The following is a 144,179-nucleotide window of genomic DNA, read 5'->3' on the forward strand; positions in this document are numbered from 1 at the left end:
TAAAGTCAAAACTTTAAATCTTTTTGTTTTGGTTTATTTTTATCTCCAATATTTCTTTTATATTGAGGTACAATAAAATACACAGATTTTAAATGTACAGCTTGATAAATTGTAAGAAATGCATACACCCATGTAACTATCACTCCAGTCACCCCAGATTTCCATTACTCCTGATTCATTGTTGCCAATAGCAAACTCCCCTTCCACCTCCCCCAGATAGCCACTTTCTGATATAGTAATAGATTAATTGTACATGTTCTAGAGTTGCCTATAAATGGGAATTAACAAATTGCACTGTTTTGTCTGAATTCTTTCATTCAGCACCTTGTGTTTTGAGATTCACTCATGGTATTGAGAATATGAGTAGTTCATTCTTTATTACTGATGAGTAGTATTCCATTTTATAAACATACCAGGATTTGTTGATTAATTTTCCTGAGCACTTGAATATTTTTAAAATACTAGGCTATATGAATAAAGGGATTATGAACATTCATAGTGTGGACACATATTTTAAATTTTCTTAATTAAATATCAGTGGAATTACTGTGTCACAAGATACCTGTATGTTTTGCTTTATAAGAAACAAGCAGTTTTCCAAAGTTGTTGAATCATAAAGTTATACTAGGAACATATGACAGTTTCTGGTGTTCTACATACATTATGCCAACATTTAGTGTCTTCAGGTTGTTTTTATTTTTTAATTATAGCTATTCTAGTGGGTATGAAGTGATATCATATTATAGTTTTTCAGTCTTTTAATGGAATAAAAAGTGAAGTCTTCTCTTAAAGGATTGCTCTTTTTTTTTCTTTAATTCCTTTTTTTTAAATCCCAGGATAATATATTTTACTATCTCTTATTGCACTAATATACAAATTTCACTCTCTTGTATATTTCCATGTGTCATTTGAGTTGAAGTATTCTATTCAGGCATTATTTTCAGATATTTTATTATATTGGGAAAGCTTATGGAAAAAAATTTTTCCACTTTGAAACTATATTATTAATTTCTCCTGAATGTTCTAATTTGTTTAAATGTTCACTTTTTAAAATGGACTTTTATAAAATTACACAAAACAATTAGATATAGAAAACCCGATTCTCTAAATGTAGAGGTTATAATTGGACATGACATAACAAATAGCAAAGATACTCTGACTGGGTTTCAGACTTATTTATTACAGAAATATGATGGAAAAAAGAAAGAAATATCTCTAGTGGGGACAGGTCATAAATATCAATAAATAAAGCCACAAACATTTAATAAATTAACTACTGAAAAAACACCTAACCAGTAAATACAGTTGTTAGATTTATTAAATAAAAATACAAAACTCTCAGTTAAGTTTAAGTTTCAGATAAACAACAAAAAAATTGTTTTAGTATAAATATGTTTCATATATATTCGGATCATACTTATACTAAAAATTTACTTGCTCTTTATTCATATATAACTGGGTAAACTGTATTTTAGTATGTTATCTGGCAACCCTACCAGGAAAATATATATGATTGTATGTATGTACATACACATATATGTATATGTGTGAATATGACTATGTGTAGATAGATTAGATAGATCAATAGATTGATAGATGGATGGATGGATAGACAGATACAAGCTAGATAGATAGATGATAGATAGATAGATAGATAGATAGATAGATAGATAGATAGATAGATAGAGAGATAGAGAGATGATAGATAGATAATAGGAGATAGATAAAGTTCCAGTTGTGGTTGTTTTGTTTCTGGAATATAGAAACTATTGTTAGAGGTTCTTTTAAAGCGACACTGATTCTGAATGAACTTGACATGTTAGATAAACTCTGAAAGGGGTCATGAACACACGACAAGTATTCATAAACAAAAACGAAAAAAGCATCAGTTGGTGTATTCGTTTGCTAGGGCTGTCATAATAATGTACCACAGAGTAGGTGGCTTAAACAACAGAAATTTATTATCTCACAGTTTAGGAGGCTGGAAATCGGAGATCAAGGTGTGGGCAGGGTTTGTTCCTTCTGAGAGCTGTGAGGAGCTCTTACAGGTCTCTACTCTTGATATGTCGACAGCTGTCTTCTCCTTGTGTCTTCATATCATTTTCCCTCTGTACATGTCTATGTCCAAATTTCCTCTTCCTATAACACCAGTCGTGTGGATTAGGACACCCACTAGTGACTTCATTTTAACTTAATTACCTCTTTAAAGACTATTTCCAAATAAAGTCATGTTCTGAGAAACAGGTTTACAACTTCAGCATATGAAATTTTGGGGGACACAATTTAGCCCATAACTACTGGAAGGTGAAATGTAAAAGATTGAGAAGAAAGAGAATGAAATATGGGCAATGAAGAGAATAAAAATTAAAATGTGGCTTTTATATTATGTATAGGAAATATTCCAACTCAGATATGCTTTTATCTTGCCAGTATGAGTTTTAACAGCTAGTTATTCAGGACATTTAGCAGCTACTTTTAGATTTAGTTATTGGAAGTCTCAGTGGAGCCAAGATTCTCACTCCAGGGAACTAAATCTCCGTGTAAAACTATAGAAGAAAGCATGTGTGTAGAACAACTAAACATCAAAAGGTGTTATTTCAGCTTCTCTAATATTCAGTGATGATTCGCAATGTAGACCAAATGGGGAAAGAAGAGAATAGATTTGAAATCATATTTTTAAATGTTCTTCAATCTAGAATGCTTAATGGACATACTTAAATTCACTCTGAATAATGAAAAAAATTTTTTTTTCTAAAATGCTCATTTGAAGCCATGATTTATTAAACAAAGCTCTTCTTCAGGGGACTATTCTGTATTCTTTCAAGAATAATCATCCTTGTGTAGCACAGAATCCAGATACTGCTCATTAGGACACATTAAGAATCAAATCACTGTTTATCCCCTCATAATCTGAGAAAGGAAAAATATGTTATAACATTTTATGGAGACTTAATAACATTTCACTGTAAATTACCTTGGACATAAACTGTGTGTATGTATAAAGCTTAGAACTAACACAATTTTCTGGTAAAATGGCATGGCTATGTCTATTATTTTTATTTTATTTCACACATAACTCACCAACAGCAATGTTCATTTAAAAATCAGAAAATGCTTCACAAGGTAAAGTATAATTTATATCACAACCTCATACATCACAAAGATGCTCAAATTTTAAGTACAGTGGCCTACAATGATCTCACTAGAATCTTTAGCACAATAGATAGGTCCATCAAATTTCTCCATGTCATAGCACAAAACTTGGATTTTGACTTTTTCCTTTATTCTATGATTTCTCAAATGAAGAGATGAGCTGAATAAATCTATAATGTCTCCAGGTGCTTTATACATTATTCAACCTGAGAAAATGTACAGGATAGTAAAGCATGGAAATAAGCTACATGTTACACCAATGAAGCCTTCCTTGATGCTACTAGATGGATGTTTTATACTTTCTCTGCTATGCCTGAATATATCTATTGCAACACTTATTCTATCTAATAGCAATGAATTGCTCACATGTGTGTTCACCCTCACTGAACTATGAGCCCAAGCAGTCTTATTTACCAAAGCTTAGCACAGAGTTAGTATTAACTAAATTAAAAGCCTGATGAATGAATAAATGAATACACAAATTAAAGTAATTATAGTAGTATCAGGTGTAACTTACTGAAATCTAACTATGTGCCAGGTAGCATGCTAGCCTGGCAATACGGATTATTTCTCTTTCTTCTGTCAACAACCTTAAAATGCAGACATTATCAGTATATATTTAACAGATAAAGATAACAAGACTTGAGGCAGTTAGTAAAGGGCATGCTAGAATTTGAACTGAAGTCTTTTCTGTTTTCCGAGCCTGAGATTTAGGGTAGTATGACTAAAAGCCTGCCCTGCAGCCCACATAGCCTGGGTTAGATAGACTCCCAGCTCTGCCTCTTCTCGGCTGCATGACTTTGGACAACATACGGAATAACTCTAAACCTCATATCTTAACACTCTTGTGCCTTAGTTTCCCATCTGTAAATAAGAGATGGTAAGAATTACCTACTCAGGAAATTGTGTTGAGTTGTAAATGATTTATTATACCCAGAGCACTGAGAACCAAGCCTGGCTCATGGCAAGTACTATGTAAGTGTGAGCATTTTTATGACTCTAGATTGCATTCATACTATACTATATATTTAGCATTTAAATTTTTATTGCCTAATTTACCATTCTACTTTCAGTTCTGAATACAATGCAGTCCTGCTATATGTTTTTCACCGGCAGTAACACCGGCACAATGTTTACATGGGCCCTGGTCACTTTTTCTTGAGATCAAATCCCTCTAATATAAAGCTCGGGTGAAGACTGAGCAAGTCCCTGCAGGTGTAACTTGGTGTTACCTAAACAGAAGAGTTCAATAGATGAGATAGCTAAGTATTTCTGGGCAGAAACATAACCAAAGATCTGAGCAGTTCCTGGCATCATATGTCATACTATTATAAGGGCAATTTGTTAGGCTACTGTATTTGGTGAAATACTGGGTTTTGAGCAAAGAAAGGAAATGGTAAGTAACATTAGGTGATTCACTGCAAGCATTTGATGTATTAGGTTTAACACAGATTTAAATAATAATAGGATACAAAAAAAGGAAATAAAGCAACATTCCAATGATATTGAATAGTACCTCTGTTTTTGGAAGGTCGTTTTATCTTTCAGCAGTGCCAGGTGTCAGATACAAGGAAGGCGTACCTGAAGGACATTGTAAGAAACAATGGAAATTCTTAAACAGAGGGACTTCTTGAACATTAGCATTAACCAGGATGATTTGCTGCCTTTCAATATGCAATATCCATTTGTTAACTATGAGCAAGAATTAGTTCCGCGAGTAATTAGTGCAATAACTCCACTAATCTTGATCTATTATGCCCTCCAATTTGCTCTTAATATTAAATAAAATATTAAAACGTGTGACTGTTTTTATATCATCAGCCCTAAAAATCTCACTAAGTTCTTTTAATCAATATACTTGTTTTAAGTAAAAGCCATTTAATCTCCTGACTTATACATTAACCTTCCATTAAGTATTAGTGAAGAAGTTAAATGCACCTTAGTCAATAATGCTAATGCAGGAACTGTTGTATTACCTATGGAGAAATGCGTATTCATATTATGTTAAAGTGGCTCTCCTTAACGATTAGCCATTACGTGTCAGGGAAGCGATAATAAATTTGAAATATTCCATGAGAAAATGAATTATAATGTTGAAACCGAGTTCTCTGTACTGTAATAATTTTGAAATGAGGTCATCGGCTTCTTCTGGTCAGTGCCTTTTAAGGCACTGATACTGAAGTGATGAAGACACCCTCGGTGACACTTTAACCTCACCTTGCAGTTTCACTTCTTGGTGGGTAATAAATGAGACTGCTAATTGAAGCTGAGCTGTATGAATCTATTGTACGGTAGTGTTTTAACAAGTACTCATTTGTGTAAATAATGTGCCAATATCTGTAAGCTGCTTACAGTAATGCAGAATTTCTTTTCTGCTTTAAAACCATGGCACATGTTTTTGTTTATGCCTTTATCACAAAATGATATTCACGTTCTCTTCCTGCACATTCTTATATTTTTCTAACATTCTTTTGTAAGTTCCTTTCCCATGAAAATCTTGTTTTATGGTAAGATTATCAATATAAATTCTAATGGCTTTACAGGAGCCCACAAAGGCCCTTTCTTTTTCAATGAAGAAAACCTGTGTACCTAGATTAAGAAGATGCTTCTTAGAAAGTGAAGCAAAATGTGTAAACTCTAAATAGGATTTTTCCATGTATCTTTCTCCACTGTTGCAATTAAAAATGCAGGTGCTTATTCATCACCATGTTTCTGTATGCATAAATGGTTTTTATTATTAGACAGAATAAATATAATGTCACGACTTAAGAAAAATAACTAGATATTGGAAAGTTTTCACAAATCAGGTCGAATTAAATGGCTTATTGTTCTTGTTTTTGCCTATAGGTATCCTTGCAGTACCTTAGGAAAAGAGGCTAATACTTTGAATAATTATACATATATGTGTGTATATGTAGTCCATATATTTTCAGTTTCTTAAAGCAAGTGTGTAAACTCTAAATAGCCCACTGAAAATGTGTCTTAACTTTCTTACGGCAAGAATAGCCTTTTGACTTATTGCTATAAAGAACAAAACAGAAATTAATGCCTTCCCTCATTATTAGTAAAATGTTTTAAATCCTGTACTATTGTAGGCTTCACAATGTGTCTAAAAGTGTCCTAAGGTTGATATTAACCCAAATATGGCTCTATTTTCCATTCTAATTGCTTAAAATCTCAGTTCCTCTCTCTGGTTAAGTATCATTTCCATGCATTTTGTGTCATCAGTTAAGTGAAAGTCATTATTTTTGGAGTTCATCATAAACACCTTGACCATTTATTTATTTGTTATATAGCACAAGTGTAACTATAACTCCAAATTACTTTATTTTTTAATAAATTATGTTATTTTTTATTTCATTATTTTAGGAAAATCTGTGTTAATGAATAAAGACTTTCTTTGGGGCACCCATAACCATCACCATATAATTTTTATTCCATTTTGAGGTGGGCTATATAATTTTCTTTTCATTATACTCTTATCAATAAAATACCCTGGAACACTCTTGGAATTTCATACTTGAAAACATTTTTGTCTATAAAAGGAAATAAGAAAGACAACAGGATATTAAAATTTTATGCATAGTATTCGTAAATGTGTTTATCTTATAAAATTACTCTGTATTATTCTATTGAATTAGTAATAGTCACACACTGAATACTAACCACATTGTAGGCAGTTTTAAGTACTTTCAATGTTTCAATTCATTTTAGCCTCACAATACCCTTAGACATATCTACCCTTTCCTCTCTTGTAAATGGGAAAATGGATCTACAGAGAAGTTAAGTATGTTACCACCCAATGATGCATAGTGGTTAGGCCAGGATTTGCAGCTGGGCAATTGGCTCCAGAATCCACACTTAAATACCCTCTACTCCCTTCATATATTGTAATGAAATACTGAGGAGAAAGGTCTTATAATTATGTCAAAGACTCTTCTTTAACTTTTATTTTTCTTTTTACTGAAGGAGAGTTTTGACAAAAGATAAAATTATAGAAATAGAATTCTTTCAGAGTCACCTTGCTCCACTAGATGACGGAAGCAAAGCCGAGATATTTCATTCTGTAACATTATCTTTATCACAGACTTTTATTCAACATATTCATTCTTTCAGAATCTTGAGAAAAATCAAATTGTGGGAATTTTCTTTACTACATCCATTCCTCAGAAAGCTTTGTGAATAACCACATAGCATAAAATAAAATCAAGGTGGGCAAAAGTCAGGGTATATATTTATAGGACTACAATAGGACAAACTTCCTTCTAACATGATGGGGATCAAGTATTGTTACTACCTAGGAAATAATGGAGATAGGCTACTCCAAAACATATCAGCCTATTTGAATGAAAAGATCAGCACTCGAACTCTTAGGTAGTATTGGGAAGGATGATAGAAACAAAAGACAAAACATTATCCTCCCATGATGCATATGCACTTGGAATAACTAGACACATACCAAGGAAACATAAAAGTATGATCAACGGATGGAGAACCATCATAAAATGACAGGCTTATTATATCAGTACTCAAAGTGTGGAGAAGGCAAAGATAGAGACAGGATATCACTGGAACTCATAACATAATAGAAAGGGATACAGCGTGACTTACACACCCTTTCCTGGACAAAACTCTTAAGTGAAGAGACATATTATTGGCTCAAATTACTCCATTGGAAATAACCCAAAGTAACAGCTTAAAAAGGCAAACAGATGCAACTCTTCATCCTATGAAATACTGAGGAGAGATATAGATAGGACGAAAAGTATCAACAGAAGGTAGGAGGACTTTAATGATATATTCTTAATTTTTTATATCATCATGAATATGCTATCTAGCTTTCTACAAATCATCTATGAGTGTTACTCCTAGAGACAGAATATCAGATTGAATGGACCATGTTTATTTAGTATGAAACTATCCTTTATGCTTCAAGTATTTTTCAATCTCACCTCCATCCACAGTTCGGTGAGTTCAACCCCAGGAATTCTCTTAGCTTTTACACAAACTTATAGTTACTTTGATAAGTAGAATTACATATATTAAAAACAATAAATTATTAAATGATGGTGACAGAGAGATGATGGATAGACAGATGATAGATGGATAGATAGATGATAGATAGATAGATAGAATATAAATAGCAAAAGTAATCAATCAAGGAATATGCATCTTTTCTATGAGCAATAAATATTTATTAACAATAAGATGAGCAAATGGATATATATGTTGATTTTCATTGATTGTTGAGTTTGGGAAAATTATGTAGTTTTTCTTTTGTATTTCTCCTAATGAATATATTGTTGATAACATGTGCTACCAATTCTCCTAGCTACTTCCTGGTTGTAAGTTAAGTACTTTTGCAGGCTATATTGATTTTCTTTCAGGTCACCAGGGTACTATTTAACAAATGGAAATTCATTCCATAATATTCTAAATGGATTTAAGTATTATACATTTGGCAATGATTTAAAGGTATGAAAAAAATAGTATCATGGATATATATATATATATATATATATATATATATATATATATATGTTCTCTTTTAGCACTTATTCACATAAGAAGTATACCTGTTAATCAAAGAAAGATTCTACATAAAAGTATAACAAGCAGATTTTTTATATTGTCTGTGTAAACCTAGACCATTAATCTTGACACATAATCTTGGTAATAAGTTAGTGTAAACTTACATAGCTTTGAAAGATTATTGAAATGATGACATGACTATTTATGAAGCTGTACCCTCATACTTATCCTTCTCAATTTCCTCCCCTGATTCTTCCACTGCTACCCTCCCTTTCCATTATGTCCTCTGAGACTAGATTTAATTAAAAAGTAGTATTTCCTTAGTAGTCACCCTCCTTGTTTAACTAAAGCCTAGCTTGTCCTGAGGAACTTCTCCTATCCTAGTCAGTATCTTCCTAGTTTCTCACTATGGCATCTTGTCTTTTACTTTTCTTTCCTTATTTAAAACCTCCTGCTTTGTTTCACCATTTACTCCTCTGTGTTATTCTCAGCCACTTACCCTTATTCATGTCCGACTGGAAACAAGTTCACCAGTCTTTTTAATTGCAAGGTCCACCATTGTGTGAGAACTATTGATAACAAGGGTACTCAAGGTACAGGAGGGAAGAGCTTTAGAGTTGGCTTCAAAAAATAGAAACACTTTGTTATTTACTTATTCTTTCCTATGCTTTATGATTTCACCTGTCACTTACATAGGGTAATGGTTAGTTTTATGTGGCAACTTAGCTAGGCTATAATACCCAGTCATTTTATCAAATACTAATTTAAATCTTGTTGTGAAAATATTTTATAGACATTATTAGGATATATAATCAGTTAACTTTGAAGGAGATTATTCTTGAAAATGTGGGTGGTTGGCCTCATCCAATCAATTGCAAGTCCTTAAGAGAAAAAAAAAAGAGATTTTTCTGGAGAAGAAAAAATTTGGCTTCAAGACTACAGCATCAACTCTTGCCTGAATTGTCAGCCTGCCAGACATCCCTGTAGATTTTGGATTTGCCAGACCTCATAACTGTGTGAGTCAATTATTTAAAATAAATCTCTCTCTCTCTCTCTCTCTCTCTCTCTCTCTCTCTCTCTCTCTCTCTCACACACACACACACACACACACACTCTATTCACTATTGGTTCTGTTTCTCTGTAGAATTCTAACTGAAACATAAAGCAATGACTTTTACCTATAACTTCAGCCCTTACCTCTCTCCTGGTTTCATAACTGGATATTTAACTATCTATTCTGCTTCTCTGTACAGATGACCAAAAGGAAACAGATTCATGTCCAAACTGCTTCACTCTCCGCACTCCCCAGCCTGTTTCTCCTCATTTGGTCCAATCTTGGTAAATAACAATACCTACTCAGCTGACTAACCAGGTACCCCTTCCTTTCCCTGAATCACTCGTGCATTGTCCTGACAATGATTCACCTTTATGTCTTTTTAATCTGTTGTCAGTCTTTCAGTCAATTTGCCAGTAACTTCTCTTAGAATATCATCATTTTGTCTATATTATTGCTATAACGCCCTCATCCTTAGAAAGATTTCTGTTTTGCTGATTGAATCTGAATTAATACACTTCTCAAATCATTCTCTGTTGGAGACAGATGCCCATTTCATGGAATCTCATATCCCCCATGCTTATGTCTATCAGAGGAATTACCACACTGGATTATAATTATTACACTATTAAGAGGGTTTTTTTCCCTAATACAGTGTAAGATTCATATGCTGTTTATTTTTGTATCTCCAAGCCTAGTGGCATATAGAAGAAACTCAAAATAAAAAAAAGAGCAATTAATGAGTATTGTTTAATATTTACATAAGAAAGAACAGATTATGCATGTCAGTGAGGTATCTATGATAGCCACAACTAGATGCCTTCAAAATACTTGTTCTCCACTGTTATTTAAAGTTGTTGCTGGGAAGTGGCTGGCCTGACAGATACTATATTTCCCAGCTTCCCTTTCACATGGATGTGAAAATGACAAACTTTTCCAATGAGCTGAAGGCTTTTTGAGAAATGAGTAAGACTGTTTCATACTCTCTTTCTCCCTCTTGCCATTAGACGCAGGACCTGGGTCATGGCAGAGCTGTGTGTTGGTCTAAATCACCACATAGAAGAAAGCACCTGCTGACCTCATTGTATGTTTATATGAGCAACAATCAAATGCAAATGCTTGTTAATCACACTAAAATTTTGAAGGCCTATTTGTCACAGCAGCAATTTTTTATAATTAATTTAGTATGCAACCAAAATTTAAAAGCCATAAGTTTACAATATATGAGTCAATGGCATTGAGGATATAGAATTGTTTCCAAGTTGGCAGACTTTATAATATGCATATCACCATCTCAGTCAACTTTACCTAAATTGTGCTCAGGAGGTTTAGAAGCCACAGATTTTTGGAAAGCATTTAGATATATTCCCATTCTTTCTCCATACCATGTGGCTATATTAGTTTTTCAGAGCTAACATAGACTTCAGCTCAATTTCAGAAAACATAGTGGAAAATTCATACTGTGTCATTATCAGAAGTTACCTTATTTATGACACGATAATAATAACTATCCTGATTGGCTATTCCCAGAAATGTCATTTTAAAAATTCTATTTGGAGATTTATTCTGAGGGATTTGAGTTAAATCTTTCCTTTAGTTTAAACAACATTCCTTTATTGAATAGTCCACAAAAGCTAAAAATTAATTTTATAAAAGTGAAATAAAAATCATGAACTATTCAGAATGAATAATTTATTGCAAAGATCACTAACTTCCTTTAATGATCATATATTTTTCACATTTGAAATATTAAAGGCAGAAGACAAAAAAAATGTTGTCAACATAGTTTGTATATATCAAGGTTTATAAAACATATGTCCATAAAGAATTCAATACTCATAAGTTATTTTAATGATATATGGTTCCAGTGAACATTCAAACCAAATAAAAACATTTAGGAAAATAAATGTTAGTGGATCAAAAATGTTCTGCTTTTTATGCAAAGAATTTTCTCCATAATCCAATGAATACTTGGTGAATCATTGTCTCATCTTTGAACAATTATTTTTTGACACCAAAAAAATAAGAAAGGTCATATAAGTCTGTTTCTTTGACTAAGTCAAAGACAGTTTGTTTGTTTTTTTTCTAAATCAACATGGTCTGATTTCTTCAGCAAAGATCAAGATAGGTTTTAGTGCAGAAGCACCCAGAAATATAGTATATATTTTGGCTAAAACTACCCAAGATAGATGTTCAGGAAAAGTTCTAAAAATAGAGTGCCAGAAACTGCTCACTCTACAAATATCTTACTTTGCTCCTAATCACTTTGTGGTTGAAGCCAGAGAGGCAATCGTGACAGACACGGGCAGCTAACTAATGTACTGATGTAGGATAGACTAGTGATCCTGTGCTTTACCACTTTTCTATTGAATTTAAAAGATATAATGCATGTAAATCCCTTAAAACTCTTCTGGCAGAGTGAGCATTCGATACTGGAAGAAGTCATATATCATAAAGTTCAAATGCACATGCTTTGGAGCCAGACTGCCTGGGTGTGAGTCCCACTTCCACCACATCTCCCCATGTGACTCTGAGCAAGCATTTAACCACTTTGTGACTCAGGTTTGGTTTTTCGTGTTTTGTTGTTGTTGTTGCTGTTTTTATCTTTGAGCTGAGAATAATAATCAATGTAATTCATAGAGTGATTGTGTGGCCTACCATAGTAAATACCAGGAGTGCTAAAAAAGTATATACACATGACTTGTGTTCATCTTTTGTTATTGGTATATATTATTACAATTTTAATACAGTTTTTCCTTTCTTAAAATGTGTATACATTTTTTTTGTCACCCTCTGTATATGTTAAGTGTTTAGAGCAGCACTTCTCCCAAAAGAAGGGTTCAGTTAGTATTAGCTATTATTACTTAGTATGTACACGGTACTTATAAGTGTCAGCTTCTTCATCCTATCACAAAGAGGAATCATTTTATTAATCATAAGTGTAAATTTTTGTTTTTTAAAATACTTTTTTAATATATTCAATGCCATTTTCCCTTGGATACGTCCCACTGGTCTTTTTTTTTTAATCACAACTTAAAATAAATCATTGTCATTTTTCTACCGTGAAAGATATTCTAAATCTTCCATACATTTAAAAGAAATTATTTCTATTTAGGATCTTTAAAAAAATTATATTTACCAATTACATTACATTTTTAAAGCAAACTATTTCTCCTTAAGGATGAGGATATAGATAATTCATTTTGAGCCTTTTGGGTATAAACAAAGACACTATTCAAGTTTCATAAATTATTTTAACATGCCAGATGTAAAATCAATTAGCTCTAGTAGAAATATGGCCTCATATTTTAAGGACAGTAACATTCTAATTGCTTTGTCTGCAGGTTTTTTTAAAACAATAATATAAGGGGATTTGAACTTAAGCATTTTTCATTTCTAGGATGTTCCTGGTTGACTTTTGAAAGTACCCTAACATAAATGCAGTAAGGATCTTCTATGGAAATTTAAGAACAGGAACATACATCTATAATTTCAAAAACCATCTCAAAAAGATGTCCCATAATAAATAAAAGACCATCAATAGGATTCATCTATGATCCCTAAATATTTGTTATGAGTGTTTACAGTTGGACATGCCTATTTTAGAGACAGTCCAAAATTTGTGATTAAGGAAAAAATTTTAACAGACCAAAATTGTTCAGTTAGATTAGATGTTGCCTTAGAAAAGAGAAAACAATACTAAAAACAGTTATAGGCAGTAATGATAAAAGGACAGACAGTAGCTCACTGAGTGGCAAATTAATGAATTTAGACTAGAAAGGGCAGCTGGACATATATTGGACTTAGTTTCACATACCTAGTCTTTGTAAACCTCAGTCACATGATCAGAAAAATAAGCTATTGACTAATTTCTTGACTCAAATGGGTACCTCACAAAATTTATTAGCAAAGATTGTTCTAATGGGCAGATAAGTTAACACTAATTTTTTTGTTTTGTTTTGTTTTGTATTTTTTAGTTTCAGGTGTATAAAACAATGTAATAGTTAAACATTTATACGCTTTACAAAGTGATAACTCCCTGCCCCAATCTACTGCCCCTCTGACATCATATATAGCTGTTACAATTCCACTGACTCTATTCCTTATGCTGTACTCCACATCCTGTGACTATATATATATTTTAAATTATAGTTGACATTCAGCTTCAGCTTCAGGTGTACACTGCAGTGGTCAGGCATCTACACCATCCATGAAGTGGTCTCCGTAAAAAGACAAGTGTCCATCAGATACCCTATAAAATCTCACACTAGCTTTTTATCAGCTCTTCACTACGCTTTTCCAGGTCAATTACTTGCTTATTTTTAGAAAAAACTGAAAATATTTCCTACCTCTACCAAAGACACTTTTAACCATGCCTCTAATCTAGAACTAAAGCAGGACACTCATTTTTCTTACTCAAATTTAAAACAGTTTGGCAATCACTTATCTAAAACCTTTGAGGACAAATATGTTTACAAAATTGGGGGTTTTTATATTTTATATTTTTAAAAAATTATATTAAAAAAAAATAATACCCTCAGCAGGGTGTGAAGCCAAATACTATAACTAAAAGCATTAATGTATCTTCAGCCAAAATATATAGATATTCACACTAACTAGAGTAAATAAATAACATAAAATAACGAATTCACCAAATATGTTTACTAAATATGTTTGTTTTACAGAACATTGGCGATTTCAGAATCATAAATAAAGTATTATGGATTAATAGTATAAAAATAATGAACTAAAGTGATTCCTAATAATAAATTATGGTTACTGAAATCACAAATTTAATAAATTAATAACAGAATAACGTGAGTGTAGTTTCCATGGTAGTAACTATTCCATTGATAATAGTTATAAACTCTGGACAAAGTATGTTTTTTAAAAAATTCTGTAAAAGCACTGGAAATCAACCAGGAGTAAACAGAAACTGGAGGTAATATGACTTTTACCTTCAAATAGAAGGGAACCAACTATATAAGATGCACAATTACATTTTTTGGTCCCGTAGGGACACTTGCTAGTTCATATTTGCATACAGAAAGAGTGTGAGGGATCAGAGGTAGAATTTGGAGTAGCCAGGATGCTGGAAAATCAAAGAGGGTAATGCCAGAAAACAGACAGCCACAAAGAAGGAAGAAATCTTGGGGGGAAAACAAACAAACAAAAAAACCCGTCTTCAAATCTAAAACTGATACCAGAATGGTTTATGCAGGGGATGAGACTTCAAACAAACAAACAAACAAACAAACAAACAAACAAAACATAGCTGGAAAGCTGAAAGAGCTGAAAAAATATTTTTAAAATTGCCTGTACTGCTGAGAAGAGAGTTTAGATTTAAAGTTTTACTAAGTTAGAGGAGCATGATAAACTCAGCTTTACAATAAATTTTGAAAGAAACATGAATAAGGAATAAAAACCAAATCTCAAGACTAAGAAATTCGGCCTAAGAATAAAGGCACAATTGATAAAGACCTTCTTTAATAAAGCCTAAAGCAAACCTTCACAATATTAAGGTAATCTGCCAGAAATTTAGTGGCCTACTAGAACAAAATTTACTTTTTTCAAAAGAAATTAATAAAATTCACAGTTTATTGAATATATCATTCACAAAGTTTAATATATAATGAAAAACTACTACACATAGAAAAGAAACAAGAAAATTTAACCTATAGACCAGAGTGCAATGGGATAAGGAGAGTCTATAGGAGTAGACCCAGAGATAGTAACACAGATGTTGAAATCAGCAGACAAAATAATCAAGATGTTCAGATTAGAAGACAAGATTTTATAATAACTAAGATGAATATATTAAAGAATTTATAGAAAAAAATTGATATAATGTGTAAAGAAATAATGAATTTCAAGATAGGTATGGAAGCTGTAACAAAGAATCAAATGGAAATCCTAGAGAAGAAAACTGTAATATCTCAACTGCAAAATTCATTATGTGGACTGTATAGCAGGTTGTAAACACATACACACACACACACACACACACACACACACACACACACAAAGAATCAGTGACCTTTTAATACAGATCTGTAGAGATTATACAAATGAAAGCACAAAAAGAATAGAAGACTGAAAAGGAAAATACAACCCTAAGGATCTACGAAACTGAATTAGGATATGTAACACATGTGGAACTGGAATACAAATTATGGAAATATCACTTAGAATACACTGGAAGGGAAAAATAAAAGTTCCATTAACACACCAGAATGGTCAACAAACAAGTCTTTCATGCATTTATTGAAAACATTTGTCGCGTACCTATGGTATAACCACTACTTTAGACTTTAGAGATATATTGGTGAACAAGAAAGACAAGGCTTTTGATGTCATAAAATTTACATTCTAACTATATAAAAAAACTATAATTTTTAGTCATATATGTTATAGTAATAAGTTCTCTGATAAAAATAAAATATAGTGAGATCATAGAGAGTAGCCAGTTACAACTCTAAATAACATTCAGGAAGGTCTCTCTGAAGAGGTGACACTTCAACTGAGATCTGAAAGACAATACAGAGCAAGTCCTGTGACTATAGGGATATAGTAATTTAGAAAGCGAAAATAACTAATATAAAGGTCTTTAAGTAGAAAGAAGTTTCATATGTTTGAGGAACATAAAGAGTAAGTGGAGTTGGAGAGCAATGCGTGAAAGGGACTGTCATACAAAGTGAGGATAGAGAGGCCAGTCAGGGCAGGCCAGGGAGGGGAGCCTGGAATTGTCTTTGTGCAATGGGAAGACTTTGAAGAATATTAAGTGGCAGAGGTGGATGCATGCCACGCCATGATTTATGCTTTTGAAAGATCACTGTGGGAGGAAAAAGATAGTACAGAGGGAAAGAGTAGAAACAGGAAACTTGATGTTGACTGGGCAAGTAAATAGGCATGAATTTCTAATGGGGGATAAGGAAAAGGAGGACTCAAGGATGAGCTTACTTTTGTTGCCTAAGCAATTGGAGGATAGCAAATGTGAGGGAGAAAACTGTGGGATGAGTAGGTTTGGGATAGAAATTAAAAGTTCTATGTTGGATATATTAAGATTAAAATCCCTTCTAGATATCCACGTGGAGATGTAAAATACACCACTGGATGTATGAGAGTAAAGTTCAGGGAAAAGGTTAGGACTGTATTTATAAATTGGGAGTCCATTAAATAAAAAAGGTTAAATCTATGTATCTAAATAAATTGTTCCAGGTGAAACTATGGTTAAAGAAAAGAAATAGCTAAGAATTCAGTCCTTGGGCCCTGTAAAATTTGGAGGAGACTAGGAAGGCATGGACAAGAAAGTAGAAGCAAGATAGGCAAGTGTTTACAAAGGACTTATTTCATTCATTCAAATATTAATTCAGTGCTTACTATGTGACAGTCAGTGTCCTAGGTATTTGGGATACATCGGTGGACATTAAAAAGGATAAAAATCCCTGTTCTTATGGAGGATATATTCTACTGGGGAAGAAAAGACACTAAAACAATAAATATAATAAAATTAAAAATTATAATGTATTATAAAAGATGATTTTTCCTTTGCAAAAGATTTTTAAAAGTAAAGCATGTCAATAAGGATTTAGAGTGCAGAGGGTCATGGAAGAAGTAGTTTGCAATTTAAAATAGTCAGGATAGGAAATTGTTAACTTTGTCAAAAACCATTAAAAGATTAAAAAAAAACAAAACGAGGACAGAGCAGTGACTTCTGGATTTGAGGTAATAGGTAACTTGACAAAAGTGCTTTCAGTGTATGGTGCTGATGGAGTAGATCGAGGAGAAATTTCAAAATGAGAAACTAGACATAGTTACTGTAGAAAAATCTTTTCAAAATTAGCTTTGAATGAGAATAAAAAATTGAAGATATTGTTGAAGAAGGATGTGAAGCCAATGTAACACTTTCTAAGGTTGTAAGGTACTAAAGAAGGTGAGTATGCTGATGGGAATGATCCGGTTTGGATGGAAAGACATTGATGATGTAAAACAAAGGAAATATGTGAAGGAGCAGAGCTATTGGAAAGGTGAGAGCAGATGGTATCTCAGAGCATGGTGAAGGTGATTGCTTTGCATAGGAGTTGACACAAGTTATTCACCTAAACATTGTAACAGGGTGGAAGGCAGCAAATGTGGTGAATTTATGTAGGTTGGTAGACATAGTATTGTTGGAAAAACTAGATGAATTCCATTTGATTCTTTCTGCTGATCCTATGGGCTATGAATGTAAGCCTTTGATTTAATTGCAAGAGAATTTCATGGTATGCTCATTACGTGTCAGTCATACTTCTTCTCTTCAGGGTTCAAATCTAGAATTAATAAGAACAAGCATCCAAATAGGAAAAGAAGCATCAGCATTATTCATTCAGGAAGTAGAAAATCAGTGACATTGTACAGTAGGTAGAGTAAGACATTTGGATCTAGAGCTCAAGGAGAATCCTGAAATAAAGATCGTGATTTCAGAGTCAGTGGTGAAAGCTTTGGATTTGAATGAAATCATCTATGGAGAAGATACAGTGTGAAACAAAAACAAAAAATACTAGAGAATTGGAAATGACACCCTAAGGAAAACTGATAAAAAAAAAAAAAAAAAACTTAGAAAAAAAGCTTTCTAAGATGTAATCAGAACATTTAGAAACTCAGAATTCAACATACTTGGTTATAGTGTCAAATACAAAAAAAAATGACTAAAGTGAGAAGAGATAGGATATGGAAATAAGAATTTTAGTGGACTAGATCTACAGCTGGATTCTAATAGATTGAGACCTAAAAGGAAGGGAGGAAAAGTAGTAATATGGAGGTTGTTCTACTATTTCAAGAATCTTGACTGTAATTGGGGAGGAGAGAGAAAAGAGAATAATTAGAAGGAGTAGACTTTTTGTTGCATAGGTTTTACATATTTCTAATGTTAGAGATGAGTCCAGTTTATTTGCTAAGAGCAATAAAAGGTTTCAAGGGGAGTTGGCAGATGACAAGACAAAGAGAGAATCAAGTACCTCAAGGAAGAAGAGGAATGGTGGGCATAGCAAAAGGCAGACTGAATTTCAGACAGCATGTGTATACTTTGGTAGAGGAAATGGAGGTCTCACTTGAAATTCTGTTTTCTTAGTGAAATTGGAAGGATTGAGAAACAGAACAGATTATAGAAGGAAAATAAAATCAAATGAGTTTTTCCCCCCAAGTAGTCTACCCAAGCCTGGCCAAAACCCATTGTAAATAGACCAAAGAAATGAACATGTGAAACTACAAACAAGACACTAAACAGAAAGATATCTATAGAAATTAAGGAGATTTTCAAGAAAATTTGCACTCCATCACTGAAAATTTCTCCCTTGCCCCCAGTCCCTCATGAAGAGATCAATGACTAAGAATCTCTGAGATGAATTCAGATTTTTTAAAAAAGCATATGCAGAGCGTATATGTCACATGGTTAACTAAAGACAGACAGAAACTGATGGCTTATGTTCAAATAACTTATGCTTTGAATAAGATTTTTTAAATGACACAAAAGAGGTTGATTTATTTTTCTAATCACTAAAACAAATTACAACAAATTAGCCACAATTTCTGGTATGGCCCTTAATATGATAACACCATACACAAAATATATGAAATACAGTTGTTAGAGACTTTAATGAGTCTCGTTAACAAATTGAGGAAAGGTTAGACTTAATGACTAGATTTATGCAGGCGAATTGGTAACTGACGGAAAGATTGCCAATTAATAGATTGATGCTAGCCAGTAGGAAAGTCTCGAAGTGGGACATCGAAGAGTGCAGTTTTCATCCCCACCTGTTGCAAACAATTTATCAAAGAGTTGGATGCCATAATCTGTAACATGTTTATGATGGAAATAGACAGCTACAAAAACATGTATGAGTAGAAAAGAGAGAAGGAAGGATGAAAGGAGGGAGGGAAGGAAGACAGATACAGAGAAAAGGTATTAGTAAAGATACATATGCAGAGATAGATACAGATATAGATATAGATAGATGACATAGATGATGATATAGATGATGAATAGATGATAATGCTATAGATAGATATAAATATGGATATGGATATGGAGATGGAGATTAGATAGATATAGATATAGATATAGATGATATAGATATAGATATAGATATAGATATAGATATAGATATAGATATAGATATAGATATAGATTCAGATATATAGAGAATCTGTCCACTCATCTTAACACTTTATTTCCATGGCCACCACCCTGATTTTACTCATCTCATTTCTCTTGTCTGAACCAGAGTACCATCGCCCTAACTATTTCTTGCTTCTAATTTTATAGTTCCTCAAATTAGAAAAACGTGAATACAGAAGGTAAACAGGTAAATGGTGTCATAAGAAGGGACTAATGACAGTGTGGAATTATTTACAGATGATAGCCTTTGGAGCCTAACAATGTGAGTTTAAATTTTGAATGAGTTTAAATTTTGACTCTCTAGTTACTAACCCTGTACTTGGTCAATTTACTTAATCTTTCTGTGACTCATTTACCTTCTCTGAATAAAAGAGATGTCTATCATAGATATCCCGACTGAGAATTCAATGAGATTATGTAGATAAAATGGCTGGGTGATTTGTTCCCTTTAAATTGTTGCAATGAATACATGAATCACTGTTGTAGGAACTGACAGTGATTAGCTTCAAAAGAGAAGGTGAAGAGGACAAGAGAATTGTTTTCAAAAGTACTTGTCTTAATACTTGAAGACTTATTGTTTCAAATATTAGATATTTCAAAATTTAGTTTATATACAAACAATGGCCTACAGAAAATGAGAAATATGTCACATAATAAAGATTTGGAGTCAGTATTAGAAAAATATATTCTGACAAATAGAATTGTAAGAAAGCATAAACTGCCAGGGAGTGTAGTGAGTTTCCAGTTATTGAAGATGTTCCAGCAGAAGGTGGGAAAATACCAGAGTTTTTGTTTAAGAGCTGCATGGATAAGGTGGAAGATAGGACAAGATGGCTATAAAAGTCCCTTCCGCTATTTGACATTTTCTTTATTCTCCCATTACAATACAGTTTTCTGCTCACTTGTGTAATTCATATTAGAGATTAAAATTTTAAATTTATTTTTATTTTAAAACACCTTCAATATCATCATGCACCTATGACAGCAGGTTTGATCACAGGTACAGTGTACATTTGAATTAAGGCATTTTGATGCATTTAATTTTTTATCATTTACTCACCAAATACACACATTCACGTACACATAACACATTAAAGCAACTGTTTTTAATCTATTTCACACATACATCTCTTTGAAAAGACTATTATATTGCTGATAGAATCATAAACAGCTCTATGGCTCTGTTTTACTTTTGGAAAAATGTAAAATAGGAGATTATTTGTACCACCTATAGTTTTCACTCTGAATTCATAAACAATGCATGAACTCAGTCCTTAAAGCTTATAAATACATATTTAGAAGAGAATAGAAATGAAGTAATTTCTCCTTTTTTTCTTTTTTTAAATATTTTTTTCTTTTAAATTATTGGTCTCAGAGGGGAAAAAAATCACTGCTATGCTTGGCATTTCTGCTTCCTGATCCATAAAATGAAATTGTGTTGAATTTTTTTTTCCCAGTCTAAAGAATAGCAAATGTATAGCTGTTTTTCTTGTGTTTACCTCTCTTTTATGGCAAGAATGAAGATAATGACTGAAATATATGCAATACTTAAATGTGGTCAGATATTCATCATATTTATATTCTTTACCAACTCTACTGTCCATAGTGATTTAATACTACATTAAAGTCAACCTGGGAGGACATCATAAACAGCTCTTGTTTAAAGGGCATTGTGAAGGAGAGCCTTTAATCTGATTGATGAAATAAATGGAAAGTAATCTATCCTCTATTCAACAGCTTGTTGATGATATGAAAGAATTCCTACTCAAGCAAGCAAGGCTTTAAAGAGAAAGACCTCTTTCATCCTGTCAGCCTCTCATTTTTAGAAAAAAGTTAAGTTTTTCATCATGGTTCAGGGGAGTCCTTGTAAAACGTTCATTGAAAATTTAAGAGCAATTACAGTGTCAGACAGCTAGAAAAATTGCTTTTACTGAGTGAGAGTTCTCTGACAGATGCATTGTGGGAGAATTGATTCTTTCTAAGGGATAAGTGAATTGTCATTGTTAGGCTCTTCTCATGACATCTAGCTAGATGTCATCTGCTTTGTAACAGAAGATTTGAATCAGACAACTGTACTCAACACTAGACAGTGTCTAGATTAGTTCTGCAAAGAAATAAGGCTTTGCTCTGCATGGCATCAACTGAGCTTTTAAAGATTACAGATGAGCAAGGGTTTCAAAAAAAAAAAAAGTTAGAAAAATCAAAAACAAAGGTTTATAGCCACTTCAGAAAGCCTGGATGTTTAACCTGTAAGGAAGTCTGTCAAATCCTTGTGGAAACCATATAGAGAAAAGATCAATAGGATACCTACTGGCTCCATTAGCTTGATGTAAAAGGGGGAGTGGGAAGCTGCTCTTCCACAAGAGAAACTACATTATTCCAGGGATTATTCGGGATCAGTTCACTTTGCAGAGAAGAAGAAGAGAAAATGAATGAAGATTCTTGGTGGGCCAGGACTGGAGAGAAAGGGCTTGTCAGGTAATATAACTGGTGATAAGAAAGTGGCTTCTTGACTGGGAGGTGTCTCTAATTAGATGTTCATTTGCATAGGGGAAGGTGCCAGTTCTAATCCGGAGTGAGGCTAGAGGAGAGAGATTCAGAAAAACTGTCACTCAATCCGCTGCAAGCTAACTCTAACATAATTAATGAATTTGGTCCTCACTCATTATTTACACTGACTTTTAGAGTGAAGGAATATACTTGCTGTGGGAAAAAAAATGCATTTTAATCAATAAAATAACTCTCCACATATCATAAATTTTCACAGCCTCCTGCACATTAATCTTTGAATTAGGTCTAAAATATTCAGGTATGCGATAAAAATATTTAGTATGACTTGATGTCATAAAAGGGAAAAAGAAAAAAAGTCAATGTTTTATGAAAGACTATTTCCAACATGAATTTATTTTATTATTTATTATTTTATATTTAAATAAATTTATTTTAAAATTTATTTTTAATAACACTTTTCACAAAATTAGCTTTGAAATATTTTCAATTAAACTTAGTCCAGCATGCAGAATACTATTGGGTAGGTAAGCCATGGGACAATTTCAATTAGAGGGAAATAGTTGGTATTGGCCAAAATATATCTGGTAATTCATAGAATGGTTTAACAATTCTTAAATTTTTGTATAATTGTGGTTCTAGTTTCAGTAATAATTTCACACTTAATGTCCAATAATTTTAAAATATTTTTAGACATTTACCTCAGCTTTAACAAAATAGCAAGAGAATAACTCTCTCCTTTCTTCAGTTTCTCTTGTTTATTCATGCCATTAAAACATTCTCTTTTTAATTTTTAAAACATTCTTAACAGTCTTTAAAAACACAAACTGTCAGCACAACCTTTGCAAGAAAAGCTTTGTCTTCCTAAAACAGTGCTCTACATCCGTATTCCTGTTCTGAGCGTTCTTACCATTTATGTTTCCCTGGAGCCTTTTATCAATGTTTATTTGAGTCCTCAAATGAATTGATAATGATTCAAAAGGGCAAACTCAAATTCCGCTAGTAGAGTGCAGTTAAAATTAAACAACACACAAATCTGACTACTTTCATTTCTGGTATTTTCCTTTTAATATCCCTACACATTTGTTTCACTCAGGTTGGCAAAGTGCATTTAAGTAGTTTGCTAACAACTGAATTATTTCATGTGTCTCCAACCTAAGCAGTGATATATTATTCCGTGAATTGCATATGTGGAAAACAGTATGATATCTAGTCAATGGTGTTACAATTCAAAATGTTTGGCATGATCAATATTGCAATATACACTAGGTTTAAAAGAACTTACTTGGTTGCACAGAATTTTATAAGTGTAAATCTGACAGTGAGATAATGCAGTTAAATTGAATGCCACAAACATGCAAATGTTGCATCTATCAAATATTTAAAAACGAATAGGCAAAAGAAATTATTTTTTTCAGCTTTTACAGAGAGCATACCTATAAGTTGCTTGTGTAATAAGATCACTTAAAGTTAGCAAATGGCAGAAATAAACTGAATATAATATTTTACAAAGGATAAGCAAATCCAAAAGTATATAAATAGAAACATAATTCTCACACATAAAATTTGTTTTTAACTTGTTAGAAAACATTGCAAGATATTCCCAGTCCCAAAGGAAAGGCACTTGCAAAGGGGTAGAGCTATGTTTGGTCATGTGATCTAAGTGCTCCTTAACTCAACAATGTGAAATACGGAACTGGCACAATCAAGAGGCATTTACTCATCAACAATTGAGCAATTTAAGGCTGCTCGTGGGAAAGCAAATGAATGAACTTATGAAATCTATTTTATCAGTGGTTTCAGTAATCCATAAGGAATATGTTATGGTCATGCATTCTGTTAAATAACATCAGGCTATTTTCCACTGGAAAATTGATTTCACTTCCATTTTACCTATAGGCTCATTTTACCCAAAATTATTTCTGACAAAAATTGTCAGCAATGAGAGATTAATTTTCTCCTTTCAGATGGATTTAAACATACTTAATGTGGATAGAATTCTACAGTTTTAAGCACTTTATGAGAAAAAAACCCCAAAATTTTTAATTGTGAAAAATAAAACAGAAAAATGAATATTTTGATAGGCACAGTTAAATTTTCAGAAAAATATAAAATTTGTTTTTTTAATCTATCACCCTTAGTATACAGAAAATGTGAGTAAGTATTAGTTGCTTATTCACTCCTTGGAAGCCCAATGCCCTATGTGACAATAGTCACCATTGCAATTAGATTACCATTGTTGTTGACCAGCCTGCTGTATTATATGTGGGAGAATCCTCTGCAATTTCTCAAAGGCATGTCAGAAAAATTAAAGTCCCTAACATGAGATTTTTATGTTGACTGCGTGTTTATAAAGAAATAAAATAAATGTTGTAAAATATTTATGATGGGAACGAATGGCTTTCCTCTAGCAATCAGCTGCCCTAGTTGAATATGAAATAAGTCGTCTGTATCTATGTTTGTGTAATTTTACCATCTGTGGCAAAGTATATTATCTAGTGTCACATTATGAAAGCCCCAGTAGAGCAGCCTTTCTTCTTCCCAATATGTATAGAAGAATTACTTTAATCTTTCTCTTCTATGAGAAAAGATAAATGTTATCTGCTGTATATACCTGATGAAACACTTATCTATTTTGATAATTAATGAATCCATTTTAAGCACATGTTATACTATCCATCTTTTGTGGTTCAAAAATGGATGACAGTGTGATTATGTCTTTGTGAGATAAGTAAATGTGTGTATTCTTAGATCATCTGGCTTTTAAAATACCAGCAAAGTAAAACTGAGGCAAATTAGTTATTTTTCTTAATACGGGCTTCAAATTCAGTAATTCTGTCTATTTTATTGAACGAAGGTATATCATATCATAGTTGATAGTTTTAAAAGGATTGGATTACACTGAAGTTGAATATACTAATGATTTATCATTATTTTATATCTTCTTGTATTTTGTAAAATGTGTAACGTAAAATATTTATCCAGGCAGTGTTGATGTAGATAGGAGGAAAAGATACAGTCAAACCTATTTACTCATTTGAGAAGAAAGTGTTGAGAATGGAAGACACGTGGACTTCCTCAGAGTGCCACTCATGCCATTGGTTCTAATAAGCAGTTAATTAGAACAATCAACATTTTTAATAACGTGGCCTTCCATTCTAAGTGCAGCTGAAACTGTGCCATTTGCCAGCACAGCCGGGACTTCAGTTTTATAGTCATGAGAACACTGAGCTATGTTTAAGAGTTATAATTACTTTATTCTTAAACTTAGAAACTTTTAAGACACAGTACTATTTTATATTCTTATATTTTACAATACTTAGAAGTGCCTGGGAAACCTGTTTTATATATTTAAGGTAATAAATCCCCCAAAAGTATTTTTCTAGCACATTCTTTCCCCATCCCATCCATTTTAGCATTGTCCTATCTAAAAGCTTGAAAGCTCTTCCCTAAATCCATAGAGACATGTTGTCCCTTTATCGTGTTGCCTTCTACTTAAGGTCAAAAAAATAGTAACCACCAGCAACCATTATAATAATGTTCCAAAATATAGTAAAAGTAGTTGGTATAGGAGTGAAAGCATGTCTAACTAAAAATTGTACCAAGAACCAGACATCAAGATTTGAGTAGGTTAGAATTAAAGATGCTTTAAAAAATACTTTTTTCCTCTTTCTCATATTTCTCAGTGTGTAATCTGGAAATTTCAAGTTATATAGCCACACCCAGGATGTGATACACATGTTCACGTCAACTGACAGAACAGCATTCACATAAATCAGCTGAAAGCAAAATCAAAAAGCAAACTATGCCCAGGTTGTCAACTTGCCTGTAGTATGTTATGGAAATTGCAATGTCTTTTCATGGAAATATATTTTATGTGGGGAGAGGAGAGAAGACTTAATATACTCCAAGACTTACTAAATGTCTCTTTCAAGCTGTTTGTGTTGAACTCAAAACATTAACTTTGTTTTTTATTTTTGTTTTTGTGTTTTGAATTTTAACTGACATGATGGATTCCTTCTCCTTGAATCCATCCATTAGTTATTCTAGCAACATTTAGGCAGTGGAGTGGGAAATGATTAGAGCAAAAGCAGTTTAAACTTTGAGCGTTCTCTGCTTGAGCAGTTTTGTTATCATGTTCTGTTTTAATGGCATGCTACCATTGGGATTTGCTTTCCCCAAGTGATTAAAGAAATAGAGAGATAGAAGGAAGGGAACTGGTTACAGTGGTGATAACAGGCTATCTCTATGGGTTATATTTAAAGCTGTGATGACACTAAATTCTTCGCTTAAAAATACGTTGTTCTTTCTGATGTGTCTTACGGACTTTAAGATTTACAAATAGTGTGCAATATTAAAAAGTTCCTTACATAATTGTGAATTAACTTGTTTCAGTAAAAATTAGTCTTTGAAGAGAGTTTTGCTATAATTTTGCATTATAAATATTATCATATTAGAGAATGTCAAATATTTTTAAATGCTGATCAACAAAAGTGTAAGTTATACAACACTTCCAAAAAAAATGTCTGGTTTTTTTGACTTAGAGACTTTACTCAAAAAAATGTCTGGTTGAACAATATTTCAATGAAGCACATGTTGGAAAATAATATCCTATTATAGGAGTAGACGATGGTCTATATTCTGCAAAAGATACATTAGATATAAAGCAACTTGGAGAAAAAAAACAATAATCATTAATCACAGTACAGATGGTTCTAAACTTTAGAGAAAATACAAAGCAAAAAAGTTTTCCAAGGACTTGACATTGTTATATTCTAGAAGTTAGTTCTGAAAGAACTGACCAGCATGGTTTAAATTCTGTAAGTCATGAACATCAAGAATTCATAAAAGTATTCTTTTTCTCCCTTCTTCCATTTCTGTTCACCAGGCGCTTAGCACCATATGTTCCTAAATAGTCTTTTTGCTTCCAATTACTCCTTCGTCAAAAGCTATCCTACCTCACATTGTATTAAACTTCTACAGATACCACATATTTTAAAGCAATATATAATCAAAGACCAAACAAAGTAGTGAAGATCATAAAGTCTCTAAGGAAAATAGAAGTCACTGTGTCCTAAAATGTTTAGCAAAAGTGCTTAGGAAAAGTGGAATTTCAATGAACTATTCCACAAACGTTAAAATAAAAGAAAGTCATGGTAAAAAACATGCATAAGAAAAAGTTCTCTATAGACTATATGTGACCACAGTGTAGCTTTTGGTGTTAATTTTCAATATTTGCTCACTACAGTGATGATGGAAATCTGAGCTAGATATGGATGACAAGAAGTCTCCATGCTACCTGCTCCCTGTCCTCCGTGGCATTTAACACTGATTATTCTTGTTTTTCCTTTAGGAAAGATCATAATAGGTTTCTATTACTCTGAACCCTAATTTGTGTCATGAACAAGACATCCAATGAAATGAATTCTTGTCTATAAGTCTGCAAATGCCTGTGTTTGGACTCGAACTATGTTTTCTATAGCTGTGCCTATTTCTGTTCCCAGAATTATGCAAAAGAGGTATGACAATGTATGCCTGACGCTCTTTATTAGGAGAGATTTATGTAGTGCCTTGGCTCTTAGGAGCAGAACACTATCTGGATAGACCCCTACATCAAAGAATTTTTCCTATTAGTCTGTTTATTTACTGTGTCACACTTTCCAATGCTACTCACCCTCCACTCCACCCAACCAGCAATAGCTTGAGATTTTGTTGACGAATCTCCGTTTACCTATATATTGTTTAATAATCACAGAATTGCTTTATAAACTATTGGCAATAAACTGTTTAAATGAAACACATAAATTAAAGTGGTAAATAAATAGTTTCCTGGGATTTAATCAACTTAATTAAGACCAGAGTAATCTTAGTCTTAAATCCCTCAACTTCTCATTCCTCTTTTGCTATGCCTGGTATTTACCTCTCTTCTCTCTCTCTCTCTCTCTCTCTCTCTCTCTCACACACACACACACACACACACACACACACACACACACTAAAACAAACTAAGAAGAGTTTTGATGGTTGAAGTGGTCCTAATATATCTAATAATTACGACTATAATTTCAAAAAGGAAGAAAAAGAGAGGTTATATTTAATGAGCTGTGATCCTTATTCTTATAGAATAATGTGGAACCTTGCATTAGGTGGTGATATTCACAACTCCTGGGCAAAAGTTACAGAGTAGACAGAAGTTTCAAGAGGGTGAAAAGTGATCAATTGGTATGGTAAGTGATAGAGATGAGAAACAGTGGTTGCAGCTCTAACTACAATGAAAATGATTTACAATAGGGTTGGTGGCAGCAATTGCAACAACTTCTTTATTCCAACCAGTGCCAGGCAGCAAATTGCAGACACTCTGACAATGGGAAGTGTTAAAAAGATAAAAGATAGAGCAGCTTGGCACTTGAGTAGATAACTGGATGTTGGGGAGAAGCAGCCAATTGCAACCTGATACATATCCCCTAAAGGGCTCCAATGTGTCATCTGCAGGCATGCCAATCAGTGGAATTCAGAAGCCTTGAGGATACACGACAATGTAGTGAAGGACAGCACAGTGCCTGGGATTGCAACCCTGGGTTTGGAAGTAAGCTTAGTTACTTGACTAGCTTTGTGACTTTGGGTCAGAAAATCTCAAGCCTCATTTTCCATTAGGAAAAATACGACATCCGTTTCCTATGTTTATTGTCAATATTAAATGAAACCACATATGTATGGTGCAAAGTGGAAGGATCATAATAAGTACTCAGAAAACAGTGCTGATGTGTTGTTTAGCACTGGGTTCCCTGCTATTTAGTAAATTACAATTTAATCAATGTGTTGACTAGAAGTAATATTGAACATGTGTAATACAATGTACATTATTATTTAAGCAAAAACTGCAGAACTTCATTTATCCATTCAGTATCTGGGAGTAGGTATTCAATGTGAGTGATTTAGCAGGTAACCAAAGGTCATCTTCTAGTATTTGTAATATATTTGGGTCATTTCATGTGAAGAATCCTTAAAATTTTTTACTCTTCCACAATTTCTTGGAAAAAAGTTAACATAATGAATTGGACTTCTGTTTTGGACAGATATAATGATGCTATAAATGACCACAGATTACTATTTGAAAGACATACTTTTGTCTGAGTTCAGGATTTGTTTTTCCTTGTCTCTGATCCTTGCTTCTCACCTATCAAGTACTGTTTAGTCTCTGCCTCCAAAACGCACACCCCCGACACAAATGTACTCATTTACAGTAAGTTTCATCTATCTGCTACAGATTAGAAAGTGATAACCACCAAATTTATCTAGATTTTTGGTAAAATACAAGTCCACAGGATTTGATAAACAGAGATATGGAGACATCTTTTAGGAAACTACACAAGGTTTGGTGTGGAAAGTTAGGATATTTATTCGACTTCTCAGGAGACGTTTTTCCCCCTTATCTCTAGGTTCTTAGTTATGTTCCAGATAGGCAAATATGCCAGATAAATGACCCCTCGACAAGGGAATTATCAAATCTACTTGCTTTGGCTTAATTTAAAAAACATTGCTTGTCTGAAAAAATATAACATTATTTGTTTGTTAAAGCAGTTTTTTCTGTTATACTTGTAGAAAACGCTCAACAGTTTTGTAAACATTTTTATACATCTGCTTATAGATATGTTTTTCAAAGTGTTTTTTGCAGGGAAAGCAATTGGCAAAAATTCACAGCATGTGGAGATCACCCAGACAGTTTGGTAATTTATGTGACTCTTCACAATAGGTCAGTTGACTGTGTCAACATAGACTAGAACAAAAAATAAATCTTTAAAAACTCTGTCTTTGGTGCACGCATAGATTACATAATGTTCTGCTGAGCTTTGGAGTTTGTATCTGTTGCTTAGAAAATCCCTGACCTTGGGATTTGGCACTCACTATGAATAACTTTGTATCAGATCCATATTGAGTCCTAAAAACTAAACCTATGTGGGTGAAACAGGTCAGTATCTTCCATTTTCAGACACATTCCATACATTCTGAGTAACGCAGTGTAAATTCGTTGTTTTTAAAACACCCATATGATTGTGTCGTTCTTTTTCTTAAAATCTTATAAAGACGAGACATGGTAGAGAAGTTTCTTCGTTATGGGGCTACAGATTACCATCTAGATCCATCTCTCTCACCACGACTGTCTTCACACCCACCCTACAAATGTCAAACAAACACCCTACTCTCCAGCCATGTCAACGTGCTTAGAGTCCCTCGAACACACTGATGCATTATGTCTTGTGATTCTAAAAATGTAGTTTCTTATTCCTCAAATTATTTTCCTTCATCAACCCCTTTCTTTCCTCTTCTGTGCCCTCAGCCCCTTCTAACTATTTTTGGCTATTTTCTATTTGTCTTTGAGTCCTAACCTGGGATGTCACATTCTCTAAGAAGGCTTTCTAACCCATTCCCAATTTCTAATTGGATTTAGTGATTCTCTTGTGTTTCCCTGTAATTTCTTATACTTAACTTTATCATAGCACTTAGAATAATGCAGTACAGATCTACTGCTCTTTATTGGCCTTTTTCTTACTAAACTGTGAGTGATTTGCAGTCAAGGACCATATTTCAGTATCTATGTCCCTAAAACAATGTGTGGAATAAAGTTGCTGTTCAATAAATGTCTCTTGATTGAGGGAATGAATCAGAAAGAAAAGTGATTCTTTTTATTTTTTTATGATTTTTATTAAAATATAGCTGACATGCAATGTTATATGAGTTTCAGGTGTAGACAGTAGTTATTCAACATTTATATACCTAAAGAAGTGATCACCATGAGAAGTCCAACAACCATCTGGCACCATACCACGCTATCACAATATTATTGACTGTATTCCCTGTGATATATATTACATCCCCATGACTTACTTGTTTTATACCTGGAAATTTGAACCTCTATTCCCCTCCACCTTTTTTCCACCCTTTTTTAATTTTTCAATTACAGTTGACATTTAATATTATTTTATATTAATTTCAGGTGTACAGCATAGTGGTTAGACATTTATATAATTTAAGAAGTGATCTGCCTGACTAGTCTAGTACCCACCTGGCACTATGCATAGTTATTACCATATCATTGACTATATTCCCTATGCTGTACTTTACATTCCCATGACCGATTTGTAACTACCAATTTGTACTTTTTAATCCCTTCACCTTTTTCACCCTGTCCGTCAACCACCTCACATCTATCATCACAATAAATCTGGTACCTATCTGGCACCATGCATAGTTATTACAATATTATTGACTATATTCCTTATACTATAACCTACATCCCATGACTACTTTGTGAAAACCAGTTTATACTTCTTAATTCCTTCCCCTTTTTCACCTATTCCCAAGCCCCCTCTTATCTGGAAACCATCAAAATGTTCTCTGTAGCTATGAGTTTGTTTCTGTTTTGTTGTTCTTTAGATTCTACATATAAGTGAAAACACATTGCATGTGTCTTTCACTGTCTGACATATTTCACTCAGCAGAATAACCTCCAGGTCCATCCATGTCATCACAGATGGCAAGAACCTATTCCCTTTCATGGTCAAGTAATATTTCATTGTATATATGTACCACCTACTCTTTATCCACTCATCCATCGATGGACACCCAAGCTGCCTCCACATCTTGGCCATTGTAAGCAATGCTGTAATGAACATATGTATGCACACATCTCCTCGAAATAGCATTTTGGGTTTCTTTGGATAATTACCCTGAAGTGGGATTACTGGTCCTTCTTTGTTACTTGTTATAGCCTTTGCTTTAAAGTCTATTTTGTGTGGTATAAGTATTATCTTTTTCCATCCCTTTACTTTAATCTGAACTGAATCTCTAGTAGACAGCATATAAGGGTCTTGTTTTCTTATCCATGCAGCCACCCTATCATTTGACTGGAGCATTTAATTCATTTACATTTAAAGTAATTGCTGGTAGATATGTAGTTATTGCCATTTTATTTATTTATTTTGTCATAAGGAAGTCCCTTTAACATTTCCTGTAATAATGGTTCGGTGGTCATGAACTCCTTCAGCATTTTCTTGTCTGAGATGCTCTTTATCTGTCCTTCAATTCCAAATGATACCTTCGTATATCTTTACTTTTCATCGCTTTGAATGTTTCCTGCCAATCCCTCTGGCCTGCAAAGTTTCTGTTGAAAAATCATCTGATAGTCTTATGGGAGCTCCCTTGCAGGTAACTAATTGTTTTTTTTCTTGCTGCTTTTAAGATGCTCTCTTTGCCTTTAACTTTTGGCATTTTAATTATGATGTGTCTTGGTGTTGGCCTCTTTGGGTTCATCTTGTTTGAGACTCTGTGCTTCCTGGGCTTGTATATGTATATCTATTTCCTTCACCAGGTTAGAGAAATTTTCAGTCATTATTTCTTCAAATAGGTTTTCAATTCCTTGCTCTCTCTCTTTTCCTTCTGTTATCCCTATAATGTGAATGTTGGTAAGCTTGATATTGTCCCAGAGGCTCTTAAAGTCTCTTCATTTTTTGAATTCTTTTTTTTTTTTTTTTTTTGCTGTTCTGATTGGGTGCTTTCTGCTATCTTCTCTTCTAAACCACTGATTCCATCCTCTGCTTCCCCTAATCTACTGTTGATTCCCTCTAATGTATTCTTCATTTCAGTTATTGTATTCTTTATTCTGGCTGGCTCTTTTTTATGTTTGCTATCTCAAATTTTATGTTTCCTATCTCTTTGTTAAAGCTCTCCCTGAGATCATTGAGCATTCTTATAACCAGTATTTGGAACTCTGCATCTAGTAGATTGCTTGTGTCCATTTTGTTAGTTATTTTTCTGGAATCTGTTCTGTTATTTTACTTGGGATGAATTTGTTCTGTTATTTTATTTGGGACATGTTTCTTTATCTCCCCATTTTAGCTGCCTCCCTGGTGTTTGTTTCTATGTAGGGCTGCTATGCCTCCCAGTCTTAGTGGAGTGGCCTTATGTAGTATGTATCATATGGGACCCAGTGGTGCAATCTCACTGGTCACCAGAGCCAGGTACTCCAGGTGTGTCCCTTGTGTAGGTTGTGCATGCACTCCTGTTGTAGTTGAGACTTGATTGCTGTTTGCAGGTCAATGGGAGGTACTGACCCTCAGGCTGATTGGTTGTGAGGACTGGCCGTGACTCAGTGGAGGAGCTGTTGTGCAGGGTCTGACCCTATTGAGCAGGGTTCACTTTAGCAGGGCCCTGGTGCCTGTCCAGTCTGCCCTTTGGGTGTATTGTCCTTGGAGGTGGCCTGGTGATGCTACAGTCTAGTTCAAAGCTGGCCACTGGGCCTGTTAGCCCCGGGGTATTCTGAGAAGAGACCCGCTGCAGGCCAAGTTCAGTAGCAGTCTGTGCCTTTCCTGAGTCTACCTGGCATGAGCCACAAAGCAATCCAGAGATGTCTGCCAGTAAGGCATGGCGGTGCATTGACAGGCCAAGTCATGAACCAAGGCAGGCTGCCACTAGTTCCAGGCTTAGAGCTGTTCAGCCAGAGGTATGGGACATGCCGAAGTCAGGTGTTGGTTCTTTGGGTTTTGTGAATCTTTGAGAGATTTTAGGGAAGTCTGCAGCATGAGCCAAGGCAGGCCATTTATATGGAAAGCCACTGAAAGCGGCTTGGGTGTGCCCTAAATTTGGGTTGGGTGTGGTCTAAGGGAATCACTAAGGTAGGGCAGATAAAAGGTAATAGACAGTTTGGTGGAAACTAAGATAACGCATCAGCCCACAGGTAGGGGGAGGGCTCTACAAAGAACAAGGGCTTCTGCCAGCTCCTCCAACTGGGAGAAAGCTGCCCCTTCAGCCCTCAACCTGAAGCAAAACAATTCAGTCCCTCCTTGTATGTCCCTGGTGCCTTTTGAGCTGCTTCCCCAGCACTGGATCTCACAGCAAGGGAGTCTGTCAGCAAGTAAGTGTGTACATGGGCCCTTTAAGGAACACCTGGGAGTACAGGTGCCTTCTGTCTCACTCGGCCACAATCTCTGGGGTTTTCGCAGCCAGAAGTTATGGGGACTTTTATCCCCAGCACTGAAACTGTGGGCTGCGGAGGGGCTGGGACTACTTTCTCCCTGTGGGTGGTGGGGGAGACCTCCGCAGCTGAGATATCCCTCTTGATTTTTAATGGTCACATGAGGATATGGGACCAGCCTGTTCCACAACTCTGCTCCTTCTACCAGTCTCAAAGTGGCTTCTGTATGTCTGTAGTTGTAGGGCTTGGGTTCAGCTAGACTTCTGGCAATTCTCAATAATGGTTGTTCTGTGGATTAGTTGTAATTGATGTGGTCCTGGGAGGAGGTGAGCACTAGGAGGAGGTCCTGGGAGGAGTAGGAGCATTTACCTACTCTGCCATCTTGATCAGAAATCCTAAGAGATTCTTTTGAAATGCAGTTAAATATTTATTTCATTTTTTCCAACTTCTTCCTAATCCAATCACATTTTCTGAAACAAATTAACATGTAAATTACTGTTTAGATTTTATATTTTATCTGAAAGGCTAAGAGGCATTGTCTAAGCCTTTGCATTTTCTCTCTCCTTTTGATGTGTTCTCATTTCAATAAGTATAAAGAAGTTTCAAAGATTGTATTCCCTTGCTTCTGAAGTGAGTTAGATGATCACAGTTCTGGGAAAACATAAATTATATCTACAGAAAGAGTCATAGCCAAAATGAGAGGTGAAGAATACAAAATATAATCATGTTAACTTAACAGCCAAAGCTAGGGCCAAATAAAGTCATAATTAATGTAAGGAGTTGTTAAATGTATACCCTTCATCTTTCTATTTTTTCTATGAAAATACAGTGACTTTTTAATTAAAAAAGGTAAAATTGTGTATATTGGAAGATGGTAAAACAACAACCAAAAAAATGAGGTATTTTATATACCAATGGTACTGAGAGTACTATTGAACTGTTTTAATTATGAAGAGAATATAGGCTGCATATATTTCCTGAGATATTTTTTGTTTTAATTTTCAAAAAAATGATACATTTCTTAAACCATAGCTATGTGACCTCATAATGAATATTGAGAGAAATTCTGAACTGAATTTTCAAATGATCTTTTCTGAGCATAGAGCAGGAACTATGACTACTAGGAGTTAGCAGAGGGAAAATGAATAGGTAGAGGTAAATTTCATTTGGTAGAGAGTTATTATCCAGTTAGAGAAGGAGACTTCTATCGATTTAGTTTATCAGAATTCTCGCAAAACATTTGACAACATCTCATATGACATCTTCAGTAGTTAAAAGCCACATATGTGGTCTGGGTGAGAGAACATTTAATAAGTTGAGAGCAATTGCATACCAAAAGAATGTTTATTTACAGTTACTTTTACTGGAAAGGGTGATATTATGCAAGACATTACTTTCAATCTTGTCCTACTCAATATTTTTTAAACAGATTGGATAAGAATATGCATTAATTTTGCTTTTTGATACAGCTTTTTACTATTAAGTTAGAAAAGAAAACAAAAATATTTATGAAGATTTGAAAGTGGAAAGACTTGGGATTGGCTTGTTAGCTCAGATGGTTAGAGCATGGTGCCAACAACACCAAAGTTGCAGGTTCACTCCCCATATGGGCCAATGTGAGCTGTGCCCTCCTTAAAAAAAGAAAAAATGTGGAAAGACTTGGTGATTTTAGTGTACAGTGAGCCTAATATGAATTAACAATGGAAGTAACTTCCAAAATAGCTAAAGAAACCTTAGTTTGCAATAATCACCCTGAATTAGTTGTCAAGTCCTAGTACCATACTCTTTAAAATATTGAAACACTGGAGCATGTCTAGGATTAGTGATCAGAATGGGAACAGATTCAAATTTGAAAATATCTAAAAATTATTTCCTAGATCTAGAAGCAGAATGATTGTTGCCTTCTTGTTCATGAAGGACAGTTGCAAGAAAGTAATTATCCTGTGACACCCCCCCCCCCTTGGCCAAACAGAACCCAACAGATGATGTCCACAAAAGGCATATACAGTGAATATGCAGAATGCACACACACAAACACACACACACACACACACACACACACACACACACACACAGAAATACTTTCTAGCTATCAAAACTGTCCAAATATAAAATAGGTTTTCATGGAATTAGAGAATTCCCAATTACGACAGTTTTCAAGTAAAACTTTCCAAGAAAAAAAACTATACTGGATCATCATATATCAGGGATGTTGTAGAAAAAAATGTCAATATCCAATGGAGTAGAAAACAGGAAATTTGAATCAGATGGCGTCTAAGAGCTATTCAACATAGGAAGATCATGTTTCTCCACAAATAACTGTAGCAGAGCTATTACTCATAACAGTAGCAGTAGTGATAGGAGTAGTCATTACTTTCTCAAATTGACTATTTTCTATTTTCCAGGCTCTGTACTTAGCATTTTACAATCCTCACAACTGACTTATCGAGTCAGTATTATTGTTATATTTAATTCATAGAAGAGGAAGTGGAGGCTTAGGAAAATTTTCTAACTTGCCCTAGAGCACATTGAAAGTGTGAGTCAAGATTTAAAGATAGGTATGCATGACTACAGATACGTCCCTCTCGGCTAGAACTCAGTGCAAGAGCTGAATTAGTGAGCTGAGTAGCACAACAATACAAAGTCAAAGTCTGTGCAGGAGACAAAGCACGAACAATAATTAGTGAATTATAAGTAGAGTATGCTAATAGAACCAATGTAGACTATAAAATTTAATTTTTCTCCCCAAGAGTTTACCTCTATTTCAAAGTAATTGATACAATGAAGGAATCTGTGCAATTTCCCCCCCAACCCCCACTTTTCCACACATAGCCCAAAGGAAGCATATTTTTATAATTTCATCAATTTGTATCTTGAAGTTAACCAGCAAATATTATTTTATGGATGTGAAAACAGAAACATGGGGAAATTAATTAGTATTTCCTACTTCACAAAGCAAATATCTAGCATGTTCAAGAATAATATCCAGGTTTGTATATGCATTCAACAAAATTTTACGAAATGTTCTCTGTGCTAAAGACATGTGAATAACAAATAGAACATACTCCCCATTCTCAGTGAACTAAGGAAAACACACACACATACACACAACAAGAAAAGCATGAGAATATAAAGTATGTATGTTACAAATTCACTTGGCATTATTAGCCTAAAGTAAGAGGATAAGAAAAGACTCTTTGGAGAATATGATTTTGAAGAATTCTCTCCATATCTGAAGAAGGAGAAACTAGTTGTGGGTGGGAGAATAATAATGAAGATTTCTAGACCAAGGAAATTAAATAAGCAAGACATTCTAAAATGTTGAAGAAAGGTGGTACAAAATGAGATGGAATTAGTTGCATGATGAAGAAGGGTTAATTCCTGATCTTTTACATTCTATTTCCATTCTTACAAAACTCACTAATATTCATCATATACACAATGATATTCCAATAGATTATCCACACTTTTATTCTATTAGTCGCTCACAGTTCTAAATGCTTTTGGCAGCACTCTTATACACAACATAATGATGATACTTATTGTAGTAACAAAAGCATTAAAACAAAACGCAAATACCATATATTAAATTTTTTTTAATCTTCAGGAAAAATAATTTTAGGTAACTTTAAAGTCCAGAGTACTGAATAAAGTTTATTAATATACCGAACATTTTTGAGACTATAAGCATAAGATGTGCAAAAGCTATCACACTCATATCCTCAACACACCATACCCCAAAATCAGTTTTTCAGACTTCAGAGGTTCAAATTTCTACATGCTAGAGTGATTCCACTCCATGTACTACTACTAGAAGAATGGAAGTCCCCCCTTAAATCATAAATTCTGGTAGTTCACTCCATGACAATAAACTGCCTATGAGATTTTCCTTTCTATGTCTGATCAGACTGGTTTCAAGTGGCCGCTTTCCAGAAATTCCCTGCTAGGACAAGATCTCCTCACACTCAAGTCAGGACACAGAACCACCAGACTCAAAGTTGCTCAAGAAACAAATATTTGGTATTAGACAGATGAGATTGAGCAGTATCTTTTAGGTTAAGAAAAGAAAATAACTAGAGAGAGAGGTAGCCAAGCTTTAGAACACAAATGATGTTCTGAGCCATTGCATGTGCCAGGAAGCAGAAGGATAGACTGAGGGGCACAGAGAGAAAAACTCCCAAAAGAGAAAACCTGGGATAAAATGAGTATCTATGATGGCACTGAAGGGAAAAGGAAGGCACAGAATGGAAGCCTTGCAAACAGAGAGAAGAAGTCACGCCTCAGCTAAGGGACTCCAACTTGCCTTCTTAATATGCATGGGTAGCTGCTTGCATTTCTAGAATCAAACCTTGACTATCCAGTGCCTATGCTTTTCCTTTCAGCTTTACTGAACTCCTTTCTGTTCCTAGAATGTGTCACACTTGCTTATCTCTAGGTGTTTTCTGTTTCCTGAGTCTAGAATACTGGCACCTTCCTACTGGTCCTTTGACTAGTCACCAACTTCACATGTTTCGGTTTAAATATCACTTTCACCACAGAGCTTTTTTGACTCCTGCTCCCACCTTCAAAATCTAGGTTTGATGTTCCACTGTAGCATCCTGTCTATCCTCTATAAAATACCTTGTTAAGGTCATTTAGGTGCTTGTTTGTATCTTCTAATAGACAGCAGAGACAGTACCCATTTTGTCCACTTTTGTACCTTCACTGCTTAGTACAGCACCCAACATATGGTAGCTGTTTAGTAAATATTAAGTGACTGAATGAGCAAATGAAGGATTTACCTTAGCCTGGAAATCTCCTGTGGATGGTTCTGAGGTTAAAAAAATTATTATGATAATTGTAATGATAACGAATACTCATTGCATTACTATGTGTGCCAGGCACATTACTATTGTGTTAAGTACATTAAATGTATTGTCTCATTTACCATCAAAACTGTAAAGACTATTATCATCCCCATATTATAGAGGAGAAAATTGAAATTTAGAGAGTTAAAAGAAATTCCCAGTATCACACAGCTATTAAATTTGGAAGCTGATATTTGGATTGAAGTCTATATAGCTTTAGAAATATTTGTTTTGAGAAATTTCTCGATATTTTTAGGATGCACTGACAAAATCAAACAATCATTTATTGAGAACTTATGACACTTGAATAGCTGTGCACAAAACTTTCCAGCAGTAATGACTGCTTTTGTTTTCTTGGTTGTTTAGATTCACCATTAGGTAGTTAGGAATTGTGGTAAAAAACCTGGCGAGATCATCAGAGTGAAAATAAAAACAGTTCACACAGTGAACAAATTAAAGTATATAATCTTATTCACTAAAATTGAATTCAGAATTAAACATACAAATTGCTGGATATTTTTTACTAAAGGAAGGAAGAGATCAGGTGTGGGTCCATTGGTGACTAGGGCCTGAGCAGCACTCCATGGATGTGGGCAAAAGGGTGAATTAAAATAGTGGAATGACAGCCAAAGTCAAGTCAAAAGGCGAAGAAAACAGTTATGATCCATATGCCATCATTCATCCTAGTGTCAGAAAGGTGGCATGGGATCAGGGGTGGGTCTCAGCAGGAGCACCCCAGCCCACTCGGGCTGGTCTTTCAATATTGTGGTCTAAGCGGAAGTGCAGTTTAATGGCTCATCTACCACCTGTTGCCGGGCACGATAAGTGATAGCGAGAGCTTTACAGACTCTGATTACTAACTCTCTTTATTAGGAAGTATTGTGAACAGAACTTTTTTGTTGTCTTTACAAAGAGATCTGTTCTGTCAATTCTTATTGAAACACAGAGAAGAGCTTGGGTATCAGGATTTCGAAGAAACAGAATCTTCAGGGCTGGATGAAATAGGTAAGGAAATGAAGAAGAAGAAATGGGGGAAAAGCGCAGAAAGCCAATCTCCTTATTCCAATCGTAAAGTTTTAGTCCCCAGGAATATTAATAGCTGTGCTAGCCAATACTGTAGCCTATAGCCACATGTAGCTCTTGAAAACTTGAAATGTGGCTTGTCCGAATTGAGGTGCACCTTAAGAGTAAAACACACACTGGTTTCTGAAGACTTAGCATGAAGAAACAATGTGAAGTACTCATAATTTCTTATATTAATTATATGTTAATTATATATGTTAATTATATAGTATTTTAGGTATATTGGGTTCAATAGACTACGTTATTAAAGTTCATCTCACCTGTTCCTTTGTTTATGTGATTACTATACATTTTAAATTTACATATCTGGAATATAGGATTGTTACATTTATTACTTTTATTTAATCTTACTTCAACAGGATCTTTAATCCTCTTTAATCTCTAAATTTTTTATTTTGGAAGTCTTTAAATCTTTAATGAATTGAAAATAATATTGTTATCAATCCTTGAAAAACTACTTTTTATATTTCAAAATACAACATAAGAAGGTTCTTCTTGTATGTCAATATTTTTTACTCCATTTAACTTTTTAAGATTTAACTCAGCAATTGTGAGCTAATGAATGAGCACTTAATAATATCCAGTGTAAAAAAAGAGTTAGAGCATGGATGGATCTTGAGAGTATAATGCTAAGTGAAATAAGTCAGACAGAAAAAGCAGAGAACCATATGATTTCACTGATATGTGGCATATAAACCAAAAACAGCAAAAGAACAAGACAAACAAATGAGAAACAAAAATTCATAGACACAGACAATAGTTTAGTGGTTACCAGAGGGTAAGGGGGGTGGGAGATGGTAGATGAGGGTAAGGGGGATCAAATACGTGGTGATGGAAGGAGAACTGACTCTGGGTGGTAAACACACAATGGGATTTATAGATGATGTAATACAGAATTGTACACCTGAAATCTATGTAATTTTACTAACAATTGTCACCCTAATAAATAAAAAAAAGAGTTAGAGAAATAATAGTGGCTCCTAATACCAACAGCTATTTGTTTTCTCTGAAAAGAATGGTCTAAAATGGAACCAAGATGGAGGTGGAAACACAGAAATCTATGAAACCAACTATTGATCTTTTGCCATTGCTGTTATTTTCTCATAAAATATATTTTTCTAAGTACAAATTATCAACATGTCAATATGAAACAAAGGATTTTGTGAATATTTGCATATAATGTACATTTAGTTTGAAAGTGTACACATGGACCACGTATTCTCCAGACTTTTAAAATTAAAATCACATTGTTATAAATTTTAGGAGTGTTGATATTTTTAATCTCTTTCAATAATCCTGACTCTGTTGTAAGCACAATTTTCCCTAGATGGGTTAAATAGAGATATTTACTAAAGAGCAAGGTTAAAAACAAAACTAGAAACAAACACTAGCAGCAGGAAGGTGTCCTTACCACAACCAGGTTGATGGACTAAGGTTGTCAACTTGTTTTATAAGAGTGCAAAAAGAGCTCAAAACAAGGAGGAAGGCATTCTCTGAACTTCCTATGGTCAGAAATGCAGTGCCAAGCAGGGAAGTACCAGGGGGACAGTATTGTGACCAATCTCTATTCCCACCTTGCAATCTACTCTCTTGGTTGATCCCAACTGGAAGCCCACCACAGTCACGAGCAAGGACTCAGAGAATGTTGGAGAACGAATGGCAGACAGGGATCAAATAGAGAATAATTAGCACATTTATGAACCACTGCTTACCCAAGATTATTTTGTCTAAGTTCTAAAGCAGTGTGAGTAGAACAGTGACCAATGGAAAAAATAGTGATATGATAAATTTTAACAGGGAGGTGGTTAATTAAGTAAGAGATGCTACATAAGAATGAAGAGCATTAATATGGAGTATGTGGTAATAATGGAAATCCATGGCAGTCATAATGTTATATAAGGGTAAAACAATAAATGTTAGATGTGGAGAGATTGTAGTGCTTAAGTTTCTCTTTTGACAAATTTATTACTATAAAGTTTAATTTATTGCAATGAATAACAAATTAAAAGATAATTAGGACTTAATTATATACCTTCAAAATGAGAAATTGATAACTTGGAAGAAATTGCCAAATGATTAGAATTTAATAATTAGAAACTGCTATTTTCAACTTTTGACATTTAACATGTATTTCGATTATAGTGATTTTTGGTTAGTTACAACTCTGGAGAAAATTTTAAGTCTCAAGTGTAAAATAGCATAGATAATTCTTTTGGTACTTCATCACACACTAGTACCCTATATAATCTAATTTTATAGACAATATGGATTCAAAAACCAGAAACATATGCATAATATTGTCTGTAATACTAGCCTCCAAACTTTTCTCATACTGAGTGACCTGACCTTAACATGAGAATGGCCAATCCCGACTGTCCCCTCACAATAAATCAATGCCCCTATCCAGAAAGCCTTCCCTAACTATCCTCCCACTCCTAGCCCATTTCTACTTTCAGGTGAGACCAGAATCTTAGAATAATATGTGTCACAGATTGCTGAGCTAAAATAATTACCTAGATACAAACTCTCAGTTATAAAATAAATAAGTCATAGGAATGTAAAGTACAGAGCAATGACAATAATAGTACTATACTGCACATTTGACAGTTGCTGAAAGAGTAGATCTTAAAATGTCTCATCACAAGAAAAATATTTTGTAGCTATGTATGGTTATGGATGATAACTAGACTTATGTGATGATCACTTTGCAATATGTACAAATATTGAATCATTATGTTGTACACCTGAAACTAATATAATGTTATATGTCAATGATACTTCAATAAAAATTTTAAAAATTAAGAAAAATAAAATTAAAACTTAGAGAAGTGATGGATAACATATTGTTTCTGCCAGTGTTTGGTTGAGATTTTATTATCAATTATAGTTCTTGACCCAGGAACAGCAGTGCTATAATTCTATATCATTGAGGAAGGGAATATACATACCATTTTGATATAAAAACAGGAAGGTGAGGACGCTAATACTCTTTTTTGAAATGTCTAATTCTTGTTCTCACTTTGCTAGAAAGTCACAGTTATACTTGCTGGCAAGGTCACCCATTTTCTTCAAGGTTTCTTTCAACTGACCAGACAAGTACTCCATTGGATCCCAAATTATCAACCAACTGAGCATGAGGAGGTTGTTTTAACTTGGGTTGTTTCAGTATATGTACTGGCAACACTCCATCACTTACATAAAACCTCAGTCATGCTGTATAGACTATCTGGTGTAAAATAATATCAAAGACTTCTGATGTGCTTACCAGCTTTAAAACATAGCCCTAAATAATGGCACAAATTGACCCATTGAATGAAGTTATTTAGGATAAGATTTCTTGCTATTGCTGATATCTATTTTTCTTTTAAATACCTTAAGTTATTTATTTATACCAACAGCCATATTATTTAGGTGTATTTTTCCATTCAATTTTCCCTAGAACTTCCTAATCATAAAAAAGAAATTCCAGAAATATATAATCCTCCAAAAAATAAATTCATAACCCTGAGCCAGCATCTTAAAATTTGTATTCAGCAAGTCCAGAGTGGAGTCCAAGACTCTGCATTTCCAATGTGCATTCAGTAAGACAAAATTCTTGATGCAAAATTTTGGGGTTTATAAACAACCATTCTTAGGGAAAATTTTAATTAATTAATTAATTAATTTATTTATTTATTTACTTATTTACTTACTTATTTTTTGCATTTAATGGAAAACCCTCCAATCATTCAGAGCAGCCAAAATACCTAAATTATTCAGAGTAGCCACAACTTACTGAATATGGACCATATGTAAGATATTCTTCATACATAGTTGTATTTTATTCCTCATAAAAATGTGTGCAATTTTGTGTTTATTTTTACAAGGAGGAAAGCAAATTTCAAAAATTTAAGTAATATGTCAAAAATTCCACATTAGTCTAAAACAGACAGTTTCTGGGTATCACACTGCCTCACAGGAAAAAATACTGTAACAAACTAATTTACATGTAAAAAAATCAATAAGGAATTTTTTATCTGTACATATCTTTGGGAATTCATTTTCATTATCCAACGACAGTAAATTTGATATTTAATTTAGTTGTATAAATGTGTGGTCCATGTCTAGAAATATGATAACTTAGCTTTTAAAAAATTGTCATCAGTAAACAACAAATGCTCATGATATATCACTGATTGTGAATGGCTATTAGGATGTAAACTACATAGAGAAAAATACATATTTAATTTTTACACAGGTAAAATAAGAATCTTCCTAGAGTTCATAACCAAATCAATGAATTTACAATCATCTATTGAGATGTTTAGAAATACAAGGAAGCAACCACACTGTTGAAATAATGTCAATTTTTAAAATTCCCATGCTTCTCAGATTTTTTTCTGCTAGTTATATAATCATTCACTCATTAGCAAAGTAGACAGAGAAATAGTCTTGATAAACTTTTAACTTGTCAGCAAAAATACTTCCAAAAGCATAAAAATAAGTTATATGAATAGGCTGAAAGAGAGAGACAGAGAGAGAGAAGGTGACAAGAGGTAGTCTTCATATTTTAGTACAGTTATTTGAGCCTAAAACAGTTCTCGAAAATTATCAACTTGATTTTTCTATTATTAATTTGGAAGATCCTTCTTGGGACTAGAAAACATATTATTGGCATCTAAATAAGCTAATTCTTCTGTAAGAGAAATGTCTGGCTAATTATATACAAAGTACAAAAGAAGTCGGTCTCTTTATCTGTTCTATCCCATTCTATTTATTCTGTCCCAATAAAACATATTAAACTTACAGAATTTACTTTGGGTGTTCATTTTGGCTACTTTACCAAATTAAATTTGTTTTCTTAACAGTATTCAATATAATTGAAATTGCTGGATATGTCATGTTCATAAACTCTGTCCTCTTTCTAGAACCAAAGAATTTTAGACGCAGAAAACACCTTAGCATTAAATTAGCCTGATCCACAATTAAATGGTTACTCACAAAATATAGAAAATGTCAGGTTGGCTTCCCATTCTTGGTCCATATTAAATATAATAAGAAAGTAGAGTAACATCAAAAGAACTTTAACACTAATATGTTTTATATTCTATACAGCCAAGTTATAATTCCTATACAAAAGCAATGCAAAGATATTCTCAGAAGTGTTTTAACTCAGAATAAAATCCATTCAGGTGCAAAAAAAATAAAAATAAAAATAAAAACTTTATAATGTTTTCTGGAATTTTTTTCTTCCAAAAACGTAGCAACAATAAAGAAAAAAATATTCAGACTTATCTCCAAGTTGAATTTCTAAGGATAGCATTAAGCAAGGGTGGGAGTAGAAGAAAGGTATATTCTATAAAAGTGGATATATTTGCATAGTGCTATTATTAATTTTGATAAGTTGGTTTAAGAAAACTTTATAGTTTTAATATAACCACATATAAATTTTATCTAAATGACCATATTCCAAGATTATTTTTAAGAAATAAAAATGAAAAAATATCAATAAAACCCAAACACTTGGAAATTTTTACATGTATCTTTGTAAATAACAATTAGTCAAGGAGAAAATCGGGTTAGCATTAACAGAATGAGTAGAAAAAAACACACATCAGACTTATGGGATGTAACCAAAGCTACATTCAGAGTGTTATTTTCATTATTTTTAAAATAAATGAAATATTTTATTAAGGATTTACTTGATAGGAAGAAAAATAGGCAAGATGTAAAAAATTCACGAGGAAGTAAATAATGGATCTTCAAGCAGAAATAATTACATAGCAAAATAACAGAAATGATAAATATGAGACTTTTATAACCAATTATATAGAAAAATCTCTGATTAATCAAATCATTTCAAAAATCAGAAAGGCAACATTTTACAGTTATAGATTACATTTAAAATTAAATTCTTCTAAAAGCAATTGATATGAATATATTTAATAATTTCAAGAAAATTGACAATTTTCTAAAGAAAAATAGTTATAGCCAAAACTAATTCAACAAGGACATAAACAGAAAAATCTTAATAAAACAAAATTATTGGAAATTGTCAAAAACTTAGCACTAACAGAAAAGCGTCTCCAGAGACAAATGGTTTTACACTTGACATATTCTAACTTTTCAAGACACAGATAATGTCTGTGCTACAAAAATTACTGAAAACATAGATTAAGAAAAAAAGGAATGTTGCCAAGTTCACTTTCTAAAGCAAGAACTATTCTGAAAATAAAAACTGACAAAGATAAAAGAAAAAAATATGTGCATCCAATTCTTTATGATTGTTGACAGGCAAAATCCTAAAGAGACTACAACAAAATTGTTTTTAGTCCAAGAATGAAACTATCCATTATTATGAAATCTATTAATAAAATTTATCACATAGACAAGTGGAATATGAAAAAAATATAATCTTTCCAATTAGATACTCAAAAAGGCTACAACAAAATCCAAAAACCATTAACTAGCATAAGTTTTAGTATATAGAAATAAAAGTGTTTCCTCAACATGATGAAGACTATCAAGCTTGATCCAAGAAATAACGTGAAACTTAATCCAAAAATGTAGGAAGACACCATTACTACTATAGACCATTGTCTTATTTCTAAGCTAGTGAAACTTGGAAAGGAGAGAGCAAAATAATTATTTGCAGATGAAATGATGTTAAATCTGGAAGACCCAAATGTATAAAAGATGTAAAGCAATGTAACACTTGACCCTCACTTAAAATGAAACATGCATAGAAAAGCCTAGAATACAAAGGTTATCTTTGGATAGAATTGTAGTATCTACTTTTTTTTTTTTGCCACTTTTTGTTGATTTCCAACATGTTGTACTTCATATGTGCTGCCTAAACAATTTAAACAGAAATAACAATAGCAAAATTATCTGTAAACAATAATGCTACAAAAATCCTGGCAAAAGGAGGAAAAAGTCATTCCCATGATGCGGAAACCATTAATAGCCTAAAGAGTCACACACACAGAGACACACACAAACACACACCTATTGATCTAAACATATCTGTGTGTGTGAATTCATAGTATATATAATATGTTTTCAACTTGGAATGTTATTGACTTCAGATATCATGGGTGTCATTTTACATAAATACATATATTTAATCCCACTTGTTTCAACACCCTGATTTATAGTAGTTTCTTGTATGAGTTTGCTACAAATTTCTTAACTGGCCCCCTGTTAATGGAATTTAAATTGTTCCCAGGTTTGAATATTTATAGCTAATGCTTCAATGGGCATTCTTGCTTATATGTATTTTTGCACTTGTGTGACTATTACAGTAATCCATTGCTGTATAACAAACTACCACAGAATTTAGCAGCTTAAAATACTGACCTATTTTGTCTCAAGGTTTTGTGTGTCAGGAATTCATAGGTGATTCTTCTGTTTCACATGAAATAAATGGAAATCACTCGATATTTAGATGTCAGATGTGCTGGTCTGGAATGCAAGGCAACTTCCCATTTATGAATGGCACCTTGACGAGGATGATTGACAAGCTAGCCTCAGCTGGTACAGGAGTGCCTCCTTGTAGGCTCTTCAGCATGGAAGTCTCAATGAAGTTGGGCATCTCACATAGCAACTCAGAGCCTGAGAAAAAGTGTTCCAAGGGGCCCAGATAGAAGCTGCAAGGTGTTTTATGACCTAACCTTGAAATTTCCATAACATCACTTTTGCTAATTTCTACTGATAAAGGAATCCACTATAGCTATGCCAAAGTTAAGGAGAGGGAAATTAGACTCTACCTCTCAGCAGAAGTAAATAACTACAGCCATCTTTACTTGGACACAGTGAGTAAACCTAGGGTCCCTTGAAGTATAATTGCATGGTCAAAGGGTATACACATTTTAAATTACTTTCCAGAAAGTTTATACCAAACAAATTTTACAGAAATTTTAGTGTGCAACTTTCAAAATAGACGTGGGCATCAACAAAGTGATTTTCTCTGAGTGGTCCTCAGAGACATTTAATGTTTTCCATTGGGCTATTTGTTTGGAGTCAATGGGTGATATGAAACATGCAGCTGATCAAATGAAATATGACTTCTTATACAAAGTATCAGGAAATTAAGAAACATCTTTAAGATAAACAATTAGAGATTTTCCTTTATCTGTAAAGCTCTCTGAAACTCTAAACACACAGATTTTTAGATGTTTTGCAATATTGTTCAAGACTCTCTGAAAGGCAAATAATTCATCTACAGTGCTGAGAGGTAAAGTTTCTAATGGTAGCATTAGCCATATGAAAATTAGACCCATGCTGAGACAATAAATCTCTGGTTTAGAATCATCTTTAAATCATCTCCATGGATTACTTTGTAGCTTTTCATTCTTTTTCTTTTTTCATTTCCTAAAACTGGTGCAGCAAGAATTTGGAACCTTCCTCCACTTTGTTGGAGATGCTCTCCACATGCCTAACACTCTCCGTCTAAAAGTATCATTGAGAAATGGCATCTGCTATAAGAAACAGAGAACTCAACTAATAATGACTTAAAATGTAACATTTATTCTCAACAGCAAACCTATGGATGTGTGCTCTCAAGATATATAGTAGATTCACAATTCCATGATATTTCCAAGGATTCAGTTTCTTTCTCTCTTTCTGCCCCACTGTTCTTAGCTGTTGGTTTATCGTCCTCATGATCATTGCTTCATGGGGGGAAAATGGCTGCTTTTCCTGTACATATAATATTCATATTCAAAACCTTTAAAAAATGAAGAATGAGCTCTCCTCTCGTTATTCCTTTTTATAAGGTAGCAAACACCTTCTTAAAAGCTCCCCAATAAGCATCGCATTGGTCATACTTGGTCACCCATTGCTCTGAAGGAGGCTAGGAAAGAGATTACCTGACTTTCCGGTCTCTATTTGAGTTGTTAAAGGAGACAGAGTTTAGTGAACTGGCAGTTTTGCCATATAAGACACAACAGAAAGCAAATTGAGTGTTGGGGTAAGATTGGAGAATTCCACTCAAAAGTATTTGTAGATTAAAAACAAGAAGTATTTGCAGCTTGCATATGGTCCAGCCTAATTTCCTAGGACAGGTCTAACAAGTAATGGAACCCAAGACATTCTTAATCCTTTTAACTCACCTTTCTTGGAGACCTAACGACAGTGGATTTTAGTGAGCTTGCTACAGATTGGGAAATTTATAGTTCTCTCTCTCTCCTCTGTCCCCACCTTATTCTCCACTAAATCTGGCCTTAGAAACTGCATTCCATCTGCAAAATGTGTGCATTTTTTATTGTTGGAGGAAATGACAAAGAGTTGTTAGACAGGGAAACAACACAATGTGGAAGAAAACACAAGAACTTTGGAAACCCTGGATAAGGAATTGAAGTTATATTCTTGGATCTGCTGCTAATTATGAAATCTGTGGTTCCTACTTATTTAAATCTTTGTTTCTATATCTGTAAATGAGGAAGTGGCTAGAGATAGCATTCAGGGCTATATTCTATTATTTTGTTATGACTCTGTCACATAGTAGCCAAAAGCATAATTAAAGCTGAAGGAAAGTTGGCTTATTACTAACTGAAGTCCCATCATCAGTCATCATCATCGTCTTCATCACCATCTTCATTGAGCATGAAATGCCAGGCAATATGTGAAGTATAATATGAGGATTATATTACATAATTCAATCTTTACAATAGCACAATGCTGTAAATTTTATTTTTATCTCCATCTTTAGAGATGACACAGTTAAGACTAGGAGTGGTTCTTTGCCCATAAGTGCCTGGAAATTTACAAGGCCAGGAATTAAACAAAGTTACAATTGATTACAGAGGCTAAATACTTATCCATTCCACCATTGATTAACTGAGGAAGGTCTCAATAAACTATGAGATTATGTAATTGTTTTGATTTTCAAATAAAACTTGTTCGTTAAAATAGTACCTGAATAAGAACCTCCAAGCTCTTGATATTTTGCCAAAATTCTCTGGCCAGAATGATCCACCTCCAGGATCTGTGTTCCCTTGGAATGTTTGTAAGCAGTCCGCACCGACTTGAGAGAGGCAAGGTCGCTCGAGAATGGCTATTTGCCAGGATGCCTAAATACTGATGAGTAAGACAAACTGACTTTTTGAGTTTCCTAACTCCCATACCTGAAAAATAAACTTTAAAATAGACAAAGAGTGGCAGAACATCCTGTGATAAGATAAAGTAATTGAAGGATGTGTTTTATTTCTCTCATGCACCAAGTAGATTAAAAGGTGGCCCTGGTCAGAGCGGAACGATAGGCAACAAATCGGATGGAGCAGATACAACAGGAAGCTTGTAATAGACTTAGGTTGAGAAAGAAACAGATCCTCTGCCAAAGCAAACTCCTGCCAATGCTACTTCTGCACAAAATGGGTTGGCAGTCAGCCCGCACTGTGCTGTTTGGGGCCAGACTCCCAGGAGGGGACAGTGTGGAACTGCTACTTACATACTCAGAAAGTAGAAAAGGCAAGGCTGGTTTTTTTTCTCTCTCTCTCTTTTCTTTTGTTGCTATAACTGAATAGGAAAATATTTTTATTTTCTACACAAGGCTTGGAAGTGTGCTCCAGACAGCTGTGCAGAGACATTTGTACCTGAACAAAAAAGAAACTAATCCCAAAGAGGGAAGGGGTGCTGAAGTGAATAAAAACTGACCCCCCGTTTAATGGCAATTTGGTTTATTTTCTGAGACAGGGCCTCCTGAAAAGCTTAGAAACCAGCTGTGCCTAGAAGTATACACCTGAAGCCCAACAAGAAAAATAGGAAGCGGAACAATTTGTGAATAAAGGTTTTTCTTTCCTCCGTAAAACTAGATTGGCAAATATTTGTATTTTTCATGAAAAAAAATATTCATTGAATGGAATTTTGAAACATACTGGATAGAATTACAAGTTTAAAAGCCTTTTACACCCTTCTACATCAACAGAACAGTTATTTTACAGCAAGAACCACAAATCTTTAATGAGTTTGAATTAGAGGATGAGAAAACAAGCAGAGAATAAAAACTAATATCTCCATAGGTCTACCCATAGAGTAGAATCTGCCAATGCCAGCAGCTCAGGGGTGTGTCTAAACAGTGATTCTGCTTGCCAAAGGCTTACTGGAATTAGGTGTGTGATCTTTTGACCCAGTAGCAACTAGATGGGCCATGAACAGCCAGGAGAGGAGATGGGAATGGGGAGAAAAACATGAGCACTTTCTCCTGCAATTTCTATCAATTCTTTGTGTTTGCTTACTTGGAATCCCCTAGCTGAAAAGAAAGATAAGAAATGAGCGGAAAGAGCTCCCTTTCTGTCTGTAAGGATAACAATAGTCCTTATATTTAGATACTGAGCTACTCTAGCCACCACTTGTGGGAGAGACGTGGGACAGAGCAGTGCTGGCAAGACTGGTGGCTGTGCCATACTCTAGAAAGATGATGCAATGTCGGTGACCCAAGGTGTAGTCACCTTAACAGGTATTTTCCTGAAATGGAAATCCTACAAACCAGGATTACGTAGATAATTCCCAGTGCTACTTCATTTTTTACAACCTGCGTTGACATTTTCTAGTACTTGTATTTTACAACCCTAGTGGGAAACTGAGGTGATTTCTTTTTCAAAAACTAAACCCATATACTCTAAAACAACTCTGAGTTCATTAGTTTTTCCAACTATTAAAATACATTCTGTATTTGGTGGAAATGACTCTATGTCTCCTTTTTATTGGAATGTCTCAATTGGAGAACCTTAACCAAAACCAGTCTTTTGTATATATGAGACAGGTAAGCACCTAAAAGGGATCCCAGAAGACTCCCCAAATAAAAATGCTGCCTTCTGTACTGCCTGAGTGTTCACAATTGGGTGATTCCATAACTTACACAATCCAACCTCCAAATGTCCTCTTTTGCAAGACAAATACTATTCCTAAGATAGGTAAAGCTTTGGCAGAAAAGAAGTGATCCTGTTATTTTTCTCCTTATATGATCAATATAGAAACAGAAGGCTCTTCTCCCACTACACCAGCAGGCAAACTCAGTTTGCCCTTCTTTCAAAATCCAGTTCAATTTCATGAGTTCAGCATTTCTACTTCAAGGGAGAGCAATTGCTACTTTCTTTTGACCAGCATTTAAAAAGCCTGTGTGAGTTCAGTCATAATGGTGACTTGTTCATTTAATATCCATTTACTGAGCAAAATTCAAGAAAACACATACTCAGATATTAGATATTCAAAATACAGTCGTGTACTAAAAGGAGAGGGATAGAATTTGTCTACCTGGGATCTACGCATTAATAGATTGCATTGTCCATAGAGAATTTTAAAACAAATAGTAAATCATCTAAATACAAGTCTGTCTTTTATTATTTCTATGTGCTGGTAATTTTAAACTATCTCAGTGATAAAATATTCCTCCCACCAGGAGAGACTATGCCCACAACCTCTCCTTCACCACTGCCAAAGTGCATTGTCATCTTTTACATTTATTCTTATGTTGCTATGCTTACTCTGATTTCTCAACTTCATCACCAGTATAGTAATCACAGATTAGGATTTTAGGTATTTTATTGGTTTTTTGTTCCACTAGATACAAAATTTGGTGGGTGATGCTTCGAATCTCTATTTTCGGCCTTAATGTGATCTTATTAGGCTCCATTTTTTACTACAAATTGAGTGAATTATACAATTAATTAGAAAATACAAGTTAAATTGGTTTTCATACAGTCCCATTAAATTCACCATTAGTGAGTCAGGGGTTATGAGTCCAACATTTCTTCAATGATGTTTTTGATTTATAGTCTATCTTAATTTTTTTCAATTTGGCGTTAAAATTATATAAGTGTTATTTATGTTGGCAGGACAAATCTATCAATTAACTAAAATAAATAAGTATAGAAAACGTTTGTCATTAATATCTGTGCAACTGTTGCAATTTGTATGGTGACTTTGCTAATGGTGGATGTTAGTGGAGAAAATGTGGAAATATTTCCGAGGACCTACATATTCCTGCTGCTGGATTAAGTGTGTAAAGGAGACCAAAGCAGTGTCTCTTTTCTTTCAAGAAATGTACAGCCTGACAGAACAGATACAGAACATGTATTTATCAAATAATTTCAAGACAACAGTTAAATAAAGGGAATATGCATGGCTCATCAGAACTGCCAAACTGAAGTCACCCAGGTAGTTGTTTGGTTGCCAGCTAAAGATATGTCATGAGAAGATTTTGTCATCTTGGCTGATAAGAACCTTGTGGGTTAGAGACCTCCTCTTGCTTTGCCAGCCCTTCATGTATCTTTCCTTCAAAAAGTATTTCAAGTACTGTGGCAGGTTAATATTTTGATATATTAGCCAACAGGATTTCTCCCTGTAGTGATGTGTACTTCATGACCTTTCCCAGAGCTCACACAGCTAGGGTCTTCCAAGTTCATTTCTTAGGGAAAGGATATAATAAGAGAAACCCAGAGTTAACAGAAGAGTCAAATTACTGGCTTTTGAGGAAGCCTGGATTTACAGATGGGAGTGAGAGACATGAGTTCGGAAACCTCAGAGAAGTAAGAGATGGAGACGAGTTTGTTCCAGCTGAAACAGAGGACTTGCTCTGGAGTAATCAAAATGGTACACAGAATATATTGTATACCAGTGTTTGAGGGTTGATGTAGGCAGATTTGGATCTAGAGGAAAATGAGAAATATCAAAGACAAAGTTCAGTGCACTTATGTAAACAAAATATCTAGTTTTGTAAAAGTCTGCGGACAACTAGAGTGCTCATTCTTGGCCAACTGTCCCTCCCCAAACTTTCTGAAACTATTCTATCATTAACATAACTGTGCTCGAATACTGGAGTGTAGAGGAAACTTTAGATATACACAAAACACAGAGTTCTGTTGGGTGCACAAGTTGGGTTTTATTGTTTATACTTGGGGGAAGGTCTGAGACTGGGCCTCAGAAAATGCCTTACATCAGTGACAGCAGGCTACCTCTGTTGACTAAGGTATCATGGAGAAGAGCCAGTGATGGCTGTGGACAAGCTTTACCTGTTTCACCTTGTGAACAGGGTAGCCCTCCATCCAGATGCCTCATCCTAGAGATACCATTGGCTACCAGTCCACTGGTGAAAGAATCCCACTTAATTATGCACTGATTGTTAATCAGCTATTCCACAAGGAACCTCATTAGCTTGGAAAGAACAGCAGTCATGTCAGAAGGCACTACAGCAACACTGTTTGCTCAGAGCCTCTGGAATCCGGTTACCAGACTTAGAATCCTAGCTCTTCTCTAGAATCACAGTGCTGTGATCATAAACAAGTAATTAACCTCTCTGTGTCTCAGTTTTCTCGTCTACAGAACTTTATGGTATCATTGTGAGAGTTAGAAATGTAGGCACATTTCAAGTATTTAGGACTTTTGGACATATGGGTACGAGCTCCTATTGTCAAAGTTATCATGAAGCAGCCCTTGGCTAACATGAATAAACAATGAAACATCACAAGACCTTTTAGGACAGTGCATAATGCCCCCCCCCCGCCCAAGTATGTCCATATCCTTACCCTCACAATAAAAAAGAAAGACTTTATCCATCTGACATTTGTTAAATTTTCCTTACTTTTAAATTACAATTGCCTTAATTAGGGTTTTAGATGTTGTATTCTACATGAATATCAAGTCAAATGCTTGTGATTCCTTTTAAATTTTGTTTTGGGTGTTGAGAGGCCATTTAGAGTTAATGAAATATAATTTACACAAAATTCTTAACATTTAAACCTTTGCATTTTTTTGTAATCATAATCATTCTGAAATTAAAACAGTGTGAAGAAAACATTGATAATTTGAGAGGGCATCAAAATGTACCAGCCCTTAAACCTGACCTAATTTTACTTCAGGTTATAGTCATACCCTGAGTAATTTAGAGGGTTAGGTTTGAAGAGACTGTAATTTTCACCCTATTCAACCACTTACTTGATGTTTCAACTAATTTGTTTTATGATGTCATGCCTCCAGAAAAGGGGAAACCCAGTGACCGTCAACTCCACCCTTCATCACCATCATTGCTTCTTCTACTGTCATGAGTAGTATATCCTTGAACACACTCATCACAGGCCTTCCTCCACCTGCCATTTCATTTTCTGAATGATATACATTCTTTAGGGGCATTTCATCATATTCTTCTTCACTAATTCTGCCACCATTTCAGAAGCGGCTACTCTATGCCAAACACTATGCTAGTTGCTGAGAAATGTTATATCCTTTATCCACTCATGTTTGTCAATCATCTCCCCTAGATTTAGGAGAAATGCATAAGAGTTGTTTTTCTGTTTGTTTGTTTGTTTGTTTTTAATTAACAGACTACTTACTGGTAGGTAAGGCAAATGTCAAAGCAGATTTGGTTAATTTTTTCCTCCACTGATTTCCATAACTATTTTTTTTTCTCCTTTCTCTTTACCTCACTTCCTTATATTTCACTCTCATCTTGTTTCTCTACCTTTTCTTTCTCCATTCCTACAAATTCTTTTATAATATCTAGGTTTGGGATCCATTAATCAAATAAAATTTTAAAAATTTACTAACTCTAATGAGAGACTGTTCACTGATTGTAGGGATAGAGCACTTTCCAGGGAAGATTTTCCCAAGTATGGTAGTATGTGCACCTTTGTATAACCCCCAAATGCCCAACAACAACACAATTGCATGCATTTACTAGAAGACGTGATACAGCACTTGGGAGAGCTCTTACCTATATTCCTTTGTGATGTCTTTTTGTCAATTTTTCTTGACTTCTACAAATGCAGAGAAAAGAAAAGATATACAAAGTCATTTCGGATTGTAAAGACAAAAATTACAATTATTTTAGGGAACCAAGCCGGGAAGTGAATTCTTTTATGGGTGAGATTGAGCTATTTAGACCTGCAAGGGATAGCATTCCTCAAAAACCAAGAGTACTCCAAATTTTCTGAAGATTTAATAAACAGACAATGTGGCATGATAGGACGTTTTTGTACCAATACCTATTTTCATTCAGGAAAAGTTGACAGGTCGTTACCATATTTGATTCAGACAGGTTATGTCTCCCGATGATGCAGCAAACAACATGCAAAGACAACTGAACAAGACATTTAGTTCAGTTGATTAACCTGTAGTAACATGTCTGAAAGCATCACTTCTGACTGAAATAATCGCTTAACCTGAAGCATTTAGTGGGAATAGAAATCAAGTGGTTAATTCATGTTTTTGCTGAGACCACCCACAACTTTTTCTCTGATTGTTTTGTAGACAAAGCAGTAGTGACCACTGTAGAATATGAATCCATCAAGAAGTAGTGCTAGTAAGCAAGTTAACAAAATTCAGTAAAATGACAGTAACTGGAAATATATGGAATTATTTTAAGGTCACACTTAGTAAAAAATATGCAAGTTATCTAATTCTTTTCCTGTAGCAAAGTTGACTTTTATAAGAGTGGTTAAAAATAAATTAAATGATCAAAGAATTGGCCAGTCTGAGAAACAAAGAAAAGTTGAAATTAATTAAACAGAAATTACAAAAATAAGTTTTGTCTACATATGGTGGTTTCTAAGCAAACGTTAAGTTCATAATGATAGAGACATTTCAAAAAGTAAAGCTTCAGAGGTGTATAAGAGACTAAGAAGACTGATACTAACAAGTTTGTAAAAATGTATAAATAATCATGTGCTTGGGTAGGACTGAGGTATGAAAAGTAAACAATATTGTAATTTATTTCTCATTTGAAAATCTGCATACTCTGGTTTCTGTGTGATAAGAAATAAACAACCAAATGAATATTTGGTTCAATGAACTCATTCAGCCACTGTGAAACTGCTGTCCTCTAAAAAGTGTGCAAAGCGGAATTGGAAAACTTGCAGAACACATTTTTTAACTTTTCAAAAGATACACATGCAAAGAAAGTATAAACTTAGACTTCCTTTGGACTGAAAATGGCTGATTAAAAAAATACAAAAAAAAACAAAAACAAAACAGTAACGCTGAGTAGGTGCAAAGCTATTTTTCTTTTTCTCCCAAAGCAGATTAACTAGTTGGGGATTTCTTTGAATAGCTTAAAAGGTTCACGTTATATCTGGCAGAGTGAATAGGTAATGATATATGCCTCATTCACCAAAGAAACAAATGTTTTGTTTCCCAACTCTAATTCTGTATTTTGTAGTAAGCTAGAGTGATATAATATACACTAGTATTATTGTAAAACAAGAGTTTATTACTTGGCTAAGTAAGTTGATCTTTGGAAAAGTGTACAAGTGCTTTGAAATAAAATAAAAACTACTTAATCCAATCTTCCTTCATACAATTTCTTTCAAGGAGAACAGACACAGCCTGTTAAAATAACAAAGAATGTAGAGTTTCCATTCATGGACAAAGTGTCCTCATTCAAACTCCCACTCTAAAGCTACCTTGCCCCTCTTCTCAACTTTCTTTGCAGTAGGGAAATGTGACTCCATGAAACCTCCAGGATTTTGTTTTTATGTTAACTGGCAGAGCTTTTCACGTCTCACAGACCTGGTGACACCTAAATGACACACACTTCGGATTGTCTTGTTGTGTGGAAAAGGCAGATAAAGGGAGGAGGAGAAACCTAAAACAGGTGAGCAAGGGCAACGTGGCAGTCACAACCGGTCCTGAGATGTGGCCAAGCTTAGGATCGCTTGGGAGATAAAAACAATCGCTTCAGTGAAATGATTTCACAAGAAGTGTTAAATTACAAACCAAGTCCTGAGAATTCTCCAAAATCTGGCAGCCCTAGAACGAAGCTTTGCAAAGGAGAAAGCTAAGTCTTCAGAATCTTTAGTGAGGATATGAGCGGAGACTAACATAATTTAAATGTAATTAGTAGACCATGTCTGGCCTGTGCAGTGACTGGAATGGTGTCTGCATTTTATACAAGATGGGGACTTGTGAATGCCAACGTTTGCAGCTGTACTGAGTGATAAGATCGAATATTTTGGAATGGAATTCTAGTTGGCCACGTATCTATGTCACTGCTAGAATTCTGTATCGATGTTTACCTGGTGGTGTTTATCTATTTAGACTCTTTGTGAGACATCACAAATGATGCATATTTTCTAGTTTCAGAGAGATATAAAACAATAGATTTCATATTGATTTGATCAAAATATTTATATACCTCTGACTTTCTGTCTTGATAGCAATATGTCTTTAATGTATTCATTCCCAAAAGACTTCTTCTAAATGTGTTCAAATAAAAAAAAATCATAAAAGGTTGAGATGTGATTTTCACAAGATTACAAAATGTAAAACAAATGTCAGAGTAAATTTTTACAATTGCTTTTGATTACAGCATTTTGAGATTCTAGAGCATTTTAGGAAATTCTTAAACCAGCATTTTTTTTTTTTTTTTAACTAAACATAACCTTCCTTGAACCTAACCACATTTCTTTCCCATCCTGTCAGTCAGTTCCTTGTACTTCTTTTGAATCACTGTTTGTAAGACAGGCCCCGAGGGCAGAAAGCATTTGTTGGGCTAGCTCCCATTATAAAAAGACTTTTCTGAGGGCTGGGATCCTCTTCAGCATTAAGAAGGCAAGGCCTCTTCTAGGAGGTCTATTTTATCAGACTCCTTGTTCCCACTGTCAATGTAAGTAGCTCACAACTTTTGAGAAAAAAGAATGAAATCAAGTGTGAACCAAGGGTACAAACCCGAGCTTTTATAGTCAATGAGAATATTTATTTCTTTCTCTGAAAGTTCAGTAGTGGCTAGAGTTACTAATGGGACCAATCATTACCAAAACATATCTGTATCATTGGCTGTATTTTTTTCCCCAGTTCTGAACACAAGTGTATTATACTACAACAATGAAGTGCCTCGTTTCAGCTAATGAGTTCAAAACTGAATCTAATCTTAGTAGTTATATGAGTCAAGCAGCAGGGCTCATTCCCCTTTAGGAGAGTTTTCTGTGTATCACAAAAGGAGGGCCAGGTGGGAATAAAATGCACATCTACTGAATCCCTTTCGGGACTCCAGCTACTAAAAAGCACTAGCGCCATTGAGTTCCACTCAATGGGCTGCTGATTTGACATCATGATTATATACATAAAGTTATAACTTTCTGTTTATCAAACACCATAGATTCCATGAGGATTGTAATTTTGAACTTGGTCTATTTGTACCAAATTGCCTGAAAATAATAATTAGAGGCAATTTACTATAATGAGTACAGTAGTTTCAGATAAATTACCCCTACAGAACATTAATTGTATTCATTAAACAGAAAGGGATAAAATTCCAAGGTTATATCTATCATGGTTTTATTTTTAGAAATCATCTTCAATTTCTTTTTAGTTTATAAGACAATAATTTAGACTGAATTAGAGATATTTAGCTAATAAAATGATTTATTAGGGTGTTATTTTTAATTAAAATTCTACTGAAATTCACCAAAAATCAGTTTCTAGTTATATTCCAATGATGTTTCTTTTTCATTGCTGTGAATTTAAAATCTCTTTATTATATAAGCAATAAAATATTATTCAAATTTAATTTTTTTCAGTTTTCTAGTTTTATTGTAAATCAATGAGTATATATAGAGAAAAGCATACTGAATTCTGCATTGGGAAGTCTAACTAGAACATTCATTTGGAAGTTAAAAATTAGTAAAATTTAAACAGAATAATTTAAACAGAATAAATGTCCATAGATGTCTATGAAATTAATTTACTTTTTCTTTATTGTTCTAATTGTCGATTCTGAAGGATCAAAGTTTAATCAAGGTAAAAGTATAGCTTTCATGACTAACTGAAATATGAGTTTTATAAAGAGGTGAATTGTATCTCTTTTGATCTGAGGTCAGTTAATCTGTATTAGTACAACTCAAAGAGATAATATATATCATAAAATAAATATGTTGGCACTAGGAAAGTTTAGAATATCTGGTGCTGAAGCAGGCTGGTAATTCATGCTTTTCTAAATGAAAAGACTCATAAAAATCTGAGTTTCCCGTTTCTCAAATTCCAGGTTCAATGTGTACCCTTCTCATTGCTAATTTAATTACTGTTCCTAACTAAAAAAGGATATCCTGGGAGATTCCCACCAATCGTCCTAAGCTTTAGTTTTCAGCCATTCTTATAGATTAGATTAATATATACTAAAATGCTTGGTCTTATCAACTCTGCAGTGTTAAAAATCAAAGATCTGCATTTGCAAACCTGGGCCATTTAAACCCCATCAAAATATCTCCTTGCTTCCAGAATATATCTATTTGCTTATCTAATAGGTATCACAAACTAATATGGCAAAAATAGAAATTTTGACTTGCAACTCCGTCTTTCCATATAAGAACATGGCACAACTATCCAGCCAATTGTTCTAACAAAAAACAAACGTATACCAGATTCTTCTCTTTTTCTCACTCTCAGTATGCAATCAGGCAGTCCTGAGTGGTTCCCCTGAAAATATAACCCATGTCCATCCACTTGTCATCTCCATTGGTAACTTCATAGTTCAAGCCACCATCATCTGCTGTCTGGACTCCTTCTAAAACCAACCAATTAGTTTCCAAGTCTCTTCTTATCCTCTAGTCTACAAACTCTAAGCAATGATTATTTTATAGTGTAAGTCATGCTATGTCTTCCCTCTATTCAAAAACTTCCAGTAGCTTTCATGTTACCTGCGATAAAAGTGAAAGTCTTATGCCACTGGCTGTCTGTCTCACTCAGAAATTACCATTCTTCCACTAGTTCACTGTGCTCCAGGAACCCTTTCCACCTTGCTTCTCCTCCAGTAATGCACTTCACGCGTGTTTCAAGGCTTCTGCCATTGCCATTTCTGCCGTCAAGAATGCTCTTCCTCCCGAAAGCCACATTTTCTTCCCTCAGTTTATTTAGGCTTCCATTCAAATTTTTACCTCCTCAAAAAGCCTTTCTACGGTCACTCCAAGTAAAATAACAATTCTCTTCCACACCACTCCCTATTCGTTTACCCTACCTTGATTTTCTTCATAGCCCTATCACTGCCCGAAATAGTAGATAAGTATTTATTTTCTTGTTTTAGATCTGTCTCCCAAACTAGACTTTAAGGACAGTGAGAGCAGAGACTTAGCCTGTTTTGTTGACTCCTCAGTCTCCAGCAGCAAGAACAGTACCAAGTATAGAGTGTATAAGATACAAATATTTGTTTAATAAACAAACAACAACAACAACAACAAAAACGATTTGTTCAAATGGACCCAGTAAATCTAAAGTGGCCATAAGAAATACATTTCTAATCTGATGATATTGCTTGGTCCACAGAGTATTTTTTTCCTACTTTTCTGTATTGTTCATAATAAAATGGAATAATAGGATCTTATTTAGGTTTAATATTTGGTCAGGCCAAGTTGAGTGATTTGTGTGTGGTTACAGGCCTCTGTGAGCCTCAGGAAGTACTCCACCTGCCTCCAGTACCCTGTTCAATCTGGGTTCTCCTGGCCAGCGTCTCCCAAGTTATCTTTTGAAACCTAACTCAACAGACTTCTCTCAAGTAAAATTGATGACTCCTCTTCATAGTCTTATAACCTCTATACATAATTTTTTATACCACTTAGATTATGTATTGCTCTTGTTTGTTTACTGGTACATCTCTTTCTACCTTACTGAAAATTTCTGGAGATTCTAATCTGTTTGTTAGTCATCTTTGTTTCCCCCACATCATAAAAGTCCTTCATTTATTCCCCAAATCATCATTATACAATATGTTCCAGGCATGAGCTTGATGTGCTTAAGTGATAGAATACGGCGAGTGCCACTGTAGCGGAGACAACAAAGCAGAGGTGGTGGGAGATGGAACAGACCAGGAACCAATCACGGTGAATGTGGGCAGAAAAGAAGTGTGCATTTCATTATTCTAAGTGAAATGGGAGGCATTAGAGGTTAAAAAAGGGGAAGATATGATCTGATTTTTGTTATTCTAAGAACACTCTGGCCTCTGTGTGGCAAATAGGTTTTACAGGAGCATGAAGTTAGGAGGTTTGTTAGGCAGTTACTGAAGAAACGAAGCCAAGAGAAACCAATAGGTTGGACTAGGGTAGGAGTAGAGGAGATGAAGAAGTTAGATTCACATATTTTGAAAGAAATGTACCAGATCTGTAAAATAAGGGAAAGACAGGAATCTGAGATCACTGCTGGGGTTGAGCAACTGACTGTCATTTACAGAGATGGAATGAGTAGGAGGAATGGCTTGAGGCTGTGTAGATGGCATCAGGAAGTGTTTTTGTTTTGTTATGTTTTTGTTGCATTTAATTTTAGCTACCTTTAAAACTTCTAAATGAAGCTATCAAGCTGGCAATCACATATACAAAAATAGAGCTAAGATTGAAGAATGAATGATTAATGAATGAATGCCTTATGGAAGGTTCTCAAACTATTCTTTGCAACATCACCATGGTTCTATGATTGCACAAATTAAATAAATGTAGTCTTTATTCAATAAACAAAAATGTTAAAGCAAGAATTTTCTCGTGTCAATTTTATCCTAATATATTTTTTCTTAAGTTTCTATTTTTCTATAGTATATTTTGTGTGTGTACATATGTACACTTGCATATGTAATTTAATGGCTTTATTATATGTTTAAAATTTAGCTCTTTATGACATGTTACCAAGATGGCAGTTTTTCATGTGGTAAATCACTTGAAAACATTTGAAGAAATGCTGAAGAGGTGTCCCAAATACCCAGTTGTGATCGTCTCCAAGATTCTGGCTTTCTACTCTGTATGTATCCTCTTTAGAGACTTTGAGAGCAAGTCACACATGACAGTGTCTCTACAATTGGTCACTGTACAAATGGTCAAGGATATAGAATAATTATCATCTCCGTAAAACTAACTGTGACCTTCCTAATGATCCTGAAAGGAAAATCATGGAGACTTTGTGCCACATTTCAGAATGTCTACAACTGAGCTGACCATTAGAAAGTCAGTATTCAATTATTAGTATCTTACCAACTACATATTACCATGAAGATAGAAGAATTGTACACAGAATTAGAAATGAAGAAAGGATTTCAAAAAAGAAAAAAAATGTTACCCAGAGTAAAAGTGAAAGTGACAAAGAGGAGATAATAGATTTTTTTTATTGACTTATTTAACAACACATTGTTAATTCTAAATGAAGCTTTCCCCCACCTCATAATATTCACACCTAGTGCTGTAAAAAATGCACAGCATTTTATGGGCTGTGGTTGTCAGTGCTTGAATAATTTTGACTCATGAGTCGTTTGAATATAATTTAGGGGACATTTATATCTTATTCAGCAAACTTATATTTTCCACATGAGTTTTCCAATGGTTTCGGACTTCGGAAATTTTTAATTTCCTTGTTGGGAAATTTCTACACACTTTCCCTTAAAAAAAAAAAAAAAGAAAAAGACAAGTTCAAAAACTGCTGGACATTGATACTGATCTGTTTTTCCTTAGTAAAAAAAAAGATAAATTCAGGTAGTTTGATTTTAAAACCCTAGAAAAATAATTTAGAAACTATAGTAACAAAAAAGAAAAAAATGATGGGTTACGTATAAAGGTAATTGTTCAAACTGACTCCTACCTAGCATGTGTACATGGAAGAATCTAGGAGTGTAAAGAGACTACTGCTTCCTCATGTCTTGATCAGCAAAATAATGTATCTCATTCTTAGATATATTGTAAGTAATAAAACAAATGTATGGTGATAGAAGAATTGACTCTGGGTGGTGAGCACCCAATGTGATATATAGATGACATATTACAGAATTGTACACTTGAAACCCATGTAATTTTACTAACCATTGTCACCCTGATAAATTTTAATAAGAAAAAAAATTAATACTTGTTAAAAATTTTGTACCTATTAAAAAACATTTCAAACACTAAGGAATTATAAAGATTAATAGTAATATCACCTTCAATATGTACCCTATCTCATTTCTCTCTCCAAAAATAATCACTTGATATTTTTGTGAGCATTCTGCCATATGTAGATATTTCAATATTACATGTATAATACAATGTGTACATATATTTTTTTATAAAGGGATTGTATTATACATATTTGGCACCCTGTTTGTTTTCAGTTTAACAAAATGTATTTTTATTTTAATCTTTTTATGCATACATCACTTTTTGTGGGTTTTTTTTTACCGCTTAAATATGCAATTTATAAAGCATATACGGTACTTTTTGCAAATAGTTTGTGATTCCAGAATTTGGTGATATGTAGTAAAAATGCAGCTACCATTTAAATCCCTTTACTTCCTGAGCTATTGATATAGACTAATAAATATATATTATGCTACAACCAAATACATTGGATAAATAGATGGACAGACAGACAAATAGCAAGGTAGCCATTGGGATTCAACCATTGCCGTGACTTTGTTGTAAAATATTTCTGGGAAAGGTGGGATTATACAAAGAGTCCCAGATGGAGTTGAATTAATCACTGTTTTTGATATCCCATTAGACGTTTGCCAGCACAATCATGTTGTTTTTCTAGATATCTACAAGAAAATGTTATTAATTAGTACCTGGACTAAACATTTACATTTGTCATGATAAGCCCAATTCTTAACGCTCTTTCTAAAGGAAACGTCTGCCTTGCTTAAATGTCATGGTCAATGAATATCTGCCCAGAAGAGCAGAATTTCTCTATATCACTCTACGGTGTCAAACAATCGTGTATACTGATTAAGATAATGTACCATCTAAAAGGGGAGCAGGGGTAGGAATAAGCCATGTAAGCTTATTCACCAAGGAAACTCTCTGGTTCAATCTTACTCCCAGAGCAGGACTCTGTAAATAAAAATTTAATCCAGAAATTGTTACAGGCCATTCCCTACAAATTGTGTAAACATTACTAAAATGAGAAAACCAAGCATGATATAGGAGCACCTCTTTTATCTCCAAACACAAACAATGGTGAACAAATCAGGTTAAAAACAAGATGAGACATTAGGTTAAAAGTCAGGAATAAAGCAAGCATTGTCATTTGGAATGCTTTCTTTATGCAGAATATTTTATACTTCTTTTATATTTCTTATTTAAAAGGAGGTAGGCAGACATTTAGAAATGTGTTGGAGTAAAATAGCAATGTTATGGGATGAATGTCTTTAACTTGAAAATAACTTCTATTGTTGTCCCATAATGATACAGAAATCCTGGTCATAATATCAACATTAATGTACGATTTTTCAGGGCAAGAACTATGAAAACAATATATATGAGAATGGTTTATGCGTATTTTGGATGAAAAAAATCAAATTAGGCCATCCACATCAAATGTGAGGTAATAGAAAGCACACCTGATTCAGTGATTTCTCAGTTAGAATGGTGAAAAATTACTATAGGCTGCTACATGGATCACTGAGAGCATTACAGATATAAAAACAAGAAATGGACTTCAACTGTCATAGAGGAATTATTTAAGACAGATGGGAAAAAAACTATTAAATTCTGAGTTTCTGAAGAAACTTGGAATTTCCTCCCTTAGCAGAGTTTAAGAATATGGTGGATAGCTGTTTATAATAAGTATTTTTACAACACCTTTGCCTGTGAATACTACGTCTGACTTTATCATTACACCATCCTGTGATTTCTCTCCTTGCTGTAGGTCTTCTCAATCTAGCAGCTCGTGGTTTTTTTTTGTTGTTGTTGTTTTTAAATCTTTCATGTTTTATTGCAATCTAGATTTACAAAGTTCTTAACTACGCAATGCATAGGTTGCTAGCGATGTCCATGTGTGAGAGAGTAGACATGCTGAAAGTTCAGACACTGAGTTCTTGCTGCTTTTGCTACATGGGTTAGGGAGAAAAAAAGGAACTGTTTTGTAGAGAATGTTCGAAGTTAAAAGGCTTAGTTCATATCATGGTGCGAATGTTCCTAGCATTAGAAGCTACAAAAATTCCAGCAGTTAGAACTTTGAACTATTAAGTAACCTTCTCAGAATATGCTTAAGAACTGCCCATCCATATACTGCCTTAATCCAAGATCAGAAAGGATAATATTGCAAGATGATATGGCTATAAACCAATTTATATTCTTTTTGTAGTCTTAGAACTTACAGATGCACACCTGTTTAAGGAACTAAAAAGGTAGATAAAATACTAAATAGTCTACAGATGCATAGAGTATGCTTGGAAGAACGTCTTGTAAACACAGGCTAGTATCATCTCACATCTTTCACAGTCACATTGCATTTTCACAAGTTCATGCACATCTGCAGGCTGTGACAGCCATCATTTGGTTGCAATCTGGTAGGATTCCAGCCTCATACTGAATCAATGCTATTTCATAAGTTTAATGTATTTATCTTGAGGTTTAGAGGCTAGGGCCATGTTGCTCTTATTATACTGCCAATCGCAAATAGTATGGCATATAAACACTGGATGTTTACTAAATTCATATGGAATTGAAATGACTTCAGTTGAATTTAGAAAAGTAAGTAATATACCTCTTTGCTAATCATAAACATGAGTGTTATTAGTTCCCAACATTTTAGCACACTTATGGTTTTCAATGTTTCTCAGATGTCTGATGTATCTATTTGTCTTAGGTCAGGTTTCCTTGGAGGAGAGTCACATACAGGAAGTTTATGGAGAGGGCCCTCAAGAGCCAGGGGGAGAGTAAAGTTAGATTGGGTAGAAGAAGTAGTTGGTATGCAATGCAGTCACGACAAAGATCTCATTATGTACCACTGATAGCTCGGGATCTGGAATGGTCCCCACACATACAGTTGTCCAACGTTGAGGCAAGGGAGTTGGGCTTTACACCTCCTCATTGACCAGTTTTGGACGCAACCTGCCTCCAGAAGACGGGATGTGACTTTAGATGAACAGGCATTCTTTAGTCAAGGGCAGTTCTGGGAGAGTGACTCAGCTAAGAGCTGTCAGTCACCAACATTGCCAGTAAGGGAAGAAATGAGCTCTTTACTCCTGCAGGGGATTGGGGTGATATACTCCATCATCCATTACACTATTTTATCTTAAACTTTTGTAACCCAATTTCTTCACTCACTACTGTACCAAAAAAAAAAAAAAAATGATTTCCACACATCATTGATAATTGCATTTTTCAACATTCAATATTCCTAAGTCTATAAAAGTGAGCAACTAGATCTTTAAAAAAATTCTCCACCCTTGGTTCCCAAACTTAATTGATCCTTTCCCTACCCCAATTGCTACCTTATTCTTTTTTCTCATTACATTCTTTCTGTCGGAATATTCTTCCTCCTGCAGTTTAAATTCTCAGAGTACATGTAGAACATATCAAATCAATGTCCCCAGCTTGTCTGCATTTCCAGATGATTCTTGTATCCCCAAACATATATTGGATATTATACTTGAATGTTTCCTTTCATTAATCCAAAGGAAACACTAAGACAGTTTAAAAACAGCAAACCAATGTTATTTTATTAGTGGTAAAACTGGTGTTCCTTTCTTACTATTGCTATTACTAGTAAGTAATGTCAGCTCATGTTTTTGTTTTTCTCTTTAAATGAGTTGTTTCTTTTAATATCTTTATTCCAATGGAACTTCTATCCCCTAGATATCTTATTCTCATACCCAAATCCATTTTGACTTATTCTCCCTCTTATCCAATAACCAGTCTTGGATATTAATTCTTTGTAATTAGTCTCTTCTTTATTGGTTCCATCTCCTTTTGTCCATATGAAGCTATAAATTACTGTAACACGCTCCTAAGTGGTCATCTTTTCTTAAACCTTTGCAGCTTTTGAGCATTTTGTATACTCAAATCATAATTTGGGGAATTAATCTTTCTGCAACATATATTGAACATAATCTTTCAGAAATCTGTCAGAAAACTCCCACATGCTTCCCAAAGCCAAGCAAGCACAAGTCTGTCTTTAGCCTAATGCTCAGGGCTTTCAAAAAGCATCCAAATATTTGTTCAATGAATATTTATTGAGCAACTATCTAGCATGAGCTCTTCTAAGTATTGGGTAACATGGACAAAAGTCATTGCTCCTTCATCCAGTGATGAGATTAAATAACAAGCCAAAAATATGATAAAGTTATACAGTGTGTAAATGATATATTTATAATGAGGAGTGGGAAGAACGAAAAACAAATCAAGGAAATAGATATTAAGTGTTGAGATGAAGGGATGTTATTGTATCCAGGGTAAGATTAACTGAAATGATGACTACTGAGTAAAGACATACAGGAAATAAGAGCACGAGTCATGTGGAAGAAGGGCACTGCAGGTAGAACAGTAATTGGAAAGGTCTTTATGAGGGAACTTGTCTGCATTTGGGGGCTGCAAGAACAGTGTGCCTGGAGTAGAACGAGTGAGAGGGGATACTAAGAGATGAGGCCAGAAAGGTGAAGAGTGCTAGATTACTAGGACTTTGTGCATCGTTATAAAGAATTCAGCTTTTACTCTGAATGAAATGGAAGTCATTGAAAGATTTTGAGCAGAGTTGTGACATGATCTGGCTTTTATTTTAAAAGCTGCTTTGCTGAGAGTGCACTAATAGGTGGAAGCAGGAGGATGAGTTAGGAGGCTAAATTAAGCCTGGAAATCAATAATCGTGGCTGAGATCAGAGTGGTAGTTATAAAGGAGATGAGAAGTGGTTCGTTGGAATATATTTTGAAGTAGATCCAACAAGATTTACTGATAGGTTGAATGACAGTGAAAGAAAGTGGAAATCAAGAATAAATCTAATGTTCTGAGCAACTATATAATAGAGCTATAATTTAATGGATGGGGAATACTACACGGGAAGGAGGCAGTGGTAATAGGAGGTAGAGTAATAGCAGAAGTTCAGTTTGCAACTTGTTTACTTTCACATGCTTTTATAAATACACAAGAGGTAATATCAAGTAGACAGTTATAACTGAAAGTGAAATTAGAGAAGTAGAGGAGACAATTGAGCTATAAGAACAATAAAAATATTGTCGGGACAGAGCCCCTGAGAGTGGTTTCCAGGCTCTCGGCCTCACGTGGAGAGGTGCTGGCTCGGGTAGCAGATGGCCATCAGCTGTAACCCTTGAGCCATTGGCCACTAATGTAACTGCCACGGCTGCGTTGGGAAGTCGCGCGGGAGTCGAGAGGGAGTCGAGAGGGAGTCGAGGAGAGTCGAGGAGAGTTGTCGGTCGCTTGGCAGAAAAGCGGACAGCAGGTCGCACGTCGTATGAATCAAGCCTCCGGTGAGACTATAGTGGTATGACTCCCCTACCTCTGGCTCTGTGGGTGTTCCTTTTTGGCCTAGCCACATCCTGCGTTCTTATGTGGGGAGCGGGAGCAGAGACCCCACAGGCCGCCCCGTGTGACAAATATATTCTTAAGATTTTAAGAAAAGACTTTTGAAAGGGAGGTGGATGCAAGGCATCCAAGCTTCTTGTATTGCCCTCCTTCTTTTCACTGCACAGAACGCAGGCTCCCATCATCTCACCTGTACTTAAACAGCCTCCTAATTAGCCTGGCTTCTTCATTTTCCTCTTTTAATTTCATCTTCCACTTTGCAGTGTCAATGATACCAAATACAAATATGTCCACATCCTTCTTTTTGCAAGGACCTCCATGCCCCAGTCACCTACAGGATTAGGTCAATCTTCTTAATATGGCTTGCAAGGTTCTCTATATTTGGACCCCTGCCAATTTCTCCAGGCCCACTTTTTCCCACCATTTTGCCATCCATTCATAGTACCTACCTGCTTATAATTGTTACAGATGTGTTACTTCTGTTCATGTTATTCCTTTAATTTAAAATTCAATCCTGTCCTCCCTCTTACCAGGTTACTCACTCTGGTTCTTTGTAGTGAGAGCTGTACCTTCCCCGGGAAGCTTTCTATGACTTTCCTGGCTGGGTTAGGTACCCCTCCATGTGCTCCCATAAAACACTGTTATCGGCTTATTCCACATTATGTTTGTGAGAGTCATTCATATTGTTGTACGTAGTTGCAGTTTGTTCATTATCACTTCCGCATTCAGTTATAAGAATATACCACAATTATTGTTGAATGATTTCTCCATAGTTTGGTTAATATGTCTAGTGCTTCTGTTAGTATTTTTGTGCCTGTTGTTTTAGTGAACATATATGTATGCATTTCTGTAGGATATAAATCTAGGACTGGACACTGCTCAGGCATAGGAGGAAGAAGCAGAATACTAAAAGTGGCCCCCAAGAGTCCCCTCCCTAATGATAGGAAGATTATCCAGGTCGGCTTTATGGTAGGGGGATATCCAGGTGGGCTTAATCTAATCACACCAGCCACTTTAAAAACAAGAGCGAAAAGGCTGGGAGCAGTGGAGGAAGTCAGAAAGGTCCGGAGCATGAGAGATATTTACTACATCCTTGCTGGCTTGATGATACTGGGGTCCACATACAAGGACTGGAGAGTGACCTCTGGGAGCTGAGGGGTTGTCCTCAGTTGACAGCTAGGAAACAGGACCTCTGTCCTAAGACCTCAAGGACCTGAATTTTGCCAACAATCTGAATGAGCTAGGACATGGATTTCTTTCCTGAACTGCTAAATGAGGACTCAATCTTCTCATCTCCTTGGTTTCAGCCTTCCATACCCTGAGCAGATAACTCAAGCACACTGCGTCAGACTTCTGATCTACAGAACTGTGAGCTAATAATGTTTTTGTTTTAAGTTTGTGGTAATGTGTTATACAGCACTAGAGAACTAATACATAGAGTTTGCATGTACTCATTATTAGTAGGTGCTGCCAACAGTTTCAAAGTACCAATTTATATCCATTTCTTTAAAAAAAAAAAAGTTTTAAAAATGTTTGTGTCCTTGACAAAGCAATAGCACATCCAAGGAATTATCATGAATGTCTGCAAAGATGGAGTTGCAAAAATATACATGGTGGTATTGTTTATAATAGTGAAAATTTGAAAACCATCTCAATATTCAGGACATTTGGCAAATCAGACTTTGAGAAATGATGTAGAAGCATTTTCTTGATATATTTGGTGCAAAAAAGCAGTATAAATGGTACAGTCCAACTTTAAAACATGTCAGAAAAATGCTAGAGGGATTTAAAGGATATTACATAAAAATATTAACTGATTATCTTGATGGACAATTTTTAATTTACATTCCTTTTCTATATATTTTTAAAGTTTCTACAAAGTAAATATGTATTAAATGTGTAAAAAGAGGGGAATAGGAAATGCCAGAAGTTAATCTAAATACCGTATCTTAAAATAGCAACATTAAACCTCTAGCTCTTGTAGGAAGGTTAAATAAAAGAAGAGAAATTAGGGAAGTAGAGGATAGAGATATAAGTTTTGGAGATATCAGCTTATATATGACATATAAAGTTATGTGACAGAAATTATATTACCTCTTAAATAAATATTGAAGAATCAGTAAAGCAAACTAAAGAGGAGCATCCAGAAAGGAAGATTAAAAACCAGGCTTTCATAGTGTCCTGGAAGCCAAGTGATGAATTTGTCTCAAAGAGGAGAAAGTGATCAGCGGTATCAATGGCTTGTGATAGGTCAAATAGGATGATGACTATAAATTGATCACCTTATTCATACTATGGAAGTCATTGGAAGCCATTAATGAAAAACCTAATCTCTCCTTCCAAACAATTATTTCATAAACATTCACCATAAACAATTGTTTTCCAGTCAGATTTGACTACTCAGTGTTTTATGAAAATGATATTTTGCTTATGCTTTTGTCTGTACTCTCAGACATACATTCTCCAATTAAAGTAGGTACATCTCTACCTATTCAAAAGCTATTAATCTTTAAAATTCTTATCATCCATGATCCATTAACCGTTTTTCCGGCCTATTTTATATTCAATGTTCAGGACAACAGAAGGCTTACTCGCAGAACCACGTATTTATGAATTACCATAGAAAATACTGCTTGAAATATAGATTTATGATGACTTAATTAGCAAACTTCAAGGATTTTTAAACAGGAATCTTGTATGCTGATGACCTTGGAGTTGTTTTGTTCTTTTTTTTTTTTTTTTTTGAATTCCTAAATTTAAAGAAGTTCTCAATTTTATAAGTGAGGTCCTGCCTCCTTTGAACTCAATCTACCATTGCTAGTGAGTCTGTGACCAAAAAGAAAAAGAAAAAAAAAAACTCCTCTTTATTTTGTTGGTCCTGTAAATGTTTAAAGATAGATGGCTATCATGTTCCTCCAACCAATCCACAGCCCCATCATTCTTTCCTTTTGCAGACTAAACATTCCAGTTTTTTCTAAACATTCCTTATGTGACACCATGTCTAGCCCTTTTACTATCTTGGTTGCCCTATGTATTAGGTCCAATTTGTCAATGTCTCTCTTATAGAATGGCAAACAAAACTAAACCCAGCACTCCAGCGTGCCTCAGGTCAGTGTATAGTGAAGTGGGAATCTTCACCTCAGTATTCCAATCACTCAAATTGGTTAAGGTAACCTAAGATTTCGCTTACTATTGGCTTGCTAATAATTTACTATATGAGTCTTTCCACTAACATAATGACTACATTCCAATATAGATAAAATTGAATTTTTAATCATAGATGGAGGAAGCTAAACTTGTACCCATTATTAAATCTCCCTTTATTCCATCTTTACCCTGTAGTTTTTAATAACAATTGTTAGTTGTTTGTAAATTCACTGAGTCAAAAATGTTAAAAGTTTTATAAACTGAAATAAGTTGAATGAAGTAAGTTTAAAAAAATCACTCATAAAGTCAATATAAAAATAATTTCTTAAAGAGGACATTTAAAAATATGTATATAATAAGATGTAATACTCATAATTTAAGTTCAAATCCAAGTCTTTTAGGTGGTAAAGAGAGAAAAGACGGATATAAAAATATGCAAAATTCTTATCTTCCTTTAAATGGAGAGCTCCATACTAGTATTTATAAATACATTACAAATAAGCTTGACATTTTTAGCTCCAAAATAGGAGTAATAATAACAATAATGGTGGTAATTATACAACTCTAATAATTTACCAAGAATCATTAAATTGTACACTTAGAACAAGTAAATTATAGGATAACAAAGCTACAAAAAAGTATTTCTGACAAAAAACTTATATTCAAAATATATAAAGAACTCTCAAAACTTACAAGAAACAATTCAATTTTAAAATGAGCAAAAGATTTGAACAGATCAAAGAACATACACCAATGACAAATAAGCACATCAAATAATGCAGTCATTAGTCATCCCAGAAATCAAATTCAACTGAGAGGACCTATCAGCGACAATATCCCAGGAATAAGCATACCCTGCCCTCATATTTTTGTTTCAGATACCATTCTCCAATTAAAGGAACCAGGGTTCCTTGGGAGGTGGATCTAAGACAAGGCAGGGAATATTCAAAATGCATTGAGAGCATTTCCTAGCAGAAAACAAGAAAATACTAAAGAGAGAGGAAGAGAAGGAGGAAGAAGAGGCAGGGGAAGAAATCCAAGAATGGGAATATGTCAAAATGACAAGGAGCTAACTAAAAAAGTTTCTAATAGGTAGAGCTGGTGCAACATGAGCAACAAGATAATGTAGTATTGGATTATAACCCAAAGTATAAAATAAATATTCATGAGTCCATACTGATATAAATAAATAATTGAATACATAAATAAATGGGGGAAATATATAAATCGCCTGTGGAAAAAAAAAAAAGTTCGAAATAATTTATGTAGATACTTCCCTATCAAAGAGGCTAAGCATAATTCCAATCCCTTAAATGTAGGCTTTGCATAATGACTTCCTTACAAAGAATACAACATGGAAAGCAGGAAAAAAAAGAAAAATTGTATAGTGAAGAAATTCAACAAACACTACTTCAGCCATCTGATCAACAGTAATATCCTGCTATAATCTGTGCTCATGATATGATGAGAAATGACACTTTACCTCTGTGGTCTCCACAACCCAGTAACTCCTGTTTAATCATGAAAAAAACATCAGACAACCAAAACCGAAAGACATTCTATAAAATATTTGACTAGTACTCCTCAAAACTGTCAAGGTTATCAAAAACATGGAATCTGAAAGCCTGTCATAGTCTAGAGGAGACTCAGGAGACGTGACAAGTAAAAATAATATGATATTCTACATGAGATCATGGGTCAGAAAAAGGACATTAGCTAAAAAGTAAGGCAAGTGTTGGGTAGTAGGGAGAGGGTAGTGCTTAAGTTAATTGTCCCTCGAGCTTCTTAAGCTTATGGTTGTGACCTGTGTCTCTGGAATCCCTTTGCAACTGTAGGAAAGGGAGGGTCATCATTAGGATCTACAAGTCATTCCTTGCCAGAAACATTGTTATAGTCAAGTTTCTGAAAATCAAACCCTGTCTTTTTATAGCCTGTATATATTGCTTATACTTCAACAAGGAGAAAGGACAAATGGAAAGCTGTCCACTGTTCTTCTCAACTCAGTGTCCTAGCATGATGAAAAGTCAAAATACATCCTCAGGTTACACATTACACATAATTCCCTCCATATTCTCAAGGTTTCACAAGTTTCCTACAGTTAGAATCTTGTGGTTTCAGAATAGAAACATTGAATAATATTTGTGTGCATTGAAATAAAACAGGGAATCGGATTTTTTCCTCTTTGTGTGAAAATATACCCTAATCAATATTTAAGAAATTTTGGTTTAGTGAAACAAATCATTTCCATTTGACTACTGTAGAAAAATTTTTTAAGTTATTTTAAAAGTTCTAGATAACTTAGACACTATTATATAGTGAAATACTTGAAAAGTGTTACCAGAAGCAACAGATTCTGATAAGGTTTTTAGTTTCATTCTAATGACTCTTGAAACTTCTTGATTCCAGAATCATCTCCGTAGCAAAATAGTGTAATGTCTTGATTCACTCTGTAGTCCATTCCCATGGCCTTGTGACTAAGAAAGCACACCAATCTATTTCATTTACAATGTTATGTTCACTATGCTAATCAATACTTTATTTATAGAATCCTTCCAGGCCCAAACTAAACGTGCACATGTTTTTCAAATCAAGAAGTATATATCTTTTGTCTGGGACATTTTAATTTGGCTTTCACTGTGATTAGCAGAAGTGGTATTAACAATAATGGCATGTGGTCCTACCATCAGAACCACTGCCAGGAACAAGCGAAAACCCAAATGGTGCAAATGGGGGGAAAATGGCTTTTCTCCAAGCAGCAAATTTCCTTTAAACACATTCTCTCAGAGCATATTAAAAAGAACTAGAATGTCTGGTTAGTGTTTAGGTCACTTTATAAGATCTCACATGTAGGCTTCAGATTGTGTACAATAGTAGCCATATAACAACTCCATGAGAGATTTCAGTCTTTCTTAGATGCATTGTTTTGCCCATCACTCAAGAGATCTCCCTTGATTTCCTTTATAAGGCCACTGTGGGACCTCTTCACTTCTAGATGGCTCATAGGAAATGAAAATTTCAATTAAGAGCCAAGAAGCAGCGATGTGTGTGACAAGAATTTCTTATTCAAAGCCTTGGAAAGTACAACACTTACATACCATAATTGTTCATTGTCAAACAGATATCTAAAATGTTCCCAATTTTATTACTCTATGGTAATGAATAATTTTAGTTAAATTTGAAAGTATTTTGTCACACTTCGTTATTTTGTAAATATGAGTCATAAAATATTCATATAATCAGTCAGTTTGTATTTTGGTAAAGCAGCGAATTGTCACCATAATAAAATAAGTCATCCTTTAAAGCTTTGTAAATTTATCTTTTTCAATGTAGTAGTATTTTGCCCATCTTCCAAAGATGGGGGAAATTCTCATTTCTTTCCAAATTAATTGTTAATGACTTTTTTCCTGACCTTTAAGTTAAATTAGGTACACAATCTTCATATAAGTTAGCATAAATTTTAGATAAGTTTCTGATATCACTGGGGTTTTATTAAAATCTACAAATCTTCAAAATTTCATGCATCACCACTCTGGTTTGAATTGGGACTTTCAGCCAGGAGTAGCAGAGAACAAGAACAAAGTGAATTATAATACCTAATATTTATTATACTGGAAAGAATTGGTTGAAAAACTGGGCCTGAAGCCAGGGAGCTTTTAGACACTACACTATACATACAAATCATGGTCCTTTTTAAGCATAAACTGTAGAGGTATACAGTACAGCTTACAAATAACTCCCCTGTAGAACAAACTCAAGATTGGATTATCTCTAATTAGAACTTGACATAAATCATTGTTTCATGTTTCATTTGTCAGTTCTCATAGTATTTTAAAATAGCCTGTATTGATGATTGTTAGCTCTGACGGACCTAATATTATGCCTAAGAATTGTTCATAACACAGGCATTTCATCCAAAACCATTTTACTAACAATAAGCCGTTATTGACATTTAAAAGTTCTGGTTTTAAGTATAAGCATTCTTGTGTGGACAGAGATATTAGTTGGCTACTATACAAACACAACTTGGAATATTTAGGAAAATTCATTTAGAAATAAAAACCTTCATAAATGATTTGGGTAAAGACTCAGTGATACAGTCAGATGTGAAATACATTTTCCCCCTTGAACTGAAAACAGTGTATGCTGTAATTGTATACCATAATTCAATCTGCAATATTTTAAGAAGTGTGTGTCTGAATATATGGATAGCGAACTACCTGTTAGTAGTAGTACCTTTGGGAAGTTGATAAGAGGACATGGAGAGGTTTTTGTTTTGTTTTGTTTTTACCTACTTTCTTCAGTACAGTTGGAATATTTAAACATCTCATACAAATACTAAATTTCAATGAATACTTACTATTTATTGTAAGAAAGTCTTAAACTGAATCATAATTTTTCTCCGCCCTTTTATTTCCAAGTATAGACAAATGTTTAAGTATTTGAAACATCATGGAATCTGTTCAGTATCAGTCTTTGTCTTTGTTTTGAGTTTTCTCATAGAATTTCTACATGCTTCTAAAAAGATATTTTCTCACCACAGTACTATATTTTGTTATACAATTTTTATTTCTATTGTAAAATAAGCTTGATCTACACAGACGCACAATTTATACATTATGGATTACTTTTCTATATTAATTGTTAATTTTAAGTTGGTTATTTGGGAAAACTTTTTAATTGAGAACAGCATTTTTTAATATTGAAATTTCATACAAGCAAACTTTAAAATAATACCAAATAAATAAATTTATCTAATAACTGAGTATGTTTATATTTTAAAACATTCTCTGTAGTTTTATTTTGTCACATAAGGGCAATTTTGGCTCACATAAATGTCATTCATATTAATTATGCAATCATCTTAATAGAACATAATAAGATTGAATACATTGATATGTACATTTCTCTAACAATGTATGCAATTACATATATATGTTTGCACTATTTTTATTATACAGACAGTGCCAAAAATGTATACACATTTTAAGAAAGGAAAACTATTAAAATTGTAATACTCAGTATACACCCATAACAAAAGATGAATACAAGTCACGTTTGACTTCTGCAATTACAAGAGGTGCTCAAAGTGGTTACCATCAGCGTCCAGACACTTCTGATTATGGCGAACTACTGCTTGAGCAACGTTGACCACAGTGTCCACTTGTATACATTTTTTTGGCACCCCTGGTAGAGTATAGGTTGTGTTTTCGTATTATCTTGGGCCTTCAGTCCATGCAGTACCATTTTTGCACAGAATGGTCCCTCGTTTATGGCGACCACTGCGTAATTTAGTCCTCAAATACCACCGTGTAATTTCATTTTAAATAAGTGTATACATATATTCTTAATAGACATTTTATGGCGTTAGAAACTAAAGTACAGTAAAATAGTAAACAATAGTTATTTTTAAAATCGACAGGATTAGAGTCATGTGATAAATAATTAAAACATGATGAGGAACTCATTGTAGCATGTTAATTACCTGACTGCCTGCTGGAAAATTTACCCTATGAAAAGTGGGACAACAAAAGGAATGTGTTTATTTAACATGTAATTTAGCTTACTCGATGAGTATTTCATAATAGTAACTGTTGTGATAGTATGAGCTGTAAAACCTGTACATCAATATTCACATGAGACCTTTATTAATACCTCTATTTAAAATAAGAATTCGTAAACAATACCTTTCGAGGAAAATTGTATTTCTTTTGAGAAATATAATCTTCTCCTCTTTAGATAAAGGGAATAAAGATTAGATGAAGTGTATCTGAACCCTAATCAATACTTGTTTGGATTTCACTTGTTAAATGACTGCAAATAATGAGGCTAATTAAATTGACTGATATAATAGCATTTTAGATTTTCCTCAGTATTCACATTACAAATCAATTTGTTGGATTCAGCTCTGCACAAAACAATTTGATATCTAAAGTAGCTTTTGATAACTTTCTGATCTTTTCTCCATTTCCTAAATATATAGTGCTAGACATGTATTAACAAATTATTAGCCACTTACGAAGTTTTAGACCTGCTTCTACTGCTTATAGTGACAAGTACCAGAAGTAATTAATACAATATACAAAGCATCATGGTAAATACTTCTGAATTTTAATTTTGAAAATCTTTATTTTATTTTTTTCCTCTCTTTAATACATTGAATACATTACAATAAATGCAGTTGGTATGAGTAAGATGTGCTTTTAAACGTTTTTTGAGCTGTCTGGGTCTTAAGGCTCATTCATTTATAAATATCTATGAATCAACCAAAAATTCAGCACAATGAGATCATCCTATGCAATATCCACTGTTCAGATTCTCACAAGATCATGGGACAGAAAATAGTGAGGATTGAGGAGCTTGGCCTTTTGGCGTCAGACACCTTGGGTTAGAATGCCAGTTCCTCCACCTACTAGACATCTCACTGATGTCTAGTCAGTTTTCTTATTCATGCAACAATTATTCATTGAGTGCTACTATGTGCCAAGCATCTCATTACACATTCCACCAAAGTTTATTCAAGGGCTTGAATATCATAAAGGTTCCTGATAAAGCACTTCACACAATGTCTGGCTCCCAGTCAGCATTACATGGTAGCTACTATAATTTTATTGCAGAAAGGGATTTTATTCTTCTTGCAATCAACCTTAATTATCTATATGGCTCCAAAAACCATCTTCATTTCCTTTACTAATAATTTAACATGGGCCTATTGGCATAAATGTATCTAAACATTTTTACGTTATTCTGTTTTCAGTCCATAGTGTCTCTTTGAGCAATGAATCCAAGTTTATCATTCACTATATAGGGCTGTTTTCACCATCACATGCTTTAGGTTGCCATGATCCACCAGAGTGTCACTGTATGTTTAGAATAATTGAATTCAAGGTAAATAGACAGTTCTTAGGGGCCAATACTTATCAAGTACTACATTCTTCTCTGAAAAGTATACTTTTCGCACACTGGTTTAGAGACTTGAAACTCTCCTCATAAGTGGGGCAAAGCCAGAGTCAGGTCAAAAAAGTAGCATCATCCAACACTTTTGATGAGTTCTCTTATTATACTGGTTCCAAAATACAATTTGCTACACTTTGAAAGTAAACCTAAACCCTAACCCAAGGCCATGAAGGTGAAGGCAATAGTATTACAGAATGTCAAATCCTTGTGTTGCTAGGAATAAACTTGTGGCAGAGTCCTAACTGGGAGATCAGATCATCATATTAAAACATATTGCAGTGTTTCTTAAAAACTGGTTTGGATGCCATGAAAACACAAGCTCTGACTCTCTGTTTATGCTTTTTCTATTTATATAAGTGTCATAATAGCCATCGACCCAACGAGCTTGCCCTCGTGGTGCCAAAAGAACTAGGAATTTTAAACACAGTCATCATTTTCTTTAGTCATTTATGTGCTGATTTACAGCTTTAAATACTTTCCTTACATATTGTCCCCTTCATCTGGGGACAAGTGGGGATCATTGTAGAATCCTAATTCCCGTGCTCAGCAGGGAGCTGTAATTTACTGAAGCAGTCCAGTGGGCACTCTGTTGCTTGAAGATGACAAGGCCTCCCAATGATGAGAAATTGTAAAAGATGACCTGACACTCAGGAAACTAAGCTTCATGTTCCTTCAATGAAAGGAGATTTTGAAAACTGTCCCAATGGGAGGGAGGGAGCAGAAGGACAGAAAGTAAAGCACTGTGGTTAAATCTGAGTCTGTGGAGTGCTAGTGGTTTGATTCAAATCTTGACCACTTACTAGCTGTGAGTTGCTTCTCAAAAAAATTATTCTCAATAACCCTTAGTCTCCTCATCTGTAAAACGGAGAAGACAACAGTGCCGTTAATGAACTAATGAACATAAATTGCCCATTCGGTGCCAAACATTGGTTAAGTATAAGTCATCCCTTAACTATCACGAATCAGGTCTTCTCCAAATTTAGTGTTCTTCCCAATAAATTAGTTTGTTCTCATTAATAGTCACTGTTCCAACATGCATGGTAGTTAAGGAGGAGCAGAAACTTAGTACATCCATTCATTTCCCTAAGTTTTGGGCTTTAATTAGTTAGTATCATAGAACACTATCCCCAAATAAAAATTATTTAAACTCTGAAATATTTTACTAAGTGGTTTCTTTCTATGTAGATAAAATGTTTCCCCACATCCCATGTCTTTTTCCGAAGTCCATTTTCCACACAGTGATCAACATGACTTTTTAAAAACCTCCAACACCTCTTCCTTCTCCTAGGATAAAATGCAAATTTCTGCCACTAGCCTCTAAGATGCTTCATCGTGTGCATGGCAAACTAAACATGCCTGCTTAGGGTCTTCACCCTTAGCTGGTCATTTTGCCTGGAATATTCCTATTGGTGATTCTCGTTCTACAACTGGTTCCTTGTGGTCACCTTCATCTCAGTTGAAATGATCTCTCATCCCTTCACAGCATCTAGTTTTACTACATCACAGACCCTGATTATGTCCTTAATTATTTAGCTGCTAGGTTATTATCTCTCAGATCCTTCATAATATAAGGAATTGTGTGTCTCTCAAATTTTTCCAGCTCTACTGAGTCTCTCTCATCAGTTTATGTGTATGGTATTTTTTCATTTTTGGAAAAATTTTTTCTTGATTCTTTTCTCCCTCACTTTATGAAAAAACTCCTTGAAAGAAAACCCAAAATTACTCTTAAGTATCTCTCCTTCTATTTTATTTTCTCTTTAATGTATTTGAACTGGACCTTTTCCCCGAGGATACAACTGAAATTGCTTTTATCAGGGTCACTAGTGATGCCTGCATTTTAAAACTCCAATAATTAGTTCTCAATTTTCATGTGACTTGATTTATCAGCAGCACTCAACAAAGTTGATCATTCCTTCATCCTTCAAAATACCGTAGTCCCTCCCTTGGCTTCTAGGATAATACACCACTCACATGGTTTTCTTTCTACCTTACGGAATAACCCTTCTCTAGTTCATTTGCTGATTCCTTTTCATCACCCCAACCTCTAAATGTTGGAGTTCCCCATGAAGCAGTTAGTATATTTCTTCTGTTTTCTGTCTACTTGCACAACCTTGGTGATCTCATCCAAACACATGCCATTAAGCGTCATTCTTATTCTCAGGATAAGGGAATTTTCTTTCTCTAGCCCAGACAATCTTTCTGAATTCTAGAGTCATATCCAAGCACCTTAACTCATTATTAATATTCCAAAGCTGAGCTCATGCTCTTCATGCCAAAAATGTTCCTCGTAGTATTCTTCAACTCAGAAAATGGTAAATATATGTATTCAGTTGCTTAGGCCAAGGTCTTTGGAATCACCCTTGTCTCCTCTGTTTATATGAAATCCCACCGCTAAATGGCCATCAATTTCAGTTGATGCTATATCTTGAACCCAATCTCATCTCTCTTACTTGGTCTATTTCACCAAAGTCTCTCCATGAATTATTAAAATAGCTTGCTAAATAGACTTCCTGCTTTCACCATTCTCTTTTCAATCTATTCTTGACAGAGCAGCCAGAATGATCCATTAAAATAAAATTCAGATCCTAACCTTCCACCACTCAAAGCCTTCAATGGCTACCCATTTCCCTCTGAGTAAAAACTAAGTCCTAATAATGGCTACAAATCTCTAAGGAAGGAGCTGCCCCACCACTTACCCTCATCCTTCTCTGATTATCCCCTAAGAAATTTGGAAATGCTCATTCTCTGTTGTCGTATTGGCACTGTGCTTAGGATCTTCACCCTTAGCTGGTCACTTTGCCTGAAATATTCCTATCAGAGTCTCATTATACGACTGGTTCCTTGTGGTCACATTCATCTCAGTAAAAATGATCTTTTTTAAAGGAGTTTTTAAAGGAGGCTCATATACCTGCTTTGGCGGCCTTTGCTCTTGCTATTCCCTCTTCCTAAACTTCTTTCATGTAACTTCGTGGCCCACTCCCCTATCACATATCTTCTCAGGTCTTTACTCAAATGGAATTTACTCAAATGGCAGTTTTCCCCATGAAAACTTCCCTAACCATCCTATCAAAGTTTGCAAACTCCATCACTGCAACCACCACACACTTCTTATGCCCATTCTCTATTTTTTTTAATTAGCACTGATTACCATCTAAGTACCTTATGTTTTAATAAATCTTGTCCATTTTCTACTTTCTCTCCCCACAACACACATGCACACAAACCATTAGGGCTAGGATAATTGTCTTTCCCCCCTCTGCTATAGCCTGAGGGACTATAACAACGTCGGGAATACAATAGGTGCTTCAAAAATATTTTTGAATAAATAAATGTCTTCTTATCACTATATAGCTAGTACCTAGAACAGAACTGACAATTTGAGATGCAATAAATAAATTTCTGTTGAATAATTATAGTTATCCAATACGCTGAAAATGAATGTGGAAATGTAAATCCTGATTCACCATACGAAATCAAAATATTTGGAAGTACCAATTTGTCACAAACCTAAATTTCAAGTGTAATTAGAGTATTTGATGAATTTTTATTATGTGTCAGCTCAATTTTAATTTAGTATGGTATAGTACCATGAGTAACAAACTGTAAATATTGTAAAGGTCAGTTTAGCTATTTTAAAGATTGTTTTAGGTTTTATTTTCTATTTACCATATTTTATTTTACCATATCAACATTCCATTTACTATAAATGGTATTTCTTAATGGAAGAAGAAAAATCTTTTTATAACATACCGTATATATGAAAGAATAATTTTGAATGAATGCATTCTGCCTAATGAAAGAATTCCAGGAAATCTAACGAGTATTTCAATTACAATTAATCCCAGTTTGAGTTGCATCCTAAAAGCTAGTAGATAATATGTAAGCCTTTTTTTTCCTAACGTTCCCTTCTAGTTCCATTTTAGTGCACTCTCAAACTTGAACTAAACAGGAGGAGAAATATATGGTTGCTCATGATATATTATTATTGTCAACTTTTATCTTTTACATAGTCAATGAATAGACTACTCTTCAAAATGACTCCACTCAAAAGGACTATTTTAAGATCCTCTAAACATACGTGTGTGTGTGTGTGTGTGTGTGTGTGTGTGTATATATATATATATATATATTCATGACAACTGAATCCTCTTAGGTATTAAGTACCCTCACACTACACTGCCAGACAGGAAACTCCATTTTAAAGTATTTAACAGGGAATCAAATATCACAAAACAAATAGAGTATCACTTTCATGGATTAGACAGTTATAATGCGTACTCAGGTAAACTTGATTTACTACTTCAAGGCTCAAGCCTGAAAGCTTTTAAAGGAGACTCATATATTTTTTTAAAAAAATCAAAATGCTCAGGACAGGGACATCTAAGTAATATTCTCCAGAACACAGAGCCAAGGTACACAATCAGAAATATATGACTCTATGACCACACAATTTCCTAGGCTGATAAGATCCTACTCATACTTAATCTACTTGTCTTCCCTCTTGCTATATAAAGAAGAAATCTGATTTTGAAGTCCCACATGAATTATTCTTTGTTGTATTAAGTTATAGTTCTGTTGTTATTTACAATGTTTGTAGGTTGTTGACATTATTCTGCAATGTGCATTTCAAGTAATGAAGAAAATTTTCTAGAATCAAGCAGAGTTTGGAGAAAACTACAAATAATAACAGGAGATTTTCCAATAGCTATGTAAATCTGTAAAATTATAAGATACATTTCCAAATCTTTCAACTTTTATAATAAATAGAAATCTAAATTTTTTATGTATATTTAGTGGACGCATTGGCCACATCAAATTTTTTTCACTTGTTGATTCATTTATTCAAAAAATATTTAGGACTTATATCCTTCTCACCCTCACCACTGAATTTTAACTTAGACTGTTTTAGAAATGAGGAATACACTATTTATTTAACAATTATGTATTCACCAGTAGTCTCTAATAGCAAGATTTAAATATAGATATTTTTTTTTCCCATTTTAGGGAACAAAAAAGATATTGTACATTCAAATAACTCACCCAAGTGAAACACATTGAATTAGTTGTTAGGAGACTATAACTTACTATTGATTTTGTGTTATTAGAAGCTTCCCACTCAAGATGAGTTTATTTCCTTCAGACTGTTTACCTTTGGACATGAGCAAAAATAAGACTGAATTAAATATTCTCTCTTACAGCTCTAAATTTCAGGTGTTAGGATAAGCAAATTTAAGCATGAAGAAATTATATTGCTCTTTTACTTCTTTAATAGTTCATCAATATACTTAGTTTCTACTGACGAAAACAATACAAAATATTTGTGACTATTATAATATTTTTTATTAAATTTGTTGGAGGTGACATTGATTAGTAAAACTATATAGATTTCAAGTGTACAATTCTGTAATACATCATCTATATATTGCATTGTGTGTTCACCACCCAAAGTCAGTTCTCCTTCATCACCATATATTTGACCCCTTTTCCCTATTCTATGATCCCCTTACCCAATAAAGTTTTGTCTGTGCCTATGATACTTTTCTTTGTTTTTTTGTTCATTTGTTGCTTTCAGTTTTATGTCCTACATATGAATGAAGTCATATGGTTCTCTACTTTTTCTGTCTGACTTATTACACTTAGCACGGTAATCTGAAGATCCATCTGTGATATCTCAAATGGCAGTATTTCATCTTTCTTATGACCAAGTAATATTCCATTGTATATATGTACCACTTCTTGTTTATACAATCAACTATCAAGGGCACTGGTTATATCCATGTCTTGGCCACCATGAATAATGCTGCAATGTACATGGGGGTACACATATCTTTCCGGATAAATGTTTTGAGATATTTTGGATAGATACCCAGAAGAGGTATGCTGGGTTGTATGGTAATTCTATTTTTAATTTTTTGAGGAAACTCCATGCCGTTTTCCATAGTGGCTGCACCAATATGCATTCCCACCAACAGTATATGAGGGTTTATTTTCCTCCACAGCCTCATCAACACTTGTTATTACTTGCCATTCTAACAGGTGTGAGGTAGTATCTCATTGTGGTTTTGATTTGCATTTCCCTGATAGCTAGTGAAGTTGAGCATTTTTTCATTTGTATGTCTTCTTGGGAGAAGGGTCTGTTCGGGTCCTGTGCCCATTTCTTAATTGGACTGTTTGTTTTTGTTGTTGTTGACTTGTATAAGTTCTTTATATATTTTGGATATTAGCTACTTATCAGAGGTGTTGTTTGCAAATAATATTCTCCAATTTAGTTGGTTGCCTTTTTTGTTGCTGTGCAGAATCTTTTTAGTTTGATATAATCCCATTCATTTAACTTTGCTTTTACTTCGCTTGCATTTGAGGTCAAATTGGTAAAAATCCTCTCTGAACCCAAGGTTCACAAGTTTAGTACCTATGCTTTCTTCTATTTATTATTTCAGGTCTTATGTTTAGCCCTTTGATCCATTTTGAGTTAAGTTTGGTACATGGTGACAGATAGCAGTCTAATTTTATTCTTCGCACATGGCTTTCCAATTTTCCCAGCATCATTTATTGAAGAGGCTTTCCTTTCTCCGTTGTTTTTGGCTTCTTTGTCGAAAATTATGTGGCCATATATATGGGTTTATTTCTGAGTTCTCAATTCTATTCTATCGGTCTATGTGTCTGTTTTTGTTCTGTTTTTTTTTTTCTTTTTCCATTACCATGTTGTTTTGATTATTGTTGCTTTGTAGTATAAATTGAAGTCAGGGAGTGTGATCCCTCCAGCCTTGTTCTTTTTTCTTAAGATTACTTTGGCTATTCAGGATCTTTTGTGATACCATACAAATCTGATTATTTTTTGTTCTATTTCTTGAAAACATGCCTTTGGGATTTTTGATGGATATTGCATTAGATCTGTATATTGCTTTGGGTAATATGGCCACTTTAACTTTGTTGATTCTTCCAATCCATGAACACAGAATACCTTTTCATTTTTTGTGTGTGTATATCTTCCATTTCCTTTAAGAATGTCTTATAGTTTTCAGTGTATAGGTCCTTCACATCCTTTGTTAAGTGTATTCCGAAGTAATTTGATTCTTTTTATAGCAATTACAAAGGAATTGTGGGGTGTTTTCCATTTCTTTTTCTGAAATTTTATTGTTAGTGTATAGGAATGCAATGGATTTGTGTACATTAATTTTGTATCCTGCAACTTTACTGTATTTGTATATTGTTTCTAATAGTTTTTTGGTGGTCGTTAGGGTTTTCTATATAAAGAATCATGTTATCAGCAAAAAGTGACAATTTAACTTCTTCATTTCCAATTTGGATGAATTTTTTTCTTTCTCTTGCCTGATTGCTTTGGTTAGGACTTCCAACACTATGATGAATAACAGTGGTGACAGGGCATCCCTGTCTTGTTACTGATTTTAGAGGAAACACTATTAAGTATAATATTAACTGAGGGTATGTCATATATGGTCTTTATTATGTTGAAGTACTTTCCTCTATACCTATTTTATTGAGCCTTTTAATCATAAATCGATGTTGTATCTTGTCAAATTTTTTTTTTGCATCTATTGATATAATCATATGATTTTTTATCCTTTATTTTGTTTATGTGGTGTATCACAGTTATCAATTTGCACATGTTGAACCACTCTTGTGCCCCTGGAATGAACCCCACTTGATTGTGATATATAATCTTTTAATGTGTTATTGTATTCGATTTGCTAGTATTTTATTTAGGATTTTTGCATCTGTATTCATCAGAGATATTGATTTGTAGTTTTCTTTTTGTGTTATTCTTACCAGGTTTTGGTATCAGGGTAATGTTGGCCTCATAAAATGAGTTAGGAAGTATTGCCTCTTCTTCAATTTTTTGAAAGAGTTTGAGGCGGACAGGTATTAAATCATCTTTGAATGTTTGGTAGAATTCACTAGTGAAGCCATATTGTCCTGAACTTTTGCTTTTGGGGAGGTTTTGGATTACTGATTCAATTTTCTTACTGTTGATCAGTCTATTTACATTTTCAAGTTCCTCATGATTCAGTCTAGGAAGGTTATATATTTCTAAGAACTTGTCCATTTCTTCTAGGTTATTGAATTTGGTCCATATAGTCCTTCATAGTATTTTCCTATGAGCCTTTGTATTTCTGTGATATCTGTCATTATTTCTCTTTCATTTCTGATTTTGTTTATTCGTGTCTTTTCTCTTTTTTCCTTAGTGAGTCTAGCCAGAGATTGTCAATGTTATTAATCTTCTCAAAGAACGACCTCTTTGTTGCATTAATTTTTCCTATTGTCTTTTTTCTATTTCATTTAATTCTGCTCTAATTTTTATGATTTCCTTCCTTTTCACTTTGGGTTTCATTTTTTCTTCCTTCTCTACGTCTTTAAGATGTAATGTTAGGCTAATTATTTGGGATTTTTCATGTGTCTTCAGATAGGCCTGTGATGATATAAATTTCCCTCTTAATACAGCTTTCAATGCATCCCAATTATTTTGATACAATGTATTTTTATTCTTATCTATTTCTATATATCTTTTGATCTCTCCTTTTATTTTTTCTTTGACCAGTTGTCGTTTAGTAGCATACTCTTTAATGTACATGTATTATAGGTTTTCCCACTTTCTCTTTTGCAGTTGATCTCCAATTTCAAAGCATTGTGGTGGGAGAATATGCTTGATATGATTTCAATTTTCTTAAATTTGCTGAAGCTAGTTTTGTGTCTCAGCATATGGTCTATCCTTGAGACTGTCCCATGTGCACTTGAAAAGAATGTTTAGTCTGGTGTCCTAGGATGAAAGGCTCTATAAATGTCAATTATGTCCATTTGGCCTAATGTGTCGTGTAAGGCTGATATTTACTCAGATTTTATGTTTGGATGATCTATCTATAGCTGTCAATGGTAGATTTAGGTCCCCTACTATAATTGTGTTTTATCAGTTTTTCTTTAGTTCTGTTAGTAATTGCTTTATATATTTTGGTGTTTCCTGATTGGGAGTGTATATATCGATAACTGTTATGTCTTCTTGTTGCGTTATCCCTTTATCATTATCAAATGTCCATCTTTGTCTCCTGTTACCTTTTTTCATTCTGAAGTCTGCTTCATCAGATATAAGTATGATCACACCTGATTTTCTCTGGATTCCATTTGCTTGGAGTACTGTTTTCCACATTTTAATTTTGAATCTATATTTGTCCTTATATTTGAGATGTGTTTTTTGACATATGGTTCAGTTTTGTTTTTTATTTGATGGTTGCTTTTTTTTGGGGGGGGCGGGGGTTAATTTCTTTTATATTAGTTTCAGGCGTACAAAACAACATAATTATTAGACACTTACACCCCTCACAAAGTGATAAAATCCCCAAGTCTCCTACTACTCTGACATCATATATAGCTGTTACAATACCATTAACTATATTCCCTATTGTTCTACTTCAGCTTTAGGTGTTCTGCACAGTGGTCAGACATCTACACAATCTGCGAAGTGATCCCACTGATAAGTCCAGTACCCATCTGGCACCCTACATAATCTTTACAAAATTATTGATTATATTCCCTACATTTAATTTCATATCCCCACAACTATTTAGTGACTACCAATTTGTACTTTCTAATTCCTTCACTTTCTCCCACATCCCCAACCCCCTCCCCAATCTAGCAACCATCAGTTTTTTCTCTGTATCTCTGAGTCTTTTTCTGTTTTGTTTGCTCATTTATTCTGTTCTTTAGATTCCACATATAAGTGAGATCATATGGCATTTGTCTTTCTCAGTCTGACTTATTTCACTTAGCATATTCTCTAGAATCATCCACATTGTTGCACATGGTAATATTTCATTCTTTATTATGGCCAAGTAATACTCCATTGTGTAAATGTACTACAATTTCTTTATCCAATCATCTATTGATGGATATTTTGTTTTTTTCTATATATTGGTTACTGTGAATAGCGCTGCAGTAAACATAGAGGTGCATATATTTTTTTGAATTAGTGTTTTGGATTTATTTGGATAAATACCCAGGAGTAGAATTGTTGGGTTATAAGGTAGTTCTATTTTTAAGTTTTTTGAGTAACCTCCATACTGTTTTCCATAGTGGCTGCACCTGGGTTTTGTTTTTGATTCAATCTGCTGCTCTGTGCTTTTTTATTAGTGAGTTGAATCAATTTAAATTTAGGGTGATTATTGTTATATGAGGATTTCCTATAGCCATTTTATCTTTGTTTTCTGGTAGCTTGGTGTCTCCATTGTTTCTTTGACTTTGTGTTTCTGTCTGTTATTTTAGTTTGGTTGTATTCTATGATTTTTTCCCCTGTCTCCTTTTTTTTATGTTATTGTCTCAGCTCTGGTTTTTTTTTTTTGAGTGGTTACTATTAAGTTTATGTAAAGGCAAGTTTTGTATATACAGTAGTTCTTTTTCTTCATATGCATCTTATCTTCATTCCCCTTTGAAATTCAGATCTTTACTCCTTCCCCTTTTATGTTTGTATTGTCACAAATTTTCCCTATTTATGTTGTGAGTTGATTTCTGAGTTGCAGTAACAAATTGTCTTCTTTTCTTTTTATTGTTTTATGTTTTTATCTCCTTTACCTGTTATGTTATGTTTAAGTGTATAGTGACCTATTCTGCATAGCGGGTGCCATTTCCTGCTTCTGTCTGTCTGTGATCTTTCTCATTGGTTTGTATTCTTTTGTCTTTTGTTTCAGGTTGAATAGCTTCCTTCGGTATTTCCTGTAATGCAGACCTTGTGGTGGAAAATTCCCTCAACTTCTATATATATATATACGAAAAAGCCTTTATTCCCCCTTCATATCTAAAGGAAAACTTTGCAGGATATAGGTATTCTTGACTGGTAATTTCTCTCTTTCAATAGTTTGAATATTTGATTCCACTCCCTCCTGGCTTATAGAGTATCTGCTGAAAAGTCTGATGGTAATCTAATGGGCTTTCCTTTGTAGGTTACCATCTTCTTTTCCCTGGCTGCCTTGAGAATTATTTCTTTGTCATTAATTTTTGACAGCTTCAATATAATGTGCCTCAGAGTAGGTCTGTTGTGATTGAGGCAATTAGGTGTTCTGGTTGCTTCTTGGATTCAAGGATCTTGTTCTTTCCATAGGTTGGAGAAGTTCTCTTTGACTAATTGTTTGAATAAAACGTTTGTACCCTGCTCCCTCTCTTCTCCTTCTGGTATACCCATTAGCCTTATATTGTTCTTTTTGATGGAGTCAGATAGTTCTTATAGAATTCTTTCATTTCTTTTAAATCTCAATTCTCTCTCTTCTTGCAACTGTATCATTTCCAGATTTCTATCTTTGACATAATTTTTTTTTCTTTTTCTGGTCAGCTCTATTTCCTAAGCTGGCTATTTCATTCTTCATCATTTATTGAGCTCTTCATCTCCAGAATTTCTAGTTGGTTCTTTTTTAAAATTTCAATCTCTTTGGTAAAACATTCATTTTATTCATTGATTTTATTTCTGAGTTCATTAAATTGTATATCTGAGTTTTCTTGAATTTCATTGAGTTTTTTCACAACTGCAATCTTGAATTCTTTGTCATTTAAGTCACATATTCCCATGTTTTTAGGTTTATTTTCTGGAAATTTTTCATTTTTTTTTCTGATCTGCCTTGCTACCTTGGTTATTCATGGCAATTAATGGATTACTTCTCTTCCTGGGCATCTATGGGAAGAAATTATGTAGCAGGTTGAGATGATGAGGTCTTTTTTGTGTGTTTGTTTTCTAATAGGTAGTACTGGAGCACTTTATTTCCCCTTGCCCTGTTCTGGCTTCTTGCATGGTGAGAGATTTCCTGGGGAGATGGGCTTCTGCTCTGAGACCATGTTGCCTCAGTCTCAGGGCACCACCCCCATGGGAGGATGTGCTGGGCAATGGGATTCTGATCCCCTGAAATTCCATTGCTTCCCCTGCAGCCAGATGCAGAGCTGTGCACCTCAGTACCCCTCGGTGCCCTTGCTGCAATCAGCCATGAAAGGTGGGGCATGGTGTGCTGGGAGAGGTGGCTCATGTGTTTGTGACTTTGATAGCTCCTCCCTTGTCACTGGAATTAGATGCAGTGTGCGTCAGCTGCTTAGGAACTGTCTCTCATTCTCATGGCTGTAGATATTCTACTCTTTAATCCAACACTGCTGCCATATTTTCTAGGGCCCACTGCTAGCATTGGGAGGGTGGGGGAAAGGTAAGCTCTGGGACTGTGGGAGGAAGCAACCAGGCTCCATGGCTTTGTTTTATGCCTAGCAGTGAGTGCTGTTAGACTGAAGTTGTCACACTTTTATATTCGGTATTTGCCCGGAGGTCTCTGGCCCAATTGCTAGGTTCAACCGTATTATTGTATTATCAGCCGATCCTTCAGGCAAAATTGCTGGGGCCACAGAGAGTGTACCTGCAGGTTCAATCCACCTCTCTCTCCTCTCCCAGGACTATAGTAAGCTTCGGGCTGCTTTCTTCAACCCCCATCTCTGCACTTCTCCCTTCCCTCCTCCCCTCTTTGCCCCATTTGGCCTACCTTCAGATGTTTCCATGCATGGATCTCTCAGACACGTTTGTGTGTTGTGTAGGGAAACCTTTGTGGAATTATAGCTGTTCAACTTGTTGTAACATCAAGGGCAGATATCAAGGAGCATCCCTCATGCCAACCTGTTTCTGATGTCCTCTCCTGACTATTATAATATTAATTTATAGATATAAATTAGGTTCTTTTTTTCCCAACTTTAAAATTCTTCTTATCAACATGTATAAATCCCTTTATAAAATACATGAGTAAATAAATTCAAGTTTGCCCTTCGTTGCAAAAAACACATAACCCTTCATAAAGAATGTAAAGTCATATTTTTCCTGAATTATATTTTCTCCTCAATCTCCTAAAGGAAAAATGGCTATTTCTGTAATATCACCCTTGCTTAAGTAATCACATGTACTTAAGCAAATTAACAGACTCTCTAAGATATATTTCATATACACTAAAATATATATCATCCTGAAATAAGACAAAGATCCTTGTGGAGATGGTCAAGTCACAGATGAAAGCTGGAGACCACAAACCAGAATAAACAGGAAGGGCTGATCTAAGTTCTGAAATTGGAGTCTATGTACCAACTGGAATCAACAATGCAGGGCAAGGGATACGTTATTGTTGTTGGTCACAGTTTATTACAAAAATAACCTACCCAAGGCACTAATCAAGGAGGCTGAGGTACCCAAGTACCAAAAGAGAAAATTTCAACTATTTCTTGTTTCTACAAGATGGATGGTGAAGATAGTATTTTACAAGGATTCTAAGAATGTACCATTACATCTACAGTGATATTATACTTCTAAAAACCTTACTCTGTGAGTTTTTGACTTAAATTGGAACAATAATGCCAATCAGTTGCTAGATACTTAATAAAATCCTGTGCTATAGCCTGCGTGTAGGAAATTCAAGAGGTATTAGACACAGTTTCTTCCCGTAGAAATTTTAAAATTTCTTGGCAGATATATTATGAATTTTCATACATCCACAAAAAGGTAACAGCAATTAGTCCTTTGGAATCCTGCTAATGCTGGATGTATAAGAGCCAAGAATATATGCACCTTTAAATGCACCTTTAAAAAGCAAGAATATGTGTGCTCTATTTTTTTGTTCCATAGGGATTTTCTTTTAATTAACATGACCAACAATATTCTTTTTCTCTAAGTCCTGAATCATTCTAATCTTTTTCTTTCTCATTCTCAGAACCAATCGCCAAGATTTGTTCATCTTAATTGTTTGACAAATGTCCTGTATTTATTTCCTTCCCTGTCTCTTTACTCCCTAGCACTAACACCCTGGTTCAGACTTGTCTCTGTCATCAGTGACCACCAACTGTTTGTTTATTCATTCATTTATTCAACAAAAGTTTATGGAGCATCTGCTTAGTTTGCAGGTGATTGTGATGAGTGGTGAATGGATGGGTACTATTCCCGTAATCCTAGATCCTGGAATTTTCTTCCCATTACGTTACTCCTGCAGAACTGTACCACACTGCAGCTCAACATCAATTTAAAATATAAATATGATTATACCCCGCCCTTGCTGAAAACCATTTAATGTCTCCACCCAAAGTACTAACTCTGAATTTCACATGATGGATGTAAGACCCCCTCTGTTTGGACTGGTCTCTGCCATTCTCCATTGTTTCAACTTTCTAGACCCATCCATTCACTTGCTACAGGACACTAAGAATTTCAAACTCTTTGTGATCCTGCAAATACCACAGAAATTTCTGCTTTTTGCTTAGGCTCTTTATAATTAAGGATACTTAGTCTTCTAGACTGAGCTGAACCTGATCTCTTCCAAGAAGTCTTGCTTTAACTCCTAGAAACCCTGATCTGTACTCCCAGGCATCCTGCATGTACTATTTCTTTCTTATAATTTACCTCAGTAATTTGAAATTGTTTGTTTATTTCTCTGTCTACTTTGGGAGATCACAAATTCCTCAAGGGCAAGAAGTGTATCAGATCTATGTGTATCGCTGCCCTCCAGCACTTAGAACTCAATCAGTATTTACTGAATCCATTTGAACCATGTTTTGTACTCTCCCCCAAAGCTTTTGCCAACTTGAGTTACTCGATATAGGTGATTACATACGTGTATCTTTTTTTTTCTGTACTTACTACAACACAAGAAAACAGGAGAACAAACAAGGGATAACATATTTTGACTTCTAAATGCTTAATGCAACTAACTGGCTTTCCTTATTCTTTGAGTATAATATCTACATATTTATCTTTTCTACTTGAAAGCTGGGATCCTCTTGAACACTTGTTTCATGTTTTAATATGATTTTGAGGGACACAAGACAATCACAATTTAGAAAAATGCAGTGCTTGAGAACCCACTTGGATTCTCTACCAATTATTTTAGAGTCAATATATTAAAAAAGCCTTTTGTGATCTAGTGCAAGACTGATTCCTCGTCTAAAGCAAGGATACTGTCTCCAATTACATCAGACTACTCCATACTCCATGAATATGTCATCCTTGCTCACTTCTGGATCCTGATTTTTTTCCCCATTGTCTGGGATGTCTCCCATACTCATCCTTTACTCAGCTCTTACCTGGTGAACTTCTAGTTATCACCCAAAGCACAGCTAAGATATTACCTCCCCTGTCAAAACTTCTTTGACATACTATGCAAAGTTGCCCCGTTTATTAAATTTTTGTACCATATTATACATATTTCTACTATTGCACAGTTCCATTGTATCTTCATTATTTATTTATCTCATAACATGTCTTTCACATTATTGGGAAACTCTTCATACATTTTTTTATCCCACATCCCAGCACAAAGCTCATTTCCATAAATGTTTACTGAATCCAGGAATGAATAAATGTATTTTAATTTGTTAAAACATCTACAATAAATCTTTTTTATATCAAAATATATTTTATTTACCCCAAGGGAGAGGAGATATTTAAAATAAACACTAGAAGTCATATAATAAAATGTCTCTGTATATAGTTGCTATTCTTATTCAAATCAGTGCATCAGCATTAATAAGCTTATTTTAATTTTCTAGGATATTTGTCTTAATTATATAATTGTTTTTATTTTCATTTGATATGAAGTTACAGGTAAAAGTGTTTGAACAGCTCTGTCAGAGATTTAATTAGGTATTTGAACAGTCTATTTTTTATTACAAATAGATTCTATTTCATTTTTTACCACAGAATAGAATTATTTCTCCATAATAGGAAAGCTATATATTTCATATGAGGCTATTTATAAGTTGTTGAAGATTAAAAATTGAACATAAACATGTAAATTGAAAATAAATATGTAAAGGAAAAGAACATAAACATGTAAGCTAAATATAACTATGATGTTCCCTAATCTCAGAACCACATTGTTTATTATCTTATAACTTCTTATATGTAATTATGATAGAAGAAAAATTAATTTTATGTAGTGATTTATTTACTCCTCTGAAAATATAAGTGGAAAATATATGTTGCATAAACTTTGATAATTATTTGAAACTTATTTAATTAGCAATAAAATGAATGTTTCTAGTATAAATTAGAATCCACTGAAATTTTGAGTTACTGTAAATAATTTAACTTTTAAAATTCAAAAAAATATAACTTAAAAATTGGTACACATAAAAGCAAAATGAGGCTTTATTTCTTTTTGATAAAAATATTTAAATATGTATCCTATTAAAAGGCTAGTATTGGTAGACAGAAATGTGTATGGGAATTGCTACAAAATTATTTATTCCTCAAGGGAAAGTCTCTTACACTCCAAAAAAAGAAAGGTATGGGATCTGTCAAATTTTTAATCAATTTTTAAAAACCAATCACTATATTCTAAAAGAGTAATCTAAATTATTTTACTGTCAGATTTGTAGCACCAAATTCACATCCTATATACTCATACAATTCCCACCAAAGCCAAGATGAGGACAGAGGTTGATCTATACTTTCTGGCATTGGCCTTGGACATCATTTAATAAAAGCAAAGCTGTCCTGTTCTAACTGGGTCATGATCAGTCTGGCTCCTCAGAGTCTACAAAACCAGCCTTTTCTGGTCACAATTAAACTAATTTTAAAATGGAATCTATGTCATTAGAATTGCTCGCAGTGAAGTCATTACCAAATAGAAAGTTTTATTATGAAGAGTTGTATTTTTTCATTAAAATTCTGATATTTAAAAGAATATAGTCACAGTAATCAAAATACCATTCTCTTTATTTTTTCTCTGCTTGTTAATCTATCTACCTATCGTCTATCTATCTCTCTATCCATCATCATCTCTCTACCTATCATCTGTCTAGCTATCTATTTGGAAGTTGGAATGCATTCTCGACTAATAGAATTGAGGGAGATTTAGGGATCAATGTGACTCAAGAGAGGACTAAATATAAATGAAACTGAGGTAATTATCTGTGTTCAAAACTTTCCCTGAATGAGATTACAGAATTCCATTTGCTAACTCACATGAGTATGTTAGAAACATGTAAAAGTGGAAGGTTTAGATCAGATCTTAAATAATTAGCAAAGATATAAGCCTGACAATAAAGAAAAACTCAAATTTGAATAGTCCAATAGCACAACTAAATTTCTCAATATCTAATTAACCAATCTCACTCTAATCTAAGATTTTGATAAAATATGGTGAATCCCAAAAAGAAATTCACAACACTAATTCTTTAGGTATATGAGCCTTAATATTCCACCATTACCACCTCCCTCCTCTGTTGAACCCTTCTTATCCCCTTCTCATAGTTTATATTTCTTTATAGAACTCATCCTCATCTGCCCTACTATTTTATCTGTTTATGTACTATTTCCTTTCTCTGCAATGCAAATCCTATATGGCAGGAATTTTTTGTCTAATGTAGTCACTATTCTAACTCAGATGTCTAGCAGAATGCGTCATAAAATAGGAACACAAATTGTTATTGAAGGCAATAATTAACTAACTAATTAATTAGAAATCACATCATCAATTGTCTCATAAGACTGATGTCATGTGACAGGTATATACTTGAAATATGAAAACTCATTCTATGTTTTGATGCCTCACCAAGATGTGTTATAAGGTTGAGAACATTTAGGAGAGACTATGTGATACCTTTTAAATTCACTGAACAAGGCAGGCAAGGATATATGTATAGTATCCTTACAGGTATGTGATGTTATTTTATTCCCTCAATAAATAAGTGCCAGGTTAGGACTGTTATAAAGTCTGCATTGAGCATACAATTTGGAGGAGGCATAGTACCAGAAAAGGACAAATTCTTGCCTTTGGACATCTACTGGTGGGTACTCTGTATAACTGTCAGAGTGGTTACACGAATGACCAATATTTTTGAGAGTTGTTCTAATACCAACCAGCATATTTAGTCTTATTTTATTAATGCAAGGTAGTCCAAAAACTATTCATTACATTTCATTTTGTTTTTCCTGGAATAAAATATTTCTGTGGAAGCCAAATCACAGCATCTTTATGAGTATAGCCTGATTTAAGACTTACTTTTTATTTCTTTTTTAAGCAGAAGAGATTCAATAATTGCACAGGATCATTAGTACATGTGGTATATTGAATGGCAATGACCAATCAAAAAGGACAGGAACGGATTATGTTGGTGAAAACAGCATAAACTGGAGGGTTTAGTGGCCTTTTGACAGCAATGCCAAAGGAAGCTTCTGACCACTTACAACAGAATGTTAATAGCTCATGCCACTTCAACACTGACAGCTCTGAAGTGAGAGGCCGCTAATCTCTGTTTGTAATATCCACAGTTAAAGGGAAAAAATAAGTATTTCTTCTTAAGCATGGGATAAACATTAACTGTCTAAAAATTTCGGGAATGTTCTACGTGTCTGAAAATCAGAGAAAAAAGAAGAAAGCAATGGACAAAAAAATCAGTTGTTTTTTACCCCAAACCAAAATCTATGATTAAAATGGAATGTAGTTTTCAAGACCAATCAATTCACCAGTCAATTCTTAGTAGAATAGCTGTATATGTTCAGTGAACAATTTACATATGAATTGTAATAAATATTTAGCATCTATGTGTAGATAGGAGTTGTGCTAAGAACAGTCTCTGTTTTTATTTTTTTAATAAGCCAAATCATAAAAGAGTCTTTGCTAGGGAGCTGCTGCTTCAGATCCAAAATGGAATCTGTTCATTAGCTCTACATTATTCAGGACTATAAAAAGAAGACATTTTAACAATCCCAGGCTCAATTAGACATCAACTGTTATCCTGGCAGAAACCTGGCATGCATCTTGTTCTTAGGAAGTTTGGATGGCATTATTTACAATTTGTTCCTCAGGGGAAGCCCTGAAAAAAAGAAGTCTGGTTGCCATCATAACTTACGTACTAACCTCATAATTCTCTACCTGACAGCTCAGTTGTACATCCTTCATTTAATTAGATGGCAATATATACACTACTGCTTAAATGGCAGCCACTCACCAGTCAGCTTCAAGAAACAAGAGAAAGCGTGTACATTTATGAAATTATAATACCCAAGCATCAACTTTTCTGAAAATTAGTTTAACCCAAAGATAAGCATTGAAAAAGGCAGAGTCAGTTGTATAATTCCTATAAAAAAATTGATTTAAACTTTAAATTTTCCAAATATCTGTTCAACATATAGATGGGTTTTATTGAAAGTATTACACTGTTATTTATATTATTAACCATTATTTTACTTGAATTTTTATTTTTTCCTTAAAATCTGCCCTCTGGTTAGCTGTAACAAACCCAAAGATTAAACTTGCCCTTTGAGCCAAATGAAATTTCTTCTTTTATTATATAAAATTGAAATTAAGATACTTTTAAATACCACAGAAATGCAAAATGATAATAACAATAAAAGAAACTGCCAGTTGTGTTTGACAAATGATATTATAGAAAACTGACTGGTTCTGCATTTTTGTCATTATATTGTATGTCAAATTCATTTATAGGGTTAAATTTTAGAAACTAGTTAATTTTTTTTTTATTTGTGCAGATTTTACTTATTGTTCCTTTTTCTTTCCTTTTAGTCTTACTTTAGTTCATTAGAGGCAGTAATATCTCCCTTGTCTGTGACAATTTCCATTAATATCTCAAAGGCAGCTATTAAGCCTCATTACAAGGAAAGATTATAGAAAGATACTGCACACAATCACTGTGAAGATAAAGACAATAGTCACATTTTCATTTGTTTCTTTGTCCTTAAAATGCAAATCAAACGTGAAGCTCTTTTAAGCCTGCTTTTCTCAGTTTGTACATCCAAAGCTTTTGGTAAAGGAAAAACCTCCACAGCTAAATAAATTCTAGCATTTGGATTATTCTTTTTTCAAAATGCAACAAAGACACGTACCTGCTGTCAGAAATTTACCACACTTATTACTCTCAAATCGCATTGTCAGGAAATTCAGAAAAATACTAGAGTTTCATCATTTACATAAGTTATTCACAGGAACTAACTGTGGGCTATAATGAAGCTAATTAGTGGTTGTTGCAGAGACACTTTATAAAGTATTTTCTATTACTAACAATAGTCTATCATTCCATCAAAATACTTAAAACATCAATTCTTAGACAATTATCTGAACACATCCTTGGAAAAACATGTCTGAGTAAAAGTCAGACCCCAAGAAATAAATTGTTTATGGGTTTGAATCTAAATAGATTAATTTGAAATAAATGTATTTGTGGCTCATATAAGAGGTTTGATATCCAGGCCTTGTGTTAAAACTTTTTCCTATTTGAAAAATATTAAACTATTGATAATAATTATAAAATATCAATACCAAGTGAATTAATGTCTATTTGCAGTACTAAAAAGTGGATATATATATTGCCGTGTTTCCCCAAAAATAAGACCTAGCCAATATTTTTAATAATTATAAAATATCAATACCAAGTGAATTAATGTCTATTTACAGTACTAAAAAGTATATATATATATATATATATATATATATATATATATATATATGCCGGGTTTCCCCGAAAATAAGACCTAGCCAATCAGCTCTAATGCGTCTTTCGGAGCAAAAATTAATATAAGACCCTGTCTTATTTTACTATAAGACTAATATATAATATGCAATATAATATAATATAATATAATATAATATAATATAATATAATATACAGGGTCTTGTCTAATATAATATAATATAAGACAAGGTCTTATCTAATACAACATAATATAAGACTGGGTCTTATATTAATTTTTGCTCCGAAAGACGCATTAGAGCTGATTGTCCGGCTAGGTCTTATTTTCGGGGAAAATGGTGTGTATATATATATATTATATATATATAGAATTAAGTTCCATATATATGGATATAATGCATATAATATATATATATGCATATAATGGTGTACATATATATATATATATATATATATATGGATATATATATATATCAGGAAATTAAACCTGATTGTCTAAAGACAACAAGTTTATCCTTCTGTATTTTTAATTAATTATTTGAAATATTTTAGTTTCCTTCTGAACTTAATTCCATATCATAGTTTCAATAAGGATAAAGATATAATCAGCCATTTTATTTACCTCGTATCCCTCAATAAATAAATGTTGAATCCTGCTAATAAAATTAATGATGAAAAGAAAATCTTAAGTTAAAAGTGATACCTTATAGTTAATATTGGAGATAAGAAATTCTTGTAATTAATGTCTATGAGTTTATATTTTATGTAAAAATTTACACACACACACACACACACATAAAATCAGACTGTCCCTAAGGTATTTCAGCCTACATTTCCTATCTTCCTTTTGTCTTAGAAGAATAGGTAGCTCTCCTCCTTCCTATGCAATGCTTTTGGCTTCAGTTTCTATTCTAATCTCCATTCATTTCCTCCTCCACTTCATTGGCTCTTTCTCCTACATTTACAACTATGTTCATAACTCCCTCACCCCGCTTTGCTCTCATATTCAGAATATAATTTCACTTCAGAAGAATTAACATTTGCTGCTCTTTTTCTAACTACACATTCACTCATTCACCACTCGCCTGCTGTTTTCCTCATTGTCTAAAAGTACTCACTTGTAGATCAGTATCAGCATTCTATTACCAAATTCAAGAGATCAATTCAATATGGAAAACAATTTGGAGGTTCCTCATAAAATTAAAAATAGATCTCCCTCTGACCCAGCAATTCCACTTCTGGGTATTTATACAAAGAAATCAAAAACACTAATTTGAAAAGATACATGCACCCCTATGTTCATTGTAGCACTATTTACAATAACCAAGATATGGAAGCAACGTAAGTGGCCATCAGTAGAGAATTGGATAAAGAAGATGTGGTACATATACGTACTGGAATATTACTCAGCTATAAGAAAAATGAAATCTTACCATTTGCAACAACTTGGATGGACCTAGAAGACATCAAGCTAAATGAAATAAGTCAAACTGAGAAAGACAAAGACTATATGATTTTTATGTGGAATCTTATATGTGGAATCTAAATAACAATATAAATGAACAAACAAAACAGAAACAGACTCATAGATATAGAGAGCAAGCTGATGGTTGCCAGAGGGGAAGAGGGATTGGGCGCTGGATGAAAAAGATGAAGGGATTAAGAAGTACAAATTAGTAGTCACAAAATAGTCACAGAGATGTAAAGTACAGCACAGGGAATATAGTCAATAATGTTGCAACAACTATGGATAGTGCCAGGTGGGTACTAGACTAATGGGGAAGATCACTGCATAAATTATACAAATTTATGTACACCTGAAACTAATATAAAATAATATTGAATATCAACTGTAACCGAAAAAATAAATAATTTTAAAAAGAGATTCAGTTCAGTGCATTCCTACTTCACCTGCCATGACACACAACAGAGGTGACTAGCCTTTCCCTCTCCTTGCTGGACACCAATAGATTCTTCTAATTCCACTTCCTCAACTTATTTGACTTTTCTTCTTGCCCCTATGCATAAAGTTTGCTTATAATTGTATTTTTAGGGTTTTTGATCTTTATATTTCTTTCTTTAATAACTCTATCCAGTCTCCTCACTGACTTCAAATATCCTCAGACACACTTCCTGTCTGCCTACTACATCCATCTGATTATGCTCCTCATAGTATTATTCATAGAACCCTTTCTTACATAAGATGTCAAAATATATTTCAAGTTATAAATATATATAACATAGCTAGAGCTTAATAATATATTAATAAATATATGTACATTAAATATATGTACATTAAATATATATATATATATATATATATATATATATAGAGAGAGAGAGAGAGAGAGAGAGAGAGAGAGAGAGAGAGAGAGAGAGAGAAATCCCTTGGTCCTGGTCCATGGTGAAGGAAATTTCTGCATACTCAAGTCTTTACAATGGGATGAGTAGAGGTCTTACAAAAGCAAAAGCAACAAAACTTACTTTGCCCACAGTTTCTAAAATTTATATAACCATAGAAAGACTTATTAATTCATTCATTCATTCATTCATTCATTCATTGAAACATCTCTTAACATCTTGTGGAGCAGGGTGTTCTATAGAACACAATTTATTTACATGTTGGTCTTTCAAAATCTCTCTATTCACTCATAGTTCCTAGTCCAACAGCTATAGATGATCATTTCCTAGGAATATTTTTCAAAGACATAGTTATAGAAGTCATATTTGCAGTAATGTAGACATTTATTCAAGAAAATTTAAGCTACATTTGTAGGCATCTTCTCCCACGTTAATCCTTCACATTTCCATTGACTTGGTTCCCCAAAATGACTTACCTTTTTTTTTATAACTTTTTTTTTACCTATTGTTATTTTTTATTTTATTTTATTGGGGCACTTTGGGGAACAGTGTGTTTCTCCAGGGTCCATCAGCTCCAAGTCATTGTCCTTCAATCTAGTTGTGGAGGGTGCAGCTCAGCTCCAAGTCCAATTGCCATCTTCAAATTGAACTGGCAACCTTGTTGTGGAGAGCTCACCCTCTAACTAATTTAGACATCCGGCCACCCCTCTGGAAGCTCAGTGGCAGCTGGTTGTCTTCAATCTAGTTTTGGAGGGTACAGCGCACTGGCCCATGTGGGAATCGAACAGGCAACCCTATTGTTGAGAGCTCATGCTCCAACCAACTGAACCACCCAGCTACCCTCCAAAATGACTTACTTTTGTTAGAAATATTTATTCCTGATCCTAAGAAAAGAATTAAATCCTCTCCTTTACAGATATTTTTCTCATGATGACGAAAAACGACATATAATGGACTTAATTTTGAAGTATGTGGGAATTGAATAGATAAAACACCAATGAGTGAAATCAAGTTTGTCTAAGACGCCTCTTATTCTGTTCTCTTTGCTTTCTTATTATTTATTATCCTACCACCTACACTTAATTTTCTACACGTCACAAAAATACCTCCTCTCTCACCAGTTGCTCCACAGTAGAGGACACTGGAAAGAAGAGAAGTGATGAGCACAAACAATTTTTATAAGCACACAGTTGACATTTTTGAGTGAAAAATAAGGAGACTCTTATTAAACATTTGGAACTAAAACATCTTTTTCATAAAACCATGATAACTTTGCATAATAGGGCTGATCTCAGCATCCTCAAAAATGGCAAACTCTAAAGAGAGCTGCCCAAAGCCCAACATGGATTACTTCAGAATCAGGGAGTCAGATAAATGGCCTAACAATTAGTACTTTCTGTGATATAATAGGAGCAGGACAGTGTCAGAACTCCGTTTAATATGACAAGATCTTTCCCTCGAAGAAAGCAAAGAAAGATTGTATTCCATCAAGGGGATTACAAAGCTGTAAATTATGCTGTGTACAGCCAGCGGTATTAAATACAAAGTTTTTAATTGGAAGTCTTAATTTTATTTTGTTACTAACTTAAAAGGCACCTTTTTTGTGAAAACATATCTACTCAAGCACAAAATCAAGGAAGAAAAATCCAGGACTACAAATATGGCATATGATTTAACATTAAACAAAAACAAATTATCAGTAAGATAAAGTGAGTTATATTTACGTTGTATATCCCAATGCATCATGTTACATCTAAAAGTAATAGTAATCTAAGATGTTTCTGACTCTGAGAATTCTTTACAGAAATCTTAATGGAGGCATTTAGAAAATATGACCCAGTGATTGTGTATTATGAGAGCGTGTGACCTCTTGAACACATCCCCAATCTCTTCACTGTTATCATATTGTTGGGTTATTCAAAATCATTTAGATTAAAATGAATCAATTTTCTTAGAATCAGCTCCACTATATGACTGCCCAAATAATTTCATTTATTTGATATTCTGGTGCTACAAAGTGAGTTCATATCATTAACCTATATCCTTGAGACTTAAAAAAGATGCTGCAAAGAGACAAATGAGAAACTGTTTAAGAAACACTTGATATACTTGAAGCAGCTTCCAGTAGAGTGTAAACACAGGCTTTGAATTGGACAGCCTTGTATCTGAATCCAGGTTTGGCCACTGACCAGTTTTGAAAACCATGAGGCTAGATCTCATATTTCACTCTTATTACTGAAATACATTCCAGATATGTCAAAAATTGATACATAAAACCTAACAGTATGAAAAAAAATTAACCTAATAGTATGAAATTATCAAAGGAAACATTTTACTTCCATTGTTGTTTTTATTGTAAGATATCATATATATAGAAGAGAACATAAAAATGTATAGGAATTTAAAGTATCTAGAGAATGAAAACCTATTTAACAACCATCCAGTATAGAAACAATTGTGATTATTTCGAAAGCCCAGGTGCCCCTCACCTGGTGGTAAACTGATAAAAATGTTTAACAAGTCATTCTCCAGAGGGAAAAAAAATAACCCAAAGCTCTGATTTGTAGGATTTTCTGATTTCCATGGTGTAGATACTCTCACAGTGGTGAATTTCAAGTTACCAAAGGTTTAAAAACTCCTGAAATTTTAACAATCAGCTCTTGCAATATGATAGAAGCCACTTCAACTCTCAGCTGTGGTGACCACAGAGATCCTGAAAGATATAGTGTCCCTTTGCATGTATTCATTTGTACCTTGTTTCTTTCACACAATGTGTTAGTAGAATTCATCCATGTTATTATGTATGGATCTAGTTCCTTCATTTTCACATTTAACATGCGATGTGGATGCACCACAAATTGCATATCCATTCTAGTCTAGTTGGCATTTCAATTTTTCTAGGTTGTGGCTATAATGGACAATGCTGCTCTAAATACTCTAGTACATGTCTCCTGATATACAGTGGCAAAAGTTTCTCTCCAGGATATATAGCAAGGAATAAAATTATTAAACATTGCCAAACTCTTGTTCAAAGTTTACTGATTTACACTCCCACCAATGATAGGATTACTGTTGCACCATAGCATCACCAATACTTGCTACTAGCAGGTATTTAGTTTTTTGCAAATAGGAAGAATTTATAATGATATCTCATTGTGGTTTTAATTTTTTATTTCTATGAAAATTATCATGGCGGTTGATATTTTCAAATTCTTTTTGTCTTTTAAACGTTTGTGTAGTCATTTTGCCTTTCTGAAATTGGATTTGTGGCATTTAAAAAATGATTCAATATGCATAGTTCTTTATTTGTTCTAAATACTAGTGTTTACTTCTGTTATACCCTGTTTCCCCGAAAATAAGACCTAGCTGGACAATCAGCGCTAATGCATCTTTTGGAGCAAAAATTAATATAAGACCCAGTAGTATAGTATAGTATAGTATAGTATAGTATAGTATAGTATAGTATAGTATAGTATACCCGGTCTTATATTATAATAAAATAAAACCGGTCTTATATTAATTTTTGCTCCAAAAGACATATTAGAGCTGATTGTCCGGCTAGGTCTTATTTTTGGGGAAACACGGTATGTTTTGAAAATATCACCTGCATTTTGCAGCTTGTGTTTTCAGTCTATGGTAACTCTTCATGGACAGAAGTTCTTAATTTATCTAGCTTTTCCATTATGTTTTAAGAAACCTGAGATGAAATTTCATGATGAAATGAAAGAACTAGTCTTCCAAGTTATTTCCAAAAGCCTGATCATTTTGTCCTTCACATTTATGATTTTAATTCATTAGTAACTGATTCTTTAGTATACTGTGTGGCCAGAGCATTATTTCATTATTTTCCTGTTGAATACTTATGATAGTTAGTTATATACAATAATCTTACTTTAACCTTTCAATAGATTATTATTTAGGTTTATATAAATATCACTTATTTAGATCTTTAATTCTTCCATATCACACCTTTAGCTGGGTTCATATTTCTTATGCCTGAAGTACATCCTTGAGAATTTCATTCAGCTGGGTACATTGGTACTCTGATGTTTATCCTCATTCTTAAAAGATAATTTTGCTTAATGTGGGATTTGAGGTTGGCATTTATTTTTAATTTGAGGTGGTGGAGAAGTCAGACGTCTAACTCTTCCTTCTTTGAAGTTAATTTGTCTTCTCTGCTTTCAACATTTCTTTGTCTTTCATATTCTTCAGTATGCCTTTGATGTAGCTGGGTGTAGATTGATTTTTATATTCTTTGCTTTGGATTTGTTGGGATGAGTTTATATAGTGTAGAGTATTCTGAGTTATTATCTCTTCATATATAACTCTATCACGTTCTTTATCTTCTTTGGAATTCTGGTTAGATAAGTATTAAAATATATCACTCTAGCCTCCTCATCTATTAACCTCTTTTATATTTGCCATCTCTTCTTTTCTGTGCTTGCAGTCTGATTGATTCCTACTCACCCAGCATTCTAGAACACTCTATAACTATTCCACTGTTAAATGCATCATAATTACATTTTTAATTTCAGTTATCTCATTTTTATAATTTCTAAGATTTTGTTGTACGGTTTTTCAGATTTCTCAGTGACTATTTTAGTTTCCTGATCCTTGGATATATTTTCTGGGCTTTTTTTTTCAATAGAGTAATTACAGTTATTTCATAATCTGTGTAATCTGTGTCTGAAATTCCCATATCTGAAAGCTTTGCAGCTTTACTTATGGTCTTCTTTTTCTACTGGATTTTCTTGTTTACAGGTTTTTTTTGTTTGTTTCATTTTATTTTGTTTTGTGTTTGTTTTACTTTGAGCTGCTCAATTACTTTATAACATTATTTGTGCTGAAGATAAACATTCTTTCCTCCAGAAGGAATTTAAGTTTGCTTACTACAGGCCCTTGGAAATACTGCTACCCAGAAAGCCTTATAAATGTATGATTTGAGATATTTTTGCATGATCAGGTGATAAAAATTTTTGCTGCATATGCATGCAAAAACTCGTTAGTTGTTTCAACACCTTGTGGATTTTTCTCCCTGCTCTGCTGAGAATAAAATCAAATTCCCTTTCATAACTGGGGGACTGGGATGGAGAACTTTATCCTCGATTCACTTGAAAAGGTAGCCTTTGAAGTATTGCCTTAGCAGAAAGTATCTTCCATTATACTGCCCATGTTGAGTCAGCCAGAGGTTTTGTTTCTCTTCCTCTCCCACAATGCCTTGGGAACAGAATCTACAATCCCCCTGGTTCCACAAATATTCTGGGAACAGAAAAAGATTCAGTGTTCCCCTAATCTTCTGAATTCCCTCTACCACGTGGAGTTTGTCCAAATATTTACACAATTAAAAACATAAACTTAAAAATAATCTTAGAGAATAATAGGGTTTTCTAAGTATGACCTGAAATCCAGATATCGATATCATACATGAAAAGACTGATATTTTGACTATATACAAATTTTTAAATTGTGTACAACAAATCATTAAACTAGGAATCAATTAACCTTTCTTCCTTTTTTTAATAGTTTCTTGTGCAGAATTTTTTTTTAATTTATATGTAGTCAATACATACACACACACACACACACACACACACACACACACAAAAGTACAAATCAAGGGCCTTATGGATAAAGAATATTCTTTAGATATGATCTGAACTAAAGGATAGTAATTTCAGAAAAGAAGAAAGAAAAAAGAAAACAAAGGAAGGGAGGAAGAGGAAATGGATAAATAAAATGGAAAATAAATGCTTAACTTAGCTTATTATTAAAGCAGAGCAAAAGAGAGGATAAATAACATGTATCAGAAGGCAAAAATTAAGAAGTGTGAAAATAGGCACTCTCATACCTTATTTCAGAGGTGTAAGTTGGTAAAAAGTTTTAGAATGAAATTTAAATATAACTATTAACAGTTACACACACTGAAATGTTTATCTAGCTTTTTTTATCTTAAGAATTTATCTTCCATTTACTGATAGCCATGCTGAAAGATATATGGATTAAAATATTTTTGTAACACTGTTTAATAGAAAAAAACTGAAAAATATTAAATGACTATCTGAGGGAAATAGATATATATTATGTCACCCATTATGTGTAGAATAGAATGAAAACATTACTAGAAATAAATTATCTCTTTATGTTCAAATATGGAAGACTCCAAGATATCTTGAGACATTTTATTTTGTTAAAAAGGCAAGATACAAGATGTATAAAAAGTCCTCATTTTTAAAAAATTCTAAAAGAATTCATTAGATACCGTTAATAGTAGAACTGTCTGCAATTGAGATCAGGCATCTGGTGAGCTGAAAGTCCAATTCACTTTAAACTTGTCTATACTGTGTGATTTTTTTTTTTTTTTTTTTTACCATGAGCATGTATTACAATATTTGTAATAAAAATCCACTGGAAGAAAATGATAAATGTATGCAATAATTTGCACTTGAAAGCTCACTATAGTTGCAAAAAAACATTGAAAAATGTCTAGTTTAAGTAAATTATGATATTACACCTGTTGTAATATCATGCTATCATTAGTAATCATGTTTTCAAATATTTGATAACATGGAAAATGCTCATGATAAAAAGTGAAAACTGCATGGTATAATTATACACACACACACAAACATACACACACACATATATATATTTAATATGATTTAATGTTATAAAATGAGAAAGGAAATGCACACATGTACACCTTTATTTTAAAAATGTCCCCAAATACTAACAATCTATCTGTGTTGAAACATTTGCTTATTTTTCTTTCTTCACTTATAGTCTCTATTTTCAAAGTGTTGTATAGTGAAATATTCATTATTTCAATAATCTTTAGAAAACTATTACAAATGTGAGTGATATGTATAAATTTAGAGACATAAGAGAGGGCTCAATGAAAAGTTAACTTTCTTCTCTCAGAAAGCATGATTTTTCTGTTTTAACCTTTATAAAGGTATATAAATAACAGTAGAACCAAAAGGGAAGTTCTACGCTAGGAGAGCCATGTATTCTACCGTGCAAATTCAGGTTCATAGAAAGACCTAACCTAGGACCAGTGATGTTTATCAGCTTGGAATTATAAATTACTTGTTGCTATTCTAACAAAAGCTTCAGAAAGCTGTTCAGTGTTTGGAATAAACACACAGAATGGTATGAGTGAGGTAGTAAAGTGAAAAGAAGATAATAAGTAATAAGAGTCGTTTCAAAGGATAACGGAGCACGTCTCTCTAAAAGAACAATGTGTCCAGATGGGCGTATAACTGTTTCCTCTCGGCCAAAGAAAGGAAATGATGGCTTTGAATACCAGCAATTTAGTACATTTGTTTTGTTGTCCCCACATATGTGTTATGAAATTCTCTATTTCCTATCAGCTTTTCAAAATGAAGAAAAAGGAAAGAGCAAAATATATTGAAATAAAAGTAAAACAGAATTTTTTTTTCTTTTTTTCTTGAAAATTGTAAAGCAATCACAATTAGGAAAGTAGCTAAAGGATTCTACAATGTAGCAAGTTGAATGTTCACATGATATGTTCTCATTCTATTTGGAAACATCACAATTTTCTTGGTTTCCTTGTTTATAATTTTGTAATGTCTTCTCTACAGAAGAAACACAGCCATGTGCCCATGAGATATGTTTCATTTCTCTCTCCCTCACTTTATCTTTCATTGGTGAGAGAAATCTCCTAAACCAAAATAAATGTCTTTATTTATTATTTTTACCACAAGGCATAATAAGTGTCCTCAGGTAAAATTAAATGTGTTAGCCATTATTCAACAAGTTGGCCAAAATATTTTCTTTTAATCCATGAGTAACTAATAAGCATGTGCAATTTTTCAAGTGTTCAAGAAATAATACTCTCTTCTTTAGCATTTTAATTGTATCTAGTTATTTTCCATGAATTTTCATATAAAATATCAATCATAGCTTTGTTGACTGCTCAATTGCTTGTATGCAGAGAAATCATTGGAGGCTTAATATGCATATTCATTCCCTGCTTCAGGGAAGTTTTAAAAGAATAAACATACATCCACCTGACAAATAAAGGTCTATCTTCAGTATGAAGAGGGTTCAAGGCATATTTCGTGATTATATTCATCAATATAGCTTCCCATTGCTTCACTCAATAAAGGTGTATGTAATAAATGAATTCATGAATAAACAAAAGTTTGTGAAATGAATGAATGAATGAATGAACTAATAATACATGAATAGGAACTTGAAACAATAGAAGACAGTGATATTACCTTCCATTCAGTGATTTTAAAAATAAAATAAAATACAGTTGGGTCTAGTTACTCTACCATTTGGAAAAAATACATATTTCTAGATACTTATACTTTAAAAGAGAAAAAAATATTAGATTTATTGATTATTTTTTCCTCTAAGCATGAACTATTGTAAATGACCCCAATGTCTCCTCTAGGGGATGGGGGAATGAGTTTTAGAAGAATTTTGAAACTGGTGCATGAAAAGGTCTTTATTAATGTATACATAGCACGCACTCACTTGTTTAGCTAAACAACTGTTTAAAACTAACCTATAACCCATTTTTCTATGGATATGTACACATAATTCTTCAAAAAAAGGTTACTTTTAGTTGGGGATATGTATGAAAGGCAAGTATTTTAAAGTGCAAATTGCCGTCTCTTTTCAGAATCATGACACCTTTACCGTAGGATAATTTAAAACAATTTGTTCATATATATTTCCCTTTTAATTCTACTCTAGTTAATATATTTGGTTATCAGAAGAGTTTATTTTTAAAAAATTTATATGTCAAAAATTAGCTTCCTACAAATATACAAAATAAAAAATAATAAGCCTTAAATGTCTAATGTTTGTGTTAATTTGTCGTACATTATAGTCAAAGACACGAGTGATGTATAATTAGGTATAAATAGAGTAATTATCCTTAGAAGATAAGGAAGTATAACAAGGAAGAATGACTGAAAGGAATTTACAAAGGAAACTTACCTATAGTTATAAATTTTGAATTTTTAAAGGTCTTCTTAGCTTTCTCTATAAAGCAAATGCAATTAACATCAAAGTTTAGGATTTAAAAATACTAGTATTTACAACAATTTTAGTCAACTCAGTAGAAAAGGAAGATATAAGCTTATGTGTTAAATTGGTGCCAGACTTTGGTCACCATTTTTGAAAATAGCTTCTTAATCAAATAATTTTAAATTTTCACAAGTTTGGCAGGGGGGGTGGCTTTCTTTTATACTGGTGTTATTTTTTTAACTATTTCTCTTTTTGACATTCAATACAATTTTCCCATATAAAGAAAAGAAAGTTCATAGTATTTTGCCGCAAGATATGATGTTTTTTTATGCCTTTGCAAAAAAACCAGAGCCGGACAAAGATGGTCCAATGGTCATTGTGCGCATTGTACCTCTTTTCTCAGGTATCTAAAATATATTCACAGCTTGTAATGTTAGACTTCTAGTACCATGATAAACTAAGAATGTTTCACATATGTGTAACCAATACTTTAGAGAATATTAGGAAATAAAAGAAGCCAGTACCTTATCAGGAATGGAGACAATTCAACACTTTGAGAAGTGACCAATTGATCAAATTATAGAAGGCTCATTGTGTATAAAATATTATTCTCATATATCTTCACCAGTGTTTTACTTTTATGGGGAAAAACAGAGACAGTTCACAGTTTTCTTGTGAATATTTTAGCTTTCCAGAAGTGCCTTCCTATAAAACCACATTAAGATGATTCTGTCCTTAACCATACTTTTGAGAAAGAAGCTGTCTACTCAGTTGAGTGAAAGATCCTGCTGATTAATTCCTGCCCTATATGATAGCAGTAAACCTCCCTGGATTTTGCTTTAGAATCTCAGTACAGGTGAGCCTTTGTTAATGTGACTTGGACCAATTGTTTTTAACTCTTGGGAAAAACAAAGATAAAATCAGCCTCAAAACAGAAAAAAACCTCCTGGGAACCTATAAATTTTGGTAAAATCCAAAGTTACTTAGATCTGTAGAAGGAAAAAAAATAGCCTCCGTTGAACAGACTGTGTTGTTTAAGCTGAGGCAGTAATTTCTCCAGCATCAAGAAAAAGAAAGAAAACAAATTACTATTGAAAAATGGTTATTTAATTATGGGGAAGGAAAAATAAATAGGAAAGCATTTCTTCTGCAGCAAAGGTTTTATTGCATTTACAGTTTTAACAGAAAACTATCATTTAGTTTTTGCCCCCAAAACCATCATTTTTATCATTTTGATCCTACCATGAATTCATATTCAGTAGTAATTATGTTTGTTTAATACTGTGCAGCCACGTTAAGCTGATGTAATCACACCAACAGCCTTATAGCTCCTCAGAGCATCATTCTCCCAGCACAAGTTTGAAACATGGTTATTGCTACCAAGATGGTAAACAGAGATACCGTTAGAGACTGAACTTGAAAAAGACGGTGCAGTGTTTTCTCTTCTGCTAAGTCCCTCTCAAATAATAAATGGCGTTAATAGCTAAGGAAAGACAAGTAACTGTTACTACCCAGTGCCAGAACATATTAAGTTATACACAGTGGTTTCAGATATTTTCAGAAAGTCACTTAACACATGGAAGATAAAAATCTTCTGGATTTAAAATACAAGAATATGAATATATGGACCATACTGTTAGCAAGTAAGCCAATATAAGCTTTTCATCTAAAACTACAGTTGAATTAAATCAATTTTTCTACGGTTTGACTATTATTATTAGCTTTTCCCATTATTATTACCTCTGATTTTGTAGCCCTAACTAGAAATACCAAATGGAAAAGTCACCACAGAAATTCACATCCCAAGCACAGCTATTGTCTAATAAGGAAGTCCTGGGAATCATACTTTTTTATTGTACAAAGTTTAGGGTTTTATTTTGTTTTGTTTTTTAAGCTCTTAAGTCAAAGGGTTAAAATCCAGTTCCCTGATACAGGAAACTATTTTTAAGCCAACTAGCATAAGAGCCTGAGAATTACCGATCCTTTTCTCTATGCTTTCTCTAGCACTCATCTGCATACTGTCCTATCTACTCAACTACCTGCAAGTAAATTGAACAATTATGCCCCAATGTTAAAGATATTCCCTTATCAAACAATGAACTATAAATTCTGCAAATAAGTAATAAGTAGCATCCTTGATAACTTTATATTTATGACAAGAGGTGAAAATTTTAGTCTAAATACCTAAAATATTTGAGGTTTTGAAACTGAACTGCAATAATTCTTCACAATTTCTTTCCTTTTCGTCAGAGTACCTTCTTTAGTTCTAATCCAGATAAATTAGTTCTAGATATATTGTCTTTTTGGTAATGCTTAAATTTTGCTTTCATCTCGAAAAAAATTTATTTATTTATTTATTTTTTTTTTTAATGCATTTAAATATCAGGAAAATTTTTTCTGGTTATCAATAACCACGGAAAAGCATACATGTTTCCCCAGTGTCTTTTCAGCTCAGTAAGGGCACCTCTTCTTACTCTAGCTACACAGCAGCTTTTATGTTTATATTTTGTATCAAGGTGGCATACATAACAACACATGGTAACATGAAACTAGGGGTCAGAGGCTGAACTTCTCCTTTGTGAACACAGAAAAGAACCAATGCACAAATGGCCACTTTGCCTGAGGAAAGTTCCACGAGTAGCAGAGGAATTTTTCCCTGGGCCCTGCAGATGGTGAAGTTAACACTTGCTTGGCAAAGCTCTCCTCATTAAAATATGAGAGCTCCATGTAACAGGATGTTTGTTTTCTTTCACAAAGTCAAGGCTTAAGGAATACAACCAGACACTAGGAAGTAATTTGACACAAAATACTAAATCATTGTTTTAAATTCTAAAATTCTACATGATTCTTCTCCTCTAAATTTCAACTTAAATGGAGAGATTTTTTTTCTGGATATGGAAATATGACTGCGATAGTGAGGGGATTATGATTTATTATATATCATAACACCAAACAATTCATAGTATAGTGAATTTAAGAAGTGTAGTGAATTATTAGTTATAATCCTAAAATAGTCATCTATTGTATCAATCAGTTCAAAATCTGTAGGATTATTTTCAAATTGAAATATTATTGGGAATTTTTACCATAATTCAATGTACTTCAAGAGGATTAATATTTCTAAATGAAAAATTATTTATTGTCTATCAAATATTTGAAATAAAATAGTAATATCAATAATACATAGAAAGTTATTTAGATGACTAATCACTCTTCACTACCCGTAGATACACTGGACAATTAAGTTTGCGAACTTAATTGTCCAATCTTCTTATGTATAATAATCTTTTATTGTAATTTCAATGTGTTGCTCGGAACAAATTACTTGCGTGTGTACTAATACTAGTTATCTTTTATTAAGCCCCTATCATGTGTAGGCACAGAGCTTGACCTTTACTTCTTTAGCAATTTACATGCCATCATTCATTGGACAGTCAAGCACATCCAATATTAACTATCAATATTCAGTATTAAGCACATTCAGTATTCACACACTTAAAATATATTTGCAATAGTAATTTTACTATTTTATACTCCAACCTTTAATAAAATGTCTCAGACTTCAATTCTTTTATTGAACTGTGTCCACCAGATTTTTTTAAGTATCAGCTAGAGTCATGTTACCAAATTAAAAATAAATAGTAGAGAGAAAATAAAATCAGTCAATACCTTGAAGGAAACAAATCTTTAGGGTTGGTATAGTTCTCTTATATTAAAAAATAAGAATTGCTTTGCTAACTGCATTTTATGCCTTCTAACTCAGTGTTTTATACAATCTACCTTTGCATCTGAAGATAGAGTTCTGGTCAAAGATGACACCTTTAAGGCTTTTAACTGTAATGTCCGCAGTTCATGGCCAAATGTATGTTTGGGAGGCCACAACTTTATCCCAGAACTTTATTCTATATTAGGAAAAGTATCTATATAGTCCAGTGTTACAGATAAATCTATACTGTACATCCTTCGGTGATAGTTGCAAATCTTAAAAGAGTAAAAGTGGTAAATTAGAATTAAATGGCAGTAGCGATAAGGGTATTACATAAAATAATAAGTTTACTGCATCTGCCTTATACAGTAAAATTATATTTGTGTTCTAAATTTGTTAGAAAATGCTAATTGCAAAAAACAAGGCACAGCCTGCATAAATGATTAGTTACAAATATTCCTTATAGTTTGTAGTTTCCTAAGATGCTACTTTAGAACAAATTAAATACAGCATTGAATTACTAACTGCTAAGCTTTGTGTTTATAAAATATGATACTTATTTTTTCCACTTGAACAGTCAAAGGAGTTATTTATGTGTAAAATCATGATGCTTGAGTTAGAACAGGCTCACTAGTTTTGTAGAAAATCAACAAAAATAAAGCATCTAAAAACATTGGGAATCCTCCATATAATACTGTGATTACATGAAGTCCCCTTTCTTGTTCTCTTTAATATTAATATAAACTTATAATTTCTCTAGGAAAATAGTTTCCTTTTGAATAGAGAAAGAACTTTCCTTTACTCAATGCCATTCTAAATCTCTCAATAACACACCGAAATGGGCTGAAATTTTTCTTACATTTTGTGTTCACACAACTTACAATCTTTTCCCAAAGATGAGTGTTTGAAGTCTCCTCTCTCTTATATCATGATTAGGGAAAGATAGAGAAAGGAACGCAGACTAATAGATAGCATTCAAAAAAAAAGTGAAATTCATTTTATAAAATGTCAGTAGACCCTAACTGGGAATTATTTAGTAGTTTTCCATTTTGAATGTATCACAAGGAAACAATTTCCTCACATCATCTTAGCCCTGGCCTCAATCAGCCCTGTTTTGGTGGATGAGTGCATTCTGCGATGATAAACCTCAGCATGTCACCATTACTTCACTGAATAGTTAACAAACACCTCTGGGAGCTAGGAATTTCACAAATGTCTCTTTTCTATATCGTGCACAATATTTTCTTTCTTAAGAACAACAGACTGCTTTGTAATAATCTGTTTTGACAGTAGTTACATAGAAATATTGTGTTAAATATTTTAGTCATGAGAGAATATGGACACATGGGTACAATTGTATGGGTCTTGTTGAATTATATGCATTATACGATTTGCTATTGTTGGGGACCATCTTCTATTCATTTAATAATGCTTTTGCAAATTGGCAGATAGCATTTGGGCTAAAATATACACAGGATATTTGCAATGAAAAAGGCAAAAAACACCTCTGCCTTTTCTCTTGTGTAGAGCAATTTGTCAAGTAATTAGCCAACCTAATTAAATTTTTGTAGCACTAATCAAAAGAATATGCTAAAATTTTCTTTGCACAGCCAGTTTGCTGTCTGCTTGCATTTAACTTGATGGTTTGAAAGGGGCCCTACTCTGTCTGCCACTCCACTTAATAACCTAATTTGCATTTTATATTGGTAAATCAAATTAAGCACCAGTGGCTTTTAGTATGATTGACTGTGGTCAGGCCTGTTCAGATGGGACTTTTTCACAGAAAATTAGGCACATTTTAATATGAGTGAGGCTGTGCTTTCTGTGTTCAGCAAACTGCATTCACTCAGCTAATTAAAAGTGCTTGCCCCCCCCCCACCCCCGCATATGATAGATTTACCCAGCTGGTGAGTCCATTTTCTTTTGTACAATTTCTTGATGGAAGTTTTTATTCCTAAATATAATAAGATTGTCTAAGCAACACTCCAAACCAATTTGCATGAAACGTATAAACAATACTTTGTTAGAAAATAATTACTTTGAGAGGTGGGTGCATCTGTGTGTAAATACAGTTCCATATGATGGCTTGCAGGTTTCAGCTTATCTATTAAGCAGCCTCAACCTTAGAAAATTCTCAGTGATTGGTTTATTAACAGTAACCAATACTGATGAATCATACCTCATGCCACATTAAGGAAGACTTCCTACTTTGTTTTTATTGTTGTAAGAAAACTATCCACATTGTAATGTGGGAAAAAAAGATAACACAAGTACAAGCTTTATAACCCCCCTTTTACCCAATAAAAGCAAGATTCGTTCTTTAGTCAGAGTTAACGATATATTTTATCATAAATGGGTATTATTTCCAGTCTATAAACGGGGAAAATAAGACACAGAGAGATTAAGTGACTTATCCATTAATACAAGCAAATCTGAGATTTGATACTTGCATTCTTGACTTTCAGTCTGTGCTCTTTCCAACACCCCACAGTCCTTTTGCCTGTATTCTAACACCAATCACTTTGTTTCCTAAATAGTATTTAAAGTACTGCCCTAGAAACCTTACAAAGTCTTTTGGGAGTTTAGACTCTATAATACTGAATAAAATAATTCATTTCACCTATTTCTCACTATACAGTTTTTATTTGTAGGAGTAGGATTGTCAAGAATTTGGTTTTAAGATTCATGTAGTACTTTGTACTTGATCATGCTTTTAACAACCAGAAAAACAAAATTTCCTTACATGCTAAGCTTATATTTACTATAAAAAAAGACAAAAAATTGACAAAACTAATGGTTTAAACATCAACTTAACCGGAATCTTCAGGAAGAGAGTAAAACACTTCCTCCACCAACTTGTGAAGCCATCTCTTTACCTTGGGTCTTCTTTTTAGTCAATTATGCAGCCATCAGTAGCTCTGGAAAAGGATGAAAGAATGATGTACACATTAAGTGTCCTGAAATTAGACCATAAAATTATACCTGAAAACCGAAAAAAAGATGTGCTACATTGTCTTACCTGTCCTTGGACTCTGACTTCTAATAAGTTCAAGATAAGTATACTGACTAATACCACGCTTCAGCAATCTAAAAACTGATCACTGAGACAATTCTTTAATTGAAAAGAGAATTAAGATTGTGAAAGAGATGAAGTCAAACATGGCAATTGCTAGAGACAGACACACTTGGATTTTCTTTTAATTAAGGTAATGGTGCATATATCCTGAAACCTCAGTACAGTTCATTTTTTAAAAAGTCATAAAACTCAAGAAATTATCTGATGGCAGTGCTTGGCCTCAAGGAAGGCCAAATTTCACACTCCTTAGTCACTCCGATCTCCAAAGGTGTGGTTTCCAAAAGTTGTATCTGAAAGCTCTATGCCCTTGCTTCACTGGTGAAGTTGTTACTGGTGTTCTCGATACAGTTGAGAATCTACCCTAATTTACTCCTTTGCGAACCACCAAGCTCTAATTCCCTTTTTCTTTCACATAGATGGTGTTTTTATATATTTTAACATTTTTGTATTCTTATGGATTGCCAGTCCAACATCTGTTAAAAATGTTCTGACCAAATTGCATGTAACGCTCTTAAAATTTCTGAGCATGAAAGGATGTCAGAAACACATGAAGACGTTATATCATTAATATGTTATAGCAATAAAATGTCAGGTTGTTTTTTATAATTGTGGCTGCATAATTGCGTGTTCTGTCCCTAAGAACTCATGGATGTATCAGAACATACTGAAGAGTAATTAGAGTAAGCATCCTACCCTTGTTTAAGGATTATTATACATACTATTATTCTTTCTCTAGATTGTTGACACAAAATTTTCCTTTCCATGCAATAAACATCACCCATTAGCCATATAAGTTTATTCATTTCTTCACCAAAGATATCTATATATGTGTAAGTTTAATTTTTACATCTTAGAGTTGTTTTGAGTTTAAATGAAATAATGAGATAGTATTCTTTAAGGTAGATATCTACAATAGATGACAAATGGTAGCATTTTTTATGTCTGTCACTTAAGAAGATCTAGGCAATGAGGAAGAGTAGTTTGAGGAGTATCCAGGAGTCAAAGGAGGGTGACAGTTCAATTGGATGATACTCTGATAAGTGAATATGTCATCTCAAAGTTAACAAGGAAAACCAAGTCCATCATAAATTTTCCCTGAGAAAACTTGCCCACTAATTTCTATTTTATAAATTCCCAGAGTCATTTTTTATTTCTTTTGTGTTCTAAACTATTAAAAATACTTAGTATCTCAGTATTCATAGATCAGGCACTGTGTTAGATGCTTTTGCATGAATTAGTTTGATTCTACTGCCCAGACTTGTCATTATATTTCACACTACCCAAAAGTACACAATCCTGGGAAATTCTATTCTAATCCAATCATATGACAATGCACCAAACTTTAAATGAAAGAGCGTATTAAATTCTATAATTTTTTTCTTTCTTTTTTTTTAGTTTGAAATAATAACATCTACTGGAAGTGCAAAGAATAGTATAAGAGATCCTATGTACACTTCACCCAGTGTCCCTTGAGGGTTAAATCTTATATAATTATAGTACAATATAAAAACCAGAAAGTTGACATTGGAACAACTTGTATAATGTGTATAGTTCTATGCCATTTTCATCACATGCACAGATTTCTGTAACTACCACCACAATCAAGATACAGGACAATGCCATCACCATTAAGATGTCCCTCATGCTACCCCATTACAGTCCCATTGCCAGGATAATACTGGCTTCAAAAAATGATTTGTAAGTGTTATTTCCACTTCTATATTTTTTGGGGGGAAATGTATGGAGACAATTGGGTTGGATATTGCTTGTTTAATTCCTGGTGATTTTATGAACCTCAGACACGAACTGTGATTTCACTTGCAATCTCTCCAGATGTCATGTCCTGTCTCTTGCTACCAATGGAAACCATATTCTCATAGCTGAGTAACCTCTCTGAGTTATAGGTAAGGAAGGATTCCTCAGGCTAGATCATTTCCCCACTGGGAACTACTGAAATGCAGTTTTTATCACAGGACATGTTTAAGATGTTGCCCTAGTGATTCTAAATCTAAACAGGCTGCAGTCCCATCCCATGCTTTGGAGATTGTTCAAACAAGATTGATTGCATTAAGGTTACCTTGTCAAGTTCACAAATGTGTGCATAGGGAAGGAAATAAATCAATAACAGTGGATTGAGGCACAAGTAAGTGGAAACTTGCTAAGAAAACTTAATTATAATGCTGCACTTTATATGAGTCTATGCTCGCTACATCTTTTAGATAGAAATTTTAATCATGTCCCTAAATGTTATGATAGAGCTCTTTGATATTCTCCAAAATCATAGTATTTCTGACAGTCTTGACGTTCTCCAGAACACTTTTTCTACAGTAGGACGTATTTACTGTTTTCTAATGCCATGTAAAACTAGATGCTCTGTACTCACAACTGACCCCCTCTATTAATCTCCAGTAAAAACCACTCTCCTGGAGGCTAATCCTTTCCTGAAAGCAAAATATGCAAACTGGCAGCCCGTAGTTCACATGTGTGTGGTCATGCTGGCCAGCAAGCCCAGTTAACAACAGTCTGCTGAGCTGAGTCTTAGCTAACCCCTTTAGATATAATCCCTACCCACTGGTTTTCTACCTTCCCACTGTATGAGGTTGAATTGTGTCCCCCAAAAAGGTATGTTCACATCCACCCACCAGTACCTCAAATGCGACCTTAGTTGGAAATAGGGTATTTACAGATGTAATCAAGTTAAGATGAGGTCATAGTGAATTATGGGCTCTAAACCCATACTTCATAGTGAAGTACGGGCTCTAAACCCAATCATTTGAGTCCTTGAAAGGAGAGATCTGAAGACAGACATATACAGGGGGAAGACAGCCGTGTGACCACGGAGGCCGAGATTGGAGTGATGCAACTAAGAGCCAAGAAATACCAAGGAGAGCTGGCAACCACCAGAACCTAAGAGGCAAGGAAGATTTCTTCCCTAGAGCCTTCAGAAGAAGCTTGGACCTGCCAATACCTTGATTTCAAACTTCCAACTTCCAGAACTGAGAGAATAAATTCCGCTGTTTTAAGCCCTTTGGTTCATGGTAATTTGTTATAGCAGCTCATGCTGCCACCCACCATGCCTCAGATATTTCCTTTAGTCTCCTTGTTTCTGTATTTCAGTTTGTGAACAATGACTTACAGCAACAAAGATTGACCTTAATCTTGTTTTATAAGAACTTACTCTTTCCTAACTCCATAAGAATGCTGCTCCCATAATTACTTGTTTCCTCTCTGTTCACCCAGCAATTTTCATATTTTTCTCTCCACTGACTCCCTAACAAGCTCTTTCCCTGCCTTCATAAAAAGAAAAAAAATCTCCATTTAACCTTGTTCTTTCCTCTGGCTGTGGTTCTGTTTCTCTTACAGACTTTAGAGGGAAAACAAACAAACAGAAAGAACAATAAAACTGAGATTTGTACCATGGCTCACCTGCTACTTTGGATGAATTAGTAATTTTGGACAAACCAGTTAATATCTGTTTACTGCCAGTTTCTTATCTGTAGAATAGCAATGATACCTAGTTCTCAGTCTCATTAGGTGAATTAAAAATAGCATACATCTCTCCCTTTCTTCCTTTATTCTTCCAAAACTCTCAAATGAGTGATATTACCCATTCGCTGGGTACATATCAATGTAAAATGTCTCCTTGGTGTATTGACATTTAATTCACAGAGAAATGTTCCTTTTTATATTTAATAATATAGCATTTCTAAAATCAAATATACCGTGTTTCCCCAAAAATAAGACCAAGCCGGACAATCAGCTCTAATGCATCTTTTGGAGGAAAAATTAATATAAGACCAGGTCTTATATAATATGAATTATGTTCAAATTGAGCTTATCTTTTTTCCAGATGTTTTAATGACTCCACTTATTCATTCATTAACTCATTCTTCAAATATATATCAAAGGGAGGACGTGTTAGACACTAAGAATATACTTATATTTTCAGTTTTCAAGCTAATCATGTTCAAATTGAGCTTATCTTTTTAGCTGCTCTCTTATTATTTAACTATAATATAAGACCTGGTCTTATATTATATTATATTATACCAGTTTTATAGTAAATAAGACCGGGTCTTATAGTAATTTTTGCTCCAAAAGACGTATTAGAGCCAATTGTCCGACTAGGTCTTATTTTCGGGGAAACATGGCAGCTATACCAGCTTTCTTTTAATTAGTGTTTACATGGTGTATCTCTTTCCATACTTTTTCTTTCAATTTTCAGTGTCCTTATGTTGTAAGTCTCTTCTAAGCAGTATATAGTGGTTGTTGTTTTTAATCCAATCTGAAACTCATAGACTTTTAATTGTAATATTTAGTAATTTTGTATTAAAATAATTTTCTATATATTTGAATTTATAGCTACCATTATACTATTTGTTTTCTTTCTGTCCCACCTGCCTTATGTTCTCTTTTGTCTCCTTTATTTGCATTGGTTTTTGATTAATTCAATCAATTTATTATTGTGTTTGCTTCTATTAATTCATGATCTTTTGCTATTATTTTAAGTAGTTATCTTAGAAGTTACAACTAGTACTCTTGACTTATATTCAAATGCAAACTATTACTTGCACATTTTCTTAGCCTTCCCCTGCCATTTCTGCTACTGTTGTTATGAAGTTTAATTCTACATAGATTTGACAACCTCCAAAACATTGTTATTAATGTTTTATAGTCAAAATCAATTTATAATCTTCCAAATACTTATCCTTTTCCTGACTCTGCATTTCTAGTTTCATTTTTATGCTTCTATTTAGGATCATTTTTCTCCCACTTGAGGAACTCTCACTAGATATCACAAGATTGCTGTCAATGAACTCTGTCAGGTTTTGTGGGGAAATGTCCTTATTTTCTTTCAGTTTAGAAAGATATTTTCTTTGTTTATAAATTTTAGAATATCAGTTGTCTGTTTTGAGAATACTAAAAATATTATTCCATGTCTTCCGGCTTTAATTATTTCATTTAGGAAGTCAGCTATAAGCCATATTGTGATCTCTAGCTCTCAGATGATGACGTTGTCTGTCAGAGAGGCTTCCCCTGTCCTCTGCTTGGCAGATAAAAGGCAGGGAGAGGAACAACCATTTTTAATCCAACCAGGAAGGGAGCTGAGTCAAGGTTGAGTTGCCATTTTTTCAGGGCTCAGTTGACATCTGATTCATTCTTGGACCCAGGATGTTCTTTAAGGCCTGGTAGGGCCTGAATGCCAACCTCTGTCTTCTCAGCACTGAAAGCCTATGAAAAACTCTGCTCTGCTTTTCAGAGATTTGGGGATTTTTGTTTAGTCTCTTGCTTTATAAGTTTCAGAATTCAATAAACTTCTTGAGAAAGAAACCAGCCAGATGCTTAAGACTTTCAAATTTTCATACTTTTTTGTCATCTCATCCTCACAAGAGTGATTAAAGCTGTTTTTATGTTCCCAGCAGGCTTCACTATCTTTCAAAGTGTCCCTCTGTCTAAATAAAGCCTGAATTCTTAATATCTTGCCTATGCTTCAGGTAAGCAAATACAGCCAGAGGAAAAGCCGCTGAAGTTGTCAGCTCACTTCTGATGTCTCCTCTCAATCCTTGTTGCTTTAGCTGCTGCCTTATAACTTTAAAATTATTATTTTGTATTTTATCCTGCATTTCTAATTATTCTCTGCGGTATTGTCCATTTAAGGCAAATTACTCCAGGCTACCCAGAAGTTTCTTACTCCTTTAATTTTGCTTATCACCTTCTAGAGATAACTCCCAGATTTTTATCTCCAGTCCTGAAAGTCTTTTAGATGTTTTGATAACTCAACTTATTCATTCATTAACTCATTCTTCAAATATGTAAAGGGAGGACGTGTTAGACACTAAGAATATACTTATATTTTCAGTTTTTAACTAATCATGTTCAAATTGTGCTTATCTTTTTTCCAATAAAACCTTCTCAGTCTCCCATTTTTATCAGTAGCACAAGCTTTTTCTTAACTATCACAACCTAATTTATCAACTTTTTCTTCCAACTCTTGCCCAAGATACTAGACAGTATTCCATCCATGCAGTCACCAACTACTATGAATTAATTCTTTATGCTAGCTCTTAACTATATTTACTTTCCTTCGGATGCATTCTTTGTGTTTCTACCTCAGATCTAATTCTTAATAGCTGTCGTGGATGAGCCAGTCTTGCCTTCTTCATTGTATCCTATAAGACAGCACAAATGCAATCATTTCGTTTGTTTGCTAAGCAGCATTTAGTGAACTGGATTTCTGAGAATGAAATCTAACTTTCTTACTCTGATTGGTGCAAGAGTCCTCCACTTGTTATCTTTTTTGAGCAGCTGTAGCATTTTGCTTGCTTTTACTCAGGATCATCTCTATCCTGTACCTTGAAAGAGCTCGGTATTTTCAATGAATAATATGCTCTTCTCCTTTATTAGAAATTTTAAAACTTGGGCAAATAACTATTTATTCAACTCCTTCTGTCAGCCTGGTACTTGGCTCCTTACATTTGATTCAGAGCAAAATTAGTCTCTGCACTCTAAACAGAAAGATAGATTATTTAGTGTTGTATGTAATAATTATGAAGTTTGATCTGGACTTCTTAGATCCAAATTGTTTCAAAACAGGACAGCTAGGAAATATTTTTCTGATATGGTTTCTGATAAAATCTCAGTCAATTCTACCCTTTGTGAAGATATCTGACACTCCTGCTAAATTTCTTATCCCATTGGCTCCAACCACACCAAACATTCATAAGCTTTTCCTCCCACCTAATGACACTCAGAACTAGTCACTTTCATCTACACTTGATTCTCCCACTTCTTTACTTTCTTTCATTCTTCTATATATGTTTTGTTTAGGTCCTTATTCATGTCCTAAAGTCAATTCTGTGCCTACTAATTTGAGTCATTTTCATGTTTCTTATAAAAGACATTTGGGATCATTCATGAGTATTTCCAAACCCATAATTTATATGAAGAAATTTTATCTACTACAAAAAGAGATACAAACATTAAAATAGGCTTGTGATTGGGGAAGGACAATATACACACATCCAATTTTTTAACATAGTTATCAGAATTCACAAACAGGTTTCTTCTAATTTAATAATCATTCAGTTTACTAGTTATTTTAATTTGATTTATCAGAAAGAATGAATACTTGTCTGTTAGGGAATCACTACTGTGCGTTTTTCTGTTTCTGTTTTTCCTCTGAATATAAATTTTACTTTTAGGAATATACAGAGAGAATTGGGGGACAGTAACGCAGATTAAGGCAAATTGAATCTCTATAGCTTTTCATATGCATGTGTAAATCCAGTGAAATCTATTGAGTCATTACTAAAATCAGGACTTCACTAGAAGTCCCAAGATGTAGAGTCAGCAAGCTAAAGATCCAGAAGAGCCAACAGTTCCAGTCTGAGTCCAAAAGTCTGAGAAACAGGAGAGCTGATGGTATAAGTTCTAGTTCATGTCTGAATCCAAAAGCAGGAGAAGACCCATGTCCTAGCTCAAAAACAGTCAAGAAGAGAAAGCATATTCTCTTTTTGTCAGCTTTTTTGTTCTATTCAGTTCTTCAATGAACTGTATGAGATCTACTCACGTTGGGGAGGATGAGCTTCTCTACTCAGTCTAGCAATTTAAGGACACACCCAGTGTGTTTAACCAAATATCCGGGCACAATATGGCCTAGTCAAGATGATGCATAACATTAAATATCACTTCCCAAGTTTTTTCAGAGATCTCATTTCCAGTTACAATTTTATACACAACTTAGAGATTGAGTCAATATAAACTGATATTTATAAGAAACAAAATGTCTTCAAATTTTGCTATACTAATCATTGCTGTAACAATAGGAATTTCACAGCAAACCTTTATTTCTCCTACATTAATAGTATTCACATTAAAAGTAAAAGAAAAATAGCCTGTAACATCGAAATTTGCTTTATTCACCTTTCAAGGAAAGAAAATGCTATCTAGTGAAAAACAGCTATAAATACATTTTACCTGTACATTAACTGTTATTTTTATTCATATTTTACAAGTTCATAAAGATTGGCTGTTTTAATAAACACTTTGTAACTAGGTCAATATTATTAAAAATTGAGTAATATTTTTGATGACTATTGATAAACTTTGATTTACATGTACAGTAGCCTAATAGTCGTTATGAGAATTTGCATAAATATAAAAAGCCATCAAAAGTGTTCATTTTATCCAAAATCATGTATTCCACAGAAATTTTATTATCTCTGAGGGAAAAAAGTTTTCTTATAAACCATCAGTTGTAGTCTATACTATCAACTTGAGAAACTTCAATGAGAAACTACAGAGTAACCGCCACCAGGTCCAACAGTAATGTGCATCTACTATTTTTGCCATGTTTCCCTGAAAATAAGACCTAGCCGGACAATCAGCTCTAATGAGTCTTTTGGAGCAAAAATTAATATAATGCCCAGTCTTATTTTACTATAATATAAGACCGGGTCTTTAATATAATATAATATAATATAATATAGTATAATATAACCGAACCTTATATTAATTTTTGCTCCAAAAGACGCATTAGAGCTGATTGTCCGGCTAGGTCTTATTTTCAGGGAAACAGCGTGTTTATTGGAAAACTTTATTAATAATAAAAGAGCAATAGCAATTCACAATTAAAAAGTAAGGAAATGCATGATTATGTAGTAAGTAATGGCTCAGAAAATATTAAGTCATTCAATCCCTATAACAAATTATCTCCTATGTTTAAAGACAAGTTTCTATGCACCTGTTAGGAATGTCAAAATGTTACATGTATAAGTTGTGCAGACTTATTTGTCAGTTAAGTGCTTAGAGTGTTTCTTATCACAACTGATAAATCTAAATATGAAAAGTTATACATCTTCTTGGTGACATCCTAGTAAAGAGAATGTCAAATTTCCATTTAGACACTGAGATCACAAAGGAAATGATTCATGGATATGAAAAAGCTGACCAGGCTCTACCCCCTGATGTGCTCTTCATTGAAGCCAACCCCTTGGCCTCTTCGAGGTGGCCTTTTCTTGTTCTCTTCCCTCCCTACCTACACATTTTTTCAAGGCCCATATTTTTTCTTCTGTTAGGTGGTTCTCCTACTGATACTTAGACCTATTATCTAGCCATAAATGAACTTTGAGTAGTTTTAATTTCTGCCTCTGGTTCCGCCCTTCAGGTTCAGTATAACCACTTCAATTGAATTCATCCCTTCCTAGATCTCAGGTATATCCATTATATGTGCCTGTGTGAGCCAGCTAGCCCTTCATCCAGACAGGAAGGTCATCTATGTTCTCATTATCAAAGAAGCATCCCACCAGTGAAGGGATCACTCTTGGCCACCTTCTCCATAAAAAAAGGTAGGTTATCCAAGTCATGTCTTATTTCAAATCTGGGTCTAGCTCTACACATTGGATGAGAAGGTTGCTGTGTACTATTTGTTGATTACTAGGTGGATGAAGTGGAGAAAATGCATGAGTGTGAAACAGTTGTTTTCCTTAATTGTATATTAAAAGGATATAAATAACAACTATGATTAATAAAAGATGAGATGTAAATATAGAGAAAATGATAGATGGTTAAGTAAAACATATAAATAACTATCACAGCAAGGCAGCTTCCTTCCAGGGTAGTCAGAGAAAGAGTAGTTTTTAAAAGTTTGTTAGGGGAACTAGTTCTTCAGAAAATAAGGACAGGAGCAATTTACTTACAATAGAATGGGATGTGTAAGTATAACGTGCTGAGAAGGCTAAGGTATTTTCTGGACTTTGGGGAACCAACAACTTGTAGTAGTAGCAGATGTGTAGGGATGTTAGAAAACAGACATGAGTTTTTAAAAACTTTAATATTACTAACGATTTTTCAGTAATGGAGTGATATGATCTCTAGAAGATTCTATCTCTTGGTGATTGGAATATAAACATGGAGAATTTATAAGTGAGGAGAAGATGGACTAGAGCAGTAATCTATAAACTTCATACAATAGCCAAATCCATTTCCCGCCCAAGCCTGGTTTTCATAAATAAAGTTTTATTGGAACCCAGCCACACTCATTCGTTTATGTATTATCTTGGCTGCCTTCACGCTACAATGGCAGAGTTGAGTAATTGCAATAGAAACATTATGGCCCACAAAGCCTAAAATATTTACTTTCTTTGCCTCCAGAAAAAAAAATTTCGAAGCCCTGGACCAAAGAGAAAAAAGCCAGTTTGGATATAGATTGTCGAATAGATGGATGGGTGAATGAGCATATAAAAGATATGATAGGATGATATAGCGTAAATGTATAGTTACTGAGGAAAATTCTGAATCTGAATCCAATTAAATGAGGTTTTTAGATAAGAAACTAGCACCAGAAAAATTAGGTCATCTGTTTGTTAAGCATTGCCCAGCACAATCCTGGGTCCTGGTGAAAATATATATAATAAATGGAACACACAGATCCTTCTTCAGAGGAACGTCATTTCAAATAAGAAACACATCTTGTTTTAATTAAAGAGAAAGTATATAACATACTATAATAAAATTCTAAGTAGTATTTGATACATATCCTCAATGCTATTGAACTTCTGAAAAGGTATAAAAGTCGGACTTTACTCAGCAAAAGAAAACAAAAAATAGGAAGTTGGGAAAATTAATTGCTAGAAAATATTTTAGCTTCTGCTCCAATGTGGTTATCATATGCTGTGCAACCTTAAATGCTTTTTTGAACCTACTAGGATTACGTGAATTGCTTTTAAGCAGAGTAACAAAGTATAAATAACTTGAGAAAACAGCTCCAGGTGGGATATTTTTTTTCTGAAGTTCATATTATCAACATTTGTTAGTGTTTTATGTGTTTTTCTGGCAGGTCCACAGGTGAACATGGCTTCTAGATACAGTAGTTTGCAAGCCTAGGTTGTTTAGTATTGTGTTTAACGCTTCTTTTAATACCTCAAGTTTCTTCCTGTTCTGGTTTTTGTGTAATCATTATGAGTAATGGGTAAAATTATGAACTTCATTCAGAATTTCTCATAAATTTTCAACTCTATTCTATTTCACTAAAATGAATTTTGCCTTACGTCTTCTATCTTGTAGTTGGTCACTAAAGGGGTATTTACAAATGTATTTTTTTTTAATTTAAGTGGAGTTCACAGAACTCTATGAAAATGACCTCATTATATAATTAAGTTTAGCTCCAAGGGTGTGCTATAAATTGTCTTGCTTTACTATGCAGTACATTGCTGAACTCCTCATCTTAAAACGGATGTTCACAGATCATACTGAGAAGTCGCTGGTTTCATTATGTTCATTTGCTTGAACATCAGCATTGACAAAACCATTGACTATGATGATAAGCAGAGTGAAAATTGGATGATAGGTATTGATTAATCAGTAAATATTATTTTTATTACTATTATTATTATTCAAAGAAGTTTTTTTTTCTGAAGTTTCATCTCACATTCTATACCATGGATTTAAGAATCAAAAGTAAAAATATGATGTAGTTTTTAATCTACATTTAAAGTATATTGAGAAATATATAGACACACAAATGTATTTTAGTTTATAAAACTTGAATTACACTGTGAATCTAATTTTATCTTGACTCGTCACTTAACTTTTGACATCTTTAGTAACATAATTTTTAATGGCTGCATAAAACATATTTTAGGTTTTTCCAATTTTCCCCAACTATCCATAATGTTGTAAGCATTTTTAAAAATTGAATAATAATACCAATTTTCTACAATCTGTTCCAGAAAATAGAAACAGAGGAAACTCTTCCTAACTCATTCTATAAGACCAATATTACCCTAATACCAAAACCAAAGGAAGACACTAAAAGAAAGAAAAACTACAGATCTATATAACTTATGGATATGGAAGCAGTAATCCTCAACAATATATTAGCAAATTGTATTCAACAGCATGTAAAAGTAATTATATACCATAACCAAGTGTGATATATTCCAGATATGCAAGACTGATACAACATTTGAAATGCATTAATGAATCCTCCCCATCAGCATTTTAAGGAAGAAAATCATATGATCATGTCAACGGATACATAAAAAGCATTTGACATGATCCAACACTCATTCGGGATTTAAAAACACTCAGCAAACTAAGAATGGAAGGGAAACTTCTTCAACTTGCTAAAGAACACCTACAAAAATCCTACATTTAACATACTTAATAAGAAGAAACTAAATACTTTGCCCCTAAGATTGAGAACAAGGCAAGGATATGCTCTCTCACTACTCCTATTCAACATCACACTGGAAGTCCAATTTAATGAAACATGACAACAAAAGAAAAGCAAATTATATAGACTGGGAAGGGAGAAATAAAAGTTTGTTTGCAGATGTCATGATCATGTATAGCAAATCCCAAAGACTTGACAAAACACTTCCTGTAATTAATGAGTGAATAAAGCAAGGTTGCAGGGTAAACTTTATTTCCATATTTAGGAATATATATTCACTTAAAAATATTAAATGCTGCTTCATTCCAGAATATGTGTTGAATATATGAAAATGATTAAGACACACTTGGTACCCTCAAGCTGTTTCAAGTCAACTATAATAGTTGTCAAACTATAGGTGGCAAAGGAATCTCTTTGGTAATTTGTTTAAAAAAAATGCTCAGGTCCCAGAACTAGAGACTCTGACTATGTAGAGTCTCAATTTAAGCAGCCTTCAGTTTTTATTAGCACACCTATATGGTTCTGACGCTTGTCATACGAAGACCATACTTCTAGAAACACTGGTCCCAGGAAAGGGAGAGTGAAAACTAGTAAAAAAAAAAAAAAAAAAAAAAGAAAGATAGATAGAAAGTATACAGTAGGTTCAAACAATGACACAGACAGGGCCTTTGAGTTGTATAACATTCACACTTTATTTTAGGTGAGTGGCTTCCCACAGTGTAATCCAGTGGACTAAAATATGAACAGTAGCCCTGGAGTTAAGTAGCTGAGTAGTACTGGGCATAGCTTTGCATAGGGAGCTGTCGGGCAAATAGAGAAGCACTGGTAGCAGGGAAGGGAAGGCTTCACAGAAGAGAAATAAGAAATTCTTTACTCATAAAAAGAGAAAGAGAAAGATTATCCCAAAATAATCACTTACAAAGGCCCAGAAAAAGACAGGGGTGATCGTATAGAAAACCAGTAATTCAATTTGCCTATCAAACGTTATGGAGACTATGAGAAAAAACATTAATATAAAGCCTATAAGTTGGTCAGGAGACAATCATGAGAAACCTTGTATGTGATATTGTTTAGGAGTGTAAGCTTCGTAATGAGTGCAAAGGAAGTCACCAAATGATTTTTAAGCAAAGGATGCAAGTCTCACATTAAAAGGGTTGCTTTAAAAGAATTGCCATTTGAAAAACAGATTAGAAAGATATAAACTTGGAGACTTGCAACTATAACATGATGAATTTCTTAAGCCTTCCTAAATTTTGTAGGGAGAAAACACTTTCTAATTTGGGTGCCACTTAAAATTTCTTCCCATCCAGAAATTCATTACTTTACTCTTATGTCATATTTTTTAAAACCCTTGACAGGTAGAAGCTATCATTATTTTGGTCACTTAAAGGTTACTGAGATTTTGATATTTACTCCTTTCACTCTCTCTTTTAATAATGTGTATTACTTATTAGGATATAATAATATTTGTTATTAACCAGCAATAAATGAGGTGCTGTATTTGGCTACATGAAAAAATATCATCACAATTACTTCTGCAATATCCCATATAATTAGGGTACCTCATTGGGGAAACAAAACCCTAGAATATATGGATCCTTCTTTGTAGTATTTAAATACTGATCACCAAGTTTAGGGCAAACACTAAATGAAGACAGATAATTCATGGTAACATATACTAATATCAAATGAGTGGTAATAGCAATAAGTACCTCGGAGGTTCCACATGCTGACTATGGACCAGAGAGGAGGACGGCTGTTTGGAAAAGGTTGTGTCTTCACTCGAGTCTTGAAAGAAACAAGTGAAAAAAAGAAGCAGGGGATTTCTATTTGGGGTGACAGCAAAGAGAGGTAGTATGGAAGGGAAGACTAATGGCTCCTTTAAAACTGTTTCTATTAAAAAAAACACTGAATCTATTGCTTATCTGTTTTCTTTCCCATTTCCTCTCCCATTCCTTCCTGCAGATGAGGTACTTTAAAGAAAAGTTTTTGTGAAATCCGCCAATCATTTTAGCATGATGTAACTGCACTGGAGAGGAAATAGAGATGCAGCACAATTCAATCAAATTTGTTTTTTCTGAGCATTGTCTTTGTTTTACTCATTTTTGTTTCCAAAAGCTTAGAAGAGAGCCCAGCACACAGTAGATATTTAACAGAATGCCCACTGAATCGATGAATGAAGCCAAGAGTCATTTACAAGGAGTCCTCTAATGAAAGTTACTATAAACTTAAATCCGAATTTTAATTATATGAGGAACATATCTGTGAAAAGAACACATTGCTTTAAAAGCTACTTTCAATACAAATGCCTAAGAAAGAATTGAACGATTATTCCATTATTTTAAGAGAGATTCCAAATTACTTTGCTATAAACTTTAAGATTGGTTATGTGTTTTTTAAAAACTGATAATTAAGGGGGAAAAAATTAAAAGATGACAGGAAAAATATCCAAGAGAAAAATGATCACAGATGTTTATCAATGAACAAATAACATTACGCAATAAGAAACTACTGAACCCTGAAGGGCTGAACTCATTGCTCTTTGGCAGACCAAATTCCCTTACATAGACCCAGTTCCCTTTGATGAAATCATCCTCCCCTTCCCCCAAAAAACAACTTAACTGGAAGGGGAGCTTCATTGTAACCAGAATCCCAATTTGCACACACTGGAATGTACTGAAGTAATTCAGGTCTTTCATCTTATTTAACTAGTGAGCTTGGGTTTATATAAATTCATAATTGTGATTCCACACTTCATGAAAAACATAAACAAAATTAGAAACTCTGGACAGCAAAGATAATAAATGTTCAAATGGTGCCCTACAGATAAATCATATAGATACAGGATTTCAAACATCAGTCAGTGTGTGGTTCCAAGTCCTTTGAAAAGAAATCGTTTCTCTGTGACAAGCTGATGTTAACATTTTAATTAATGGGAAGAAGTCAAATAAAAAACTATTATTCTCTATTAAATCGTTCTAAATTAAGCCACACTACTCTTGTGTTTAAACTATATTTTCCATTAATAAATTTACTTAAAGCTATATATGTAGCTTTCAAAATGTTGGTATTTATATCACTCACTAAAGTATATTCTGAAAATGGCACTTTCTCTAAAGTGCAGACTGCTGTAAGCTTTATGTTAGCTGAAATACTTAAATACCACTTCAAGGTCATGAAGTTGATTCTCATAATAGAAAGTCCTTTTGTTAATTTTTACTTACAAATTTAGGAGCACAAATCCCATATAGTACCCTGGTTCATGCCTTGAGTACCCCAATGGCAAGAAGTAACTCTTGCTTGATGTATCTTTATTGTTTCTCTGCCACTGTTATGGCTACTAAAAGGTCAGCCAGAGCTTATGGCACCAAAAGGTCATTTTTGTTATTCTAAAGAGAGAAGTTTTGACATATGATATATTATGAAGAAAACAGAGACACTAACCGATGTACTGTAATGCTAATCATCCACGTCTTTTATTTCTTTAAAAAAAAAAACAAGCAGGAAAATGCTTTTGTTTTTATCTGGAAAATACTTTCTAAAACATTCAAAATGTAAAAGGAATGAGTTATGTTTCCCGTGGGCTACTTAAAAAAATTATAATTTTGGTAAATATAAGTTAGTAATCTCAGTTACAGCATTTCAGCTCATTTGCAGTACTCCTTTAGTTTTTGCTTACCCGTGATACTCATGTTTCTATTTTTATGAAGGTCAGATCATAGCTTGAGGAAAGAATTTTTGAAAATGACAAGATTTTTGAATAACTTTGGTGTACACCTGAAATTAATTTAATAATGTCTTTTAGCTATATTTTAATATAAATCTTTAAAAAATAATTTAAAAATGAAAAAAAGGGAAAATTACAGGTTTATTGCTAAGAGAATGGGAAGTCGGCCCTCATGTTTTTTCTTCACAGCCATCTTCTCCATTTTAAGACAAGAGACTATGCCGATACTCAAACTTAGATCTGTGAGTAGCCAATTTAGAAGCCATAGAAATGGTATTTACCAACAATGAGGTGAATTTTGAAATCTTATAGTTGTTGCAATTGTTAAATGTATAGCTGAGAAAAAAAATTCTGGGTTTACTTTATTGAAGAACTAGTTGTATTACTACAATCCCTAACGACCAAACTTAAGTAGGGATCTTAATCAGGAGCCTCTGGATAGACTAGATGCGACAGGAAATCTTGAAGAGTAGAACAAAACAAACGTTTACGTTAGTGGGAGCAAGTCCATAGTTTTTGTCAGAATTTCCAAAGGAATGCACAAAATCCAAGTTAAGAAATATTAACAACTGAGCTGTTATGTAGAAGCCAAAGTTTCCCAGACAGGCCCGTGTGCACCCAATGAATGCTTTCATATTCATTCACAAAGCGGTTAGGAACCTCCTTGAGTAATAATAACAAAATTTATAGCATGATTATTTCAGGACAGACACTGTGCTAAGTGCTTAAATATTGCTTCATAAATTATCTGTAAACATCTCACATACTATATTTAATTCTTACAACAACCCTGGCAGTTAAGCATTATGATTACCCTATTTTAAATTAGGAAATTAGAGGTGTGTCTTTTACATTGATACTTTGAGTGGGACATCTAGAACCTACTTTTCAAACACTTCTAGCAGATGAAACTTTTTCTCCAAATGAAAATTAACAAAGAACCACAAACAGTTAATTCAGGTAATGGTAATTTATTTGCATGCAATTTTTAAGATTTACTATACAATATTTACTCGAAAGGCAATCAATAACAATACAAAGGTTATTTTCAATGCAAAAATTGGTAAGCAGAGATTGTAAATGAGAGCTAGCGTATCAGCTTCATCATCCAAATGATTTCTGTTTTATTTTGAGTTGCATGATGTAAAAACAATTTTACATTGCATTGAAAAATTGCAAATGATAAGGGTTTTTTAACAGCTCATCCTGCAATTTTGTGATGCCCTTCAATTTAACTAATCTGGGAGACCGCAGGAGAAGTAGCAGAAAATTGTTTCAAGGTTGAATCACTAACATTATCCAATATTTGCTTGCAATCCTTAATTGTTAAATTTTCAAGTTGGAATTAGTTGAACATTTCCTCATCCGTTTTAAACTATCATCCAAATGCATCTTATATCCATTTTGTTCAATAATGCCAGTTTCTAAAACTAGCCAAATCACTCTCTACCAAAGTTTCAAACCAGTAAATATATTTTGTTTGTATTTCCAATCAAAACTTTAAAGCCCTGTTTTTATTGCTGACATTTTATCTTCAGTTTTCAGAATGTCCAAAGCCATTGACATACTGAGAAATGGAAGCTTCTTTGTCTTATCCCAAATATTAGCAAGATATGCATGATAGGGAGGCCATGTAATATCTGAGCTAATTTTAGCTAATGGAGTCTCTTTATTAGAAAACATAAGTGTTTCTTGTCTCATTTGAAATATTTGTACTAACATTTTGCTATGGGACAGTCAATAAATTCCTTTTTTTTTTTTAATGGAAGTTTTAAAACTCACTGCTCTATTACTACAAATAGCTCTAATAAATCTGCAATTGAAAGATCAGAACTTAATAAAATGTACAATTTTATCACATGTGTCCATCACTTATGAACCGTGATGCATCTGAAGAACCATTCTATTTTTGCACCAAACAATGATGTAAAACCTGAATATATTTTTCTGCGACAGCTTTTAAAAAACTACTATTCCTACATTTTTTGTCATTGTTCTCAGTCAATGGAGCCATCACTAGATCTTTGCAAACTTATTTAATAATGTGACAGAAACTTTAAATATTCTATTTATATTATGCCCTATTCCAATGTTTTACAAGTAAAAGATTTTCTTTATATTGGCCTATGTAATATATTGTACAAAAATTAAGGGAAAATCTGCAACATCCCTCCCCTTGCCTAGTTAGATTGTTAAAATTGTATGTGATATTAGATTTAATTTAATAGATTAGATTATATCATGAGACAATAATACCAATTACATGTTCATCACTGCCTGTCCACTTCACATACTTGTTGCAATATCTATAGTGGAAAGCTGAATAAGCATTTTTCCTAACAGTGTGTGATTTTTTTCTTCACATCTGATGGATAATTTTGAAAAAATCCATGAATGCATTTCAACTGACATATTTAAACTTTGTTTCATACCGTTTTTATAAGATTGTGTTGTTCGATACATACTGAAAGAAACTTATTTTATGCATGTTTGTGCTTCGAAATGATTTGGCAGAAATCAAAGTTCAATTTTGTAAAACGTTATTATGTAAGACCTATTTACCCTTTAAAAAGTGAGCCCTGATATTGAATGGCTTTTTGTCTTCACCTAATTTTGTGTGTGAGTTTTTAGAACATTACTTCTTTGGATGTATGCTTATCTCTATGGCTGATAATAGCTACACAATTAGTTGATATGTATAAATACGGTTCAACTACTCACTCTATTTTGAACCTGAACAGTTTCATCAAATCCATTTTTAAATTTATTCTTTTAAAAGCCCCCTTTTTAAATTCACAGTTCCAAAAAATATGGTTTCACTTTACTTTGAACCCATGTAATAGTTAGAAATTCAAAAGTGAATACAAAAACACACCAAATTTAACTCAATCATCAATATAGAAACAAGATAAAAAACTAAAACTAAATCTTAAACTATCACTATCTGAGCTTACTGGGATTATATATCTTTGAATATAGACAAAATATTGTCCAATTTGTCATTGTTGTTACTGATAAAAATAAATATTTATTGAGTACCTATCATGTGCCAGGACTGAGCTTCGTACTGGCACTAGAACAGAAAACATAAAAGGACAGTCCAGGCTCTCATCATATTATTTTAATTTGAATCAAACATTTATGTCACCTCTGAACTATTTCCACAGATTCTTGAACAGGGACTTTCATACCTTTCTTTCTTCAAGGAAATGAGCATTGCCAATATATAAAGTAGATTCTCTAATCAATATCCCTCCTGTCCATCCCTCTTTCCACTCGACAACATTCTAAAACACTCTAAGAAGCTGTGAAACCCAAAATCCCTGCTTTGGGTTATTGTCCTACCTACACTTGATTTAGACTCGCTCCTCTATTTCAGAAACAAGTATATCGAGCATATATCATACATCATAGATAATATTCATTGTATTAATGAATTATCCATAACGAAGTCCTTTTTCTTTCTAATACAAAATTTAAAGTTTGAGCCACTAGTACAATTTACATATTAATTTAATGTGTTACAAATATTCATTTCATAGAATATTTGTTTCAGTTGGAAAGTTTCAAATAACAGTAACACTTTTGTTTTCTGATCACATAACTTCAGTCGCTAATATATTGCTTTTACATGGCATTTCTTCAATAATTACTATGTGTTGAATATTTCCTAATCAAGTGGAAATTTAAAATTTAGAACTTTTAATCAATATATATGTAAAGTAATAATTGTTAATGAGAGGTGATATTGAAATAGATTACCAATGCCTTTATATATTGCTCATATAAATTGATCACTTATAGATAATATCCTGAAAGATACATTTTATTTATTAAGAGCTCTATCAGAAATTGTACACTTAAAATCATTGTTATAATGATTTTAAATAATAAATAATAAAATATTTATTATTCAATAATATATAACGTAAATTCGTCAACATTTGTAACAGATAACTACAGGGTATGATACACCTATATGAATGTAATAGTCAGAATGCATATTTTAAAAGACTAAAAAGGAAATAAAAAACATGAGTCAGTGCTATTAAAATAAAACAAGCTCTGGACACTGGTCTTTTCCAAGGATATGGGATAGAACAGAGACAGAGGTATGTTTACTTCCACGTTAATATTTTCCTTTTTCTCAATACAGGTAATTAGAGGTTTTTCTTAAACATGAAAGTAGTTTCCTCCTCCATATCACAATGTTGTCGAAAGAAGATAAGTCATATTAGTTTGAGTAGTAAGACAAGACAAACAATCGAGATGATGAAATGATAACACTTGTAGAGACTTGAATGTACCGTTATGCTTCATGATTTAACATACACTTAACACAGTAATCACGTAAATACACAAATATGAACCCATCCAAAAACAAAAGTGCTCTAACGAACATGTTAAGTTTCGCTGATCCTAAAGGAACAACAGGTTTCATTCCACTGTTGTTCCTTATAGGGTTGTTCTGAAGGGAAGAGGTGGCCAGACCTGTCAGGGGAGGACTTGTTTGGTCTCTTTGTGTGGTATTTATAGCCTGGTCTGGTTAATGTCAATCTTCACTTTATTGGGATTCTCTTAAATCCTGAAATTTTACCCAGACTTTTCCTTATAAGCCAAATCTTCTCATAGAAAACTCTATGTATATTTTCGGCAATATAAAAGTTCCCTGCTTTTTCCTTACAACTTTTTTCCCCTATTTGTCCCTCTAGTGTGATACTTAGTATAAATTTCACCTAAGATCTCAAGTTCAACTTGAATATTTGCTGTTTATATACGTGCATGATTTTTTTTCTCTCTCTCTCTTTAGTAACCAAAATAAACAAAAATCCTTTTTCAGAGTCATGAAGACTGACTCTTTTCTGATAGCCATTGTTAGTAATGGATGTAGGAAAAAAAACAATCAATCAACTACTAGGGAGATGAGAGCTTGTGAGCAACAGCTTCTGTAGTATTAAAGGAAATTATTCCAATCCCATTGGGATATATGAAAATCAAATAACTTATACAATGTGAAAAATAAGATCATATTTTGTTTACCTATGTCTCTTTATTCAAAAAAATAAATTTTTGACATTTCCTTTTATTTTTTAATTAAGTCTTTTGGGGTGACATCGGTTAATAAAATTATATAGGTTTCAACTGTATAATTCCATAATACATTATCTGTATATTGCATTGTGTTCACCACCCTGAGTCAGTTCTCATTCTGTCATCATATATTTGACCCCCTTTACCCTTTTCTACCTCCCCCACTCCTTCCTTTCTAGTAACCACCACACTGTTGTCTATGTCTATGAGTTTTTGTCTGTTTGTTTGTTGCTTTCAGTTTTATATCCCACATATGAGTGAAATCATGTGGTTCCTGACTTTTTCCATCTGATTTATCTCACTTAGCACAATATTCTCAAGATCCACCATGCTGTCACAAATGGCAAATGAGGAAGCCATTTGTGACACAGCAAGATCCATTGATATTCTCAATGGACCTTAACATTTCCTTTTTAAAATAAGCACCTGGAACACTCTTAATGCTCAATGGATTCTTTAACTATCATCCTATAGCACTTTATCTTTCCCTACTAGCCTTAGTTTGGGTTACAATAAAATAAATGCCAAGAAAGAAATCAGAGATTGTCAAACCTTTATATATACATGGGGGGGGAGGGGGAAGAAGCACAAGCGATCTAACATAGAAACATAAGGTACTATATTCTACCTATGTTATTTATTTAATGTCGATAATATATTGATATCTTCTGCTCAAGAAACACAGAGGAGCAGAGAAATTTTTAGGAATATAATTAGTAGAAACTGAGGGTGATTTCTTCAGTAACACTGTTTCAACCACTAAAAATGAACCTGCATTAAAGGCAGCACAGTTCTTTTGAATTGATATAACAACAACATAAAATATTTGTTTAAAGTTGCTGAGCAAATGGTGGATGGAGAGTAAGAAAAAAGTTAATTTGAAAGTGTATCTTTATTTAATTCTCTATGACAACAATGATAAAATGTTTAAAGATATTTCTACTTCAACTCTTGAACATCCAATAACTGTGATAACATTTAAAAATCAATACCACCTAAAAAAGTCTTCATATTCTGAATAAATATAGCAAAGAAGTTTTTATAGCCTGTCACATCCAACATTCTTTTGGTTTCCCTTTAAGCTATAAAGTCAATAATCTGTTACTTCTTAGTTTTTGTGGCTGAGTTTGATAGCTTGCTTTGATTACTATTTATATTTCTACTGATGAAACAAATCAAGTTGTTTTCTAATTTTGTATGTTTAAAATTTTACATTTCATGTCATTTAATTTTTCAGTCCTAAATTATTATACAATGTCAGTGTGTTAACTAAAGGAGTTTCCAGTAAATTTGTAACATTTCTGTGTTTTCAGGGGGAACAGATACACTATTATTTCAAGATTTGTAATTCTTACTCATGCATCCAGTAACATAAAGGATGTTTTATTGTAAATGTCTCGTTGGCCCTAAATATATATACATATATATATATATATATATATATATATATATATATATATATATATATATATATATAATCTTCCCACTGATTAATTTTAATCCCAAACCCTACCTACTTCTCCTTATGTGACTCAGATATACAAATGCAGCATTTTCCTATCTTTTCACATCTACATCTTTCAGTTGTTAACGCATTTCATAATTTTCTGTCCTCTGAACCAGTTCTGTGATCCAGTCTTTACTTCTGATCCCCAATCCTATTTATCTCAAATGTTAGGTTGTTGTTTTCTTTCAAATGTGATGATTATAGGAGGGGTAATCTTTGATCACTTTCTCCTAAGTCTATTACAGTTACTCTCCTTCCAATTAGTAAGTTATTACCTGTTTAAAGATATTTCTTTCATATTCTGTGTCTTATATCTTCATATGTAGACCAACACTTAAGTCATCTGTTGCTTAATACACAACATGCTAAGCATTGGCAATATACATTATTTACTTTGTAAAATAAGTCTTCATTTTCCAAAGATTTTACAAGTAGTGTTCTTAGTAATAAACTCCCCTATTGCATTTAAACCTAACTTGCTTTATTTTTAAAACCACTTTTCAGAAACTTGTAAATTGAACCATATCCCTAATTGAACATTCCAAATAGATAAGCTTGAACGTAAAAGAGCCGAAAAGAAAATTCTAGGGAACAAAGAGTATCGTGGTTGTTCCATGTTATGGACCTCGGAGTTATTGCAAGAGGTCCTAAGCTCTAAGCAATGCTTGAATGAACTATCATTTTAACATATATGTATCAAATTCAAAGGACTATACATACTCTCATGATTAATAAAACTGAAATTTGTTGAGGCTATTATGCATTCTTAATAGTTTGAGCTTTTATATATTTTCTCAGTCAATATGTACTAAGAACTCAGGATCAAAAGGGATTTTTTTATTATTTTTTTTAAAGAGGTCTTTTTATTTTGAAAGTATAGGAAGCCCTTAAAGTTCATATTTTTGACCCAGATAATGTACATGAAAATAGATTTTTATTGATGAGAACTATTGCTAATCTCCAAGTTCAAAGGTACTACTGCAGGAACTCACATTCTGATTGGAGAGTCCAGCTGGCTGCAGAGCTCAGCAGTGTCTAGCAGTGTTTTTCACACTCTCTGTAGCACGAGGTTTGGACCTACAGGCTCTGGTTACAGAAACTGTTGTGCTCAGTGAATTCACCCCCCCGGTCTGAGAGATTCTTGAGTTTCTTTTTATTAAGTCTCTCTCTCCCAGGATTGCAGCTTGTCTGTCTCCAGGACCTCCTTGGCGGCTGCGGACGCTTCCTGCCTGTCCACAGATCTGTCGTAACTTTTGAAGTGGTGTCTTGGTGTGTCGATGAGCAGAGCAGTCTGTGAAAAACAAATTTGTTTGTGAAGATGTTTTTTAAAATCTTTCAAAGCACTTCAAAGAACACTTCGATTTTCCGAAACCCTTTGAACTAGCACCAATTCAGAATTAGAGTGAATTTCACATTATTAAAATTTAATATGAAAAAGCAAACAAAAACTGGCTCCTTTTAAAATAAGATCAAATGTTTTTTGAAATATGATCAAATCTTGTACCTAGTAACATCTAAGTATTTATGGGTTTCATTGAGTAGAGACTTAAATCAACTGTATTGATAACCTAATACAAAGAAACATATAAGATAAATAGTCTAAAATATTAATTTGGTATATGTTGACTCACATTATATCATTGATTTTGATGACAAAAGAATTTCAAAATACATCAAGGATGACATTTTTGGATTAAATTTAACATTCAGGAAAAGCAGTGTGACAAAACCTGTCATAATTAATTGTATTTTATCATTGTCTCCAAGTCTGCCTTTCTTTAAACTTAACCTTCCCACATATAATTGTCTACATAAAAGCCTCTTATAAATATTTCTTAATATAATTGGCAGTCTACCATCATTCTTTTGACCAAAGAACTTCATCTTTTTGTCTGAGGTCTATTTTTCCCAAGTAACCAGCTGCTACCTTCAAATCTTTATTACATCTCTGTATCAGTGAAACTACAAACTTCACTGCACCCGTCTAAACTGAGGTTCTGGAACATCTCTAAATTAAGGACAACTATGTTTCTGCCAAGTCCCAAGATCTGAAAGGAGAAATGATTACAAGTCAAGGTTTAAAAAAAAAAACAAAAAACCAAGAGTAAATTTTAGCTTGGAGTTTGATTTCAGCTGAAAAGTTATTCTTGATATTTTCCAACTCGTCTGTCCATTAAAAACATTTACTTTTTTCTAATTTTAATGGGCACTAAACCTCCTTTCTGAAGTGTATAAGCTGATACTTCTGCTCAAAATCCATAATATTTCCTGGAACTTGCTCCTGGAAACCCATGTCAATCAGTCTGTCTCTCACAGGCTAGATGCATTTTAATTTTTAAAAGGACTTCAAAAATTGATTTATGTTTCCATTATCGTAAAATTTCTTGTGGTTTGAGTAGAAAATATAATAAACATGATATGAAGGAAAGGGACAAGGGACACTAAGAAAGAATAAAAATTCATTTAATGTCACATCTTTCTTCTCTACAGTCATTTCTTTTATAATGTATTTCATTTACATCTATTTCCCAGAAAACAAGGTTATCACTCTCTACTCTTTTATTTGTTTCTTAATTTTTATGGCCACCTAAGTTGGGAGTGAAGTGTGGAATTGCCAGTGCAGGGAGGAGCAATAAATCAGAAAACGGTTTTTTAACTAATATTTCATCATTGTTGTGTAGCTCTAGTTCCTGATATCCGAATTCTTATTGTCTAAATCCTTGTCAATAGCTCAGATAGGAATAAAAACTACTTTTGAAATCCAAAAATAAAAATCCTTTTATAAATATGATGGTTTTTAGCAATACTCAGCAGTATTTAAAACTTCCTATGTATGATATTAAACACCAGGACCAGGTGAATCATAAACAGATTTCTTGCTACTCATCCATATGACTGTTTGAAGTTTTGATTTAACTAAAGGTAATAACTGTAGGCTTTGACATCTTGTTGATAGAAACTAAGAAGAAAGATCTAGACCAGAGCCGAAGGGGACAAAAAGGCTAAAAATGATTGTTTTCCTCCATTGCTTACCAGTAAAAGATGAGGAAAAAGCTGAAAGTGGAGTCACATTATCACATGTTTTACATATGGAAATCAATTTCTATATAACACAAACTCTTTATAAATTTTATAAAACATTTTATAAATTAAGAAAGAGTGGTCATCACATAGCTACTTAGATAATATGATTCAACAGAACAATGATTACTCTACCACAAAGTTTTATAATACCAAAATAATTGGAAAGTTAGTCTTGGGCATCACCCACTTGCTTTTTGTGACACTTCATCACACTTTTCTCAGTGGCTCAATGGGATCATTCTATTTTAGCAGCCCCCACAAGTTAGCTCTGCAAATTCCCAATTAGACATTTAAGCATGGCTTCATGTTTTCACCATCTATAATATCAGAACTTACCTAACCTCATTCTAGTTCTTACCCATAAGTGCTAATTGTTGTCTATGTTCTTCCCTGCTTACCTATACAACATTTAATAAAGAAAGTTCTGGAAGAATTT

This window comes from Rhinolophus sinicus, linkage group LG03, assembly GCF_036562045.2.
Source record: "Rhinolophus sinicus isolate RSC01 linkage group LG03, ASM3656204v1, whole genome shotgun sequence".
NCBI lineage: Eukaryota > Metazoa > Chordata > Mammalia > Chiroptera > Rhinolophidae > Rhinolophus > Rhinolophus sinicus.